At 44.2% G+C, this 142,447-nt stretch overlaps 5 protein-coding genes and 1 long non-coding RNA gene across 15 annotated transcripts; 5 read left to right on the forward strand and 1 right to left on the reverse strand.

Annotated features, from left to right (window-relative positions):
- The first annotated feature begins 38,769 nt into the window (after positions 1 to 38,769).
- ARMC5 (armadillo repeat containing 5) lies at positions 38,770 to 45,411 on the forward strand. The gene is made up of 6 exons (XM_049638713.1): positions 38,770 to 39,478; positions 41,350 to 41,457; positions 41,557 to 42,343; positions 42,857 to 43,362; positions 43,972 to 44,104; positions 44,208 to 45,411. The coding sequence occupies exons 1-6, from the start codon at positions 38,998 to 39,000 to the stop codon at positions 45,025 to 45,027; spliced, it is 2,835 nt and encodes a 944-aa protein (XP_049494670.1). The 5' UTR covers positions 38,770 to 38,997; the 3' UTR covers positions 45,028 to 45,411.
- Positions 45,412 to 47,049: 1,638 nt separating this feature from the next.
- TGFB1I1 (transforming growth factor beta 1 induced transcript 1) lies at positions 47,050 to 52,584 on the forward strand. Of its 4 annotated transcripts, none has more exons than XM_049638719.1 (11): positions 47,050 to 47,112; positions 48,419 to 48,534; positions 48,660 to 48,712; positions 48,815 to 48,957; positions 49,122 to 49,209; positions 49,326 to 49,440; positions 49,543 to 49,737; positions 50,701 to 50,874; positions 51,148 to 51,229; positions 51,510 to 51,658; positions 51,886 to 52,584. In XM_049638719.1, exons 1-11 carry the CDS (start codon positions 47,100 to 47,102, stop codon positions 52,150 to 52,152), a joined length of 1,395 nt encoding a protein of 464 aa, XP_049494676.1. In that variant the 5' UTR covers positions 47,050 to 47,099; the 3' UTR covers positions 52,153 to 52,584. The 4 variants fall into 4 exon arrangements, with proteins under 4 accessions (XP_049494676.1, XP_049494677.1, XP_049494678.1 ...); XM_049638720.1 differs by having other exon boundaries at positions 49,326 to 49,431; XM_049638721.1 differs by lacking the exon at positions 51,148 to 51,229 and having other exon boundaries at positions 51,886 to 52,098.
- A 2,759-nt stretch (positions 52,585 to 55,343) lies between these two features.
- Positions 55,344 to 61,806, forward strand: SLC5A2 (solute carrier family 5 member 2). The gene is made up of 14 exons (XM_049638727.1): positions 55,344 to 56,007; positions 56,552 to 56,623; positions 56,700 to 56,804; positions 57,641 to 57,805; positions 58,107 to 58,212; positions 58,455 to 58,535; positions 58,688 to 58,917; positions 59,236 to 59,371; positions 59,619 to 59,726; positions 59,842 to 59,992; positions 60,115 to 60,283; positions 60,362 to 60,577; positions 61,365 to 61,494; positions 61,580 to 61,806. The coding sequence occupies exons 1-14, from the start codon at positions 55,882 to 55,884 to the stop codon at positions 61,804 to 61,806; spliced, it is 2,022 nt and encodes a 673-aa protein (XP_049494684.1). The 5' UTR covers positions 55,344 to 55,881.
- A 306-nt stretch (positions 61,807 to 62,112) lies between these two features.
- RUSF1 (RUS family member 1) lies at positions 62,113 to 75,613 on the reverse strand. Of its 5 annotated transcripts, XM_049638714.1 has the most exons (13): positions 75,165 to 75,613; positions 74,832 to 74,946; positions 70,966 to 71,011; positions 69,302 to 69,334; positions 69,105 to 69,210; positions 66,528 to 66,629; positions 64,512 to 64,582; positions 64,248 to 64,432; positions 64,103 to 64,160; positions 63,666 to 63,736; positions 62,888 to 63,031; positions 62,703 to 62,780; positions 62,113 to 62,212 (listed from the first exon to the last, which is right to left on the reverse strand). In XM_049638714.1, the coding sequence occupies exons 1-13, from the start codon at positions 75,462 to 75,464 to the stop codon at positions 62,115 to 62,117; spliced, it is 1,407 nt and encodes a 468-aa protein (XP_049494671.1). In that variant the 5' UTR covers positions 75,465 to 75,613; the 3' UTR covers positions 62,113 to 62,114. The 5 variants fall into 5 exon arrangements, with proteins under 5 accessions (XP_049494671.1, XP_049494673.1, XP_049494672.1 ...); XM_049638716.1 differs by lacking the exon at positions 62,888 to 63,031; XM_049638715.1 differs by lacking the exon at positions 62,703 to 62,780.
- A 243-nt stretch (positions 75,614 to 75,856) lies between these two features.
- On the forward strand, positions 75,857 to 84,286 carry AHSP (alpha hemoglobin stabilizing protein). Of its 3 annotated transcripts, none has more exons than XM_049638725.1 (3): positions 75,857 to 75,873; positions 83,471 to 83,549; positions 83,772 to 84,286. In XM_049638725.1, exons 2-3 carry the CDS (start codon positions 83,475 to 83,477, stop codon positions 83,973 to 83,975), a joined length of 279 nt encoding a protein of 92 aa, XP_049494682.1. In that variant the 5' UTR covers positions 75,857 to 75,873; positions 83,471 to 83,474; the 3' UTR covers positions 83,976 to 84,286. The 3 variants fall into 3 exon arrangements, with proteins under 3 accessions (XP_049494682.1, XP_049494681.1, XP_049494683.1); XM_049638724.1 differs by lacking the exon at positions 75,857 to 75,873 and adding an exon at positions 83,214 to 83,301 and having other exon boundaries at positions 83,772 to 84,285; XM_049638726.1 differs by lacking the exon at positions 75,857 to 75,873 and adding an exon at positions 83,283 to 83,301 and having other exon boundaries at positions 83,475 to 83,549.
- Positions 84,287 to 106,540: 22,254 nt separating this feature from the next.
- Positions 106,541 to 108,586, forward strand: LOC125928135 (uncharacterized). Its single transcript, XR_007459569.1, has 2 exons — positions 106,541 to 106,784; positions 108,421 to 108,586. It is a non-coding gene; the product is annotated as an uncharacterized LOC125928135 (long non-coding RNA).
- The last annotated feature ends 33,861 nt before the right edge of the window (positions 108,587 to 142,447 follow it).

The raw sequence follows: 142,447 nt of genomic DNA on the forward strand, positions 1-142,447 counted from the left end.
GTTTGAGCCCTCACTGGGTTCTGTGCTGACAGCTCAGAGCCTGGAGCCTGCTTCAGATTCTGTGTTTCACGCTCTCTGCCCCTCCCCCACTTGTGCTCTGTCTCTCTGTGTCTCTCAAAAATAAATAAAAACATTTAAAAAATTAAGAAAAAGGTAGCCACAGACTTGACAAGTATCTACTGCTAAGTATGTTATTTCAAGCTGAAAAATCTGATTACATGGAGGAAAAAGAAAGCCTGGGTAGACCTGTGTAAGCCCTGTATCAAAGCAGGTCATTAGAAATATACAAGACAGCGGAGTTGATTTCTGCCTGGCTCACTCTTCTGTCCTCAGCACTAGCACAGAACCTGGCATGAAGTAGTTGTTCTAAAAATATGTATTTATTGAATGCTTGAATGATGTTACACTGGTTAACCCTATATAAATGCCTTTGCCAAACTACAATCCTACAGGATATCTCCAGCTTGGATCAGGACTGATGTGATGAACCTAATATGAATGTAATATATAAAATAAAACATGATTTTTTGTATCTAATCTGAATTACAAAAGAAAAATGAAGAAGGTACATTTTTAGGAAGGGGCTCCATACTTGTTCCTCCTGTTGGTTTGAAACTGAACACTAGCTTCTACTTAACTTTCTGAGGCTTTTTTTTTTCCTAAGTAACCTTGTTGAACATTCAAATGGTATATAATGTTTCTAAATTTTTCCTGAGCCCTCACTGAGCTATAATGGAATTCTTCCTATGACTGCTTTTTCCCATTTGGACTTTGGAATTGCTACTGAGAAGATGGGCCTTATTCCAGTTCAGGTTATTTGGCATTTCCCTCCACATACAGTCTCCTCAGCTTATGATTATGGCTTCTGGAGAAAGCATATGACCAGGGGTACTTTTACTTGAAAACATTCTACGTTATTCTCCCTCCACTCAGCTTTGTTGGTCACTGCCTAACAATTGCCTGAGTGTTCCCATCCCTTTGTCTCAGCTTGGAAATTTCCAGGAAGAGTTTTCTTGCTGGTACTTGGTGAATGCCCCTAGAGATGCTACCATCTTCTGCTACTGTCACGCTCATGTGATGCACCTATCCAGTACCCAGTTTTCTATTTAGGTAGTCTGTGCTTTCCTAGATTGCCTGCATTGCCTGGGTTAATTCTACGAAATTCTTGTTATTTAGATATATTCTTCCTTCCTTTTCTCCTTCTTATCTCTTCCCTCCTCTAAGCTAGTTATTCTGGTTTTTTGTTTGTTTAAACAGACATATTTAATCCATTCTCTTGATACATGTTCTACACCTCCTTCTTTACATTCCTTTCTCTTTCTCTGGAATAATCAAGCCATGTAGTTTCTCTATGGGAATAATTTTATCTTCATTTCTTTTTCCTCTCATGTCCTTCTTTATTTTCCTTTCTCTCTCTCTGGATTAAGCCATTTAGTCTCTCTGCCTGGTCAATGTTTATTTTTTCTTTTTCCCTGCCCCTGTCATTTCTCTCTTTGTATGTGCTCTTCCATCAGCACTGCCTCCACCATGTTCTTTACTTGCAGCTGGTGTTTCTGGTTTTTTGACTTTTGGATTTTTGTTTTGTTTGTTTGTTTTATTTGTATTTTTGTGTGTTTTTTTCCTGTTTGTCTGTCTGTTTGTTTTCCTTTCCAGGGCTTTTTCAAAGAACAAATCAAAGCATACATGGTGGAGGGTCCAAAACATCACTGGGAGGAGGGAAATAAAATAACCAAAGTCACAACAACAGAGAGCAAGTAAAATTCTCCAAAAAACACCTTCTGAAGGGCCAGGCCCTGGACAGCGTATGAACCCTCTTTAACATAGCTGTGCTTGCAGATGCAAAGCACATAACAAGCTTTTAAAACTCATAAGGGACAGAAAAGCCAAAGAGATGAAACAGAAGAATTCTTCACAAAAGAAATTCCAGGAAGAAATGACAGCTAATGAATTGATCAAAACAGATATAAGCAATATAACTGAACAAGAATTTAGAATAACAGTCAAGATTAATCACTAGGTTTGAAAAAGGCATAGAAGACAGCAGAGAATCTATTGCTACAGAGATCAAGAAACTAAAAAATAGTCATGATGAATTTAAAAATGCTATAAATGAGGTGCAAAATAAAATGGAGGCAGCCACAGCACAGATTGAAGAGGCAGAGGAGAGAATAGGTGAATTAGAAGATAAAATTATGGAAAAAGAGGAAGCTGAGAAAAAGAGAAAAAAACATCTAGGATTATGAGGGGCAAATTAGAGAACTAAGTGATGAAATCAAATGGAACAATATCTGTATCATAGGGATCCCAGAAGAAGAAGAGAGAGAGAAAGGGGCTGAAAGTGTACCTGAACAAATCATAGCTGAGAACTTCCTCAATCTGGGGAAGGAAAAAGGCATTGAAATCCAACAGGCACAGAGAACTCCCTTCAGATGTAACTTGAATTGATCTTCTGCATGACATATCATAGTGAAACTGTAAAAATACAAGGATAAAGACCGAATTCTGAAAGCAGATAGATATAAGTGGGCCTTAACATACAAGAGTAGACACATAAGGGTAGTAGCAGACCTATCTACTGAAACTTAGCAGGCCAGAAAGGACTGGCAGGAAATCTTCAATGTAATAAACAGAAAAAAAAAATGCTGCCGAGAATCTTTTATCCAGCAAGCCTGTCATTCAGAATAGAAGGAAAGATAAAGGTCTTCCAAAACAAACAAAAACTAAAGGAATTCATCACCACTAACCCATCCCTACAAGATATCCTAAGGGGGACTCTGTGAGTGAAATATTGCAAGGACCACAAAGGACCAGAGACATCACTACAAGCATGAAACCTACACAATGACTCTAAACCCATATGTTTCAATAATAACACTGAATGTAAATGGACTAAATGCTCCAACCAAAAGACATAGGGTATCAGAATGGATAAAAAAACAAGACCCATCTATTTGCTGTCTACAAGAGACCCATTTTAGACCTGAGGACACCTTCAGGTTGAAAGTGAGGGGATGGAGAACTATCTCTCATGCTACTAGAAGTCAAAAGAAAGCTGGAGTAGCCATACTTATATCAGACAAACTAGAATTAAATTAAAGGCTCTAACAAGAGATGAAGAAGGGCATTATATGATAATTACAAGGTCTATCCATCAGGAAGAGCTAACAATTATAAATATCTATGCGCCAAATAGGAAGCACCCAGATATATAAAACAATTCATCACAAACATAAGCAATCTTATTGGTAAGAATGTGGTAGTTTCAGGGGACTTTAATACTCCACTTACAACAATGGACAGATAATCTAGACAGAAAAATCAGTAAAGAAACAATGGCCGTGAATGATACACTGGACCAGATGGACTTGACAGATATATTCAGAACTTTTCATCCAAAAGCAGTAGAATACACATTCTTCTCGAGTGTATATGGAACATTCTCCAAGATAGATCACATTCTGGGTCACAAAACAGCTCTCAATAAATATAAAAGAACTGAGATTATACCATGCACACTTTCAGATCATAGTCCTATGAAAGTTGAAATCAACCACATGAAAAAGATTGGAAAATCTCCAAAAGCATGGAGGTTAAAGAACATTCTACTAAAGATTGAATGGGTCAACCAGGTAATTAGAGAAAAAATTTAAAAATATATTGAAACAAATGAAAATGAAAACACAATTCAAACCCTTTGGGATGCAGCAAAGGCAGTCCTGAGAGGAAAATACATTGCAATCCAGGCCTATCTCAAGAAGCAAGAAAAATCCCAAATACAAACTCTAGCAGCAAACCTAAAGGAAATAGAAGCAGAAGAGCAAAGACACCCCAAACCCAGCATAAGAAGGGAAATAATAAAGATCAGAGCAGAAATAAACAGTAAGGAATCAAAAAACAAAACAAAACAGAACAGATGGATGAAACTAAGAGTTGGTTTTTTGAAAAAATAAACAAAATTGATAAACTCCTAGCCAGACTTCTCAAAAGGAAAAGAGAGAGGACCCAAATAGACAAAATCACAATTGAAATGGATTTATTACAACCAATCCCTCAGAAATACAAGCAATTATCAGGGAATACTATGAAAAATTATATGCCAACAAACTGGACAACCTGGAAGAAATGGACAAATTCCTAAACACCCAAACACCAACAAAACTCAAATGGGAAGAAATATAAATTTGAACAGACCCATAACTAGTGAAGAAATTGAATCCATTATCAAAAATCTCCCAACAGATAAGAGTCCTGGCCCAAATGGCTTCCCTGGGGAATTCTATCAGACATTTAAGCAGAGTTAATACCTATCCTTCTCAATCTGTTCCAAAAAATAAAAATGGAAGGAAAACTTCTGGACGCATTCTATGAAGCCAGCATTACTTTGATTCCTAAACCAGACAAAGACCCAGCAAAAAAAGAGAACTACAGGTCAATATTCCTGATTAATATGGATGCAAAAATTCTCAACAAGATACTAGCAAATCTAATTCAACAGCATATAAAAAGAATTATTCACCATGATCAAGTGTGATTCATTCCTGGACTGCAGGGCTGATTCAATATTCACAAATCAATCAATGTGATACATCACACTAATAAAAAAAAGGATAAAAACCATATGATTCTGTCAATAGATGGAGAAAAAACATTTGACAAAATACAGCATCCTTCTTAATAAAAACGTTGAAGAAAGTTGGGATAGAAGGAACATGCTTAAACATCATAAAAGCCATATATAAAAAGCCTACAGCTGATATCATCTTCAATGGGGAAAAACCGAGAGCTTTCCCCTGAGATCAGGAACACGACAGGGATGTCCACTCTTACCGCTGTTGTTTAACATAGTGTTGGAAGTCCTAGCATCAGAAATCAGACAACAATGAAGTAAAAGGCATCAAAATTGGCAAAGAAGAAGTCAAACTTTCACTTTTCTCAAACGACATGATACTCTACATAGAAAACCCGACAGACTCCACCCAAAGTCTGCTAGAACTGATACGTGAATGCAGCAAAGTTGCAGGTTACAAAGTCAACATACAGAAATCAGTTGCATTTTTATAGAACAATAATGAAGTAAGAGAAAGAGAAATAAAGAAACTGACCCATTTACATTCACACCAAGAAGCATAAAATACCTGGGAATAAACCTAGCCAAGGATGTAAAAGATCTGTATGCTGAAAACTATAGAAAGCTTATGAAGGAAATTGAGGAAGATACAAAGAAATGGAAAAACATTCATGCTCATGGATTGGAAGAATAAATATTGTTAAAATGTCAATACTACCCAAAGCAATCTACACATTCAATGCAACCCAAATCAAAATTGCACCAGCATTCTTCTCGAATCTAGAACAAGCAATCCTAAAATTTGTATGGAACCACAAAAGACCCCAAATAGCCAAAGTAATATTGAGAAAGAAGACCAAAGCAGGAGGCATCAGAATCCCAGACTTTAACCTCTACTACAAAGCTGTAATCATCAAGACAGCATGGTATTGGCACAAAAACAGACACATAGACCAATGGAATTGAATAGAGACTCCAGAATTGGACCCGCAAACGTATGGCCAACTAATCTTTGACAAAGCAGGAAAGAGTATCCACTGGAAAAAAGACAGTCTCTTTAGCAAATGGTGCTGGGAGAACTGGACAGCAACATGCAGAAGAATGAAACTAGACCACCTTCTTACACCATTCACAAAAATAAACCCAAAATGGATAAAGGACCTGAATGTGAGACAGGAAACCATCAAGACCCTAGAGGATAAATCAGGAGAAAACCTGTGTGACCTCAGCCTCAGCAATTTCTTACTTGACACATCTCCAAAGGCAAGGGAAAAAAGCAAAAATGAACTATTGGGATCTCATGAAGATAAAAAGCTTCTGCACAGCAAAGGAAACAATCAACAAAACTAAAGGCAACCAACGGAATGGGAAAAGATATTTGCAAACGACATATCAGATAAAGGGCTAGTATCCAAAATCTATAAAGAACCCACCAAACTCCACATCTGAAAAACAAATAACCCAGTGAAGAAATGGGCAGAAAACATGAATAGACACTTCTCTAAAGAAGACATCCAGATGGCCAACAGGCACATGAAAAGATGCTCAATGTCACTCCTCTTCAAGGGAAATACAAAACAAAACCACACTGAGATATCACCTCATGCCAGTCAGAGTGGCCAAAATGAACAAATCGGGAGACTACAGATGATGGCGAGGATGTGGACAAACGGGAACCTCCTTGCACTGTTGGTGGGAATGCAAACTGATGCAGCCGCTTTGGAAAACAGTGTGGAGTTTCCTCAAAAAATTAAAAATAGATCTACCCTATGACCCAGCAATAGCACTGCTAGGAATTTACCCAAGGGATACAGGAGTGCTAGTGCATAGGGGCACTTGTACTCCAATGTTTATAGCAGCACTTTCAACAATAGCCAAATGATGGAAAGAGCCTAAATGTCCATCAACCAATGAATGGATAAAGAAGTTGTGGTTTATATATACAATGGAATACTACGTGGCAATGAGAAAGAATGAAATATGGCCTTTTGTAGCAATGTGGTTGGAACTGGAGAGTGTTATGCTAAGTGAAATAAGTCATACAGAGAAAGACAGATACCATACGTTTTCACTCTTATGTGGATCCTGAGAAACTTAACAGGAGACCATGGGTGAGGGGAAGGGGGAAAAAAAGTTATAGAGAGAGAAGGAGGCAAACCAGAAGAGACTTTTAAAAACTGAGAACAAACTGAGGGTTGATGGGGGGTGGGAGGGTGGGGTGGGTGGGTAGTGGGTGTTGGGGAGGGCACCTGTTGGGATGAGCACTGGGTGTTGTATGGAAACCAATTTGACAATAAATTTCATATTTAAAAAAAAACATGATGAGTACCACTACATATCCATAAGAATGGCTAAAATTAACAGACTGACAATACCGAGTGTCCCCAGGATGTGAAACAAATGCAACCCTCATACATGGCTCTTGAAATGTGAAATGGTCCTGCCACTTTGGAAAGCAGTTTGACAGTTTGTTAACAGTAAATTAAATGCACATTTACTGGATGACCTAACAATTCTACTCTTACGTATTTACCCAAGAAAAATGAAAATATGTCCACACAAAGCCTTTTTTTTTTTTTACAAATCTGCACAGCAGCTTTATTCATAATAAGCAAAAACTGGAAGCAGTCCAAATGCTCATCAAAGGTGAAGGAATAAACAAATTGTGGGATCTCCACATAATGGCATTCTTCTCAGCAACAGAAAGGAACAACTATTTTTACATGCAACAAATAGATGAATCTCAAGATTATGTTAGACCAATGAAGCCAGAAACAAGAGTATACACTATATGATTCCATTTATATGAAATTCTACAATTAAGGCATAACTATAGGAGCAGAAAGTAGGCCAACAGTTGTCTGGAACTAAGGGAGAGGCTGACTAGAAAGGGGCATGAAGGAAGGGTGATGGAAATGTTCTACATCTTAATTCTGATGGTGGTTATGCTAGTGTCTACATTTAGCAAAAATCAGACTACAAATGTACTGACAGCTTTATTGAAGTTATGGATAATAAAATACACCCTTAAAAATATCTAAGGTTTTTTTCTTAGTGTAGAGGGTAGACAGGAGTATCAATAATGATTGGTCAATTTTTAAATGATTTTATTACATTATAAATAACAGTTTAAATAGCTAGCACTTATAGAGTACTTACTATTTGCCAAGTGCTGTTCTAAGAGTTTCACATATTAGATTAAGCCACCCAGCAGCTCTCTATCATAGGGACTATTACCCCATTTTACAGATGAAGAAATCAAGCCACTGAAATGTCTTAATCTTGCCAAAGGCCATCCATTTGTTAAGTGACAGAACCAGGACCCAAATGATCTGGTTTGAGAGAGCTTTCCTTAATTTCTATGCTACATGCCTCTCACTAGGACAATTCTGAAAAAGGAGTCCCCTTTCCTCCATCTTCCAACCTTCTCTAAGAAAAATATGTTCATGTTTGCAAGTTTCTTCAGGCTTTGCCCATATTCCTGCAGATTTAAGTACTCTATAATCACAGTTTAGTACTGAGCAAGAGGAAGCTACTCCAAGAAAAATATGAATCTAATTCTTTTTTCCAAAAAGAAGATTCTTTTTCTTATGAATGTTTTTGGTTCATTCATTTTTTTCATAATGATATTTTAATACTAACTTTTTAAGATAAATACTTTTGTTTAAAATACCTTGTTTTATTCATTTCCTTTATTGTTGGAATATATCATTATTATAGATAATGCTATAATAAGCATTTTAATGCCATGCACAGAGCTTATTTTTTCCCTGTTGAATTTCTAGTGAGTTATCCCTAGGAGTGCGGCTGCTGCCACATATCAGAAAGGGCCTCAGGCCACCATAAAGCACAAGCTCTTCTAACTTTTTTTTTAAGATTATTTTAAGCAATCTCTACACCCAAAGTGGGGCTTGACCTCACAACCCCAAAATCAAGAGCTGCATGCTCCACTGACTGAGCCAGCAAGGCACACCAAGAAGCTCTTCTGACTTTATGGTTGTGGTGAAATTTACTAATGCCTGAGATTGGGCCAGCCACAATAATCCCAGCCTATTCATGGTCTTGAAAGTCCTAGAAAGGCTACAGAAGTTCTGGTGACTCTCTTCTGGGAGTCAGCTACAATATGTCGGTGCAATCAGCCTTTATGACAATTAAAAGAGCCACAGCCTGCCAAAAACTTTGATCTAGGTGACCACCACAGTCCCTCATTCTTTCTGTGACTGTCACAACTGTTCCCTCCTACATTCCCTGTCATTAATCTAGCCTAGGCTTTCTTTACCTCATCTGGAGATTATTGTATGTTTCCTAGTTGGCCTTTTTGGAACGTTTCACCTTACTTCCAATTATCTTACACAAACTTGTCAGACATGTTTCTCATTATATGGTAGTGCTTCCTGACTATTTTCACAGCATGGGACTCATAGAAAATGTTAAAAACAATTTGTGCAGCATACTCAGATAAAGGGTTGAGGCTGCTTCCAGCTGGAAGTACCTGGCCCAGTGCTTCTGGTCATCCCAGACCCCACTCACCTGCCCTCAGGGTTAAAGCAGTGGCTCTCAACCCTGGCTGCATATTAAAATTACCCAGTTTCTAAAAATTCTCTTGCCCACACTGCACCCAGGAGTAATAACCCAGATAGAATATAGCCAGAGTTGAGAAGCTTTGAACTAAAGGGATATCTCAGTTAATTCTCAGTAACCTCTACACCTTATTCTTCTTTCACCATAGAACTTGCTTCTTAAGAATGGGTCCAGGGTATTAATAAACTAAGGTCTAGATCCTGAACTTAGGTGTGTGGAGCTCTCAATAGCTGGACTCCACCATGCCACATGATAATAAAACTTAACCTTACCAAACTGTCTAAGGCTAAATGAGTGTCCTAGGCTGGGAATACACAGACTTTTAGTAACAGTGGTGTAAAGTTCTGAGAAAGCTGGACCTGAGGGCCTGAGTATTTGCACCTGTGTGGTTGGGCGGGGCGGGAAGGGGCGGGGGTAGGGCGCTTAAAGGCAGAAATCAGTGGTGGCCTTGGGAATAGTAGGAGGCCTGGATTCTAGGGCCAGGAGGGGCTGTGGCACAGCAAGTGCTGAGGTAATGGTTGGGAAATGAATTAGTTAATGGAATAAGCAGGCTTTAGGAAGAGAATGGAGACCACAAAGCTGAAATGGGCAGTGGAGATGCTCCTCTCACCCCTTCCAACCCTGATAATACCAACGTACTTGCGGGGGTTCATGGAGCGACCCATCAAAGGGGTTCGATGGATGCATGCGTTCAGAAATTCCTCTTGCTCTAGGTAAGAGGCAGCAGGCTCAGTCTACTGCCCTTCGTTAGCCCTTACCCAGTGAGATCCCATACCCACAGGTTTACTGCATGACACCTGGGAGTGCCGCCAAGCGGGGCCGGTCACCTCCACTCTCCGGACCCCAGACCCCAGTCCAGATGCGTTGCAATGGGACGAAGCTCTGCGAGGGCTCACCCTGGAGGGAACGCGGCGACATCGAGGTAGCGTCCTCGTAGCCGGGAACCCCGCTCCGGGAAAGAGAGGCCACCGAGGCTCCACGGACAGCAGTCTCTGCGGGGCCTGTCAGGAAATGTAGTCGCCCGCAAGGGGCCTCGGAAGCGGTAAAGCATTGATCCTTGCCCCGAAACCACTTATGTGAGAGTCTCCCCAGTCGCCGAGACGGGGATGCCAAAGGCCCCGGGCATTGTTACCCAGCCTCGGCCAGGGGCGCTCCGTTTCCAGCCCGTCCTGCTCGCTTCTCACTTCCAAAACACTGCCCCACATATCCCCTGGTGTTCCCAAGAAGGGGGCGAAATAGGGCAGAGAGCACACCCAGAGAACCGCGTAGGAACTGCCATTCCAGTGCCCAACTAGAATGTGAGAGGAAATGGCTCGGAGCGAACTGTACTCAATCGAGAAGCTTCAGACCCGTGCACCGCGCCAGGCCGAGTTGCCCTCCTCGGGAATCACCCTGGCCCCGCGGCTTTAAGTCTCGCGCACGCGCCGGCCATGCCCCGGGGCGTGCTCCTCCCCTCAGTCCCCACGACTCGCGCCTCACCTGGGAATTGAGACTGAGAGAAGGATGTGGAGGGGGCTGGACGACCGCGCCCTCTAGGGACAGAAGGCAGTGGTGAGGACCAGGCTGGAAAGCGTTGGAGAAGGTTTAGGATGACGAAGTTTCAAACAGACGCTGGGTTGCCGGTCTGGGATTAGGGTCAGAAGAGTGAGGTGCTGGCTTCTGGCACAGAATTTAAGGAGGTGCCCAAGAATACAGTAGTCAAGGTAAACATTTTAATGCAATGTCTCAAGAAAATCATAATTAATGAAAAAAAAAATCCATCATGAACAAAATACTAAAATTTTAAATAAAGACAAAATTCAACCCTATGCTTTCACAACCTTGCTTCACTTATCTTGTCCTAATCGTAGCCCTGGTTCCAATGAAACCTTATTTACAAAAACAGGTGGTGGCACAGGCTGTAGTTTGCTGATTAAAAAAAAAAATCAAGTATTAATCTTCGTTGCCAAATATCTTCGTTCCCCCTTATATTTTGCAGTGCCCCACTCATCTTATCCTGATGCCACCTGTGCCAAGTTCCCTCAGATTTGGGAGGCACATATTTGCCCTCGTACTGGGAAATGGACTACTTCCCAAAAGGACCTTGAGTATGTTTTGAGTTCTGCCACTAGCTGCCTGAGTGACCTTGGGCCAGTCACGTGCCTCCCCTCCCTCACAGTTGCTACTTGTAGAATTAGGGACAGTCCAACTGCATGATGGAAAAGAGTCCTGATAGTGCTCAAAAGCAGTGATTCTCACAAGATGGAACAGAAGAAAGTTCACTAGAAACTCATATACTTGTATATGACTACAAAATGGTCCTAGAATCATTGTTCCTAATAGCCAAGAACTGAAAACAATGGATGTTCATCAGCAGTTAAATGAATATATAAATTAATGGTATTTCAAACAATGGAATACTATATAACAACAAAAATGGATGACTACAACCATGTGTAACTACCTTGCAAACACTGTAGCACAAAAGAAACAAGACAGAATATATACAATCCAATTCCATTTCCATAAGATTCAAAATCAGGCAAAATCACATTATATTGTTTAGAAATTCATATATAGATAAGAAATTATCATCACAAATGTCTGGATACTGCTTATAGCCTCACAAGAGAGGAAGAAGTTGTGAAGGGGTGCTTTGGGGTACAACATTTCTGGCCCTGGGTAATGGTTATGCAGATATTGCCTTTTAATTATTCTTTAAAGTGCACTTATAGAGGGGGCACCTGGCTGACTCTGTCTGAAGAACATGGGACTCTAGATCTCAGGGTTGAGAGTTTGAGCTCCATGTTGGGTGCAGAGATTACATAAATAAATATGAGCGCATAGGTTTTATGTACTTTTCTGTACATAGAATATTTTTGAAATACTTGAACAGATAGGAGAGTATCTAGAACAGTGCCTGGTACATGGTAGGTGCTTGATAAATATTTTCAAAATTGATGATATAAGGTAGTGCTGTAACAGACCCTTGGTCACACAGTAAGTGCCAGAATTAGGATGGCCCTGAGGTTGTTGCTTGAAGGTCTGGGTCAGAAGCTTAGTGACAATGAAAATCTCAGAGTAGTGGGATTTTATTGCACTAAACATGAAGAGCAAGTAAGTGTTCTCAAATCATTACTAGAGATGTGTAAGAGCTGATGTCCAAGTAAGGTCCTGCCAGGTCTCAGGGATCTTTGAAGTGGGGAAGAGGAGAGTTACTAAACCTCTTATCCCCCAACCACATAATCCTGAAATTCCAATCCAACTACTGTACATGGTTACAGAAACAACCACATTATCTAAATCTAACATCTGGGGTCTTGACGTAATTTCTTGCTGCACCTCACCTTGTCCACACTTTGTATTATAATGACCACTCTCCCTGCCTAGTCCTCATGGGTTGATAACCTATTTTAATGGACATGGGAAATTAGTTAAAGTCCAGGGAAGGACTGGAACTGATGGTCTTACTAGTTTCATAGTCCTCCTGTTTAGAACTGTCTCCTGCCTCTCAGTGGCACCAAGTCCTGGGGATGCTCAAGAATCACATCCCTCTTTGGAGAAGTTTACACTGTATTAATTTTTTCAAAATGCAAACTCCTTTAAAGCTTGCCCAGTAAGTTAATTAATTAGACAACAATATATTATCAGCTATTTGCTCTTATCAGAAGGTTCACATTTCTAAATTGCTGCTATCAGATAATAGAGAAACTAAGGGGTATCAGCTACATTATTTTCTTGTTGAGAAAGAGGAGAACAGCAGGCTTGGAGGGAGATATTGGGAGCTGGGAGGGTGTGTATAGACCTTGGAGTAAGAGTAGGAGTGGAGGGAGGAATCTTTTAACAGACACCTATCCTGCAGCCTTGGCACCTCTATTGCACAGTGTATTTCCCTCTATGAGAGTTGATGTCCACCAAAGTTCCTATTGGCAGCTTCATAACTATGTAGAAGGCATGAGCATTGTTAATTTTTGTGCCAACAAAGCTAGGATAGCCTGGGTAAAGGTATTCTTTGACAGATTCAAGAAAACCTCCATAGGTAAATAGATTCTGAGGGTTATTTACTTGTCAGGAGATCTTGGTGAGATGAGATGGTGAAGGGGTTTCGGATGGAGCTTCAGAAAAGGCCTAGAAGTGGGAAATGGCATCATCAAGTTGAGTGGGTTAGCCAAGGCTGTTGGTCCCCTGCTGGAAACCTCTCATTCTTACCAGCTTCTGTACACACCTGATTTCTAACTACCAGCACCCATGTTCTTTGACTGAGGACCCTGTGTGGACTCCAGAGTCAGCTGTGCCTGCTGCTTGGCAGGTCAGAAGTGGGTAATGAGAAAACAGCTATTTTGAGTTACTGCCTAGGCATTTTACTGTATGACAAGCCTGCTCAAACTCAGAGTTTGGACATTTAGATAAAGAGCTGAGCTTAGGATTCCTGCCCTAAGTTCCTATTTTGTTTTCCCTAGGGCATATTTTAAAATAACTACTTGGCAGCACCTGGGTGGCTCAGCTAGGTTAAGCGTCAGATTTCAGCCCAGGTCACGAACTCATGGTTCATGAGTTCCAGCCCTGAGTCAGGCTCTGTGCTGACAGATCAGAGCCTGGAGCCTACTTTGGATTCTGTGTCTCCCTCTCTCTCTCTCTCTCTGTTTTCCCCCCTCCACTTGCACTCTGTCTCTCTCAAAAATAAAGATTAAAAAAAAATTTTAAATAACTACTTGGATTTGAGCCCTCAAGAAGTTAGTGACCTCTGCCCTAACCACCTTAGGTGCTTTCTTAGGTAGGTGCTTGCTACTCTGCTATCTCCTGTGGTCATGATCTGGGACAGAGGGCTGCCCTTCCCTGAGCTAATTGCCTCTCCATGTCTGGGATTTGTGAGTAATAAATCCTGTGACTTTACTTTCTTTTTGTGAGTATACTGAAACTGTGCCTTCAATCAAAATGACTCCAGGAGTTTTCACTTCCCCAAAGTGGGAGCTTGGGTGCTAAGGGGGTTAGCTACTGACCCAGTGTGGGTGGCTTGTGCCCCTTCATCCAGTGGATCATAAACTGCATATTCTTTTTTTTTTTTAATTTTTAAACTGTTTATTTATTCTTGAGGGAGACAGAGACAGAGCATGAGTGGGGAGGGGCAGAGAGAGAGAGCAGGAGACACAGAATCCAAAGCAGGCTCCAGGCTCCTAGCTTGTCAGCCCAGAGCCTGATGCAGGGCTCAAACCCACAAACTGCAAGATCATGACTTGAGCTGAAGTCGGATGCTTAACTGACTGAGCCACCCAGGTGTCCCCTGCATATTCTTTTTTTTTAATTTTTAATTTTTATTTATTTTTGAGAGAGAGAGAGACAGAGAGAGTGGGGAAGGCAGAGAGAGAGGGGGACACAGAATCCGAAGCAGGCCCCAGGCTCTGTGCTGGGGCTCTGCTCTGTCAGCACAGAGCCTGATGCGGGGCTTGAACTCACGAACCCCAAGATCATGACCTGAGCCGAAGTCTGACGGTGTCCCCCACCTGCATATTCTTAATTTAATATAACAGTTATAGGCCTCCCAACACAAGAGTATACAATATATTATATAGATACTTGATCTCTACATGTAAGAGAATAAATTTGGAGCCCTACCTCACAACCACACACAAAAATTAACTCACAGTGGATCATAGACTTAGATGTAAAAGCTAAAAGTATAAAACTCTTAGAATTCTCATGACTTTGGATTAGGCAACATTTTCTTATATATGATACCAAAGTACAATCAGCAAAAGACAAAATATAAACTGTATATCATCAAAATTAACACCTTTTGTGTTTCAAGGGACATCATTGAGAAAGTGAAAAGGCAATCCACAAAATGGAAGAAATGTTTTGCCATATATCTGATAAGGGGCTTGTACCTAGAATATATAAATAACTATGGCAACTCAATAATAAAAAGACAAATAAACCAATTTAGAAATGGGCAAATGACCTGAATAGATAGTTCTTCAAAGATGATGCACAATAAGCCAATAAGCACATGGAAAGAAGCTAAACATCAGCAGCCATGAGGGGAATGCAAATGAAAACCACAATGAAGTACCACTTTATACCCATTAGAATGACCATAATAAAAAAGACAAATAAGGTACCTGGGTGGCTCAGTCAGTTAAGCATGACATCTCAGGTCATGATCTCACAGTTTGTGAGTTTGAGTCCCACATCCGGTGAGCTCAAGCCCCACTTCGGGTGAACACAAGTCCTGCTTCCAGTAAGCCCAGCTTCTCTCTCTCTCTCTCTCTCTCTCTCTCTCTCTCTCTCTCTCCCCTCTCTCTTTTTCTTTCTCTCTCTCCCCCTCTCTCTCTCTCTGCCCCTCATTCATTAGTGCCCTCTTTCTCTCTCTAAAATAAATAAATAAATAAAAGACAAATAATTAACAAATGTTTACAAGGATGTGGAAAGATTGTAACAACCATACAATGCTGGTGGTAATGTAAAATGACACATCTGCCTTAGAAAACAGCTTGGCAGTTCTTCAAATGGTTGAACACAAAGTGATATGTTCCAGCAATTCCATTCCTAAATATACACTCCCCCCAAATAAAAACATATTCCCTCAAAATCTTGCATATGGATGTTCATAGAAACATTAGTTATAATAGTCCCAAAGTGGAAACAACCCAAATTTCTAGCTCTGATGAATGGATAAAGAAAATGTGCTATTTCCTTAAAATGGAATATTATTCCCAATAAAAAATAATAAAGTACTGATACATGCTACAACATGGATGAGCCTTGAAAACATTATGGTAAGTGAAAGAAGCCAATCATAAAGACCCATATGTTGTATGATTCCACTTATATGAAATGTCTAGAATAGGTCATATATAGAGATAGGAAGTATATTAGTGAGTTGCCTAGGGCTGGGATGATAGGAGGTATTATGGACTGAAAGTTCATTTCCCCATGAGGTTCATACATTGAAACTCTAATGTGACTATATTTGGAGATGAGGCTGGCAAGGGGGTAATAAAGGCTAAATAATATAATAAGGGTGGAACCTTAACCTGACAGGTCTGGTGCCCTTATAAAAAGATAAAGATACCAGAGTGCTCTCTCTCTCTCTCTCTCTCTCTCTCTCTCTCTCTCCATATGAGAACACAGCAAGAAGGCAACTGTCTGCAAGCCAGGAAGAGAGCTCTCACCAGGAACCCAACTGACCAGCATCCTGATCTTGGAATTCTCAGCCTCCAGAACTATGATAAAGTAAATTTCTGTTGTTTAGGGCACCCAGTCTATGGTATTTGTTATGGTAGCCTGAGCAGACAAATACAGGGGATTGTGAGATTATAACTAATGTGTATGGGATTTCTTTTGGGATAATACAATTTTTCTAAGCTTGATTGTGGTAATGATTGTACAATTCTGTGAATATACAAAAGCCATTGAATTGTACACTTAAAAATGGTGAAGTATATGGTATGTGAATTATATCTCAATAAAGCTGTTTTTCAAAAAGACACTATAGCTTTTCTCCTTCTCTTCTCCCCTACACTCAGATCACTTACTCTTGGGGAGGTCAGTAGCTTATTGTCATTAGCCCTGTGGAGAATCCTACATAGTGAGGAACTATGAGGACTTCAAACAATAGCCCGTGAGGAATTGAGGCTTTCTGACAATAGCCATGTTGATAGTGGGTCTTGTAGTCCCAGTCATGACTTCAGATGGCTGCAGCTCATCTGGATGGTAACTTGACACTACTCTCATGAGAGACCTGAACCAGAATTGTCATAGACTCTGGGAAAGACTAAAGTTCTTTCTTGTCTAGCAAGAAAGCAGGATGCAGGATTAAAATATGAGAGATGGCCAATGTCCAGGAAAAGACAAGAGCCCTGATTAAGGGTCCTTGCTCCATTTTTATTAAGATCAGAAAGCTTACAAACATGGTGATGGACGCGCACAAAGGGACAATGAAACTGTGAACATTAACTCATGGGTGTGAGAGAGAGGGGGTTTTGAATATATGTGGAGTTAGGGGTTTGGGCCAATACAAAACAAAATCCTGGCACCTGGCGGCCAGGCAGAAGGTTGTTTACAGCAGATGTGAGGCACCACCTAAACTGTTTACCTAAACTGGTCTAGGGGACAAGAAAGACAGAACATGTAACCTCAGGGTCAACAAGGCACCTTTCTTTTGTTAATTAGCTCCTCTCTGGGCTAGCTCACCCTGCAGCGGTCTATAGCCCTATTTACCTGTTTACCTAATTTGGTCATTCCTTCCTGTGAAAGCAGCTTTCTGCTATAATACTAAATTGGGGGGAATATCTACCCTCAAAACCTAATCTTATTTACCTCATATACCTTTGTATTGGGGCCTTTCCCCCCACCTGTATCCTGGGGTCCTTTGACCCCCCTACTCAATCCTGGAAGCCTTTGCCTTCCCTACTCTATCCCTGTTTAAAACTTGGGTGTGAGCATCCTATGGCTTTGTAATTCTTTATGCCTTGTTAACCCATCAGTGCAGGCTCAGGGAATTCCTAAGCTTATTCCCCACACAGACTCACCAGCTAAGCTGCTCCTGAATTTCTGGCTCTCAGAAACTGTGTGAGACAATAAATATTGTCATTTTAAGGTGTTAAATTTGGGGATAATTTGTTATGCAGCAATAGATTACCAATATAGTAGCTGTAGTAACAGCAGTCACAAATGTGTGAAACTTCCCAAGACTCTGAGGTTCCTTCCATCTCTAAAATCCTGTGATTCTGTGATACCTGCTTCCCCAGGGAGGAGAATCTTTAGCCAGTTCAGGGAGTAGCCTGGCTAAGTTTCTTTGCTTTTAGTAAGAGTTAAATCAGTGGGGTTACTATGGTTACTTCAGGCCAAACCACACTTATTGAGTGTGTAGAGGGGGAAGTATAACTTCTGTTTGGTTTTGGGAAATGTTGACAAGTCTCTGTCTCTTATCACTGCCTACACAATCTCCCCCTTTATGAAAAGAAAGGATGTCAGACTTGCTGGAAGGGCAGTGTTTCTATCCCACTCCATATTCTGCCTCTTCACCCTCCAGGTAGAGAGGATCGAGTGTACAGCTGAGGGGTATAACAGGGAAGGCAGGAGAATCAAGGATTCCAGCATGGCAGGAACTCAGGGATTTGAAAGGATAGTAGTTTCCTAGGACTACATATAGTACCATCTACTAGGTAATTACCAATATACTGGGTCTTAAAACAATAGAAATTTATTCTCTTGTAGTTCTGAAGGTTGGAGTTCTGAAATCAAGGTGTTGGCAGGGCTGTACTACTTCTGAAGGCTGTAGATGAGAATCATTCCTTGTCTTTTCCAGGTTCTGGTGGCTGTAATATTCCTTGGCTTCCTTGGCTTGTGGCCATATCACTCCCATCTCTGACTCTGTCTTCACATCTCCTCCTCTGTGTGTGTTGTCTCTTCTTTCTTTTATAAGGACAATTACCATTAAATGTGGGACCCACTGGGTAATCCAGGATGATTTCATCTCAAGACTCTTAATTTAGTTACATATGCAAGGACCCCCTTTTCCAAATGAAGCAACATTCACAAGTTTCAGGAATTAAAACGTGGGCATATATTTGGGGGGGGGGGGGTCACCATTCAATCCACTGCTAGAAGCAAATGGACCTGTTTCAAATCCCAGCTCTAACACTTTGTAGTTGAGTGACCCTGAGCAAGTCACTCTCCCTTTCTGAGACTTGGTTTTCTAACCTGTGAAAGGGGGACAATTGTACCTATGGTGTGAGGAGGATGTAAGGAAAGCTTAACATAAGGGAAGTACTCAACAGGGTGGCCACTGGGAGGCAGTTGAGATAGTTCCCTCTCCTGAATTCTTCTAGAGCCTTGGCATTCTGTCCTACTCCTTTGTCTCTCATCATTCATTGTCCTTATTATTTCATGCCAAAGTCTTATCTTTTCAGTGAGTTTTCACCTCTAGAAGGCAGGGTCAGTTTGTATTTCATCTGTTACCTCTTTATATTCCCTAGAATTATAATAATGGTGAGAGATATCATCACTGAGATCCTGTATGTGCTGGATACTTTATATAAATTATCTCATTTTCACAGTAAGTATTATATAAACCATTGTACATTATTTAAACTTCACTGAAGTTTAAATAAGTTAGCATACCCTATGTGTGACAGTGTCAGGGCAAAACTAAAGTAGTTTTGAGCAGTACATTAATTGATTACAAAACTGTTGACTAGGCTAGACTTATGAGGATGGCTCTGTTAATACTACCATATTGACTCACTGAAGGAGCTTCTGCTACAATCATGTGTTATGCCCAGAATTCGTGATCCCCAAAGACCACTAGGGAGCTGAGTCCGATGCAAAAGCAAAGAGCCTTTATTCGAGCTAGCTCGAGCTCAATCCCCTACCTGCACCGACGCAGCAGTGAGATACCAGGGAAAGAGAGCGAGTTTCAAAAGGACAAAGGTTTTATTGGGGCCTAGGGGCAGTTGGTGAGGTAATGGCTATGGCCTCAGCCGATTGGCTGGGGAAGGGTCCTGGGGAAGGGTCCGAGTCCTGTTAGGCAGATGAGGGGGGGGGTTACTCAAGGGGAGGAGGTGTGGTCAAGGTGAAGGACACAGAACAAGATGGAGTCAGCCGGCGTAGGCTCACCCTTTCACATGAAGTGAGGAATCAGGTGGCTGCACTTCAAGTATTAAGTTTAAAATCCACACAACAGTAACTAAGGTCACTAGTGTACAATTGTGCAGATTGTACCCTACCAAAAGATTCCTGGATGGAGGGTAAATGGAAATTGAAGTCAAGCCCATGTTCTACTCACCAGGCCATGTATCCTGATGTGGAACTGCCTCCTACTAGGGGGAAGGTGCTAGATTTTCTTTGCACAAATGCATTTTTGACTCCCTAAACAACATGCACTCAGTGTGTGTCTTCCGAGGGAGGCACCTTTTTCTTCATATGGTGTTATATAAGCTAGAGGAGACTTGGATTATAATCCAAGCTATAGCTATAGCTGCTATTGCAGCTATAGCTGAAAACCAGGGATTAAGGGGCTGCTTCAGGGGTGCCTGGGTGGCTAAATTGGTTAAGTGACTGACTTGATTTCAGCTCAGGTCATGATCTCACAGTTGTGAGATCGAGCCCCCAGGACAGGCTTTGTGCTGACAGGGGGAACCTTCTTGGGATCCTCCCTCTCCCCTACTCCCTCCTTCTCCCCCACTCATAATCTCTATCTCTTTCTCAAAATAAACAAATAAACATTTTTAAAAAAGGTTGCTTCATTACCTCTAACCTGCCTCTTAAAACCCAAAAGGCAGGAGATTGGATACTGCAATATTGCTACAGAAGACTCCCATGCTTACTCTCCTCTACCTTACTAGTCATCAGAAAATAGCCAATAGTAGTGAGAAAATGGCCCCTGTTTCATTTCCCCCTTCTAAATCTCATGCAAGGACATCTAGATGGAAGAACTTAATGTGCAAAGGGATGTAGGAAATGTAGTATTTAGTTTTCCAACATTTACAGTCCAAAGAGGGTCATTAGAAGGTAAGAATAGAATCTGGGTGTCAAATGTCACCCAAAGTTGTGGGAAAGACAAGATTTTTTTCCATTTTTTTTTCATTTACATCCAAGTTAGTTAGCATATAGTGCAACAATGATTTCAGGGGTAGATTCCTTAAAACCCCTTACCCATTTAGCCCACCCCCCCCATAATCCCTCCAGTAACACTCTTTGTTCTCTGAAGAGTCTCTTCTGTTTTGTCCCCCTCCCTGTTTTTATATTATTTTTACTTCCCTTCCCTTGTGTTCATCTTTTTTATGTCTTAAAGTCTTCATACGAGTGAAGCCATATGATATTTGTCTTTCTCTGACTAATTTCGCTTAGCATAATACCCTCTAGTTCCATCCATGTAGTTGCAAATGGCAAGATTTCATTCTTTTTAATTGCTGAGTAATACCAAATTGTATATACATATACCACATCTTCTTTATCCATTCATCCATTGATGGACATTTGGACTCTTTCCATACTTTGGCTATTGTTGATAGTGCTGCTATAAACATTGGGGTGCATGTGCCCCCTTCAAAACAGCATACCTATCCTGTGGAAAAATACCTAGAAGTGCAATTGCTGGGTCGTAGGGTAGTTCTATTTTTAATTTTTTGAGAAACCTCCTTACTGTTTTCCAGAGTGGCTGCACCAGTTTGCATTCCACCAGAAATACAAAAGAGATCCTCTTTCTCCACATCCTTGCCAACATCTCTTGTTGCCTGAGTTGTTAATGTTAGCCATTTTGACAGGTGTGAGGTGGTATCTCATTGTGGTTTTGGTTTGTATTTCCCTGATGATGAGTGATGTGCATTTTTTCATGTGTCAGTTGGCCATCTGGATGTCTTCTTTGGAAAAGTGTCTTCATGTCTTTTGCCCATTTCTTCACTGGATTATTTGTTTTTTGGGCGTTGAGTTTGACAAGTTCTTTATAGATTTTGGACACTAACCCTTTATCTGATATGTCATTTGCAAGTATCTTCCCCCATTCTGTCGGTTGCCTTTAGTTTTGCTGATTGTTTCCTTCGCTGTGCAGAAACCTTTTATTTTGATGATGTTCCAGTAGTTCATTTTTGGTTTTGTTTCCCTTGCCTCTGGAGATGTGTTGAGTAAGAAGTTGCTGTGGCCAGGGTCAAAGAGGTTTTACCTGCTTTCTCCTCCAGGATTTTGATGGCTTCCTGTCTTACATTTAGGTCTTTCATCCATTTTAAGTTTATTTTTGTGTATGGTGTAAGAAAGTGGTCTGGATTCATTCTTCTGCATGTCGCTGTCCAGTTTTCCCAGCACCACTTGCTGAAGAGACTTTCTTTATTCCACTGAATATTCTTTCCTGCTTTGTCAAAGATTAGTTGGCCATACGTTTGTGGGTCCATTTCTGGGTTCTCCATTCTGTTCCATTGATTTGAGTGTCTGTTCTTATGCCAGTACCATACTGTCTTGATGATTACAACTTTGTAATACAGCTTGAAGTTCAGGATTGTGATGCCTCCTGCTTTGGTTTTCTTTTTCAAGATTGCTTTGGCTATTCAGGGTCTTTTCTTATTCCATACAAATTTTAGGGTTGTTTGTTATAGCTCTGTGAAGAATGCTGGTGTTATTTTTATAAGGATTGCATTGAATATGTAGATTGCTTTGGGTAGTATTGACATTTTAACAATATTTGTTCTTCCTATCCAGGAGCATGGAAACTTTTTCCATTTTTTTGTGTCTTCTTCAATTTCTTTCATAAGCTTTCTATAGTTTTCAGAGTATAGATTTTTCACCTCTTTGGTTAGATTTATTCTTAGGTATTTTATGTTTTTTTGTGCAATTGTAAATGGGATCGATTCCTTGATTTCTCTTTCTGTCGCTTCATTGTTGGTGTATAGGAATGCAACCGATTTCTGTGCATTGATTTTATATCCTGCAACTTTGCTGAATTCATGGATCAGTTCTAGCAGTTTTTTGGTGGAATTTTAGGGTTTTCCATATAGAATATCATGTCATCTGTGAAGAGTGAAAGTTTGACCTTCTCCTGGCTGATTTGGATGCCTTTTATTTCTTTGTGTTGTCTGATTGCTGAGGCTAAGACTTCCAATATTATGTTGGATCACAGTGGTGAGAGTGGACATCCCTGTCTTGTTCCTGACCTTAGGGGGAAAGCTCTCAGTTTTTCCCCATTGAGGATGATATTAGCGTTGGGTCATTCATATATGGCTTTTATGATCCCCAGGTATGATCCTTCTATCCCTACTTTCTTGAGGGTTATTATCAAGAAAGGATGCTGTATTTTGTTAAATGCTTTCTCTGCATCTATTCAGACGATCATGTGGTTCTTGTCCTTTCTTTTATTGATGTGATGAATCACTTTAATTGTTTTGTGGATAATGAACCAGCCCTGAATCCCAGATATAAATCCCACTTGGTTGTGGTGAATAATTTTTTTAATGTATTGTTGGATCAGGTTGGCTAATATCTTGTTGAGGATTTTTGCATCCATGTTCATCAGGTAAAATGGTCTATAGTTCTCCTTTTTAGTGGGGTCTTTGGTTATGGAATCAAGGTAATGCTGGCTTCATAAAAAGAGTTTGGAAGTGTTCCTTATATTTCTATTTTTTTGTAACAGCTTCAAGAGAATAGGTGTTAACTCTTCCTTAAATGTTTGGTATAATTCCCTTGGAAAACCATATGGCCCTGGACTCTTGTTTTCTGGGAGATTTTTGATTACTAATTCGATTTCCTTACTGGTTATGGGTCTGTTCAAATTTTCTATTTCTTCCTGTTTCAGTTTTGGTAGTGTATATGTTTCTAGGAATTTGCCCACTTCTTCCAGATTGCCCATTTTATTCGCATATAATTGCTCATAATATTCTCTTATTACTGTATTTCTGCTGTATTGGTTGTGATCTCTCTTCTTTCATTCTTGATTTTATTTATTTGGATCCTTTCCTTTTTCTTTTTGATCAAACTGGCTAGTGGTTTATCAATTTTGTTAATTCTTTCAAAGAACCAGCTTCTGGTTTCACTGATCTGTTCTACTGTTTTTTGTTTGTTGGTTGGTTGGTTGGTTTTGATAGCATTGATTTCTGTTCTAATCTTTATTACTTTCTGTATTCTGCTGGTTTGGGGTTATATTTGCTGTTCTTTTTCCAGATCCTTAAGGCGTAAGGTTAGGTTGTGTATCTGAGATCTTTCTTCCGTCTTTAGGAAGGCCTAGATTGCTGTATACTTTCCTCTTATGACTGCCTTTGCTGCATCCCGGAGGTTTTGGGTTATGGTGTTATCATTTTCATTGGCCTTCATGTACTTTTTAATTTCCACTTTAACTTCTTGGTTAGCCCATTCATTCTTTAATAGGATGTTCTTTAGTCTCCAAGTATTTGTTACCTTTCCAAATTTTTTCTTGTGGTTGATTCCGAGTTTCATAGTGTTGTGGTCTGAAAATATGCACGGTATAATCTCGATCTTTTTGTACTTATTTAGGGCTGATTTGTGTCCCAGTATGTGGTCTATTCTGGAGAATGTTCCATGTGCACTGGAGAAGAATGTATATTCTGCTGCTTTAGGATGAAATGTTCTGAATATATCTGTTAAGTCCATCTGGTCCAGTGTGTCATTCAAAGGCATTGTTTCCTCATTGTTTTTCAGATTAGATGATCTGTCCATTGCTGTGAGTGAGGTGTTGAAGTGCCCTACTATTATGGTATTATTATCAATGAGTTTCTTTAAGTTTGTGATTCATTGATTTATATATTTGGGTACACCACATTTGGTGCATAAATATTTACAATTGTTAGGTCTTCTTGGTGGATAGAATCCTTAATTATGATATAATGCCCTTTTCACCTCTTGTTACAGTCTTTATTTTAAAGTCTAGATTGTCTGATATAAGTATGGCTACTCTGGCTTTCTTTTGTTGACGATTAGCATGATAGATGGTTCTCTATCCCCTTATTTTCAATCTGAGGATGTCTTTAGGTCTAAAGTGGGTGTCTTGTAAACAGCATATAGGTGGATCTTGTTTTCTTATCCATTCTGTTACCCTATGTCTTTTGATTGGAGCATTGAGTCCATTGACATTTAGAGTGAGTACTGAAAGATATGAATTTATTGCCATCATGTTACTTGTAGAGTTGGAGTTTCTGGTGGTGTTCTCTGGTCCTTTTTAGTCTTTGTTGCTTTTGGTATGTATGTGTGTTTGTATGTATGTATTTATGTACATATTTTTTCATCTTTTCTTCCCTCAGAGAGTCCCCCTTAAAATTTCTTGCAGGGCTGGTTTAGTGGTCATGAACTCCTTTAATTTTTGTTTGTCTGGGAAACTTTTAATCTCTCCTTATATTTTGAATGACAGCCTTGCTGGATAAAGAATTCTTGGCTACATATTTTTCTGATTCAGCACATTGAGTATATCTTGCCATTCCTTTTTGGCCTGCCAAGTTTCGATGGATAGGTCTGCTGCAAACCTGATCTGTCTTCCCTTGTAGGTTACAGACTTTTTTCCCTTGCTGCTTTTTGATTCTTTCCTTGCCTGAGTATTTTGTGAATTTGACTATCCTATGCCTTGTTGATGGTTGGTTTTTGTTGAATCTAATGGGAGTCCTCTGTGCTTCCTGGATTTTGATGTCTGTGTCTTCCCCCAGGTTAGGAAACTTTTCCGCTATGATTTGCTCACATAAGTCTTCTACCCCTGTTTCTCTCTCTTCTTCTTCTGGGACCCTATGATTCTGATATTGTTCCTTTTTAACGAGTCACTGATGTCTCTAATTCTTAAATCGTGCTCTTTCACCTTAGTTTCCCTCTTTTTTTTTTTTTTTTTTTTTTTGCTTCATTATTCTCCATAAGTTTGTCCTCTATATCACTGATTGTCTGCTTTGCCTTATCCATCCTTGCTGCTGTGGCATCCATTCAAGATTGCAGCTCAGTTATAACATTTTTTATTTCATTCTGACCAGGTTTTACTTCTTTTATCTCCACAGAAGGGGATTCTAATCTATTTTCAACTCCAGCTAGTATTCTTATTATCGTGATTCTAAATTCTGTTCAGACATCTTGCTTGTATCTGTGTTAGTTAAGTCCCTGGCTATTGTTTCTTCCTGCTCTTTCTTTTGGGGTGAATTCCTTTGTTTCATCATTTCAAATGGAGAAAAGGAATTAATGAGATAAAAAATTTTTTAATTAAAATTTAAAAAATTAACATTAAAAAATTAAAAACAACAAACACACAAAAAATGAAATAAATGATGCTATATCCTAGGTGTGTTTTGGGCTGGGTGTTGAAATGGGCTTGATAGATTAGAGAAAAAATGGGAAAGAAAAGAAAGGAAATGATTTAAAAATTTGAAAAAATGAATACACTGAAATAGAATAAAATGAAATGATGGAAGTAAAATAGAATTTGAAAAAATTTACACAAAAGAAAAATATATAGTAGAAAAAAGTTAAAGAAAAATATTTTCAATAAAAATTGAAAATAAAAATAAACTGTTTCTCTTTCTGTATTCAAGAAAAAGAAAAGACATGAAAAAGAGGAAAAGAAGATAATTGAATAGATGGACCAGCAAACAGACTGAAATACGATTGAAATTACTTCATTTTCCCAAGATGTCAAACTATGAAGTGCTTTATAGTCTGTAAACCAAGCAGGCGGAGAGACTTGTGTTCCTGAAGAGCAAGTTTGGCCCATTTGGGCAGGGCTTAGCGTAATGGCTTCGTTCTCCACTAGATGGCGTTGCTTAGCTTACTGTGGTGGATTGTTGTGGCACTTGTAGGTGTGTATGCTCATGCTGGGAGTGGTGAAAATGGCGTCACCCAGCTACCCAGTCTCTAGTGTTGGAACTCTTCTCCCCGATCAGCAGTCACGCACCCATCCTTTGTCTTTGGCTTCCATCAGCTCCCTGCTTTTACACTGTCCGTGACCAAGCCCCAGGCAGCACCTCCCTCCTGAGTTTTACCTCAGATGTGGCTGTGTATCCTGACCACTTAGTTCTGAAGGACTTCAGCTTTGACCTGTTCTGACCCTCTGCAGGGGGGTCTCAGTGCACAATGGCTGGGTGCCGGCCACACTCAGGAACATTCATGGGACTGTGCTGCTGCTGATGCCCAGAGACTGTGACTGGATTCCAGTCACAGAAAAAGTTAATGTGACTATGTGGCAGCAGTGTTTCAGGGATTATGGCAAATCACAACATGCATCTGGAACCAGGCTTCACTCCCAATGACCTTGTTCCAGGAGCAGCAAATGTGGTTGTTCTCCCAGGTCCACTGGGGCCTTTATCTTTGGGGGATCCACACAGCCTCTACCAGATGTCCTCCTAGCAGGGGAACCACCTCTCCCCATGTGGCCCAAAGACCCCCAGACTTCACTCTGCTCCTGGGGATTCACTCTTCCCACCAGAGCACTGCCGGGTATCAAGCTGTGGAGTTTCAGACTCTGTACTCCCCCTATTTATAGAGTCTTAATGGAATTTAAACCCTCTCTTTTCTCCTTTCTCTCTTTTTAGTTCAGTCCCTGTGGCTGTTTCCACTTTTCCACTTCCTTTCCAGCTGCTTTTGGGGGTAGGTGCTTTTCTTATATTCTCCCCCCACCCCATCTCTGTCCTCTCTCCACAAGCAAAAACACCTCCCTGCCCTCCGCAGCTTCTCTCTCCCACAGTTCACCCTTCCGTGCCACATACCTGCTGAGTTCTGTGGTTCAGGTTGTGCAGATTGTTGTGTTAGTCCTCAAATCAGTTTTCTAGGTTTGCATGATGGGTTAGTGTTGATCTGGCTTTATTTCATGGATGTGAGACACAATGCTGCTCTGCCATCTTGGCTCCTCCTGGGAAAGCCAAGTTTAATGCAACTAAGAACACCTGCTTACAAGCATGCACCCTATATATAATAGAATCATTAACTCATTTCAGGATAGCTCTGGAAAGGGCCTTGAAGACCATTTAATCCTGTTGCTCATTTTGCAGATGGAGAAACTGAGGCCCAGATAGAGGAAGTGATGGGGGGGTTGTTAAAAAAAAAAGTGGCATAAAGTGGTTGGCATGGATTGACTGAAAGAAGAATTTTTCAGGAAACTTCTAGGTGTCCAAAGAGTTTCTGACTTTACAAAGATTGAATGTGTTGATTCTAACTCAGATCCAATGGGATGCTGGTCGTTAATAGATGCAAGCATTTCGAACTGGGAGAAGATAAGAATAAAAATGTCCATGTGATCCAATTCTAAGCTTCAGGATTTTTTTTGTTGTTCTAATAAGTACAATGATATTTTTACTTCCAAAAAAGAAAAATCTACACAGGGTGCTGGCAAAGCTCAAAATCTCCAGGTTGCAAACACTTTCACATCTGCTTATATGTGAGAATATAGTGACTTGTGCCTAATTACTTAGAAAATGTGATCAACTGCTGAACAGAGCAGCAGTGCCATGCACAACGAAGGTGAGGGAAGTAGTTCTCTGTACTTTGCCCTTGTGTCTCTATGACTTGTTCTACACCTCCATGTCCTCACCCTTGCCAAGGTCTTCCTTCCAAACCATTCGGGGTTTTTAGCCTAGAAAATTGCTACCATCAAAATCAGGGTGGGATCTAGGGAGAATGTTACATTTGACAGACAGAAACATTTTACAAGGCATGTGTGTGGTCAATGAACTCCTAGTTCAACTAGGAGTATGGAAAACGACCTTGAAGATAGGCCCAATTATTTCTACCTCCTAATACTCATGCCTTCCTATAATCCCCTCTCCTTGAATGTGGACTGGATTTAGTAGACTTCCTTTTAGCAAATAGAATGTGGCAGAAATGATGGGATGTCACTTCCAAGATTAGGTTACAAAGAGATTGGCTTCTGCTTGGGTGTCCTCTCTATCTTGGTTGCTTGGTCTCTGGAAGCCAGCTGCCATGTTGTAAGCTACCCTAAAGATTGACCCACGTGTCAAAGAACTTATGTCTCTGGCTAATAGCTGTGAGAACCTGAGGCCTGTTGAGAACAATAGCTATGAGAATGATCTTAGGAGTGGATACTCCTCCTGTCAAGGCTTGATATGACTGCAGTCCTGGCTGACACCTTGATGCCAAAGGCACCCAGTGAATCTAAGACAAAATTCTTGACCCACAGAAATGGAGATGATAAAGATTTTTGTTTTAACTCTCTTAGGGAAATGATACAGAGTCATTTACTGACTACTGTTGACTGTTTTCTGATGGCCAGTAAGATAGAGACATAGGGATTTCCTATGGGAATGTTGTAGTGATAGATAATCAAAAAAGGAAGAAAATAATCTATTCATTTCTTATATGTAACTGAACCATGGTTTTCCTTCCATGTTAAGACCTCACCAAGCTGAAGTTGGCAAGCTATCTGGAGTTGGACTAAACTGAGATTCTCAAAGGCATGTGGGCTCCTCTTGTGAAGCTAGCCTTTCCTATGCATCTCCTACCCTTTCCCTTTGATACCCAGTCCCAGTCCCTATTTCCCACCGCCATCTTTCTGACATCACCAAGACCCTTAACTCTAGCCCCTTGTTCTGCCCAATAAGCATCAATAAAAAAACTATGTGCAAAAGAGTGTGTTCTGGGTTTCCAAACTCCAGCCCTCAGATTTCCACTGGGGGAATCCACTCTAGACTCTTGCAACTATTACACTGGCTCTGGGACTCTCATTTCCAAGTATGCCCACATAGCTCAAGATGAAGGGAGTGGAAAGAGGGAATGCAGAGTAATCCCACGTTAATATACTGCAACAAAAACTCAGGCTTGTTTTGGGAAACTGAATTGTTTGCAGAAAGGGTTTTCCCTTATCAGATCTAAATCTATATGCAGTGTCATTATTTGAAATACTGATTTCCTTGTTTTCTTAAATGGAAAACAAAAAACAGAAAGAGAACAGAAAAGACAAAGCCCTAGGGCCTTTCTGGTGAAGCCCATCTCCTCTGGGAAGCCTACCTGTCTTCTGGAGCAACTGCATCCTCTGTGTTCTTAAGGCCTGAATCAAGAGGACTGTGAATTCTTTGAGGGAAGAGATCATAACTTATTCCTCAGACTGAAAAAGCCTTGAGAACTGAGACCACATCTACTTTGTTCACTGATGTATTCTCAGAACACAGCACAGAATCTAGCACTTGGCAAGCATTCAGTAAAGGATTATGAATGAATGAATGAATGAATGAATGAAGTTACTTAGTATAGTGTAAAATTTTTTGATGATTCTAGGCCACCATTAAGGACATCAGTTTTCTTTCAACCTTTAATACAGTGGTATTTTTTCTGGTGTAGGTCTAAGCACTCAAACTAAGTACTTCGATTATTTTCCTAAAATTCTTTTTGAAACAAAAAACTTACAGAAAAGTTGCAAATCTAGTACAAGGAACTTTCTCCCCTGAACCATTTGAGAATAAATTGATGCCTTGATGTATTATCATCTCTGAACACTTCAGCATGTATTTCTTATGAACAAGGCCATTCTCCTATATAACCACAATACAATCATCAAAATCAGGAAATTGCTATCAGAACCTCAGACACTGCTTGAGTTTTATCAGTTAACCCAAAATGTCCTTTACATCAAACAGATCGATTTCAAAAGCATATATTGCATTTACTTGTCATGTCTCCTTAGTTTCCATTATTCTACAATAACACTTCAGCCTTCTCTTGATGTTGATCATGTCAAAATTTTTTGTTATTGGAATGACATTGCTCCAAGGCCCTTCAGAACTAGGGAATATATGAATATATACGTGTGTATATACATGCATATACATTTATATCTATATTTATTTCTGTATCTATACGTTTGCTGAAAATCAAAGCCACTGATGCCTCCAGGTCCAACCTAGAACCAGAAGGGCTGCCTGAGTTTTCTGATGCCTCCAGGTCCAACCTAGAACCAGAAGGGCTGCCTGAGTTTTCTCCCTTTCCCTATTTGTGTCTTCCTTTTCTGACACTAATATATGTAATTATTTGATCAATACCCAATTTAACCAGACTTCTGTCTCCCCTACCATTTCTTTCTCTTCCATGATGCCCTCCTAACCCTGTCAGGCTCTGACACCCATGCTAGGCCACTGTCTTTTGTGGACACCCTCTTTACCCTGCCAGGGCTTACACACAGTGCTGGCCCACTGTGTCTCACCCCACCCTCAGTAGGTGACTGTCTTTCTCTGTCTGCCCTTTAAAGGATTTAAGGCCCAATTTTTCAGGAAGGGCAGGGAAGGGAAGGGGGAGGCAGAAGGAGGAAGAGCAGATCTCTTTTGAAGAATTTTTCTTTTTCTTTTCTTTCCTCTTTTTCTTTTTGTGTGTCCCTTTCATCTGCCTAATTCTAACATTCTTTTCTTTTTCTAATTTGCTATTTCTAGTAAGTCACTGGGTTAGAAACCAGATTCACTAATTCATTCACTCACTCTTTCTTTGTACAATTTTTTTATACTGCATAAACTGAGAGGCCCTAAGTTCTGAGTGAGGTCTTTCCTGGGGGTTGACTGCTTGAGCTTGGAGACATGGACTTGGAGACATTTGAACTTCCAGAGGCCCCCTTTGCTCACTCCTGGACTTCAGCTGGATTCTGAATAGGGGAGGTTGGCAGACCTGGGAGAGGTCACACATGGATGTGCTCTGTATCACTTAGGGAACACCTAGGATCTTAGAGTCTGTGGTTGGCTCAGAGAGCTGACACTGGTGGAGAGAGGTAGAAGAGTTTTGTGAGTGGGACCCCTGAGGTCCAGAAGAGGAGAAATGTGGGATACTCTGGTGGCAGGTGTCCTGAGACACAGATGATAGAATTCAAATCCTGGCTTCTTCCAGTTGATCCTGGGGAGAAACTGTGAGCCCTCTGGGTCCCTCTGGGTCAGAGCTTTGCTCAGAGATGGTAACAGGAGTAGGGGTTACTTCTCTTGCATAGCTCATGAAACTTCTCCATCCCCAAGTCCTTCACAGTCATGGCCCCAGATGGAGGCTCGGTCTCTCCCCTCCTCCCTTCCAACTCAGCACAACTGCAGCACAAGGGCTCAAGTAGATCTGAGTTCAGAGGAGGTGAGACACAGCATGTCTATGACCTGGAACCGTTTGTGGGGGAAGGTAGGCTCTGTGGGCATGTCCCAGGAATCAGATTCTTAAGCCATGAGCTCTTAGTCCTTAACCAGGACCTACTCAGACATTCCCAGAGATCTTCACACCACTGAGATAAAATCAGACAGGAGTAAGGTGGAGATGGGAGTGTCTTAGAGAGGGAGCTGTCATATTCCTGTACTTCTTTGTCCCTTCTCCCTCTCCCACCCTCCATGACTAGCTGGGATCAGGGAATCCCTGAGCCTCTCCCTTTGCAGGTCTTGGATCTGGCTAGCTACTCCCTCCAACTTTCTTCCAAATGATCCCATAGTCTCTGCCCCTGCCCAAGGGTTCACCCACCCCCATGCCCTGAAGTTAACATCCCTAGCCACTTCAATCCTGCAGCTGGACTGGGGTATTTTCTGATCCTCCTTCCCCTCCACTCCTCTCCTCCAAACAGCAAATTGGAAATCTAGATTGTGGTGTGAAATCTCCTGATTTCAATGTTGGTTCAATTGTGTAAACACACACACACAGTGCTTATGCCAGAGATAGTAAACTTCACTGTGTGTTTTGAACTTCACTGTGTGTGTGTTCACACAACTGAGCTATGATAGTTTTATTCTTCTTGTTGTAAAAACCATTAAAAATAAAAACTAGAAAACTAAATTTTAAAAATTCCTGGGTAGAGATAAGTTGGTTGGGGTAGTAAGGAGACCCTGGGCCTGTCTCATGCTTCCAACACAGCTAGACCAACATCAAATCATTTTGAACACCTAGGAAATCAATGTGAGCATTAAGGTAACAATCGGCATATTTTGAGGGAGAGAATATAGCAGGTACATGGTGTGGAGAGGTGAACTGGGGGAGAGGAGAGCCATGGTGCCACAGAGGGAAGGGAGCCCTTTTCATGGAGAGGACAAAGATAGAAGGGCGGAGAGACAAGCACATCTGGTTCTTGCAAAAAAAGCACTCCCTCTGAAAGTAGCTAGAGACATAGAGAAAGAGTAAAAACAGGTGCAGGGACTGCACAAAAAAACTGGTCCCCTAAACAATTGATGGGCACAAAGGAGAGTTTCAATACTGTCAGTTTTTTTTTAAGTTTATTTATTTTGAGAGAGAGAGAGAGAGAGCAAGCACACAAGTCGGGGAGAGGCAGAGAAAGAGAGGGAGAGAGAAAGGGAGAGAGAGAAAGAGAATCCCAAGCAGGCTCCACACTGTCAGCATGGACCCCAACATAGGGCTCCAAACTCACAAGCCAAGAGATAATAACCTAAGCCAAATTTGGCTATTTATCCGACTGAGCCACCCAGGTGCCCCAACTGCCAGTTTTTTATAAGCAGTGAAGTTCTGAGTCTGAAGTTTATGAGCTCAGCGCCTGGAGGTGCTCCAGTGAGGAAGCAGGACAAAACCCTTGGAGCTGGCAGCAGGGTCTGAGGATCCCCTGGGTTGCATGGGGAGAAGCAGTTTCCCTGCTTGGAGCGGGATAAGGCCTCTCGGCAGGCAAGAAAGAAAAACAAAAAACCAAAACCAAAACCACAAAAAAACAAAAAACAAACAAACAAAAACCACCATAGGTGTCACAAAACTACCCCGTTCACAGGTATAGGAACTCCTGCTGAGAGCAGCAAAACCTAGTGCCAGCTGTGTGTTGCTGTTTACCATAGACTCCAAGCCACTGCCACTATGCAGTCACTCGACCATTTTCTGGAACAAGCCAGTACTGGCCACAGCATGGCAAGACCCTCCCCCAAAGGATCAGCACAGGTCCCAGCCACGTGGTGTTCTGAGAAAAAACATAGGAGGGTAGTGCCGCCTGCAGACAGACAGCTCAGAAACAGACAGGGTGAAGGCGAGGAGCTTACAGAACCAGGGGCACAAAAGGGGTGATTGAACTTTCCATTCTGGAGATTAGAGAGCATGGTGAAGCCACTTTCACAGTTAGCCCACCAGCACTGATCAACCTCAGTGAGCTCAACAGTGCCACCAAGTGGAGAATGGAGCCATTATACCAAGCCCTGCCCTCTGTGCCTTCCAGGCACATCTCCACTAGGGCAATCACCCTGAGAATCAGAACAGCGGGATCCTCCCCCAGAAGACCAGCACAAATCCCTTCCAGGCACTAAGTCTACTGATCATAGAGCTCTGCAAGGTTTCAGCTCCACGGGAAACTAGATCTAGCTTCATTTAGGTTGTTTGTTTGTTTGTTTGTGTTGCTTCTATTTTTTTTTCCCCTTGGATACAGAAAGCCAATTTTTATTTTATTTTTTGTTTTATTATTATTATTTTTTATATATATGCTTTTTTTAATTTTTTTATTTTTTATTTTTTATTTTTTAATATATGAAATTTACTGTCAAATTGGTTTCCATACAACACCCAGTGCTCATCCCAAAAGGTGCCCTCCTCAATACCCATCACCCACCCTGGATTATTTTTTAATTTTTATGTTTTTTCTTCTCTTTTTTCTTTTTCCTGTAAAGTTTCTCTTAACAAGCAGACAAAAAAACACCTAGAATCTAGCTTCATTTATTTGATTTAAAATTTTTAAATTTTATTATTATTATTTCCCCCAAATGACAAGATGGAGGAATTCACCCCAAAAGAAAGACCAGGAAAACATGATGGCCAGGGATTTAATCAATACAGATATAAGTAAGATGTCTGAATTAGAATTTAAAACAACAATAAGTACTCTATCTAGCTGGGCTTGAAAAAGCATAGAAGACATTAGAGAATCCATATTGCTGAGATAAAAAATAAAAGCTAAAATCTAGTCAGGCCAAAATTAAAAATGCTATAACCAAGATGCAATCTCGGATGGATGCCATGAATGCAATGATGAATGAAGCAGAGCAGCAAATCAGAAATATAGAAGATAAAATTATGGAAAATAATGAAGCTGATAAGAAGAGGGATACAACACTTAGTGAACTCAGTGATTTATTAAAGAGGAATAACATCTGAGTCATAGGAGTTCCAGAAGATGAAGAGAGAGAAAAACAGACAGAAGGTTTATGTGAGCAAATTATAGCTGAAAACTTTCCTAATCTGGGGATGGACACAGACATCAAAATCCAAAAAGCACAGAGAACTCCCATTAAATTAAACAAAATTAACCATCACCAAGGCATATCAGTCAAATTCACAAAATACACAGACAATGAAAGAATCCTGGAAGCAGCAAGGGGGAAAAAGTCCTTAAACTACAGGGAACACTTTGAAAAATTAAATATTACCTAAAGGAGAGAAGAAGATATTTATGAGCAGCACATAACAATTTTAGAGAAGATGGAGGTCAATGATACTTGCCTTAATCTGAGAAATTAACCTGCAGTTCTCTGAAGGGATTTTGCAAATCAGTCTTGTCCCATGCCCAACTCTACCACATACCTAATATTCATATAAAGTTATAGATTTTATAGATTACAATATGGCTCTGAGGAAGGTGAATCCCAACACAGGTAAGCAGTATAAACAGGACCTGATCATAACAACTATTTACTGAGTGCCAACCATGTGCACACTGGGTTCAGGCCTCCAATTCAGACCCTAGCTTGTGCTCTTTGAAGTGCCACTGATGGGAAACATGGCAAGAATCCTTCCCTTCATCACTAACCCCAGGCTAGGAGCATTTGTTTCTCCCGGTTTGAGAAGTGAAGTAGTATTAATCAGATGTCACCTCATTGAAGCCTCTCAGACTTGGTTCAGGTTAGGCTCTTTCTCCACCACCAGGATTTTGCACTCTGTGCTGTTACTAGTCCTGAGTCCATCTCCTTTATGACACCAAGCTACCCCAGGACAGAGGCTGTCTTGCTCATTTCTGTAACTTTAGGGAGGAGCTAGCACATGAGCTGGCATAATACTTACTGAATGACACCACCAGCGAAAGGGCTCTAGACTTTTAAGGAGATAGGAGAACTGAGGTTTAGTCAGTCCCTTGACCCAGGTGTTTCATGTAGGTGATCCCATGGAATCCTCAATAGTACCTAGTGAGGTAGCCATCATCATTTCTGTTTTACAAATAAAGAAACTGAAGATCGGAAGAGGTAGACTTGTCCAAGATCACATAGCTAGGAGGAGATAGGCCTGGACATGCTGCTGGAAACTGAGACAGTGATTTCTTCACATTCCTTCCTTTTACCCCTATTCTCTATGAGTACAACTCTAGACATAGCAAGCCTGATAAAAGAAGGCAAAATTTGGGGACAGGGTGCTACATGCATGGGGCTAATGATGGAAAGATGGTCCCACAGATGTGGGCATTAAATCTTCTCTGACCTCAAAAAGACTAGCCTGTGTCTCTCCCAGGAACACAGACAGCTATGGGAAGGGCTTGGGCACAGATTATGTAGGGCTTTGGGAAGGCTCCTTCTAACTTCTGTAATAGAAGTGCATTTATTTGGGCAGCTCTGTCCCATGCCTAGGCAAAAGGGCCATGTTCAGTCCTCAGTGTCCAGGCACAAGTGAACCTTTACCATTTTTTCCTCTGTTGATGGATCAGACAAAGGATTTGGGGAACCTGCAAGGGAAGGGGTGAAAGAAGGGAAAGGGGCCTATGACAAACCTTGGGCCTTTTGCTCCTGCCTAGAAATGTCACAAAGCACAAACTCAACAGATAGGGCTCCTGGTCCTTTGCTTTGGCCCTGGGCCCCACCAGCCCTAGCTTCACTCTGTAAAGACAATTATCTTTCACAGGGGTCATATATCCCAGAGCTCACATAATGGTCCCAAGTACAATTTTTCTGGTCTTTCTGTTAGAATACAGCCTTCCTTATGGTCCCCTTTGGAGGTTAAGTCCCCCCACCAATTATGTTCCTCAAGGGGTGCCTGGAATCTTGTCCCATTCCTCTGGGATGAGGCAGTTGTTGCTCTTGAAATGATTAATCCCTAGGCCCATGGAGGGATCATTCCCTAGGCCCATGAAGGGATCAGCAGCTGCCAAGGATGTCCTACATCTAGAAGCAGCTGCGCCAGTACTGGATAGCTCCTACCAGCCAAAAACTCTCCCTCCAGCTGGCATTTTGTCTCTGAGGCCTCAAAAAACAGGGCTAAGCTTTCTTTTCTTGGAAGGTTCTTTGAAAACAGTAATCCCAGCTCTACTGGTTATAATTCTTCCAGCCTGGGGTTCTCTGATTCAGTCCATGAATCAACAGCCCTAGAGGAGCAGAAAGGAGGTTTGGTTAGAGATGCTGGTCCGCTCAGGCTCCTTGAGGACTGGAGCAAAGTTAGAACTGAAGTTTGGGCTGAAACTGAACCCAGGGATATTGGCAGGGGCTGCCACCCTGGTGCATCTGTTGGTGTTGGCCTAGGTTGGAGCTGTGGGCAAATGCCTTGCCACAGTGCAGGCAGACATAGGGCTTTTCACCCTCTGGGCCACCTGATGGGTGAGCAGGTAGGAGCTCTGGCTGAAGCTCTTCCCACACTCACTGCAAGTGTAAGGCTTCTGACCTGAGTATGTTGATGCTGCAGCAAACTTGAACTGTCTACAAAACTCTTGCTGCAACTGGAGTACTTATAGGGCTTCTTGCCTATATGGTAGCATTGGTGTTTAAGGAGCTTGGGGCTGTGGGAGAAGATTTTGTCACATTCTGAACAGGCAAAGGGTCATTCACCCAAGTGGATGTGCTGGTGTTCAGTGCATTGGATGCACTCACTAAAGCCACAGCCACACTCAGAACACTTGAAGGATCATTCTTCATTATGTGTGTATGTTTGTGTCATAGGCAGTCCAAACTGTGAAATTCCTGCCACACTCACAGCAATTATAAGGCTTCTCCCCAGTGTGTGAACATTGGGGCTTGAGCAGATAAGAGCTGTGCCCAAAGCTGTCACTGCACCAGGCAAAGCAGTAAGAGCTTCACACCCGTGTGAGCGCTGGTACTGTAACAGGTTGGAGCTAAAGCTGAAGCTCTTCCTGCAGTCCCCACAACAGTAGGGTTTCTTGCCTGTGTGGGCGCTCTGGCGCTGGATTAGATTGGAACTAACGCCGAGTCTTAGTGCATTCAGCATGTACAGGACTTCTCACTGGTATGCTGCCGTTGGTGTTTAACCAAGTCAGATCTGCGGCCAAAAGCCTCCCCACACTCTGGGAATTTGTGGGGCCAGAACCCTGAGTGGGAAACTACGGTGTGGCAAGAGATTGGAGCTCAGACTGAAGCAACAGCCACACGCATGGCAGAGGCATGGTTTCTCGCCGGTGTGTATCTGGTAGTGCTTAACTAAATCTAAGCCACGTTGGAAGCTTTTGCCACACTCCGAACAACACTACAAGGCTTGCCACCCACATGGCTGCTTTGGTGGTGAAGAAGGTCAGGGAGGTACGCTGCGATCAGTCCACACGCCCGGCACCCGAAGGCTTTGGGGAGTGCAGGACAGTTTGTCCTGTCAGAAGCTTCTTCCCTGGGCCAGAGCTCAACCTACATAGGCATTCCAAGTCCAGCAGCATTTCCCAGGCGGCCGGCTATCGCAGCCACACCAGGGAGGGCAGCTCTGGTGGAACAACTCCGCTAAAGAGGGTGAACCTCGGGGTTTCCTTGGGATGTCCAGTTCCCTGCCGCTCCGCCCCGTCTTAGTTCTCCCTTGCCACTTCTGGCGACGTTGACTGCATCGCCGTGAATAAAGCCCCGTTTCCTAAAAACCACCCATTCAGTTCACAAGCACAGCGGCAAGACATTCGGAACCCAGGGAATCCAGCACCGGAAGCGGAAATGCCCAATAGCCCGTGCCGCTCTAGGAAGTGGCAGGGAACGGTCTCGGTAGGTTTAACCCTCTCATTCACTTGACTGAGCAAGAGCTCCCAATCTGCGGCCACTAACAGCAACTTGACCCTTTTGGCCTTGCTCGCGGTCCTGAGTCCGTCAGCACGGACTTCGGTGCCCTGGCCATCACTGTGGGCAGCGAAGCGAGCCGGAAGGAAAAGGGAGGGTCGCTGTGGTGGACACGCGGGGGACGGAATAGCCACGTCACTTGGGGCAGCACGGTACTGAGACTCCATGGTCGGACGTCTGGGTTCTCCAAAAGAACCAGCCCACTGCGAGCCGCCTGAGAGTTTCCCCTCCGTCCTACAACCTAAGCGTACTAAGCAAGGCGCGGACTACATATCCCAACATGCACCGCACACGATTCTTGGGTTCGCACGATTAGATAACCATTACTCTACGTGCCTTCAGCGACTGTCCAGAGGGCCGGGATTGAGAACTACAACTTCCAACTTGCAAAATAACTGCGGCGGCGCTACTTAAAAAGCGTCAGAGAGGAGGTGCGTGGCCACGCCCCTCCTCCAGTTCCGCTCCCTTGGACGGACGGCAAGGAGGGGGGCGGAGCCTTAGGCCTGAGCCAAGATGGCGACTGCGAAACCGACTCTCACGGACTCGCTCTCGTTCTGCCTCGCGCAGCTCACAGCGGCGGCCGGGGAGGGTCTAGGTGGGGGAAAGGACACAGCTACCAACGAGACACCCTTGGGCCGTGCGCTCTTAGCCCTCCGCACACGCCACGTCAAGGCAGCAGGGGGAATCGAGCGCTTCCGGGCGCGCGGCGGGCTCCGCCCCCTTCTCGCGCTGCTGCGGCGAGCGGCGGCAGCGGGTCCCGCCCCGTCCCAGGCTGGCTCAGGCTCCGCCCCCTCGTCGGTCGAGTCAGCGATTTATGATGGCCCCGCCCCCTCGTCGGGCCCTGCCCCCTCCTCTGCGTCGTCGTCGTCGTCGCCCTCGCCGCCAGCGCGCCTGCGCAAGACCCTGGACTTGGCGCTCAGCATCCTAGCCAACTGCTGTACGGAAGGGGCGTGCCGGACTGAAGTGCGCAGGCTCGGAGGCATTCTCTCTTTGGGTAAGTGCTCCGCCCTCATTTCCTAGAAGGATTCCACTCTCAAATCCTTCCTTGTCTGGGCTTGGGCGGAGTCTTGAGTTCTTTGTGTCGTATGCTGGAAGAACACTCCTTTAGACCGTGCAACCTCCCCCCCGGCTCTCAAACCTTCAAGCCTTCCTTATAGATGATACCCAATCGTGACCAGATCAGATAATTACAGCCATTACCTGCGTGTTGGTTGTTGGGCACATCCCTCGAATCCGAGCTACTGGAGACCAAAGGGTTTGGTGACCAAAAGTCACCAAAGACCATTATTTGGTGACTTTTGGGTAATTCTTACCCTCCATTTATGAGGTTTATGGCAGACACTCCATGCCTACTGAGTGGCCCTGTGCAGAGCTCCCATTTGGTGAACTTGAGGTCAGAAGTTGTGGTTTTCTGCAGTGAGCTAGACCGAGAGAACCGAGGCTAGAATTCCTTGTTGTAAAAGTGAATAATAATAGCTACCTTACAAAATTGAAGTAGTGAGAAGCCGAGTACAAACATTGAACGCAGATATTCTAAGACTGGGTACTTTGAGGTATTAAAAACCAGCACAATAAGAACAAATCCTAACAAAAGATCGCAAGCGTTTGTTTACCAGCTAAGTTGGCGCCACCTTGTGGCAATGTGAACACAGTTTACAGAGTGCCTACCGGTTATGAAATTATGCCAGCTTTTTTTTTTTTTAATGTTTATTTATTTTTGACAGAGAGAGAGAGAGACAGAGCATGAGTGGGGGAGGGGCAGAGAGAGGGAGACACAGAATCCAAAGCAAGTTCCAGGCTCTGAGCTGTCAGCACAGAACCTGACACAGGGCTTGAACTCTTGGACCGTGGGATCATGACCTGAGCTGAAGTCAGACACCCAACCGACTGAGCCACCCAGGCGCCCTGAAATTATGCCAGTTTTGATGAAATCTTAATTTTTTTGTACAAAACTAAAATTTAACATATTTTTAAATTGTATAAAATGCATCTGGACCATAACGTGTTTGACAAGAGGCCTGCCACATTAATAAGTCCTCAATAAATTATAGATCTTGTTATTAGCATATAACTCTCATCATTCAATCACTATTCTGTATTAAAAATTTGTTTTTAACATTTATTTATTTTTGAGACACAGAGTATGAGTGGGGAGAGAGCAGAGAGAGAGGGAGACACAGAATCTGAAGCAGGCTCCAGGCTCTGAGCTGTCAGCACAGAGCCCGATGCAGGGCTCGAACCCATGAACTGTGAGATCATGACCTGAGCCAAAGTCAGACGCTTAACTGACTGAGCCACCCAGGCGCCCCTTTTCTGCATTTTAAATAACTCCTATGTCCGTCCACATTTATTCCTTCTTCTTTCATGTGCCCAGAGACTGGTGCCCATGTGCTGAGCTGTGGTGGTAGCTGACTTGCTTTAAGCCACTGTCCTTTCTCACCTTAACAAGAGTCTCCTTGCCTCTCTCCCTGCCTTACTCTTTTTCCCTATAATCCATTCTCCCCATGGCTACCAGATTGTATCACTTCACTTCTATTCTTAAAACCCTTTGTGGTTCCCAGTGCCCTCATATTCAAGTCCTGCCTGATCCCTTGGGCTGGCATTTGAGGCCCTTCATGAGGGCATAGCACAGACATTGGATCTCACTTCTGGGCCTTTGCAAAGGCTGCTTCCAAACTTGAAATGCCCTGTAGCACCCCCATCCACTATCTTTCTAACAAATACCTACCTATTTAACCTTTCAGATCCAGTAAGTGTCAGCCTCTTCTGGAGGCCTTCCCTGACCCTCTCAGGCCACATTCTTAAGGTCATTAATGAGAGAGACAAGAAGGGGCAGGACCCTCAAGAGACCAAATTATCTTGCAGTGACTATTCTTCAGTGCGTGAAGACAGACAGCATCCAGAACAGAACAGCCCGTGCTCTGGGGAACTTAGCCATGGAACCTGAGAGCTGTGGGGACATCCATTCTGCTGGTGAGAAAGCTATGAGTGTGGAGTTAGCTAGGGCTTGGCGTGGGAGAAGGAGCGTAGGTATCTCCTTGCTCACTCTTTGTACTCCTTTTCCCTCTCCAGGTGCTGTTCCCTTGCTGGTTGAGAGCCTGACAGCCTGCCAGGACTCCCAGTGCCTGCAGAGTGTGGTGCGTGCCCTCCGCAACCTGGCCGACTCACCCCAGCACCGCCTGGCCCTGGCACAGCAGGGAGCAGTACGCCCTCTGGCTGAGCTTCTGGCCGCTGCCCCAGACCCTGCACTGACCTTGGCCCTAGTCCGTGCCCTCTTAGAGCTGAGTCGAGGCTGCTCCCGGGCCTGTGCTGAGCAGCTAAGTCTGGGTGGAGGATTAGGCCCACTGGTCAGTTTGGCCTCCCACCCCAAAAAGGCAGTACGGGAGGCAACTATCTTGATCCTTGCCAACCTGTGTGCCCAGGGCCTTGTACGGCCTGCATTGGGCAATGCTGGGGGTGTGGAAGTACTACTGGGTGAACTCCGGCGGCGCAGGGGACCTAATGGGGCTGGCCCAGCCTCTCAGCAGCCCCTGGTACGAGCCGTGTGCCTGCTGTGCCGGGAGGCCATCAACCGGGCCCGGCTGCGGGATGCTGGTGGTTTGGAGCTGTTGATGGGCCTGCTACGGGACCCTCGTGCCAGTGCCTGGCACCTTCGTGTCGTGGCTGCCCTCGTGGGCTTCCTGTATGATACTGGAGCCCTGGGCCGGCTACAGGCTCTGGGACTTGTACCTCTCTTGGCTGGGCAGCTGTGTGGTGATGCTGGTGATGAGGAAGAAGAGGGAAGAGAAGCTGCTTCCTGGGACTTTCCTGAGGAGCGGACCCCTGAGCGGGCAGAAGCTGGAAGCTTCCGAAGCCTAAGGTGAATCCCCACCTGATTGCTGTGGGTTGAGGACTCTGGCTGTCTTCACTACCCCATTCTATCTCAGTCAACTCTTGTTGACTCTGATTCCTGATTCCTCATTCTCCCCGGACATGACCACTTTCTAGTCATCATTAAACATTCTTTTTCCTGAGTCCATCTTTGGCCTTGGCTCTACGCCAGCACCTCTGAACTTTGGGACCCAGACAGGTTCACTGGACCATTTTTACTTTGTTGTCTGTTCACCCCTCAATAGAATATAAACTCTGGTAGGATGGGGACTTTAGTTTTCCTACTGTTCATGCCCGGTACCTAATACTGGACTTCGTACATAATAGGTATCAGTAATTGCTGACTGAGTTGGGGTATTTTTCCCCATTTCCCTTTCTCTCCTATCCCCCCTGGCCTCATTTCCTCTCCCTGGCTTCAGTCACTTAGTTTTACATGACAGCTCTTTGGCTCTGCTCCTTTGTTGTGGTTCTGGGTTCAGTCTCCCCATTTTCCCCTCTACAGGTCATGGCTGATCTCTGAAGGCTACGCCGCAGGCCCGGGAGACATCTCTCCTGACTGGTCCCCTGAGCGATGTCCCCCACCTCCACCGCCACCGGAGCCAGCTGAGCCAACCAGCCCCACCCTGGGCCCAGCTTCACTGCGGACGCCTCGCACACTGCGCACACCTGGCCGCAGCCCTGCCGCCACCTCTGAGGAGCCTTGGGGCCGCGAGGGGCCAGCGCTGCTGCTACTGTCGCGCTTCTCCCAGGCTCCCGACCCAAGTGGGGCATTGGTGACCAGCCCAGCCCTATGTGGCCTGCTGGCCTATGTGACGGGCTCACCGGGTCCACCGAGCCCACGTGCACTGCGCATCCTGGCACGCCTTACCTGCAACCCTGCCTGTCTCGAGGCCTTTGTGCGCAGCTATGGTGCTGCACTGCTGCGTGCCTGGCTTGTGTTAGGTGTTGCCCCGGATGATTGGCCCACGCTGCGTGCCCGCCCAGTTCGACGCCAGCACCGGGAGCTGGGTGTGTCCCCCATAAGAGGCCCCATCCCCCTCTGGTTCTGGACTGAGAACCTCACTCTGCTGTTCATAGCTTTCTCACTGCCCTGCCCAGCCCACCATCCAACCTCAGTCACCAGGTGGGAAGAGGGAGGGACTTCCAGCATGCAAAGTTCCGCTCCATCCTCTGCCCAAGTCTTGGGGCCTGTGTACCCCAACACCAGGCTTGGTCCTAACAACTTAGAATCATGTTTGTCTGTATTTCATTACCCAATATGCTCTTGGTTCTGCACTATCCTGATTGCCTTCCCACTGGGCACACTGAGTTAGAAAACTCTGGCTCAGGCACCATATCCTCCTAGCCCCCCCACCAATCCCAACACTGCCAGGGACTGCCCTGTCTTCTGTGTCTTGACTGCAGATTATGAGTCCTTTAGAACCCAGATGTACGTATGCCCTGACTATCACACTTTGTTCTTGCCCTTGATCTTCAGTTCCTAGCATCTGGACCCTTTCCCTCTAGGGCCTGCAGTCCTACCCCCTTCCATGCCGTAAGGTTTTAGCCTCATTCCTTTGAAGGACCCAGAGTTGGGACATCAACTCCCAACCTGACTTGCTCTGCCCATCTCTGCAGGTGAGATGCTGCTGCAGAACCTGACTGTGCAGGCTGAATCACCCTTTGGAGTGGGCGCCCTCACTCATCTGCTGCTCTCAGGAAGCCCTGAGGACCGCGTGGCCTGTGCACTGACCCTGCCCTTCATCTGTCGGTGAGGGGGATGTGGGTGCCTCATAGGGATCAGGGGAGCAAGGTTGCCATTCCCTAATGCCACCATTTTTCACCTTCTGAAAGATTCCCTTTCTTTCCCAAAGGAAGCCCTCTCTGTGGCGCCGGCTACTTCTGGACCAGGGCGGCCTCCGGCTCCTCCTCTCAGCACTAACTCGGCCAGCTCCACATCCACTCTTCCTCTTCTTTGCTGCGGACTCCCTTTCCTGCCTCCAAGGCCTGGTGTCTCCCACTGTGAGCCCAGCCCTCCCACCTACAATCCCTTTGGATCTAGATGCCCCCTCCCCTTGCCTTTATGAACATCTGCTGGGCCCAGCCCCCATCCCAGCCCCTGACCTTCATTTCCTACTGGACTCAGGCCTACGGCTCCCTGCCCAGCGAGCTGCCTCAGCTACTGCCTCCCCTTTCTTCCGGGCCCTGCTAGCTGGCAGCTTTGCCGAAGCCCAGATGGACCTGGTGCCACTTCGAGGCCTGTCACCCAGTGCAGCCTGGCCTATCCTGCATCACTTGCATGGCTGCCGGGGCTGTGGCGCTACACTGGGGCCTGTTCCCCCACCAGGCCAGCCCCTGCTGGGCTCAGAGGCTGAGGAGGCACTGGAGGCTGCTGGCCGTTTTTTGCTCCCTGGGCTGGAGGAGGAGCTGGAAGAGGCTGTGGGCCACATCCACCTGGGACCCCATGGTGGCCCAGAGTCAGTGGGTGAAGTATTCCGCCTGGGCCGGCCCCGATTGGTTGCCCATTGTGCCCGCTGGGCTCTGGGGCCAGGGCAGTGCCCTCGGAAACGGGCCTTGGCCTTAGTGGGGCTTGTGGAGGCAGCAGGCGAGGAGGCAGGGCCGCTGACTGAGGCTTTACTGGCTGTGGTAATGGGGGTTGAATTCGGGGGCAAGGGTTCCAGCTTAGACTGTTGATGTCCCCTGGGAGGGGATCCAAGGATGAGTTGGCTATGAAGGAGGACTCCCTCAGAGCAGCATAAGAGGAAGCTGAGCAGAAGTCACCATTGAGGACCGATGAGAGAATGGAGCTGTACCCCAGGATGATGGTCTGAAGACGCCAGGGTCCGAGTGTGGGACCCACAGATGAAGAACGGCCCAGGGCTCCAGGCACCTGGCCTGGGCCAGCCTTCCAGAGTTGAGATTAAAAACTTTGGAATTGGATACCCCTATTGTGTGGTGTCTCTGCTTACTTTCCTGTGGGAGTCCCCCCACTCCCTTCACCCATCAAACAGGGTCTTGTCCAAGTTGATGTGTCTCAACACAGGCCACCCTTGGCATGTAGGAGTTTAATAAGTAATTATGCAGTGGTTCCTGGAGTCCTGGGATAGAGTAGAGTACTGGGAGAAGCCTGCTTTCTGCTTATGCAACTTCATTGCTCAGGTATCCAGCTAGACATACAGACTTTGGTTAGTGTCTTTTGAAGGGGCTGGGCTGAGGAAATGTGAGTGTGGGGATGTATGTCCAAGGCCTTAGCATTACTGTTTCCTGAGTGACCTTTGCTCATCTTGGGTCTTCAGTCTCTGTGTCTGTTTTCATCTCTTGGACGAAGTGTCCTTCTGCTATTAGCCTGAAGGAAGACCTCTATGTTCCTAGAGTCCCCAAACCCCTGTCTTAGTTTTGCTCAGAGAGGGCCAGAGCTCCGGGTTGTATTCAGCTTATGTTGCACTGTGTATGATCTCTCAAGGCAGGATCTACATCACCAGGATCCCAGATCACTAAACCACTCAGGTGGCAGCCTGACTTCAAGGAGGGTGCCCGGACTGGCTGCCAGTTAGCTTCTGGGGAGCTAAGGTTGACACTTGCTATCTCTGTGCTTCTGTGAGTGTCCAGGTCTCTGTTCTTGGGTTGTGCATTAGAACTACCCAGAGAGCTTTTTAAAAATACTGATGCCTAGGCTCTTTCTCATTGAATTGGACTGAGGGGAGGATGCTCTGGGCATCAGTATTTTTAAAAAGCTTCCCAGGTTGTTTTAATTTGCTGCTGGGTTGAGACCCACAGTCCAGGGACTGCAACACTGTTGTGTCTGTCCAAACTCCGCTCTAAGTGTTCACTTCCACCTTGATTTCCAGGGGTCTCAGTCGAGGGAAGGCCCCTTGTTCCTTTGTGGATGGGGTCTGTGTCTTCTCTGTGTTCACCAGTATCTTGGGAAAGGGCTCTTTCCCAAGGGTCGCCTCAGTGTTGGGGAAAGGCTTTGTCTTGAAGGCTGGCTGTGGTCTGGTTGCCTGAAAGTGTTTTCCCTGAGTCTGCATGGGGCTTGGGCCTGGGTTCAGTTTACCTGTGTCTATATGTTTGGTTCCAATTTTTGGAGAGAAGGTCCTGGCTTAGAGGATGGGAGAGTTCATTGTGTCTATCTGTCTCCATTTCTGAGAGATTTGTGTCTAGTATATGTGCCATTTGGGATCTGTTCATGTCATTGCTATCAGGGTCTCTAAGGGAATGTCCCTGAACCTGCTGTCTAACTGATCCTTAGAATGATCACTTCTGCCCGCAACCCAACAATTCTGTCTGGGGCAAGTCTCTCTGGAATGGCCTGAGTGGACAGGGGCTCTATCAAGGACTCAGGGTGCTAGCCTTGGTGGGGGGTGTCTGCTTGGGGGCCTCAGTCTGGTCTAAGAGTCTCACTGAGCAGAGGATCTCCAGCTTGGTCTGGGAGAGCCTCTTCTCTGACTTTGGCTCAGGCAGCCTGGGGCTCCCTGTAGCTGAGGCCAAGGCTGGGGTGTGGCTGCCTCTGCGGCAGACAGGCGGGCTGGGCCTGGGTGGGCCTTGGCCCTCCTTCCTTTACACGCCCCCATCCTGGGTTCTCCCGTTCTTTGCACCCTCGCTACCCACCCCCCCCCTCCCGCCCCCCACCAGCTCCATCCCAGCGGGTCCCGGCTTCCTTACATGGTCACGGCCGGGCCTCCAACTCCCGGACGTCCCTCACCCCCCGCCCCCACCGGACACAGCCCCCGCCCTGCTCGCCCCGCGCGGTGCGCCCGTGCCCCGCCATGGAGGACCTGGGTGAGTGGGGCTTGGGTCCCCTTATCCCCAGCTCCTCACCACCATCTAGACCGGCTTCTTCATCCTGGAGCCCCCTTGCACTCCCGAAATCGCCCCATCCCTGCCTTCTGTCTTCTTGATTCTGGTCTTTGCCCGCGCCTCCTTTCCGACTCCACGTCCCCCTTCCTGCCTCTCCCTTCCTGCCTTTCCCGGACTGGCCGCTCCCTCCCTTCTTCCCTCGTTCAGCTCCCTCCCTTCTTCCCTCACTCAGCTCCCTCCATCACAGGCTGCTGACGGATGGGCAGGGAGGTGCAGCGCCTGCCAGTGGGCGCCTGGGCTCAGGGGCTCTGGGAAGGGAAGGGTTAAAGGGGTCTTGGGGTCAAGGCCTGGGAAAGTAGATGGGAAGGGAGAATATGAAATCGAATTCTCGAGAAGAAAATGGGCCTGCTCAGAGTTTAAGAGAAGAAAAGAGTTAAGGGACCCTAAGTATGGTAGGGGTCGGGTCTTTCCGCCTAGAAAGAGAACAGATGAGTGCCAAGATGCCAGGAAGAGGTTAAGGGTTCCACTGTGGTACTCAGAGATGAATAAAGGAGTAGGGACTTCTAGGTTCTGGAAAGGAAAGGATTCAAAGGATCTAGTTCTGAGGATGGGTGGGTGTGGGGGGTTGTCTTGGAGGAAGAAGGAGGACCCAGGCATCTCCTCCTCCTGGTCTGTTGGAAAGGCTGTACTCTCCATGGAAGAGAAGGGGTTCAGGCACCCTTCAGTAGGGGGTGCTGCTCAGTAGGGGTAACCGGTTTGTATGGAAAATAAGCCAATCAGAAAGCAGGTCCCAGGAGACCTGCCAATGAGGAGCATAGGGTGGGACCCAGTACCTAGAGTTGTGCCAGAGCTGAGCGAGTCTGTTTAGGTGGGGGAGGGGAGCAGGAATTAGTGGGCAGAAAGAGCATCCAACCAGAAAACGGGGTGCCAGGCATACAGCCAACTGAGCAATTTGGGGTGAAGCCAGATTTGGCTTGCGTAAATCGTCAATTTTGACTGCATCAGGGAAGATGCAGAAAGTAAAAGAATCAGGTGGTTTTTGTGCATGACTCCCAAGATGAGCCATTTGGGATGTTTTTGGTCATAAATATTCCCTGCTGCACTTCTACTTCTCTGCCTTGGTCTGGTCTGTGTTTCCATCTGATTCTTAACTTCTGCTCTTAATACTGGCTTCTGTCCTCCTCAACTACTGCCTACTTGGAACTCTTATCTTCTAATCTCTTAAGTCCCTGTCTCTGCTCTAACCTTAACCTCTCAACTTCTCATCCTGACGGACTCTCCCCTGCAGATGCCCTGCTGTCTGACCTGGAGACCACCACCTCACACATGCCAAGGTCAGGGGCTCCAAAAGAGAGGTCTCCGGAGCCTTTCACATCTCCCCTGCCCTATGGCCACCAGTCACAGGTGAGATCAAATGTGGGGGACTGGGGTGATACTAGGGCCAAGTTTGGCCAGGGCTAGGAGAATCTGAGCTTGAGTGGGGCAAAGTATAGGCCTATCATCCCACACATGCATCCTTCTCTCTGTAGACAGGATCTGGGGAGTCTTCAGGAGCTTCTGGGGACAAGGACCATCTGTACAGGTGAGGGTTCTGGGAACTGCAGGAAGTAGAAGCCAATTAAGACTCAGGTGAAGAGGCTTGGATTCCCCACCCCTGAACCCAGGCTTCCACCCTGTTTTCCAGTACGGTGTGCAAGCCTCGGTCCCCAAAACCTGCAGCTCCTGCGGCCCCTCCATTCTCCTCTTCCAGTGGTGTCTTGGGCACAGGCCTCTGTGAACTAGACCGATTGCTTCAGGAACTTAATGCTACCCAGTTCAACATCACAGGTACCAGGTCACAGAGATAGGCCTTGATGGGATGGGGACACGGTGGAGAAGGGAAAAGACTGAGGGGTATACTCTTCCAGAGTAGCAGCTAACGGGACACAAGTCTTAACTGGAAGGGGATAGAGTATGACCCCATATCCAGTGCCCTTCTCTCCTCTCTGCAGATGAAATAATGTCTCAGTTCCCATCTAGCAAGGAGACTGCAGGGGAACAGAAGGAGGACCAATCTGAGGACAAGAAAAGGCCCAGCCTGTGAGTTTGATATGGCTGGTAGAGCTGGGAGAGAGGTGATAGATGCCTGAATTACTGGAGGATAGCATTCATTATTCTGGGTGGCTCTGAGCTAACACAAGTTGTGTTCTTCACAGCCCTCCCAGCCCATCCCCTGTTCTCCCAAAGCCTTCAGCAACCTCGGCCACCCTGGAATTGGATAGGCTGATGGCTTCACTGTCTGACTTCCGTGTCCAGAACCACGTGAGTCAGGTAGGAGGTGGGCCAGTGTGGATTTGTGGCTCCCCAACCCCTTTTAGAACCATCCACTTCTTCTGCCTTGCTGACTCAACTCTCATGTCCTTCTTGCTGCAGCTTCCAACCTCTGGGTCAACTCAGCCACCAGTGCCAAGCTCTGTGAATGAGGGCTCCCCATCCTCACCAGGGCCAACTAGCAAGGGCAGCCTAGACACCATGTTGGGACTGCTGCAGTCTGATCTCAGCCGCCGTGGTGTTCCCACCCAGACCAAGGGTCTCTGTGGCTCCTGCAATAAACCTATTGCTGGGCAGGTAAGTGGAGAACTGTGAGTAGGGAGATAGAGGCCCATGGATCCATCCTGAGAGCCAGATTTTGTGTTGTTTTCTTTTAGTAAATGACTCTGGGAAGTGGGTATTACTGTTGTTCATATTTTACAGATGAGGAAACTAAAGCTCCGAGTCACATTGCACATGAGTGGTAGGATGAGAATGAGAATTCCAACTCAGTTACCATTTATTGTGGTTCTACTTTGTGCAGGCACTATTCTAGCTCTCTTACAAACCTCCATCTCTTAGTCTTCACAAAAGTCTTATTGGGGCCACCTACCATTTCTCAGTCATCCACAAAAGATGTTTCTGCTCCACCAGCATCTGGTGTGTGAACTCTGGCTCTTGGCTAATTGACTGAGTAAATGTTGTTGACAACAGCTGTGCCCAGTGGTTGACCTAGATCCTCTTGCTAGATTTAGTGCCCTGCTTCCATCCCAGAATTTTCAATCTTAGCACAGCAGGGTGGCATTGTGACCTTTTTGGGCCCTAGTCACTTTCACCTTCATGGGTCCCTCCCTCCATTAAATTAAAAATTAAAATTGTGTTTTATGACTGTGTTGGTATGAAGAAGAATTTCTTAATATTATATATTAAATCATTTTCTTCCAGCTCATTTTTTTCTTCTGATTTTTAAAGTAATTACAACATTTTCATGGGCTTCTAAAATTATTGAGAGTCCTAAGTACTGTGCTGGAAGACCTGGGTTGAATCTCTGTCACTTACAGACTGACTTGAACATTAGGTTCTTCATCCTAATCTCTTAGGGTGAGTGGAGAGAAATGAGTGAAGGGAGTCAAATGGTAAAAAAAAAAAGAAAAAAAAAAAGAAAAAAGAAAAAAAAAAGAAAAGAAAAGCAAACTTGAAATGTGCCATGTAAATCTTAGCTCATTGGGCGCATGGCAGCTCAAGGACCACTCTGATCCAGGCCTCACCCTCAACTCACAGGTGGTGACTGCGCTGGGCCGTACTTGGCACCCTGAGCACTTCATTTGCGGTGGCTGTTCCATGTCCCTGGGAGGCAGCAGCTTCTTCGAGAAGGATGGAGCCCCCTTCTGCCCTGAGTGCTACTTTGAGCGCTTCTCCCCACGTTGTGGCCTCTGCAATCAACCCATCCGACATGTGAGCTGCACCTGTCCCACAAACCCCACCTCACCCAGGGTGCCTGTGGGGTGGGCCCCATTCAAATCACAGCCCCCCGCCCACCCATGCTAAGCCCCTTGGCCTTGTCCAAGGCCCTTTGGACTCCACCCACTCTCTTTGACTTCCAAGTTCCTTGTTAGGTCTCTTGTGCCTCAAACTCCTACTTAAACCCAATTGCATAGGTTCAGGGTGGGAGAGGAAGGGAAGAAGGGATGGAAGGCCATACTGAGTGTCCTTGTTCATGCCCCACAGAAGATGGTCACTGCCTTGGGCACCCATTGGCACCCAGAGCATTTCTGCTGCGTCAGTTGTGGGGAGCCCTTCGGAGATGAGGGTGAGAGCTTGGCTCCAGTCTTGAAAGCCACCGGTCTGCTCAACATCCCGCCTAACCCACTTTGGTCCAGCCTGCTAAAACCTTCCAAGTCTTCTGGCCCCACCCTCTCCCACTTGCGAGTCCCCATCCTATCCCCTCCCACTAGGCCCCCACTCTAGACCCCATCCCTCCCTCTCTACTGCTCAATCTGACCACCCCTCATCTGGCCTTCCAGTCTCAGATCTTGCAAGTCTTGGGTGCAGCCTGCACCCTTTTCTTTCCGCCCTGCTCCTGCCTCTAGGTTTTCATGAGCGTGAGGGCCGCCCCTACTGTCGCCGGGACTTCCTGCAGCTGTTCGCCCCGCGCTGCCAGGGCTGTCAAGGCCCCATTCTGGATAACTACATATCCGCGCTCAGCGCCCTCTGGCACCCGGACTGTTTCGTCTGCAGGGTGCGCTGCTGGGGGGGAGGAGTGGGGGGGGGGCGGGGAGTGGTGGATGGGGAGCTGGGCCAAAAGGGGAGCCCAACTAGGAGCCTAGGCCCAAGACAGGGTGTGTCACATCTGGGGTGGGGCTGTGGAGGGTGGGGTTGCCACAGTGGGTTATTAAGCTCCTAAAGTGAGTTATCTGGTCAGGGGATTGTTGGCTGACCCATCCTTTCACGGCCACCCTCCCCCAGGAATGCTTCGCGCCCTTCTCGGGAGGCAGCTTTTTCGAGCACGAGGGACGCCCTCTGTGCGAGAACCACTTCCACGCGCGGCGTGGTTCATTGTGTGCTACGTGTGGCCTCCCGGTGACCGGCCGCTGTGTGTCAGCCCTGGGCCGCCGCTTCCACCCAGACCACTTCACCTGCACCTTCTGCCTGCGCCCTCTCACCAAGGGCTCCTTTCAAGAGCGTGCAGGCAAGCCCTACTGCCAGCCCTGCTTCATCAAGCTCTTCGGCTAATGGCTTGTGGGGCTCTCCACCTGCCCCTGATGCCCCCACCCAGGAGACCAAGGCCCCAGAGACCCCCACTCTTCCCCAAAAGACGTGCTCTCCTGACCCAAAGGCCTTGCTCTTTGAGCTTGGGGCTCTCCCCACCCCATCCTGTGAGGCCCCACCTGCTAGAGAGACCCCCCACCCCCAAGGTGCTGTACTCTTAAGTTCTCTGTGGTCAATTCAGAAAAGATCTGGCCAGTTTCAAAGCCACACTGCTCCAAAGTGGGTCTCACAAGTAGAGCCACCCTGCGTGAACTCTTCACTGTATCCCCAACCTTGAGGGAGCCCCCTTATGGGGCAATTCCTAATAATCAGAGGACAGGACAAGACATCCCTGCTCCCTGCTCCCTCACTATTCTGAGCACTTTTTTTCTACCTGCATAAAAACATGTTCCACATGACACTGGTGCTGTGTCTCTGACTGCCCTGGGGTGGGGGTGCGAAGTGGGGAAGCCTTGCATGGTGAAGCCCTGCCTCTGGTGTCTCTGGCTGCAGCAGGTTCTAGGTCATCACCCTGTGGCCGCAGTGGACCTACAGCCTCAGCCGTTGCATGCTGTCCTTCACATATCAAATGAGCCTGCGCAGGATTGTACAGATATTGGCAAGCCAGGACAGGAGCTCAAGCTGGGCCCCGTGGAAACTTCCCACCCTCATTCCCCACTTCTTTAGCTCCATGTATTCTTGAAATAGGCAATTAATCTGTCTCCACCCTCACCACCTTCCTTGTCTAATTTCCAGATTTTTAAGACCCTCAGAGAGGGGTTCCATCCAGAAGTACCAGTTTATGCCCACCTTTTGGATCTGGGCACTAAGGCACAGCTTCCCTCTTATTTATGTTGACTCATTACATCTCCCCTAGGCAGAGAATGACATGTGGGATGGTCAAGACAGTGACTGAAGGAAGCACTAGGGGCTGTAGGAGCCAGAAGAAGGCTTTTAACTCAGATCAGGGGTCAAGGAGCTAAGCCACAGCAGAAAGGGGTGGGGCCAGGGATTTTTAGGTGTGGAGTTTAGGCTCTGATTCCCCAAATCCCTTTCTGAGCCCCTGAACCTTCACTTTGAACTCTGCAATTCCCTAGTGAGGGGGCCTGGATTCCTGGATCTAAACTATAAATCTGGATCTAAACTATAGCCTTTGAGGCTGAAAATGATGGATTGATTCTCAGAGGTCCTTCCTACTTAAGGAAGACCTGGTAGCCAAGGAGAGCATGTGTGGGTAAGAGACAAAGGTAAGATGTTCTCTGTCCTTGCTTCGAGCTCACCACCCCATATCCTTTCCTAGGTCTTCCCAGGCCTCCTGCTCTTCTCCTTCCATATATTCTCCCTGGGGAATGCTGTCTATTTCCTGGATGGTAACTACCTCTCTTTCTTGAGAATGCTCAAATTGGCCAGCTCCTGTCTCAATTCATTCATTCATCAAGTGTTCTTTGAGTACGTACTGTGGCAGGTTCTATACCAAGTGCAAGGAGACCATAGGGAACCAAGCAAACATGCTTCTTGACCTCTTGGAGCTGAAGTCTAGTAGAGGAGACAGATGACAAACAAGTACACAAGTGACATGTGTAATGAACTAATGGAGACTTTCCTGATGGTTTAAGTGAAGTTCACTCTTCCCCCTTGTTTCCATCCGCAGCACCTCCCTAGTCCCTCATAGCGCTTATCTAATGCAAATAGGTGTTTATTTGTTGCTTGTTTATGTCTGTTTCTGAAACTTGAATACAAGCTCCTGAGAGCTATCTGTCAGATTACACATTTGTTTTGCTTACCATTGTCTCTCCAGTTTCTAGAATGCTATCTAGCATGTGGTAGGTGCTTAATAAATGTTTGTTAATGAAGGAAAGAATGAAGAAGAAAGGAAAGGAGGGAAGGTGAAAAGGGGGAAAAAACAGAACTAAGTTGGGGAAGGGATTACTTTAACCAGATAGTCCCTGTGAATATGTAATGTGTAAGTTGAGACTTGGAAGGTTGACAAAAGAAAACAGTCAGGCAAAGAGCTTAAGGAGAGCATTTAGGGGAGAGGAAACAGTAAGACCAGGAGGTAGGAAAGAGTTTGGCATATTGAAAGAAAGGAAAGAAGGCCATATGGCTGGATTAGAGAGAGGAAGGGGGAGAGTAGTAGAAGGTGAGATCAAATAGGAAATAGGTACCATATCATGAAGGGTCTTGTGGGCCACAGGACAGCAGATAGATTTTAAGTGCCTATAATCCCAATATGCCCAACACTTGCACCTGGATTTCTCTCAGGCACTTCAAATTCATCACCCCTTGAGGCAGACACTGTGGATGCCCTGCCCATATCCACTTGAACCACTATGTACACAGTTCCCAGACACCTAGTCTCCCCAGCTGCTCCCTGAGTTTCTCTCTGAGGGTGCTCTCTGAGATAACAAGTGTGCTCCTGCACCCAGCAGGCCTGAAGTAGGAGGGGGAGGTTCTGTAAACTTAGAGACAGGAATTGATAAATACTCTAGCTCCCTGGCTCTGAGGGGTCAGTTCTGAGGTGTGTTCTCCACATGTATCTCAAAGAGTCCTCGTTGGGATTGTTCACAGTGGTAGCCTTTTAGTCATCATTCCCTTTATTGGTTTTTCTTTTTCTTTGTCTCACTTCCCTACTCCTTCATAGTCCTTCCTGGGATCACCTCCTCAGGAAAACCCTTGCCCTAAATTCTCATCTTAGGGTCTGCTTTTGAAGGGACCTAAACTAAAGCATTCCTTAAATATAACTCATATCCCCCTAAAATATTGTTTTCTGTTCTCTATCTCAGGCATGAACCCAACTGTCATAATCAGACATCCAAATCTGGTCAATTCTTCTAGAAAGGCAGAGATATTGATATTTATCAACATCTTCCCTTCTTATAGTCAGCCCTGTGCTGAGCAATGGGACTCTAGGGATGAATCTGATCATTTCCTGCTTGTGAGTAGTCTCTAGTCTGCTGGGAAGACAGACCTGGACCCATGTGAGGACAACACAATGTGCTCAGAACTGTATCAGAAAAGTCAGAGAAGTCTTTCCTGAAGAGTTTACATGGACTGGGTACTGAAGGCTACCACTTGAGAGTTAGGAGTGAGCCATTTGGGAGGCAAGAAGGCACTCTAAGCAGAAAGCACAGCTTAGGCAAAAGTTTGGTTGTGTGAAAATACATGGGCTGGGCAGGGCAAGGGAGGTGGAGGGAAATATGATTTCACTCTAGGTTTGGTATAGAGGACCAAGGGGAGGGGTGGTCAGGAGTCAGGGTGTGGCAGGCCTTGAACATCAGGCTAAAGAGTTCCTACTTCCTTCCTAGTATGATGGGGAACTGGGAAGGGTTTCTAAGCAGGGGAGTGACACTGTCAGATTTGGGTTTGAAAGTGATCCCTCTGGATTAGTCAGAATCAGGAGATTGGCTCAGCCCTACTCCCTAGATCAAGGCTGAAGGGTGAGCAATTTTAGGGGATGAAAGGAGAGATTTTGAGTCTGGGGCACTGGGGCAGGGGTGGGAGCTAAGGCCCAGGAAAGAGTGCTCCTGAACTTGAAAGTGACCAACTCCACTAGATGAGCTTTCGGCCTTGATGTGACCTGACTCAGCTAAATGAAGCTGGGGAGGGGAGAGAAGACCTGGGGGAGTTGTCGGCTCACTGCTCCTGAGGTAACCATTAATTCCTCTCCTGGGGAAATCCAGGGGCTGGTCCCTAGAGGGACAGATCCTAGGCAGAATGGAGGAACACATGGAGGCAGGCTCCGCACCAGGACTGGGAAACCAGAGGGTCCTAATTAACAACCTTGCTGACATCCTGGTCATTGCTGCTTATTTCCTGCTGGTCATTGGTGTCGGCTTGTGGGTGAGAAATTAGGGTGCTTCTGGGGGTCAGGATTCTGGGCCTGGGGGAAAAGTCTCAGGCAGACCCTATGTTCAGCAGGGGCAGGATGCTTGGATCTTTGAGGGAGACACCTGGGGCTGAGGGGCAAGCAAGTCTTTTGATAGCCTCAGGAAGGCGCAGCCAACACTCATTCCTTGTCTTCCCACCTTTGGATTGGGCTATTTGAAGGGGTCAGTGGATTTCCATCAGGGACAGCATTCTAAATGAGGTCTCTGTTCCCCTGTCTACATATCTGACCAGAAGCCTATTCATGACTCAAGGTCTCAGGAAAAGTCAGGTCAAATCCAGCCACACTTAAATGTGGGTGTTTGGGCACTAGGTTGGGGCCTGGGTTGCTCTGGGTGCCTTGGAGGAGGTTGGGGCAGGGGGTTGGGTGGGAACCATCAAAAGAGCCCAGGACTGGTTAATCTTCAGCCTGAAACAAGGCTGAGGAATGTGTTGAGAAGGCTAATGAGGTCCAAAGATGTGCCCTGAACCCAAGTCTCCTCCCACTCCTGTCCCTCAGTCCATGTGCAGAACCAACAGAGGCACCGTTGGTGGCTACTTCCTCGCGGGACGAAGCATGGTGTGGTGGCCGGTGAGAGAGGCTGTGCCATGGAGTGGGAGGAGGCCTAGAGAAGCAACCTAGTTCACCCCCACCTCTGGCCATCTAGGTCGGGGCCTCTCTCTTTGCCAGCAACATCGGCAGTGGCCACTTTGTGGGCCTCGCAGGGACTGGTGCTGCAAGCGGCTTGGCTGTGGCTGGATTTGAGTGGAATGTGAGACCCCCCCTTTTTTGCCAATAACCTCCACCCCAGTGGGAGCCCCTGGAACTGTCACATCTGCTCCAAGCACGGGGGATATAAGACTGGATGTGGGACTTCCCAGTAGTGGGGTGTGGTTGGGCTTTGAGTGAGGGTCGCACATCTTGCTTGGAGGCAGGGGAACGTTGGAGATGACCACTTTCAGGGCAGGGGTAGGTCTTGCTCCTGACTTGCTGTCTAAGCCTCGACCAGCTACTACCCTCTGTGGCCTTGAGTTACTCCTCTCTGAAGTAGGGTGAAGAGCCTTAAAGATAGTGAAGTCCTTATTCTGATACTCTCTTGAATCTGTGGCCTGTGAGGATCTCTGGACCAAATTAAAGCCCCCTGCAGAAGTGGGAAGGAGACAAAACTCTGGGACTGAGGCTTGTCTTTGAGGGTTGGGGAGACCAGGGCTTCCTGGAGGAGGAGGCCTCTAAGCAGAGTCTTGAGGGACAGAAAGTTTGCGTGGGTGAAGAGAAGAGGGGAAGTCGCCCTTCCTGGCAGAGGCTGAGATCAGGCTGAGGAGTCTATGGTTGGATTCATGTGCTGGGGGGTGGGGGGATAGGACCCATCTTAGGAAGAACTGGCCTGGGAGGATTGGCAGGGCTCTAGTTAAAGGCCCAAGAAGGTGTCAAGACCCTGTCCCTTAATGTCCAGGGCCCAGGGACATCCTCTGCAGTTGTATCCTCTGAGCCCCCATTTGGACCTTTCCTTGGTGTAGCACATTCAGGAAGAGGTCTCTTAGACTCTAAGGGGAGGGCTAACTCAAGGAAGGATCTCAGTCATTCTCAGCTGTCATGCTGTGCCCGCAGGCGCTGTTCGTGGTGCTATTGCTCGGCTGGCTCTTCGCGCCCGTGTACCTGACTGCGGGTGTTATTACCATGCCACAGTACCTGCGCAAGCGCTTCGGAGGCCATCGTATTCGCCTCTACCTGTCAGTGCTCTCGCTTTTTCTGTACATCTTCACCAAGATTTCGGTGCGCACTCATGGAGGGGCCCTGGAAGGGCGGGATTCACGGAGTGGAGGTCTCTAGAAAGCCCTGGAAGGGGCGGGACCAAGGAAAAATCGCTGTAAGAACCATGATGGAGGTAGGGTCTGGAAGGAGTAGGCTTTGGGGCTGGGGCCACAATAGGTGGGACCTGGGAGGCCAGACCTTCGAAAAATGAGAGAACCTCTGAAGCGTGGCCACGTAGGGTCATGGTCTGGAAAGGAGATAGACCTGGATCCCTTGCCCTGGTTCCTGGGTCCTGACCTGTGCAATCACTCCTTCCCCCAAGGTGGACATGTTCTCCGGGGCAGTATTCATTCAACAGGCTCTGGGCTGGAACATCTATGCCTCCGTCATTGCCCTTCTGGGCATCACCATGATCTACACTGTGACAGGTTGCTGTGGCAGGGGCTTAGGGAAGGAATGGGCTGGGGAGATGTGCTGGGAGCGTCACTAAAGCACATTCGGCTCACTAAGCCCTGCCTCCTGATGCCCGGGTACATGAGCTTGAAGAATGGGCCCTTTCTTTGAAATTTGCTCTCCAGGAAGGGGCACAGTTTTCAAATTTGCACAAAGACACCATATGTACGCGGGGCAGCCTATTTGGGCTGTCTCCACTAACACAGACCCTTTACAGGAGGGCTGGCAGCGCTGATGTACACGGATACTCTGCAGACTTTCGTCATTCTTGGCGGGGCCTTCGTCCTCATGGGTTACGGTACGGAGCTCAACCAGTGGGGGAGGGGCACGGAGGTTGCAAGTTGCAGAGTTCTCCACCTGGGAGCAGAGGCAGCGCATGTCTCCAGCATGTGGGTCCTAGGGAGGGCCTTGGCGTGGGCCCCAGGTCCCCTGACAGCCTTGCCCTCACAGCCTTCCACGAGGTGGGCGGGTATTCGGGGCTTTTCGACAAATACTTGGGGGCAATGACGTCGCTGACGGTTTCTGAGGATCCGGCTGTGGGCAACATCTCGAGTTCCTGCTATCGACCCCGGCCCGACTCCTACCACCTGCTCCGGGACGCTGTGACAGGGGACTTGCCGTGGCCTGCACTGCTCCTGGGTCTTACCATCGTCTCAGGCTGGTACTGGTGCAGCGACCAGGTGCGGGGTCAGGGCTTTAGCCGGGAGCTAGGCCTGGGCAGAACCAGAACCGCTGTGAGCAGGGCTGAGATGGGTGGAGCCAGAACACATCTGTGGGAGCCCCGCTGCGTGGTCTGAGGGGTCGGGAACTTGGCCAGGATGGAGTTAAACCAGTGCCACTGGGATCCAAAGAATTTGGGTCTGTAAGTGAAAGCGAATTGCCAGCAAGTGAATTGCTGAGCCAGAGGCAGGCCTGAATTAGGGCAACCAGTTAAGGCAAAGCCTGAGGGGCAGGGAATCCAGGACTGGTCACAGATTGTTGAACGGACCTTGCCCCAGGTCATTGTGCAGCGCTGTCTGGCCGGGAAGAACCTGACTCACATCAAGGCGGGCTGCATACTGTGCGGCTACTTGAAGCTGATGCCCATGTTCCTCATGGTCATGCCGGGCATGATCAGCCGCATTCTTTATCCAGGTAACGTCTGCAACCCCACCCCCATCAAGTGTCCTGTGCCCCATCCAGCCCCTTTCTTGTTGCATGCATTCAAGTGCCTGTTTCCCATTTCTGTTACCGTCCTTTGATTTGGGAATCCAGTCACCCAGTCCCACCTCCCACGAGGGGGTCCCATCTCTCTTCCACTAGGATCTCCCATCCCCACTTCAGGGATCCGAGTTCCCAGACAAGGTCCCGTTCTAGCCATGTCACGCTCTCTTGCCTGCAGATGAGGTGGCGTGTGTGGTGCCCGAGGTGTGTAAGCGTGTGTGCGGTACCGAGGTGGGCTGCTCCAACATTGCCTACCCGCGGCTGGTCGTGAAACTCATGCCCAATGGTGAGGGCAGTCGCACTGCGGAGATTGCCACTGGGAGGAGTGACCCCTTGCCAAGCCCGCACCCTCCTGGGGACACGTTGGTGGCCCTGGACTCACAGTTACAATTGGCCCGCAGGTTTGCGTGGACTCATGCTGGCGGTCATGCTGGCTGCGCTCATGTCCTCACTGGCCTCCATCTTTAACAGCAGCAGCACACTTTTCACCATGGATATCTACATGCGCCTGCGGCCCCACGCAGGGGACCGTGAGCTGCTGCTAGTAGGACGGTGCGGCCTGGGTTTCCCCCAGGTCCTGCCCCACAAATCAGCCTTGGGGTGGGGGCAGAGAACACTCGGAGGATTGGGGGAGATGGGGGTCCTGGGTGTAATCTGATGGCCACCCACTGCAGGCTCTGGGTGGTGTTTATTGTGGCTGTGTCAGTGGCCTGGCTACCCGTGGTGCAGGCAGCGCAGGGAGGGCAGCTCTTTGATTACATCCAGGCAGTGTCCAGCTACCTGGCGCCACCTGTGTCTGCTGTCTTTGTGCTGGCGCTCTTTGTGCCCCGTGTCAATGAGAAGGTGAGCCTATGTGTAGGTTGTGAGCTTGGGTCAGAATTGGGGACACCTGGAAGAGGCTGACATTCTCTCCCCTGGCAGGGTGCCTTCTGGGGACTGATTGGGGGCCTGTTTATGGGTCTGGCACGCCTTATTCCCGAGTTCTCCTTTGGCTCGGGCAGCTGTGTACGACCCTCCACGTGCCCAGCACTCTTCTGCCGTGTGCACTACCTCTACTTTGCCATTGTGCTCTTCGTCTGCTCTGGCCTCCTCATCCTTGTAGTATCACTTTGCACAGCACCTATCCCACGCAAGCATGTAAGTGCCAGTTTCTGGATGGGTACCAAACATGCACCATGTGTGTGAGTGTAGCCTTCTCTACCCCTAGTCTGCCAGTCCACTTCCAGGAATGCCCAGTGGGGAAGACCTGAATTTCTATGCTGAGGGTTCATTAAGGGTAGGCTGGGAGTCCAGTTGGAAGTTGCATTTGTAAAGCAAGAACAATGTTTTATTTAAATGACATTTATTTGAGGTGGTCTGGGGGGAGGTGGCTTGAAGACTGTCCCACAAAGTCCCTGGCATGGCCTGTGGAACTCAAAACACAGGATCTGACTGGTGGCTGAGAGGGGCAGAGTACCATTTTGAAGGCCCACAAAGAGTTTGGTCTTATGCTGTTGCAGGGCAGATGTCCCAGGGTAGGGTTGATTGGGGGCCAGGACAAAAGAGCTGGGCAGAAGGATAGGCTGGTAGAGAAGGGGGGAAAGGCAACAGGAGGAAACTATGTGGACAAATATCCACAGGAAGGTACACTGTTAGCAGGACTAGAAGACCAGGGTCTAAAGTACTACAATTTGAATGTAGAGAGGGACCTGGGTTGATGAAGCAGGGGGTGAGCAGGGCCAAGAACTTTAAACACACAGTTGAAAGGCCTAGGTTTAGTATGAGGGCAAAGGGCAGCCATGGAAAGTTGGGTTTGAGTGAACGGAGTCTGGATTAAGTATATAGGCTGGACAGAGGGTGCTAAGGGGGTACCAGGTGGACAAGAGACTTCAGGGTCTGGGGTGGGGGAACAGCACTTTCACTTGGTCCCCACTCCCTTCCCCAGCTCCACCGCCTGGTTTTCAGTCTACGGCACAGCAAGGAGCAGCGGGAGGACCTGGATGCTGATGAGCTAGAAGGTTCAACTTCACCCCCTGTACAGAATGGGTGTCCTGAACATGCAGTGGAGATGGAGGGTAAGGCACTGCTTCAGGAGGCGGGGCTAAGGACTAGGGGAGCCAGGTTTCCTCAAATTAACTGTAGGGTGTCAATTTTCCCTAGAGCCCCAGTCCCCAACACCGGGCCTGTTCCGCCGGTGCCTGCTCTGGTTCTGTGGAATGAGCAGGAGTGGGGCAGGTAGTCCCCCAGCCCCTACCCAGGAGGAAGTGGCTGCAGCAGCCAGGCGGCTGGAGGACATCAGTGAGGACTCGAGTTGGGCCCGTGTGGTCAACTTCAATGCCCTGCTAATGATGGCCGTGGCCACATTCCTCTGGGGCTTTTATGCCTGAGGCCAACCGTGTTGGACACCATGAGCCACTGCCAGGGCAGGGCTCAGCTTCACAATGAATGGGAGTGGGGAGCCTGCAGTGGTGAGAAGGGAGTAGAGCAGGGAGAGGGAGGGGGAAGGCCCTGGTTCCCTTTCTCTCCACTGCCAGGGGCCCAGTCTACCTGACTGGCAGTCATAGCCCATGAGGCCTTGGCCAAACTGCCACAGCAGTTCTCCTAAGCAAAAATAAAGCTGCTGTTCCCACATTGTGCTGTGGCCAAAGTGTGCTTGCTTCAGGCTCCTGTCCTGAGACCTGGGTGGGCCTCCACCTCACAAGACCTTCTTTTCTGGAGACAGAAGCCATGTGGCTCTCCACTCATCCACCTCTAGCTGGTGCTTCTCAGTCTTCCAGCCTGCATCCTGCAGTCCTAGGGAGAGGTCATAAGGGTGCTGCTGGGACTGCTGGAGAGAAGACTCCAGGCTGACCCAGGGGAGAGTGGTAAGGAGTGGCACAAGCCAGGTACATGCTCTGTGCACTGCCCAGGCTCTACCAGCCTCTGCGGGGTAGTTTCTGACACAAAACGGGGCTAAAACCTCATCTGGCTGCAGCATGAAGTCACTGAGTTAGTATATGGAAAAATGCTGGAATGGAGTAGGTGCTAAATGAAAGATCATCATTTGTGAGCCTCCCCCCAGTTCTTCAATGCCAATTGGGATTATACAAATTGCTAACATGACACAGCCTCTGGGACCATTCTACCTCCCTACCCTATTGATGGGGAAATGAGGTCCAGACTTAAGATCGCAGAGAGAATCCAGGTCCTCCACCTCAAAGCTAGAGGGTGGGGATAGCGTTAGGCAGAGCCTCTGGGGAGGAGGCCTCAGAAGCCAAGGAGCCATGGGGCTTACAAGTGTTACCTTTCAAGAACTTTGGGAATAGCTTGTCCAACACTTGGTGTGTGTCCCTGACGATGACCCAGTTGTCTTTCTCAGGACCTGGAGGGGGGTGCAGACCCAGAAGTTCTCAGGTCCCCAAGTGGAAGAGTCCTTCCTCTCTCTATGCCTCTTTGAGCCATCAACAGTCTACACTGTGAGGTGCTTACCTGCCCGTACTTGGTTCCTCAGTTCCTCCAGCCCTCTTGGGAGGGGCCCATCTCCCTGCAGGGCTTCAAGCACCAGCCCGTGTGTAGCGGCCCTTAGGATGGTTTCAGGGCCTGCCATCTGGCTCAAAACAACTTGCACCTGGTCTGGAGAAACCCAAGACAGACTGGTGCTAGGGAAGGGCCACCTCCCAAAACATTCTCAAACTAACCACCTTGTTTTATCCTTGTCTGCCCTGAGGCCTTGGCCTGCATGGATGGAGGCTATCTTTCACCCTTTTCTCTTCCAACTTCTCTCCTGTTGTTCCCAATGTCTGGCCAAACTGAAATGCCCAATTTCCAAATACAACTTTATAGCAGCTCACGAGGTGGGTTTATCTTGCATGTCCAACAAGAAGAAGCATCTTTTAGCACACAACCAGCAGACCAGTAAACTCCAATACTTGTTTCCTCAACAGGTGACTCCGGATGGGAGAGAATAGTTCTCCAGGGGTAACCAAAGGTCATAATCTTATTTGAGTATGTTGCAATCTACAAAGTGCTTTACTTAATTGCCTTTCTCATAAAAACACACAGGCAAGTAAAGCAAGTACACAGGGACAAAGTGCATTTCATTGAGGCTTGCAGCTATAGTTTGAATTCACCAAGTTTTAGTCTAGAGCTCCCTCCAGGATACCAGGCAGCCTCTAAACTGTTCAGGGCTTGAGGCTCTGGAGCTGGTGGAATGAGAAGTTGACCTCAGAAGGGTGAATCTAATTCTGGAAGAGCACGGCACACTTACTTTGTGACAGGTCCCAGTGAAGGAGGTAGGGCTCTTGGTGTCCCTCAACCAGCTGTTGCAGGTCAAAAACACTGAGGGAAAGAAGAGAGTGAAGGGTGGGAGGAGGAGAAAGAAAAGCAGGAGTAACCATCCAGTCAACTGAACTGTCCTTACCTCATCTGTCCTTCACCTACTTCCCATCTCTCAGCCGTTACCCACGTACCCCATATCTATCTTTTTCTTCCTGCATCTAACAAATATATCCCTTGTATTTGCTGTTACAACCCTGCTCCCCTCAAGCATCCATGCTGACCCCAAGTCTGCTCAGTAGAAATAAAGAAACTAGAATAGAGAGGTGAGGCCCTATCAGGGGAGGCCAGAGTGTAACTGTAATAAAGAGCATGTGCGGGGAGGATGGGAGGGCAGTACTGATGGGTGGGAGACACTGAGCCACTTACCTGGAGGTCAAGCGGTGTAGGGGGACCCCCAGGGATAGAGACTGAGACGGCCAAAAACCTGTGGGAAGCTGGATGTCAGGAGTCAGGATGCCCAGACAGGGGGAGAGACTGGGAGACAGTACTTGAGACTAAGGGGGTGGATCACCTGTCCACAGTGGCTCCATCTGATTAGCTGAAGTGGGGCCAAGTACCTCTCCCCTCTGAAGGAAGTGCTTCAGGACCAGCCGGAGTCGGCCTTCATTCAAGGTCTCTATGACAAGGGCTCGGACTGCCCGGTAATTGGCGTAGATGTGAAGGGCAGTGAGGAAGAAGAAACAACCAAGGCTGAAGCTGGGGTGAGAGAGTGAGGTGGTCAACAGGGACAGAGACCCAGCTGGGCACCTCTTCCCTGCCCTTGATCCCGGCTTACCCAGGGCAATCTGACACGAGGGGAAGCATCAAGAGGCTGACCAGGAGCCCTGCCAGGTTTACCAGTGTCTCCTATAAAAGGCAGAGGGGTTGGAAATTAGAGGTCTTCCTTCCAGGCCAGGCTGCATATCCTTGAGTGCCTTTCATCACATTCCTCCCTGCTCCAGAACATCCCAGGGCTCCCTACACTGATGAGGGTGCCTTAGTAAGTTTTTAATGTTTTTGTTGAGTGGGTTGTCATTTAAGATACGAGATGCTTCTCTGTCCAGGTACATACAATATCCTTGGAACATGTCTTCTTTGTTTTGCAAGAGTCACCAGAGTAGTCCTACACTCAGGCAACTGAATGTCCACAGAATAGGGAAGTACTTTTATTTGGTGGCTTAAAAAGATTGATCCCCCTCAGACCCTTGGTATGCAAAAACTGGGAGGCACATCTGCAAAAGGGTCAAGGAACCATCCAGGAAGGCTCAAGATCCAAACCTCTTCTCTTGAGAATCAATGTTATTAGAACCCTCTGCTGGCTTGAGATAGTCTGAGCTCACCCAAGGGTGACAAACATCTGCCCTTAAGTCATCATGAGGGAGGAAGAGTCTGGTTTGGTGGCCCTGACTAGTGGGGTCCAAGGGAGAGCTGGTCTTGAAGCTGGGAGAGCTCTTCTTACCCAGGTCTCCTGGCAAGGGGGCAGGCTGTGGAAATAAGGCAGTGGTTGTCATGGTAAATAAGAGATGAGACCTTGGTTGCACAGGAGCAGGAAGACCTCTTCTCCATCAGGTGGGAACAGTCATTTCCAGTGGCCACATCAAGTGGCAATAAAGCAACATCAGCAGAAAGCAGGGGCCTGCTACAGGGCTGAGCACATGTCCTGAGTTGCCCCTGAGATGTGTTCCTGCCTCTGCAGACTGAGGAAGCCCTGGGACTTGGAAAATACAGTTTGGGGACATGGGGAGAGCTGGGGGTTAGAAAGAGAGGTGAGAGACAGCAGACATGAAGCTGGGAGATCCTGAAGTGCAGGACACAGGTTATACTTATTTCTCTCTTCCTAACAACCTATGGAAGAGACAGCAGGGAAGAATTGGTTCAACCATTTCCTGAGAGAAGGGATGTGCCCAAAGGTACCCAGGGTCACTGAACCTCTGACTTATTTCCTCTTTAGAAGCCAATGAGTACCTCCTGTATGAGGCCACTGTAAGGATTTAATGAGTTCATATAAATGACATACTTGGCACATGGTTAGTGCTTAATAAATATTAGCTCGTGTTAATATTTTTAGTTGTGTTAATATTATTGAAAGGAGTTAGTTTTAAATTTAAAATTTTTCTATTTAGAAACTGAACAAAACAATTTAAGAGAAGAACAGAAAGTAGTACTGGACAGAACAGAGATTTCTAAATTGCTTCACTGTCAAAGAAAACTGTGTCACACTACTAACCTGGGCCTCATCCTCTTCTGTAAAACAGAGATAATAATAGTATCTGCCTCATGGGGTTTGTGAGAATTAAACAGTGCAATGCACATAAGCACTTAGCACAGGGGTTTGGGGGGATCCAATACCTGTTGAATTCAGCCTTAGGGGTGTCCCCACCTCTACTTGAGGGTGCTCTGGTCTGATGAGGGGCTGGACCAGAAAGGCCTACAATACTGTCAAGTGGAGACCCCTGGCCAGTGACCCCAGCCATCTCATATGCTGAGCACTTTTTGACTTGCCAAGTGCTTTAACATATGGGACACATGACCAGACATCCTCCTCTCAGTTTGGGGCTATGGCTTAGAGAGGGTGAAGGTCGGGGCAAGGGCCCACTCTTGGCCACACAGGGAGAAAGGAGGGGCTGAGATGATCAGCTTGGGCTTTTTGCCACTAGAACTCATGCCATCAATTTGAGTCAAGAGCAGGGACTTCTTCCTGTGTCTCCCCTATCTACCCTCAGGAGCACTTAGGTACATCTCTCCATATTCCCAAATAATGGTCTAACCTGCCTCCCTGCTCCAACTCCCAACCCCAATTCCAGCTACTCACCTGACTGCTATCCTTGGCTGACACATCAGCCATGTTGTTTCTCCGGGCCTGGTGCATGGTCAGGGCAGCCCGAGTGGCCCCACCAGCCACACTCACAATGCACTAGGTGGGGAAAGGGAGAGTGAAGGTCAGAATGGCCATGTGTTACGGCAACATACGCACCTCTATGGCTGAGCTGAGTAAATGACCCAAACCAGTTTGAGAAAACCAGGCACCAGGTGACCAAACAGCAAAATTCTGAATGCTGTCCTTAGTGTCTTGTTTTCATCCCCATACTTCCACTAGGTCCCCCTCCCCTCTTATTCCTGGAGAAAACTAAAGCTCTGCCTGCCGTATCTCCCTATGACCCAGTCCCAAGGAACTCCATTTCTTTCCCCAAGGTGGAGGCCCACAGACTGTTCTTAGCTCAGAACTTCCCCAGCCTGCAACTCCTACTTTGGCTGCACCCACCCCTCTGCTAAGCTCCCAGGCCCAGTCTGGTTTCCAACTTTGTGCTTACATTCTGCCTATAACAAATTCCTCTCCTCCTGTCCCAGAGGAGGACTAGTCAAGTCTTCCAGGCCAGTTCAAAACCCACAATGATGGTCCTGACCTCCCAGTGTACCTGGACCTCAATCCCTGAGATCTAAGATGGTAGAACTCATCAATGAGGGTCACTGATCACGGTCATCCATCTTATTATTTATCAAATCTCTTTTAGATGCCAGACACAGATTTAGTGCTGTGACATAACTTAGATATAACCCTTGTTCTCATGAAATCTACAAATCAATAGACAATAAATAAACAAGTTGTCATGCAGGCAGAAGAAATGTTCAAAGAGGAATGTGGTACAAATTGAGGCTGGAGTGACCTGATCACGTGGAATCTTGCAAACCTTGTTAAAGTCTTTATCCTAGGACCCACGAGTCAGGGAAGTGAACTTACTGGATTTCCATTCTTAAAAGGATTATGGGCTGCTCTGAGAAGTAACTGAAGAGGGCAGAATGGAAGCAGGGAGACTACCTAGGAAGCAACCACGCTTTTCCAGCAATAAGGAACCACCAGGTGACACACAGGTGGAGTGGATGGGTTAGAGAGATTTAGGAAGGAAAAATAACAGAACTGAATAGAGGTTTAGCTGAGGGGGATAGCGGGCCAGGAAGACAGGCATGGATGACAACCAGCCTTCTGGATGGTGTACCTGGGGGACAGAGGTATTAGTCACGGAGACCAGAACTCTAGAAAGGGTGGGGGTGGTCAGAGAAAGTTCATGGCCCTATTCTACTCCTTTATTTGACAGATGAAGAGACTGAGGCCCTAAGGGCAGAATATAGTACCTAACTTGAAACAGATGGCAGAGCTCGCAATTGTTGGTTCACAGCTGCAAACAATGGTTTTCTCTGGTGTTTCCTGTTCTGGGGTTGGAAGGGGTGCTCAGGGCAGCATGCCTGGGCCAGTTACTGGTACCTGGGCTAAATGTACTCCACACAAAGAACTGTTGTATCTGAAATGTCACCATGGAGAAGCACTGCTCTAAAGTGATTGTGAACAGATAGGTGCGCTTTTGAGATGGATCTTAACATGTCTTCTTGAGTCACTGCTCTGTGCCAGGTACTTAACCTTTGGTGAAGACAGGCTAAGCTCTTACTGAACTTTGCTATGCTCCAGTTTTCTCATTTGGATGCAGCCAACCTGAAGGAATTGTAAGGGTGAGCAGCTTGGCAGAGGAAGAGCTCACATTCACCCCATGTCACCCTCCAGCCTTACCATTCACTTTGTGTTTTGTCTTGCCACTGAACCATGACCCACACTATTCCTTCTGCTCAAAAACATCCACCGTTTACCTTAAACCCATTCTTCAGGACCCAGGCCCAGGCCAAGGTCTTCCTGCATCTCTTGACTAGGCCAGAACTTCTGCTCAACCCTCTTGCAGCCCCCTACACTTCTCATCTGGAATACCTGTAGCTATAATTCTATAAATAGTTGTTTAATTATGTGCAGCTTTCTTCAAAGAAGATATGGGAGGGCCCTGGGGCGCCAGGGTGGCTCAGTCAGTTAAGCGTCTGACTTTGGCTCAGGTCATGATCTTGCAGTTTGTGAGTTCAAGCCCCAGGTTGGGCTCTGTGCTGACAGCGCGGAGCCTGGAGTCTGCTTCCCCTCCCCTGTTTGGGCTGTCTCTCTCAAAAATAAATAAAAATTAAAAAAAAAAAAAAAAAAAAAAGAAAAAGAAAGGGGAGGTCCTATATTCCATGCCAAACATGCAGTACATACTCAATAAATATTTTACTGAAAGAATGAAAGAGCCTGGGAGCTGATCCCAAGATGTTGACACTGGACCACACTTTCTATATTTCAGCTCAGAGCTCCCTCACCAATCCTGTGACTTCAGACACTGTCTTAGAATATGTGAGGCACTAGAAGCTACCTGGCTGGAGTATCAGAAAATACGGTTGAGTCCGAGTAGAAAACTCTGAACTTTTCCACTTTTCAACAAGTGTTTTGAACACAGGGCCCAGGCTGGGCTCACCTGTGGGCCCACAGTAAGCCCACACATCACCACCAAGGCAGGTATAGGGGTGCCCCAGAGGTGGGTACCTTGGCCAGGTTGCTGGTACAGATGGTAATGGTGAAAAAGATTGGATAAATGGGAGCCATAATCTCGAGGAACATAGCTACATCGTTGAGGATATCAGCAAAAAGCCTGGGGGGGAAGGGATCAGAGGTTAGAGATCAGAGGTAAGAGACCTTCACAATAGAAGACTTCCCTCCCTTCGGTCTCAGCCCCTCCTTACCTCCATTGCTTGGCATTGCAGTCCAGTTTACTCCTGTTGGGGAGGAGAGGTTGGTTTGCAATTTGGATATAAGGAGAAAACACATCCTGTGGGCAATGCAGGCCATCCTTAGTCTGAGGTAAGGTCTGAAGGCTCAGCAAAATCCATACCCCAGGCAGACATCTATCCCAACACCTTATCACTGCTGCCTGAAATACCATTAGCTGGGAGAACCTTCAGTGGTCACTTAGTGTTGCCCCTTTACTAACACATGATACATCTAGGAAAAAAACTGATTTGTCTTGTGGTTGCTCCTCACCCTCTTCCCCTCCTCTAAGAGGTCATCCCTGGGTCCCTCTTCCATCTCCCCGCCCCCCCTCCACCCCGCCCCATCTTCTTCCCACATGGTCAAGGGTACCCAGCAAGAAGTCCACATAGTTTGGACTGGTAAACAACTACATTTAGTGTAACTCCGGCTCAGAGAGGGGGACATGACTTCCCTCAGATCACATGGAAAGCGGGATCCAAGAGAAAAAAAAAAAAAAAGAAAAAGGCCAAGAGAAAGAGGCAGGCTCTGACATCCAGGCCTAGGACATTTCTATCACATGAGAAGATGGATACCTCTTCTGCCAGGCAGAGGGACTCCCTGGCCCGTGCACAAACACTCTTCTCCAAGAGTCCAGTGGCAGGGGATGTTGCAGCCCTCAGACCAGCTCAGAATTTAGCCCTGTTCTTACTTTGAAATCTGGAAGGAAAGGGAACACTCCTAGGTGGGGTATGGGACACACAAGAGGAACTCCTGAGGGAATAAATGGCAAAGGCAGGACTAAAACTGTGGGCCTGGTCTATGGCTCTGCCCAATAAAGCAGCTTGATGCTATTAGTTATAAGCTGTGCGACTTGGGTAAGTGACTTCCCTTTTTAGGTCTGCTTTGCATCTGTAAAATGTACATATTCAATCCTCTCTACAAAGCTGTTCTAAGGATTAGAGATGATATATACAGAGCTTGTGAGGCATGGAGCTGTTAACAGCAGCTAGTGTTTTCTGAGCGCTTACTATGTGCCACAATATGGTATGCACTTTGCATAAGCTATCTCACTGAACAAATTGTAGGTATTGTCTGCCTATGATTATTGGCAGATAATAAATCACTCCTAAGGTTGCCCAATACTGGCTTGAGGAGGAAGCAGGCAGCATAAGATCCTTAAACTCTTCTAGATAAATGGGAAGTCTGACTCGATGTGGGACAAGGATCTTGATTACTTGCCCAAGTCCACTCCCTACCAGGCTCAACAAAGTCCAATCAGGTATCTGAGCCACCAAAGTGGCTTCTGGAGTAAAATCATTCCTTTTGAATTAAGCACTATCCTGTTCAGGCTTCTCTTTCAACAAGCAGAGGACATTTAGAGCCTTGTGGCTGTATTTTTCCATAATGGGCAGCAGAGTGGCATATCAGTGCTCTTGAAGGCAGATCTGATCATAGCAATGGCTCTGTGGCTTCACTGGTAGGGTGATTCCCCGGGACTGGATACTCATGAAGGACTCCTTTGCTCTGATAAAGTAATTCCTAAGTCTCCCCTCCCCTTGAAACTGGTAGGAGAAAGGCGGAGCTGAAAACACAGCCAGGGATGAGACAGACATGACCCCTGCCTGGGGAGAGTGGCCAGACCAGGAGACAAACTCACCCTTTCCACCAGGCAAAGATGATGCGGCCCAACATGCCAGTTGAATCTGGGGGAGAGAAGCACTGGTAAGGAACAAGGGAGAGCCTTGGGGGCTGTTGAGCCTGGCAGACCCTGGCACTGAAACAGATGATTCACCTTGGGTCACTGCTCTAGGAGCTCAGTTTGGTACAATAAATATTGGATAGACAGAGCTGTATGATGGGGTCAGAAGTGTCTAGACTTAGTAGTTCCTCAGTATGTACCCAAGAGAACTATGCACCCATGCATGCCAAGACACGGACCAGAAACTTTCTTTGCATAAACGGCAAAAAACTGGGAATAACACAAATGCTCACTGACAGCAGAATACACAGATAGATTCTAGTACATTCCCTCAGTGGCACAGTAGACAGCAGGGAAAATCTACCACTCATATCAAAATGGAGGAATCCTAGTAATATAATCTTGAATGAAAAAGTAAGCCATGAAGACTACATAGAACAAAATACACTTCTCATAAGGCTTTAAAACTAAGCAATACAGTATTTTGGTATATATATCTATATGGAACACCTATTAAAAAAAAAAAGGAAAAGCAAGAAATCTTGTGTGGAAAGTTGAGAGGTTTTTGTTGATATTCTAGTTCTTAGGCTGGGCAATAGGTTCACAGGTGAGTTTTAATTTAAATTTTAATTGATACTCATTAGAGTATAAATTTTTAAAACGGGACTTGAACTGCAGGTTGATGACAAAGAGCTGGGGGCATGGGGTAGAGGGAGAGGCTTCCTCAGGCTAAAGAGAGTCAGAGAAGTCTCTAGAATCAGCCAGACCTTCATTTGAACAATAAATGCTTACTGGCTACTTACTTTCTGCCAGACACTATGTGAGGTAAGGGGAATACCAGTGACTCAGAAGGTCATGGTTCTGGACTCAAAATCCAGTGTAAAAGGAAAACAATCAGTATGAAAAACAATGATTTAGACCAAGGATCAGTTAACTGTGGTCTGTAGTCTTCTACTCCCTGTTTTATAAATAAAGTTTTATTGGAACATAGGTGTGACCACTCATTTACAGACCGTCTATGGCTGTTTTTGTGACATGTAGCAGAATTATTTGCTGTGACTGAAACTATAGAGCTTACAATGTGTAAAATATTTATCATTGCATCCTTTACAGCGTTTGCCAACCCCTGATTCACACCCTTTATACTGAGAGTAGCACTCAGTAAGTTCAGGAGGGGGATCACAAAGGACTGTTTGAGAACCAAACAATTGGGAAGGCCTCATACAGTGGACAGAGGACTCTTACCTTGTTTGGAATTGAAGGCATGGACCCTTAAGTGGCAAATGCAAGGAGAAGAGAAACTAAGCTGTGAGGAGGGTTGGAAGTCTCCTACAATATATAAAGGTGGGGACCATAAGATAGCCTTCCCCATTCTCCACTGGAAAAGACATACTCACCTCTTGCCACAACATCTATCCTTCGGCAGTGAGGCCTTCTACGTAGACAGCTTTATCCAACCCTGGGCTTGAGGAACACCACTAAACACTCTGGTGGACACCTGAAATCCCTACTTCTTTCAACCTTCAAAACAATCCTATGAACTTCCAAGAGAGCACTCCCTTTCACAGATGAAGCAACTGAAGCTCCAGGAAGACAGTCAATAAAAACGGGACATTTTACAAGAAAATCTGCATTTCCTGCTTTTTTGGAAGAACCTGAAGACATGGCAATACTGAGCCTGCCTTTCATTACTACTGCAACTGGCTGGGGCTAAGCAGTGGCTACCTCAGAGGAGGCATGTGTACAACACATTTCTCATCAGGTCTGCTCTGCTCCTACATTTCTGTCCCCTTTGTGTCCCTGGAAATAATACCCACCAGGTGGCTTTACAGGCTTCCTCCCTCTATCACTTATCTTACCCTCTTCCTTTCAAGTATATTTTATGCTCCACAAAATTTTTATTGTTCTACTTAAGATTCTTGTATTGGATCAACTTAGTGACTCTGAACATGCTCAGATTATTTTTACTTGTTGAGGGAGCTCACTGGGCCAGATTCTCTTTTTCTTCCTTCTGACTGCACACTCACATCCCAATAAGGTGTATGTCCTGCATACAAGGGCCACTAGGTAGAAAGGGGGCGTATTCTACCTTCCATCAACAGTCTGCAGGGCCCTTGTCAGAATCTGGAAGTTGGCACTAGGATGTAATAATGACACATACCTTCCTATTATCTCAAAGTCAACACTGTCCACTAGACTAGGAAACTTAATTCCTACTTGCCTCAGTTACAATTAGTTGAGCTGTATGATCTAGAAATTTTTGAGCAACAGTAAGGGATCAGCTGTCTACAAATTGTACAAGGCTCCACTCTCAATCCCACTGGCAAAAGTCAGTGGTAGTTAAGAGTGGGACACAGGAGTCCATTGGTGTGGGTCCAAATCCTGGCCCTACATTAACTTAGGCCAAGTGGCTAAACCTCTCTGTGCTTCAGTTTAATGAAAGCTTGTTTTGATACCAACAGCAGGCTTTAAGAAGTGGATATTTCTGCATATCTTAAAGTGATCTCATTTTTTTTTTTTTTTTTTTTTTAGTAACTTTAAGACATACATAGGCAACATGTTGGCAAAAAGAGTAGGGTACTTAGAAGTGACATGAAAACATCAACTACTGAATTCCAAACACCCAGCCTATAGCAGAGCAACAGAAAAAGTCCAAATTAAGCACACACTCTGGTTCAAATCCATCTCCTATAAGTTACTGGCTGTGACCCTAGCCAAGTTACTTTTTTCGTGCCTTAGTTTATCTGTAAAATGGGGATAATGACAATACCTATCTCAGAGCTACTGCAAAGTCAGTACACTTAATGACTGGCAAATAATAAACACTGTGTCAACTATTATTATTAAAAGAAGAGGTAGCTACAACAAGCCACAGATTACCACTTCTCCACTGTCAGAGAAAGGGCTTCTTTCAAGAGGTGACTCACATTTGGCCACTTTGCTCAGTCTTAATGGTAAGGATGCAAGCATGGGCTTCCTGATCCTCTAGAAGATCCATGGAGGCTCACCAGAGATGTGGCCAGGCTCATGCTGAAAAAGGGCCTTCCCTTGGGTCTGATTTAAGTTCCCATTGGGAACAGTAATAAAAGACAAGAGACAGTGGAGACAGCCACAAATCCTTTTCTTCTCTACTTCACTCTCTAGGTGGCATGGTACCAAACCATATGCTTTACTTTTCATTAGTGGTTTTTAAAAATGCTGTACACATCCAACAGACGGTTATAATAATTATACCATCATCTAGTATTCCAAGAGTTTCCAAAATGCCTTTCATTCTTCCCAGAACCTCCTCTTTCCTACTGAGGACTATTACAAAATTGCTTTTTTTCTAGAACAAATTTCCCACACTTCTGGAAGCTGTTGGTTTTATTCAATAACCATAGTCTTATGCAGCTCTACACAAAGACTAGGGGTAAAGGAGGGGAACGATTAATTTAGCGATTCAAGCTCCAGGTGATTTAGGGACTCTGAACAATATGTATAGGGAACTGAGTGTGGCTGCAAAGCTGGTGCTCAGGATGAGAGCATTCTGGTGGTGGGCGACTAATTATCGTTGAATAAAGCAATAAAAATATTTATAATTAACCCAGCTGAATTTTGTTTTTTAACAGGGCACAAGGCACTGTTCTAGGAACTGGGGAGAGTTGGCTCCCAGATCCAATCAGGCACGAGTCCGGAAATATACACATCACAGCCCAGTACTAGAGGCAAGACCACTGGGATGGGGAAGGGAGGGGCTGGGCTTCCCAGTCAGGGCAAAAAGAGGCCAGAGAGGTGGCAAGGCTGACAGCAGTGACAGGCGAGGCCCCAGGGGCCCAGCTCACCTTTCACCAACCAGGTGGCAGTGGCAGCTGAAACAGAAGCTTTTGCGTTCCCCACCCCTATGCCCAGCAAGACTGCGTGGGTGGCGAGGGAGCCTGAGAGGCTGGAAGCAAAGGCCTGGAGAAGAAAAAAAGGTGGGGTGAGGAGTGTGCGCAGGAGCACGATGGCCTAAATTCTATTTATCATCAGCTCTTCCAGATGTGTGAACTGGAACTTGTCACAGTCCCGCTCTCGGCCTCAGTCTCCAATCTCTAAATGGGGAGACAGAGGTGGCCCGCATTGCCTCCCTCACCCGTGGATATAGGCTCCCCCCGACCCCAGTCGGCCGGGCTGACCTGCACGGAATCCCATAACTGGTAGGGCAGATAGTCCGGGCTGACGCTATCGGGGAAGCCCTGAGGCAGGAACACGGCTATGAGGCTGGAGAGAGGTGGTGAAGCAGTGCCGAGAGCACCCCCTGCGCCGCCAGCCAGTCTTTGGGGTTTCACTGTAAAGGCCCCGGAGAAATCCCACCAGCGCCACCCCCAAGCTTCCCACTGCAGACTCCCGTCGGCGGCGGCGAAACAGCCCCGCGCCGCCCCGGAACCGAACTGTTCACAGCACAGTGGGCGATTAAGATTCGTGGCGTCAGCCATCTCGCAGCTCTTCCTTCAGGCCCGCTAGACAGGAAACGTGGCAGGACTACATTTCCGGCTTGGCTACGGCGGCTGTAGAGGTGCAATCTTTCCTCACCAAAAGGTCGCGGGCATTTGCGTCCTCCTTTGTGCAGCCTGGGAACCAACATTTCCTCTCTTACCTCCTGGCTTCTCTGAGGACACCCCAGGGCTGGTCCCCGCCCTTTTGTAGCTGGGCCGCCCGAACAGTGGGAACGGTTTAGCCTGCGAAGTCCTGCAGATACCTGCTTTCCTGTAACCCGCAACTATCAGTTTTGGGGAGAAGGAAAGAGGGCATCCCTGGGGAACCGTTGTGTTTGAGAACCAGTGCGGCCACAGAATTTTTAGTTGTGTGATTTTGGGAAAGTCAGTGTCCCTCTCTGGGCCTCAGGTACTTTTGTTGTTGTTGTTGTTGTTGTTGTTGTTGTTGTGAAGGCAGGGACTATATATTACTCCTTGTTTTATCCCCAGAACCTAACACACAGTAGGTGCTTAAAAGATACTATGAATGCATGCATGGATGAAAGAATGAACTAATGCATGAGAAGTTGGAGCAAATGATCCCTGAGATCCTGGGCCTTACTCATGACTGGAAGAGTATTATTTCTGAAAGGATCTTTAGGACATCCGAGGAATGAGAAAATCAAGGGGTTGTAATTAATAGTCTCAGAAAATGAGAAATAGGCAAGAAGTTCTTGTGTGTTTACTGGGGTGTTTATTGTGTGTTTATTGTGTTTATCCATGAAATTGAGGGGAGAGTCTAAAGACAGTGTTTCTGTCTCCCAACTCACCCCTTTTTCTCTTTCCCTCTCTCCCTTTCTCCTTCCATCTAGTGCAATGTACTGATTCCAAAGTTGAAATTTGCTAAAAGTGCCCTCTCTCTCTCTGTCTCTCTTTTTTTTGAAAGCAGAAAATAAAACATCTGGGTTTCTTAGTCTGGCATTCTTGGACTCCCATAGTCTGACTCCCTGGTTGAAACTTCTGATTTTTCCAAACTGATCAGGAAGCATAAGGCAAGTGAGGGCAAAGCACAAGCCAGCAACCCCCTACACCCACCCCAGGTGGGATATATGTGACCTTCCTCAGGCACTCACAGTTGCCCAAGAACAAAGGAAAGGGGAAAACCAATGGATAATTGATACAGAGCACAGTCATTCAGGACATGAGTCTCCATAAGTTTATAAATGTCTTAGTAAATTATAAGAAAAAGGCCATCTTATCAATAGCCTAACCTCCAGAAACCCATAGACTCAATTTCCTGGAGCCCTAACACTACCCTCCCCTCCATGGTGATGTGGAGAATAAAGGCAAGATGAAAATACAAATAAAATTAAATTTATAACCTGCAGCCCATTGACAAATATTTGAGATAGGCAGAGTAAAACATTCCTCCAATAAACTCCCAACTGTCTTGTCATAATGTTAATATCTTACTAGAGGGAAAACAACTTTAACTTGACAATAGCAATGCCTCCAGTATGGTAGGAGTCCTCTTTAGCATATGAAAGTCTTTTGGAGGTCTCCCTTTTGCCTTTACCTCCCCCAAATCCATAGTATATAATTGGTCACTCATCACAGCCCTAGTGCAGCTCTTTCTGCTCACAGGTCCTGTCCCTGTGCTTTAATAAAATCACCTTTTTGCACTAAAGATGTCTCAAGAATTCTTTCTTGGCCATTAGTTTGGACCCACCACCACTACAAAACCACATCAGACTATCCTCTTGGACCTCAACCTGGAAGCCCTTCTACCCCGCTTCACCTTATCTGAGACCTACACAGAGTCTCCTTGCTGCTAAGATAGACCTGGGGCACTTCATTATTATCATTATTTTTTTTTTTTGATTTTAGTTTCTTGGTAGAGTGAAGAATTGAAGGGTTACAAACATAATATTTTACATATGTATGTATTTATGTTTTTATTTTAATTCCAGTTAGTTAACAAAGTGTCATATTAGTTTCAGGTGTACAATTCGGTGATTCAACACTTCCATACAATACTTGGTGCTCATCACAAGTGTTCTGCTTAATGCCCATCACCTATTTAACCCATCTCTCCACCCACCTCCACTCTGGTAACCATCAGTTTGTTCTCTATAGTTGGGTCTGTTTTGTTGGTTTGCCTTTCTCTCTCTTTTTTCCTCTATGCTCATTTGTTTTGTTTCTGAAATTCCACGAGTGACATCATATGGTATTTGTCTTTCTCTGACTGATTTATTTTGCTTAGCCTAATCCTCTCTAGTTCCATTCGTGTCATTGCAGATGGCAAAATTTCATTCTTTTTAATGGTTGAGTAATATTCCACTGTGTGTGTGTGTGTGTGTGTGTGTGTGTGTGTGTGTAATATCTTCTTTATCCATTCATCAGTCAATGGACACTTGGGCTGTTTCCACAGTGTGGCTGTTATAAACTACTATATATATTGCTGCTATAAACATTGGGGTGCATGCATCCCTTTGAATTAGTATTTTTGTATTCTTTGAGTAAATACCTAGTAGTGCAATTGCTGGATCATAGGGTAGTTCTATTTTTAACTTTTTGAGGAACCTCCACACTGACAAATGTGTAATATTTTAAGTGTTAGCCTCTGTGAGTGCACTGAACTCTGAAGCCAACTGCTATGAATGAATTCCCTCAGAGGGCCTTAGTTTGAGTCTAGGTGTTGTAACTTAGTATCTATGAGATCTTGGACAAGTTTCTTAACTCTCTGTTTTTCAGTTTCTTCATCTGTAAAATGGGAATACTACTAATAAGACAATAGGGTTGGGATGAATATCAAAAAGTTATATATGTAAAGCTTTTCAAACTACGTTTGGCACACAGAATATGCTATTTACGTGTTGACCATTATTTGGAGTTAATGTCAAGTATTCAAATGTAGGGCTTTTTCCTCCATATGAGGCAGTTCAAATGGCCCTCATGATTAGCATCACCATATAATTCATTATCCAAATCAGAATTTTTGAGAGTGTCATTAAAGGAGGCACTATTAATAATTGCATTTATTAATTGGGAAAACAGACTGGAGTTGTTCTGGGCAAATTGCTATATAGTATCACAGTAATTATGGGCGTCTCAGCTTTACTGACCACTATTGTCCACATTAACCTCCCCCTGCTCAGATACCATGGCAGCCCTTATTTAACTGTAGCACTTATTTAACTCTCAGCATGTGCTTTCTGGAGCCAGTCTGTGTTTGCATTTGTTAGGTATCTATGTCTTGTCTTTCCAAATGGACTGTAAGTGTCTGAAGACAAGGACTCATCATACACTTCTTTGAGAAGTGTCCAGATCAGTGACTTAACAAAGAGATGAGTGATTGTTCCCCTTTTCCTACCCCATGAAACCTCTTGGCAGCCTGCATTCAACAGTATACCAAACACTGAGCAGAATATTACAAACTGCTTATCTCCTTGACTTTACCCTCATTGATCCCCACACTTCCACTGCTGCCTCCTTACAGTCCACTGTCCACGAAGTTTAAAGTTCCTCTGCTTAAAACCTCTTAGTGACTTCCAATTACTTTTATGGAAGAAACACTCTCCTTCAAATCTTTCAGTGGTTTTTCTTCACACTTGGAAATAAAAACACAAACTTCTTGTCTTGACCCACAAAGCTCTGTAGATTGGGTCCTGCCCTACTTCCCAAATGTTTTCCTTATAATTAATTCATCCTCTATTCATGCCACTAGAACATAAACTCCGGGAGGACAGGAAATTTGTCTTTGGCACTGAATATATATCCAGTGCCTGGCACAAGGTGGGTGGGTGCCAAATACCAAATAGTAGAATGAATAAATTTATTCTCTCAGTAGTCCTTGTAAAGTAGTTATTATTTTATTCCTTCTTCACAAACAAGGAAACTAAGATATATGTGGAGTGACTTCACTGAGGTTACAGAGCTGAAAAGTGACAAAATCATTCATTTATTCATTTAACAAATATTTAGTGAGCAGCTGCTACTCTTCTAGGCACTGAGGCAGGACTCATATTTGAGGCTAATGATTTTAGAAATACACCATCTTTTTAATTTTGTATTTTTTGTGAGAATTATAAAAATAATAGAAGGTTGCATTCTTTCTGTGAAATAATTCAAACAATAATATAAATAGATAAGATCAAGTTCTCCCTCGACATTTATCTCTTTTCCCATTTCCCAACAAATATTAGTCAATCCCCAGAAGTAAACATTGTGTACTATTCTACACAAACACGTGTGAATGCGCGCATTTGTGTAGAATAGTACACAATGTTTACCACACACACACACACACACACAGAGAGAGAGAGAGAGAGAGAGAGAAATATATAGTTTTACATTTAATCCTTACTCCCATACTCCCATACTTGCAGCCTGGGGTAGCCTGCTCTAACTATGATTCATTTAACATTATAATAGAGATCTTTTCATATCAGCACATATATATCGACCTCATTTATTTTAATAGCTGCATGTCATTCCATACTATGAATGTGCCATAATTTCTTTAATAATTCCCCATAGTAATGGGCATTTGGGTTTTTCTACCTTTTCATTATTACAAATAATTTCATTCTTTTCTTTAAAATAGAGTTCAAGGCAGAATCATTGGGTTGAATCGTATGTGTATTTTAACTGAAACAAGTTTTGTCAAGTTATCCCTTTAAAAAGCTTTACCAATTTATATTCCTACTAACAGTGCATGAAAATGCTTGTCATAATCAATTTATATATATTTCTATTGTCCAAAAAATTTCCCTTGGGCAGCTTTGCATTTTAATCTCCACTCTTGTGTTCTTTTTTTAATTAAAAAATATATTTAAGTTTATTTATTTATTTTGAGAGAGAGAGACAGAGAGAGGGAGAGAATGAGCAGGAAAGGGGAAAAGAGAGGGGAACAGAGGCTCTGAAGCAGGCTCTGTGCTCACAGCAGAGAGTCCAATGTGGGGTTCAAACTCACAAACCGCAAGACCATGACCTGAGCTGAATGAAGTTGGACACTTAAGCAATTGAGCCACCCAGGTGCCCCTCTACTCTTGTGTTCTGATCTGCTTTTTTCACTATAGATCATTTTTACCTATTTGAGAATTTCATAGATATGGAATTATACTGTATATAATCTTTTATGTCTGGCTTCTTTAGCTCAACAGAATTATTCTCAGATTCATCCATGTTGTCATGAGTACCATTAATCTGTTACTTTTCATTGCTGAGTAGTATTTAATTGTGTGAATATACCACAATTTGTATATCTGTTCAGTGGTTATTGGACTTTTGGGTTGTTTCCTTTTTTTTTTTTTCATGAATAAAGCTGCTGTGAACATTTGCATTTGCATGTAAGTGTTTTTGTAGACATGTATGTTCATTTCTCATGAACTCCACCTAGGAGTGAAATTGCTGGGTCATGTGGTAAGTGTATGTTGAACTTTATAAGAAATTGCCAAATTGTTTTCCAAAGTGGTTGTAACATTTATACTCCCACTAGCAATGTATGAGAATTCTAGTCATCCCATATCCTCACCAACACTTAATCTGCCTTTTAAATTTTTAGTCATTGTAGTGGGCATGCAGTGGTATCACTTTGTAGCACTAATTTGTATTTCCCTGCTGAGTAATAATGTCGAATGTCCTTTCATATGCTTATTGGCTATTTGTGTATCTTCTTTGTGAAATATCTGTTCTAGTCTTTTGGCAACTTAAAAAAACAGACTGTTTCATTATCAAACTATAAGAGTTTGTCATAAATTCTGTATACGTGTTCCTTGCCAGGTTGTATTGCTATCATTTCCCTCAGTGGTAACAAATATTTTTTTACCCTAGATAAATGAAAACATGTTCACACAAAAATCCGTATAAAAATATTTATAGCAGCTCTATTCATACTTGCCCCAAATGCAAATAATCCATATGTCCTTCAGTGGGTAAATGAATAAACAAACTATAGTGCATCCACATGATGCATACCCAGCAATGAAAAGGAACAACTTATTGCTACTTGCAACAATTTGCCTGAATGCTAAAGGCATTATTCTGAGTGAAAGAAGCCACACTCAAAGGTTACATACTGTGGAATTCCATTATAAGACATCCTCACAAACACCAAATTGTTGGGATGGAGAACAGATCGGTGGTTGGCAAGGTTTAGGGAGGGGAGTGGGGGTGACTACAAAGGGGTAGCATGAAGGAGCTTTATGTGGTGATGGAAATGTTCTGTGTCCTGATTGTGAGAGTATGAATCTATGTAATAAAAGTCATAAATTGTACACCAAAGGGAAATCAATTTTTCTGTCTGTTAATTAAGAACATACTATAAACAAAAAAGTAAATCAGCAAAGCCTTTATGAATATATATGTACCTATAAATGTTGGTTTTTGAGTGAAGAAAGATGTGACAGGAAATAAATACATCTTTAATGCTGGTTACTTTGTTGGGGGGAGGAAACAGAAACGACCAACTTTTTCAGTGTACATTTTTGTATTGTTTCAAAATACTTCAATTAGCATGTGCTGATTTTGAAATTTGAAAAACATCTACTGAAAATGGAAAACTTTAGGAAAATATTTAAAAAGAAGAAAAGTATTTCTGCTTTGTTGCATACTTGATGATATGGTTGAGAACAAGACAGATGTGTCTCCATTCTTATGGAGCACGGCCTTGTAGAGTACAATTCCCCACATCTTACAGGTGGTTCATCTGCAAAATGTGACTACTATTAGTCCCTGTCTAATAGGATGTTTTATAAGGAGAAATACCTCAATACATGCTTGAAACCATTTCTGACACAAATGATTAATGTAGCTGCTATTAATATATCATCAATGAATTGGAGAATAATTATCATCACATTTTTGTGATGATTTAAAAGTATCTCATTATCCCCAAAATAGAAAAACACTAATTCAAAGGGATACATGCACCCCTATTTTTAGAGCAGCATTATTTATAATTGCCAAATTATGGAAGCAGCCCAAGTGTCCATCGATAGATGGATGTGGCATATATACACACACACACACACACACACACACACACATATATGTATATACCTATGTATATATATGTATATACATATATATACATAGTATATAAATATTAGAATCTTATTCAGCTATAAAAAAGAATAAAATCTTCCCATTTGTGACAACATGGATGGAGCTTGAGAATGTAAGTGGAACTAAGCAAAGTAAGTCAGGCAGAGAAAGACAAACACTGCATGATTTTGCTTATAAGAGGAATGTAAGAAACAAAACAAGCAAGGAAGAGAGAGAGACAGAGAGAGAGACAGAGAGAGAGACAGAAAGAGAGACAGAGAGAAAAGTTACCAGAGGGGAAGTGGATGGGGACATGGGTAAAATGGGTGATAGGGATTAAGGAATGCATTTGTCATGATGAGCACAGGGTGATGTATGGAATTGTTGAATCACTGTATCACAGGTCTGAAACCAATATAACACTGTATGTTAACTATACTGGAATTAAAATGAAAAAAAGGTATCTGTCATGTTAACAGGGAGTCAATTAATATTAGTTTTGTTGGCCTAAATTTTAATTTTGGAGCATGGATACCAAGATGTGGGGCAGATGACAAGGACCTGTCCTCGTTTGGTTTTCTAGGTCTCCTCACTTATCTGCTTTTCTTGGCCTTGCTATCTTTTAACTTCAGGGAAACCTCTCCCCACCTTCCCATCTGCTGATTGACCTATCACCCTCCTTCAGAACCTAGATGCAGGGCGTTTCCCTCTTAGGCTGACACTTGACTCCTTGTCTACATTTAGCTTAGAGAGGGACATACATACCCTGGAAAGTGTGGGTGAGACGTACATAGCACTGTTGGACCTGAAGGTGAGCCAACCTGGGACAAATGTGATCTCAGAGCAGGGCAGACTTGAAAAGTGTTGGAGAAGTGGTCCTGCAAGGCACCAGATATCTTTAAGGGGGATGAGAGAATTCGGGGAAATACCCAGGAATGAGGAAAAAGGATACTTAAATTCAGTCTCTTTCTCTAACCCAGGCAGATGGCCCTTCTTCAAGCCAATAAGGATCTCATTTCCAAAGGAATGAAGGAATTTAATATTCTGCTGGATCAGCAGGTAAGCCCAGGTACTGTTTCAAAAGAACAGGCCTGACTCTTTGTGGGTGGGTGTGGGCAGACAAGGGAGGATAATTTGGAGCTGGGAGAGTAATGGTGCAGTTAATGGGAACAATTAGAAACAGGGGATGCAATTCAGAGACAGGAAGATGTCAGAGTTTGTGAGTTATTCCTGAATTGCACTGCTGAACACATTCTCCCTTGCCACCCCCTCATCCTGCAGGTCTTTCCTAATCCTTCTATCCCTGAAGAAGCCATGGTGACTATAGTGGATGACTGGGTGAACTTCTACATCAACTATTACAGGACACAGGTGGTGGGGGAGCAGCAAGAGCAGGAAAGGGCTCTACAGGAACTTCAGCAAGAGCTAAATACTCTGTCTGCCCCTTTCCTGGCCAAATATAGGGCCTTCCTGAAGTCCTTGTGAACATCTGAATCACCCACTGCCTTCTTTCTAGCCTGGAAATCCAGGCCTACATCCATAAGAAGCCCTTATATCCTTCCTCTGTGTTCTTCAAGTGCTCAGGCTCTGACATTTCATGGTGTTACTCTACCTTGACACTTTAATAAAGACTAAATTGGTTTGCTGGTCTTCCTAGCTATTCTGTTCTTTTTCAGTTGTCCATCCCTGATTTGTGTAAGCAGTTGGTTCCTTTTCCTTTAGCTCTGCTTTCTAGATATGATCCTGGATACTTAATTCCTTAGAGCAGAGGATAGTAGCCTTAAGTAACCACTGGGTAGTACTAAAATAGCCTGAAGAGAGGCCAGGAAGGCAGAGACTAAAGAAAAAGTTGCAGGGGGAAAGGGTCGTCAAAAAAAAAAAAAAAAAAAAAAGAAAGAAAGAAAAAAAAGAAAAAGTAAAGAAAAAGCTCTCCAGAAATGTGGTCCTGTGGCATTCTTGTTGAAAGACACGTTGTTGGAAGACAATTTATTCATTTAAAAAATTGTTTTAAATATTTATTTTTGTGAGAGAGAGAGGATGAGCAGGGGGAGGGGCAGAGAGAGAGGGAGACAGAATCCAAAGCAGGCTCCAGGCTCTGAGCTATCAGCACAGAGCCTGACACAGGGCTCAAACTCACAAACAGCAAGATCATGACCTGAAGTGGGAAGCTTAACTAACTGAGCCACCCAGGTGCTCCATGACTTATTCATCTCAGGCTCAGTGGAATCAAGAGGCCACCCATCTCAATTTTCCAATTCCTTGCCCATAGCGCCTTAGCTTGAAAAAGTTCTAGGATCTCATGACTCTAATACCACAGAATACCTCTCTGTAGTATTTAGAGTTGAGGGGGATCATGGGAAACATTCAATACATCCCTTATTTTTCAGATAGGAAAACCGTTGGCTCCATAATTCCTCAGACTCAAATCCCAGGATTGGGAAGCAGAGATCTTGCCTGCCTCTGCTGTGCCAACCTTCTCCTGTCATTCCCCGGACTAGCTTCCTTTCTCTTCAGCCTTTAAACCCTATAAGCATCATCATTTTAGGGTTCTAGGGTGGAATCATGGCAGGGCCAGGTTCACTGGGTTTAAAAATCGAAATTAAAATGTTAGCAAGGAGTGTCCTGCAAAACTTTCTGTATCCAATAACCAGGAAAGTCTCTGATGGGCTCAACAGGAGTGATCCCAGGATGGAGGATGCAGGTGGGGGAGGGGCAGGAAGCACAGGCCTAAGGGGCAGGACACACCAATCAGAGGTGGACACGGAGGGGGGGGGGGACTGTTTTCTCTTCAGCCAGGAAGGTTTGGGGGTGAGATTGTTATCTCATTCCAGCCCTCAGCAAGTCTTAGCTTTGGTTCTATGCACTCAAACCTCTGGCTTTTGGTTTTGGAGCCTTGGTAGTCTAGTTCAGGGTCCAAAGGGAAGGCACTCAGAACCCCCAGCCATCCTTCCAAACTTAGGGTGTGAGGATGTCAGGACTCATCAAGAGAGTGACAGCCTCCCAGGGAATCAGGCAGTGAATACTTTTCAAGTGTGGATCATGGCCCAGGTGGAGGCCACTGTCTTCCTACTGTGCCCCTCAGGAAATTTCAGCCCATTAATGGGAACCTAGGGCCTGCTCAGATGGGATTGTTGCATCCACATGACTCCTGAAACAGAATGCTATGGGCACCAGTGACAGTCACAACAAAGTTGATTGCAACGAGAGGCAAGGCCAACCGATCAGGACCGACACTCTTGAGCAGAGTGCGGTCTCAAGCAGCCGGGGTACAGAGTTTTTATAGCGGACCACATCGTCTTATCATCACCTAGGAACAGAACAAAGGAATAGTTCCCAGATGGAGGTTGAAACAGTTTAGACATACCCTTGCCCCAATCCAATCAAACACAATCCATCCCTTGACTGATAGGATAAGACTGTTATCTCTTAACCTATAGTGTTAAAACAAAGCTGTTATTTCTTAAGGCTACAGGTTAGCCCTACACTACAATTTAACCCTTACAGGATAGTTGTTAATTGCCTCACCTATGCAAAAAGACTTGCACTACTGTGCATAGGAGGAGGAGAGAGACTGAAAAGCCATATATGAAAGAAAGACTAGATTTACTCTGTTGCTGTATGAAGCTGAAAAGAATGGTCAAAAGCTACTTTGGCTCAATTAATGAAGATAAACTTTCCATAAATTTGGAACTATCTAGCCTTGGGAGCGCCTAACCATTTCTCAAATGCTGAAAGGAAGATGACCAATTATCAGGTAAATCGTAGTGGGAAATTCAACATCTAAATTTTATTTCAATCATTCTGTAAACTATGAAATTTAGAAGTTGCAAAACATTTTTTTTTTAAGGACAGAAATCTATTAAAACTATACTGCATGTTCTTGCACTTCTATCACCCAGGCATCTGGCTATAAATCTACAAAGGAGTAAAACTTAGAATATTTTGATTTTTCAGAGGTATGAATTATCAGGATTTGATGGTCCCTAATAATACAATTAAAATTACTGGGCCAATTGTTGGAGAAATGAATAAAGTACTGTGCCAAAGATGGCTGATGGGACTAAAACCAGCTCTGGTCTCTGCTTAGAGACCCCTCTTGGGGGGGCGGGGGGAGGTTTCTTCTTGCCCTGTTTGCTGCCGCGCGAAAATCCCCACAGATATGGAATCTGACAACTATAAATTACCCTTCCCACTTGCATTCGGGGCTCAGATCTTTGGAGAAACGGTCTCTTCTGAGCCCGCTGGTGTTAAATAAATAAGTCTCCAATCCTCCAAGATCTCTGAGTGCTGCTTGGTTTTTCCGCCACCGTTCCAGCCTGGTTCTGTAACACAATGAGTACTCCAAATCCATTACCATTCCTGCAGAAAAATAAAACCAAAATTAGCAGAAAGAATGTTTCTTTTGTTTTGATAGCAGTACCTGAATTAATGCTAGAAGCAAGATTATAAACAAAAGAATGAAATATTACAGCAATAACCCTGCTCTGATCCTGACCCTAACATTGACCTTGATCCCAGTATGATAGGAAAGATAGGATAAAATAGGCAGAGGGAAAGATCAGGACTTGAGGTCCCTGGGTGGGGAAAAAACACATATTTTGGAACAATGCTGGGAGTGGCTGACCACAGCAAAGCCCCTAGGGCTTCAGGTTCCTCTTAAGAAAGTAATGGACACCACCTACTGTCCCTCAGGTTCCCCTTAGGAATTTCACAAAAGAGCTAACTAAAAATAAGTAGTAGACCATAAAATGTATGACCCACAAGGAACAGTATGGTCACAGACCATCTCTCATACAATAGAAACGAGCCAATCAAAAAGGAATTGATGGAGTCTTGGGATGATGGTGGGGTTCAGAGCTGATGGCCAAGAAAGAATTCTTGAAGACATCTTTGGTGCAAAAAGGTGATTTTATCAAAGCATGGGGATAGGACCCAGGGGCGGGAAGAGCTGCACTGGGGTTGTACAGAGTGACTGCTTATACACTGTGGAATTTTGGGGGATGTAAATTCAAGAGGAAGTTTCTTAAAGGGATTTCCATATGCTAAAGAGGATTTACGGATTACTGGAGACCTAGCTGCTGTCAAGGTAAGGTTGTTTTCCCCTCTAGCAAAGCATTATCATTAAGATAGTAGGGAGCTCCTGATTAGGCTATTGATGAGATACTTGTAAGCGGATGGAGACTATCAGTTTCACACATATCCCACCCTGGGGTGGAGGGTTGTGCTAGCTTGTGCTTGGCCCTTAGCTTGCCTTTTTGTCCCTTATCGGAATGACTAGGCATTTAATTTTTTTTACATTTATTTATTTTTTAAATAAAGAGCACAAGACAGAGCACAAGTTGGGGAGGGGCAGAGAGAGGAGACACAGAATCCGAAGCAGTCTCCAGGCTCGAGCTGTCAGCACAGAGACTGACGCGGGGCTCGAACTCACAAATCGTGAGATCATGACCTGAGCCAAAGTCAGACGCTCAACCGACTGAGCCACCCAGGTGCCCCAGAATGACTAGGCATTTTGAGTTACCTAGCCAATAATGGTAGGACCTGAGAAGAAACAAGGAAGTAGGCAGTTAGGAGGCGGGTGCCAAAACCTTATAAAACAAGGACCCTTGCTTATAGTCATAGTTATTCACCTTCAAATGCCCCCTCTCTGTAAAGAGAGCTTTCAAACTATTCTTACTTTCTCATACTCTAATAAGCTTTTGCCTGCTGCTTATTTTATTGTGTCCGCCTCTTCATTCTTCAAAGCAGAAAGACAATGAACCCCTGTATTGAGGTATTTTTTTACCTGCAACACTTGGGCTGACTCTGAACTTTAACCTCACTTTTAATCTCACCTGGATCCATGGGCTGACTTTGAATTTTAACTTCGCATTTAACCTTACCCTGACCCTGATGAAGAGGGCGCATGGGGCAAGCTGAGGGCAAAGTGCAGGCTAACAGCACCCCCTCCTCCCACCCCCACCACTGTGGGACATGTATGGTATTCCCTGGACACTCCTGGCAAAACCAGGAAAGAACAGAAAAAAAAACAAATGGTTAAACTGATAAGAGTCTCCACCAGTCTACCAGGAAAAGGCAATCCCATTATAGTCTAAAGTCCAGGAACTTCCTACTATCTTAATGTTAATGCTTTGCTAAAGGGGAAACCAACCTTAGCTTGACAATATCTAGACCTCCAGTAAGTCTTTAGCATGTGACAGTCTCTTTGGAGACTCTCTCTCCCCCATCTGCATAAAATGGTCACCCCCCACAGATACAGTGCAGCTCTTCCTGCCCCTGGGTCCTCTCCCTATGCTTTAATAAAATCACCTTTTTGCACCAAAGATGTCTTTAAGAATTATTTCTTGGCCATCAGCTCTGGACCCCACAAACCCCCCGTTACCCCAAAACTTCATCACTGACACTTACCAAGACCCACTTGACCTTGATCCTGACAATTACAGACACTCTTTTTTTTTAATGTTTATTTTTGAGAGAGAGAGAGAGAGAGAGAGAGAGAAAGCAGAGTGTGAGCAGGGGTGGGGAGGGGGAGAGAGAGGGAGACACAGAACTCGAAGCAGGCTCCAGGCTCTGAGCTGTCAGCACAAAGCCTGATGCAGGGCTGGAACTCACAAACTGTGAGATCATGACCTGAGCCGCAGTTGGACGCTTAACCGACTGAGCCACACAGGCGCCCCTACAGACACTCTTACTCTCCCAAATGCCCCTGACCCTCATGCTAATATCTCTCATTTTCACCCTCATACTGATCCTGATGCTGAACTAGACCCTGAACCTTACCTGACTCTAACTTTCACCCTGATTCTGACCCTGACTCTCAACCCGAATCTTGTTTTGATCTTTACCCTGGAATTGACCCTCACTATGACCTTACTATAACCGTGACATGGACTCTAACTCTCAGCATGTGGCTCACCCTGTGATCATGACCTTTACCTTCACCTTCATATGAACCCTGGCCAAGAAACTTATTAAAGCCCTGGCATTCAGGCTGACTCTGATTCTGAACACAGCACTTCACCTGACCCCTCACCCTGACCTTGATCACCAACCTGACACTAACACCCTGACTTTGATCCTGAAGCTGATCCTGACACTACTACTGCCAAGACCCTGATACTGACCTAAGCTAGCAAGCTTTCCTGATGATGACTTTCATCCTGACACTGACCCTCTCCCTCAACTTGATCCTTATTCTTACCTGAACCTTCCTCTCACCAAGACCCTGACTATTTTAAGAGTAAAATTGTAGTGTAGGGCTAATGGGTAGCTTGAAAAATAACAGCTTTGTTCTGACACTGAAGGTCAAGAGATAACAGCTTTGCTTTACTCGTGTAAATTATGCTTCATACTCTTATAAATCAGGTTTTACCAATGAAGGAAACAAAAGCTCAAAGAAAAGAGCATCAGAGGCAAGGTCAAGGAGATCCACTGGTTGCAACTTAGCGGCAGAAAGTCTAAAATAATCACCTCATTCAGCAAGTGTTTCTAACTCATCTGGGAACTGTTTCTCTGTTCTGTTCCCAGGTAATGATAAAACTATGTGATCGGCTTTAAAAACTCTATACCCCGGCTGTTCAGGGCTGCACTCTGATCAAGAGTGTTGGTCCTGATCGGTCGGCCTTGCCTCTCATTGCAATAAACTTTGTCATGACTGTCACTGGTGCCCATAGCATTCTGTTTCAAGAGTCGTGTGGATGCAACATTTGGTGCATTGGCCAGGAAAGTTAAAGGTCTGAAACAGGGCCCTTTCCTTGGATTGCTCCGCCAACCCCTGGGAGGAGGCCTGGGATTGGGAGAGGTAAGGAATTCTTGGGGCGCACCATTTGAATGACTCAGGAGGGTCTGCTGGACGCGGCTATAGACCCACAGTCAGGGATCCTGCCGGGACGCCAGTGGACCCCACTTGGTTTGGATTTTGTCAAGAAGGATCCTATTTTCAGGTGGCTGCCATGGCCTACTGGCCTTGAGATCTCGAACTTGTGTTTTCTTCATGTCTTAATTGTCTTCTTCCTGTTGACTGTGCGTCCTTGTCAGTTTTGTCTATCTTTGTCATGGGTCAAAATCAGAGTACCCCCACCCCTCTGAGTCTCATACTAACCCATTTCCAGGACTATAAAAGAGCTGCCTCAGTTTTTGGCCTCCATGTTAAGAAGCCAGTCCTTCGAACTCTCTGCGAGGTGGGATGGACCAGCTTTCAGGTCGAATGGCCTCCACAGGGGACCTTTGACCTTACTTTGGTATATAAGGTTCATGATATTGTCTTTTCTAGGCACAAAGACCAAATCCCATACATTGTGGCATGGAGAACCCTCATTGAAAACCCTCCAGATTGGTTAAAACTTCTCTTTCCCCTTCCCCCTCGCCTCCCTAAAATACAAGCTTTGCTACTCAAAGGCTGCCCATTTGGAGCTCAGAATAAGAACCTTGATGGGACTAAGTGGCCGCCCCCTTTATCACCTGCACCAGAGGAGGAAGAAGAAACTTACCATCGGCCGCCCTATAGTTCTCGCCCAAAGAATATGGGTCAAGATGCTTCAGATCAGGAGGCAAGCCCGAGTCGGGACACTCCCCTGAGCCTGTCTCACACCCGGTCAGGGACTCCCTTCCATCCCCCTCCCGCTGCCCTACCCCTTCGTCCAAGGCCACCCCTGCAGGGTGATGTCTGACCCTTTATGACTTATGTACCCTTCTAGCGACCTTTATAATTGGAAGCTTCAAAACCCCTCGTTCTCAGAGAAATCCCAAACATTAATTTCTCTTCTTAAAACTATATTTGTGACCCATCAGCCAACCTGGGATGACTGCCGGCAGCTCTTGCATGTTCTCTTCACCACTGAGGAGGGGGATAAGATCCGTTGCGAGGCCCAGAAATTAGTGATGGGGCCAAACGGGCAACCCACCGAGGATCCCGCTGTCCTTGAAGTTTTTCCTTCCTCACATCCTAAAAATTGGGACCCAAACACTCCTCACGGTAGGCGATCATTGACCCTATTTCACCAGACTCTACTGGGAGGTCTCTGAGTGGCCGCCCACCGGCCCACAAACATGTCTACGGTAATAGAAGTAATTCAGGGGACCGAGGAAAGCCCCTCAGCCTTCTTAGAAAGGCTTATGAAGGCATACCACACCTTTACCCCTGTAGACCCTAAAGCACCTGAAAACAGAAGAGCATTAAATCTGGCCTTTGTCTCACAGGCAGTCCCAGACATTCGGAAAAAGTTACAAAAATTAGATGGGTTTAAAGGAAAAAATGTATCTGAGTTAGTTGAAATAGCCCAAAAAGTTTTTAACAATAGGGATTCTCAGGAAAAAAGACAGACACAAAAATTGACTAGGGTGGTAGCGGCCATCCTGGATGCCTGCGAGGGAAGAGGACCCCAAACACCCAAAGAATTCTGGTCTGGGCAAAAGAAAAAAGACAGACAAAGGGTTAGAGCGTCACTAGGAAAAAAAACAATGTACATATTGCAAACAAGAAGGACACTGGAAAAAGGATTGCCCCAACTTAGCCCAACGCAAAACTCAGCCACCCCAGGCGTCAATAATGAAAGTTGATTCCGACTGACGGGGCCGCAGCTCAATGGCCCCTTCTGAGCCGTTGGTTACTGTTAATATAGGGGGCCAGCCTAAGACTTTCTTCGTGGACATTGGGGCAACATTTCAGTTTTAAAACAAGATCCTGGCCCCACCAGGCAAGGAGCAACCCTGGTGCAAGGAGCAACTGGATCCCAGACTTGTAAATGGACCACTAAACAACAAGTAGATTTAGGCCATAAAACTGTTACACATTCTTTCCTAATTATGCCTGAATGCCCCTACCCTGGATTACTAGGTAGAGACCTACTACACAAACTAACGGCTTCTTTGAAATTCACTAAAGGGGGTATGCATATTAAAGTCAGCCAGGATGGCCCAACAACAGTAATGGTGACTGTGCCACTTGGGGAAGAGGACCTGCTCACTCCGGTGCCTAATGAAAGTGTCCATGCAGTAGATCCCCTCCTTAAAAGCCTCCAGGCAGACTTCCCCCAGGTATGAGCCAAGACCAATCCACCTGGGCTGGCAATTCATCAAGCTCCGATAATAGTGGAACTTAAGGCATCCACGCTTCTGGTATCCCATGTCCCGGGAGGCTAAGAGGGGACTCGCCATTCACATCAAGTGTTTGCGTGACTCTGGCATTTTGATCCCATGCAAGTCGCCATGGAACACTCCACTTCTCCCTTTCTGGAAGCCTAATTCATCCAATTTCCGGCCAGTTCAGGACCTAAGAGCAGTAAACGCCAGGGTAATGGACATTCATCCCACTGTACCCAACCCTTATACTCTCCTTAGTTTGCTTCCCCATTCTCAGGTGTATTATACAGTGCTGGACTTAAAAGATGCCTTCTTTGCCATCCTGTTGGCCCCACAAAGCCAGCCACTATTTGCATTTGAATGGACTCATCCTGAATAGGGAAAAGCCGAACAGCTCACCTGGACGTGACTCCCCCAGGGATTTAAAAATTCTCCTACTCTTTTTAATGAGGCCCTGCACCAGGACTTAGAGCCATTTCGAATCTCCAACTGCAGGTAACTCTATTGCAATATGTTGATGATATCTTGTTGGTGACCCCCTCTCATTTAGAATGCCTGAGTTCCACCAAAGAACTCTTGAGTCTTATGCAAAAACTGGGGTACCGGGTGTCAGCCAGAAGAGCGCAGATCTGTCGTGCTGCGGTGACCTATTTAGGTTACAACCTTAAAAAAGGTAAACGCTATCTCAGTGAACAAAGAATTCGGGCTATACTCAATATTCCTCAGCCTAAAACTCGCAAACAAGTTCGTGAATTCCTTGGGGTGGCAGGCTACTGCAGACTATGGATACCTGGCTTTGCTGAACTGGCAGCCCCTTTGTATGCAGCTCTCAAGGGGTCTCCGGAGTCCTTCACGTGGGGTAAGACTCAAGCTAAAGCCTTCCAAGACTTAGGAGATGCTCTCATGACCCCACCGGCCTTGGCCCTGCCAGATCCCACCAAGCCATTCCATTTGTTTGTAGCCAAAAAAGGGGGGGTAACCAAAGGAGTTCTGACTCAGTGCCTGGGGCCTTGGCACCAACTGGTGGCCTATTTATCCAAACAGCTGGACCCAGTTGCTTCTGGGTGGCCCCCATGCATTCGACAAATTGCCACCACTGCGCTCCTAGTTAAGACACAGACAAACTAACCTTGGGACAAGCATTGTCTGTCATGGGATCCCATGAAGTGGAGGCTTTACTGCAGGCTCCCCCAGAGCGATGGCTGTCAAATGCTCGGATTACCCAATATCAAGCATTGCTACTCGACCAGCCCCGAATACGTTTTTGTGCTCCCACAGCCTTAAACCCAGCCACTTTGCTGCCCGAAAGACAAGGTCCCCCTCTGCACTCTTGCCCAGAGACCTTGGCGATGATCTCATCCCTCTGCTCCAATCTTACAGAGGTTCCCTTACAGGACCCTGATATAAACAGGACCCTGATATCAGCATGTTTTCAGACGGTAGTAGTTTTGTGTTTCAATGGCAAAGGCATGCCAGTGCTGCGGTGACAACAGACCGTGAAGTTTTATGGCAACAGAACCTTCCCCCAGGAACTTCAGTCCAGCATGCAGAGCTCATCACACTAACAAAAGCCCTAAAACTCAGAAGAAACAAGTCAGTTAATATTTATATGGACAGCCGCTATGCTTTTGCAACCGCGCATGTACACGGGTCCATTTATCAAGAGCGCGGTCTCCTCACAGCCATCAAAAATAAAGCTAAAATTTTAGACCTTCTGGCAGCCATCTGGGAACCTGCAAAACTGGCGATCATTCACTGCCCAGGACATCAAAAAGGCGACTCCCTAGAGGCACTTGGAAACCGCCTGGCTGATGCAGCAGCCTGAGAAGCTGCCCTAACTAAAAGTAAAAGTGCCTTGGAGCTACCAATCTTGACAGAACCCTTGCTTCCACCGGAGCCCAGTTACACTCCTAAAGATTTGGAGTGAGTTTCAAGAAAAGGGGGAAGTGAGATGCCGGGACAAAAGTGGTTTCAGGATCCTGAAGGAGACTTAGTCTGGGTCAAGAGGCACGAACCTAAAACCCTGGAGGCGCGCTGGAAAGGACCGCACACCGTGATCCCTGACTATGCCCACGGCCGTGAAGGTAGATGGTATCTGAACCTGGATTCACCACTCTCAGGTTAAGAAAAACTGCGTGAAGGTGAGAACACCCCAGACTGATATGGAACCAGGTAACGAACAGCAATGAAAGATCCGAAGACACCGAGAAGATCCTTTAAAGATAAGACTGATGCGGGTATAATAATTGTCTGAGTTTGTATAATAATAAGCGTGGGGGACTGTACGGAATTGCGTCCCCTATCTTTTTGACCATACCAATGGGAACTCAGGGACACTGTCATGGGGAAGGTGATAGCATCTAATACCTCTTCCACTGTGCCTTGTTTTTGTTTGATCTATGCAACTTGGTGGGGGACTCATGGGGGACTTTAATTACTAATTATAAACAGCCAACGGGCTTCGCTCCTCCAGTCCCCCAAAACCCCTATATGGTTACCTATGGATGTGGACACAGGGATCAAGAATAAAAATTGGCTGACATACCAGGGTTATACAGTTGCCCTGCAAATAGAAAGGTCGAATGTGAAGGAAAAGACCAATACCATTGTGCAAAATGGGGTTATGAAATGCTGGCTCCCTGGCTGGCAGGACAGGACCATGACCCCTTAATCACCCTCCTTAGAACTCCAGATCCCAAATGTAAGACCCAAGGAAAATGCAACCCAACAAAAATATGTTTAAAAAAGGTTTCTAGTTCCAGTACCTTTTCCCCTTCCTGGGACACTGGACACACTTGGGGTCTCAGGATGTACGCTCCAAGAGTTGACAAAGGCATTTCCTTTACTATACAAAGGGTTAAAAAAAACTCCACCCAATCTGGTAGGGCCAAACAAGGACATGATTTTACACCCCCCGCTCTTTCCGACTGTCCCTTCCCAACCTACCCTGTGATCGGATGCCCCCCCAAAGTCAGAATTACCAACTACAGGTCATATCCAGGACCCATTCTCCCCTGAGACACATTGGCTAAATGTAGTAGATTCTATGTATGCTTGGCTAAATTCATCTCACACCGAGATTGTACAAATTTGTTGACTGTGTTTAAACCCTAAACCCCCATATTATGTGGGAATGGCTACAAATGCCAGCATTAGACAAGACATAGAAAAGCATGTCATAAAATTGCTAAATCCAAGCATGTCATTGTGCCCTTGGGGTTCACAACCAATTTTAACCCTAGGAGACCTCCAAGGACAGGGTTGGTGCATAGTGTCCCAAGAATATAATTGGCAGACCTCCCCTTACAAAAACTTGTGCAGAAGTGTATATTCCAAGTAGTTCAGACACCGATAGCACCCAAAATATAGCATACCGAGCCCTTACTGAAGCCTGGTTTGCTTGCTCATCAGGGATTACCCCATGCATTGCAGCTGCATACTTTGGGGTCGGCACCCGAGAGATTTGTATCCTAGTTCATATTCTCCCACAAATACACCTATATAGCGGTGAAGCAGGGAGAGAACATTTACTTCTATTCGAAGGACAGTCCCGGGTAAAAAGGGCAGCACCAGTCCTCATTCTACTCCTAGTGGGACTGGGAATTGTGGGATCCACAGCTATTGGAACTGCTGGCCTCATTGTGGGGGACCAAAATTTCAAAACTGTAAGTGAGTAAGTAGACTGAGACCTAGGCTACTTGGAAACTTCAATTTCTCGGCCGGAACACCAAATAGACTCTTTAGCCGAGGTTGTATTACAAAACAGAAGAGGACTTGATTTACTCTTCATGAAGGAAGGGGGCCTCTGCGTGGCCCTTGGGGAAATGTGCTGTTTTCATGCCAACATTTCCAGAGTAACATTCTCAGTTTGGTCAGGGATAATCTTAGGACCAGGGAACATGCCAGGGAGGCCAGCGATAATTGGTATCAGAGTTTATTCTCTTGGTCCCCCTGGCTCACATCGCTGCTCACCGCCATAGCTGGGCCACTGCTATTGTTACTTCTCGGGTTAACTATTGGCCCGCGCATCATCAATTGGTTAGTACAGTATGTCAAGAGGTGAGTTGGTGAAATAAAAATTATGATGATTCGGTCCAACTATGTCCCCTTAGTTCCTAATGATGAATCAAGGGATTGATTCACTGACAAGAAAAGGGGGAAATGTAAGGGTTAAATTGTAGTGTAGGGCTAGTGGGTAGCTTGAAAAATAACAGCTTTGTTCTGACACTGAAGGTCAAGAGATAACAGCCTTGCTTTACTCTCATAAATTACACTTCATACTCTTGTAAATCAGGCTTTACCAATGAAGGAAACAAAAGCTCAAAGAAAAGAGCATCAGAGGCAAGGTCAAGGAGATCCACTGGTTGCAACTTAGCGGCAGAAAGTCCAAAATAATCAACTCATTCAGCAATTGTTTCTAACTCATCTGGGAACTGTTTCCCTGTTCTGTTCCCAGGTAATGATAAAATTATGTGATCGGCTTTAAAAACTCTATACCCGGGCTGTTCAGGGCCGCACTCTGATCAAAAGTGTTGGTCCCAATCGGTCGGCCTTGCCTCTCATTGCAATAAACTTTGTCATGACTGTCACTGGTGCCCATAGCATTCTGTTTCAGGAGTCATGTGGATGCAACATTATGAACATGAAACAGACTCTGAACCCCAATATATTCCTCATTATGACTAATCCTGACCATAACTTTCATTCTCAGCCTGATCCTGACTATCACCAAGAATCTGATGTTTATACTGACCTTCACCCAAACCCTGACTTCAAGCCTAAAGCCTAACTATCCCAGACCCTCATCTTCAACTTCACTATACATCTGACCCATATTACTCAATTTCACCATACACCCTATTTTTATTTGACCTTCAACCTAAATCTAAAATAATACCAATACTCAAATTTACTCTGAGACTTTCACATTCACCCTAATACTGATCCTCAAGCTGATCATTATTCTGAACCTCATACTGAACCTGACCAACTTGGCCCTGACCCTGAACTTTACCCTGAACCTGACTCTGATAATCACCCTACATTAAAAACAATCTGACCTTGGGGAGCCTGGATGGCTCAGTCAGTTGAGCTTCCAACTTTGGCTTAAGTCATGATCTCATGGTTCATGGGTTTGAGCATTGCATCAGGCTCTGTGCTGACAGCTCAGAGCCTGGAGCCTGCTTTGGATTCTGTGTCTCCTTTTCTCTCCGCCCCTCCCCTGCTCATGCTCTGTCTCTGTCTCTGTCTCTCTCTCAAAAATAAACATTAAAAAAAAACCTGACCTTGACTCTGATTCTGAAGCTAACACTGACCTAGAATCAGTATTAACTGAATCTTTACTGACCCTCACCCTGACCTGAATCCAAAGCTAGCCATTACTTTTACCATGAGCTTGATACTCTCACACTTACCTGACTGTGGTCCTCACTCTGTCCTCAGTCTTACCTAATCCTTGATATGACCCTCACTCTGAGGTGGACTCTGAACTTGACAATTATCCTGACCTTGAACTTTACATTGACCCTAACCCTAACCCTCATCTTGACACTCACTCTGACATTAAATTTGACTTGGTTACCATCATGTTGAAACTGACCCTAGTGATGCAGGCTGGCTGGGTCCAAGGACCCAGGGAGGAGCCCATAGGACTAGTCAAAAGGGTCCTTGGCTTCATACATGATAGAAATTTAATGTGAGCTGAGAGGAAGTGAGAGTAGAGTTTATTATAAAGGGAGTGTAGACATGGACAGAGCATCTGGGAGACTTAGAAAGAGTGAGTCTCTTTGCTTGGTTTCTAAGGTTTTTATTGAGGATGGTTATTTGGTGCCTGTGCCTTTTTAGTAATCTAGGAACAAAGATGAGTGTTTAGGTGTTCTCCATAAGTCACTTATGCCCTAGAGCTAGGGGTCTTGATGAGGCAGTGGTCTTGGAAAACATTCATGATGATCCCACAGGTCACTCCTTAGATGTCATCTATTGTGCTGGAAGACTCCAAAGAAATCATTAAATCCTTGATCTTTACAAGGAGGACACACATTATCTGTTCTATAAAGCATGCGTAAGGTGGGAGTGTAGGTCCTAGCAAGAATAGAAGCAAAAATAGGAGCAAAAAAATTCAGTTTTTCATGGGGTCCCTTTAGCTTTCCTGTCTCATTAGGATTACTTTTGACTGACCTTCACTCTGCCACCAAACATGATACAGACCTAATTCTGTCAAATGACTCTCACTTTAACTCCTATCCTGACTCTGGCCTAAAAACTGACCCTGACCTTTACACAGGATATGACCCTGAACCACACCCAACACTGACTATGACTATGTTCCTGATATTTAACCTGACTCTGACCCCGATTTTTGTACAAACACTGACTCTGATTCTCACCCTCAACATGACCCTGAACTGATCCCTGACTCTGTGACCATCACACTATTCCTCGCCCTCTCTATGAAGCTAATCAACCTGATCCTGACTGTGATGATCACCCTGATTCTGACCCAAACCCTTACTCTGAAGATGAATCTTTATCTTGACCTTTACTTAATGCTTACTCTGACCCTGACACTCAAAATCACCCTAAACTCAACTGTCAACCTTACGCTCACCATTAACCTAACATTACTCAGATCCTGATCCTCAAGACCCTGATACTTGCCCCAGCCTTTCCCTGAACCTTGCTGAAACTTCATGTACCCACTCTTCTTGACCCTGATCGTCATTGTGACCCTGAAACAGACACTGAAACTCATTCTCACCCTGACCCTTACTTCTCTTGCTCATACAACTCTGACCCTGACTCATATTCACTATGCTACTGACTATGACCCTTAACTTGACCATGATCCTGATCCTCTCCTTGACACTTTTACCCAAACCATTCACTGAATATTAAACCTATACATATCTTATACTTGATCCATATCTCTTTATGAATAGTTCATGAAAGGTTCATACAAATACTTTCTCTGAGTCTGTTGTTTGCATTCTCTTGAAGATCTTATACTTCTAACAAAAGCTAATTCAAAATGTATCATATACCTAAATGTAAAGCACAAAAGTATAAAACTTTATGAGCAAATATAGGAGAAAATTTGGGTGACCTCAGGTTTGGTGGTGAATTTCTAGATATAACACCAAAAGGATAATCCACAAAAGAAAAATATGAGAAGTTGGATTTTATTATAATTAATGGGATAAAATATTTGTAAAACACATATCTGATAAATGAAGTGTACCCAAAATATACAAATAATTCTTAGAATTCAACAAGAAAACAACTCAATTTTATTTTTATTTTATTTTTAGAAGAATATTTATTTATTTTTGAAAGACAGAGAGAGTGTGAGAGCCAGGGAGGGGTAGAGAGAAAGGAGGACAGAGGATCTGAAGTGGGCTCTGCACCGACAGCAGTCAGCCATATGTGGGGCTCAAACTCACGAACTGTAAGATCATGACCTGAGCTGAAGTTGGTCTCTTGACCAACTGAGCCACCCAGGCACCCCAGAAGACAACTCAATTTTTAAAAATGGGCAGAGACATGAACAGACCATTCATGAGGAAGATATACATATGGCAAGCAAGGATATAAAAAGATGCTCCCCATTATCTATCATTAGGCAAGTGCAAATTAAAACAACAATGTAATACCACTATACACCTATTAGAATGGCTAAAATACAAAAGAGTGACTAGACCAAATGCTGGTGAGGAAGTGGAACAACAGAAATTCTCAGCATTGCATACAAATGGATACATATAGAAATATTCAGGGGCACCTGGGTGGCTCAGTTGGTTAAGTGTCCAACTGGTCAGATCATGATCTCTGTGACAGCTCAGAGCCTGGAGCCTGCTTTGGATTCTGTGTCTCCCTCTCTCTCTGCCCCTCCCCTGCTCATGCTCTGTCTCTCTGTCAATAATAAATAAACATTAAAAATTAAAAAAGAAATATTTATAGATATGTGTATATACACAGGTTGTATACAAACATAGATTTCCTTGTTCTGTCAGCTGAGAGGACCAAAAAGTAAAACCAATAGGCACATGCATACCATTTATAATCACCCAAAACTGGAAGCAACCATGATGTCTTTCAATAGGTGACTGGATAAACTCGTTTACACCTTTACAATGGAATATAATTTGGCAATGAAAAGAAATGAGCTGTTAAGCTGTAAAAATACATGGAAGAACCTTAAATATATGGCTAAGTGAACAAGGCCAATATGAAAATGCTACATACTGCACGATTTTACTTATGTGACATTCTGGAAATGGTAAAACTATAGAGACAGTTAAAAAAAAACCAGTGGGTGTCAGGGAGGAAACAGGAGGCAGAGAAGTTAATTAGATGAAACATAAAAGATTTCTTTGGGTGGTGAAACTATTCTGTATGATACAGTTGTGGTGGATACGTGGCATTATTCATTTTTCAAAATCCATAGAACTTTACAACACGAGTAAACTTTAATGTATGAAAAGTTAAAGAAAAATTATTTAGTTAAGTCTAAAGCGTTTCAAGAAAGAATGCAGAATGTGATAAGATAATCCAATTGTATTATAAATGTACAAAATAGCCTCTCTGAAGGGGATAGAGGAATGAAATGTGTTAACCTAAGTGACTTTGGAAATGATGGAGTCTAAAAGACTAAGGCAGAAGTAATTGCACATAAACACTGTAATTGATAAAATTATTTCCAAACAGAAGTACAAGTTAATAATTCTGATACTGTTATACATGCACACTGTAATTAAATAATGAAGTGAACAGATGGTTGGAATTTGGTTTCTCAGTGTTGGGGTGAGAATTGAGAGGACAGGCAAGGAGGAGTTTAGAATGATTCATGTGACAGTGGATTAGAGTTAGAAATAGTGTGAACATATTTGTAGGAGGGAAGTCAGCATTATGGCAGCATAAGTTGTTCCTTTTTTTCTCTCCCCTTTAAAATGAACTAATTAGCATCCATAACTGAACAGATGTGCCTCTGTACATTACATCAAATAATCCAGGAGGTTTCTAGCCCACATCTCTATCTGAGAATAAACAAAGAGAACTTTGGTAAGGACTACAGATTCAAAGGAGTCAGCAAACCTGCTCCACTCCCACTCCCCACAATTGAGGGAAAAAAGAACGTGGAGAATGCAAAACTGGACGATACACACCAACAAGAGAGAATTTGTGGAAGAATTCCCCCCTCAGCTTGCCTGAGATGTGCCTTACAAGATACTAAAAAGAATTCTTCATGCTGAAGTGAAAAAAAATGCTAATTAGAGGCATAAAAACATGTGAAAGTAACATTCTAGTAAAAATGAAAGATACCCAGAAATAGAAAACTGTAATTCTAGTTAGAATGGTGTATTAACTACAAAATGGTAATATAAAGGTTAAAGAAAAAGAGTATTAAAAATAACTATAGCTGGGGGCGCCTGAGTGGCACAGTCCGTCAAGCATCTGACTATTGGTTTTGGCTCAGGTCATGATCTCACAGTTTGTGGGAGTGAGCCCCACATCGGGCTCCTTCCTGACGGCATGGAGTCTGCTTGGGATTCTCTCTCTCCCTCTCTGCTCTTTCCCTGTTAACACACTCTCTCTCAAAATAAATAAATAAACTTTAAAAAATTAAAAAATAACGACTATAGCTTAGAAATAAACCAATGCATGTATGGTCAATTAATTTACCACAAAGGAGACAAGAATATAAAATGGGGAAAGGATAGTATCTTCAATAAATGGTATCGGGGTGCCTGGGTAGCTTAGTTGGTTAAGCATCCAACTTCGGCTCAAGTCATGATCTCGTGGTTCATGAGTTTGAGCCTGCATCAGGCTCTGTGCTGACAGCTCAGACCCTGGAGTCTGCTTCAGATTCTGTGTCTCCCTCTCTCTCTGCTCCTCCCCTGCTCATGCTCTGTATCTCTCTCTCTCCCTCTCTCAAAAAATAAATAAACCTTAACAATAAAAAAAAATGGTATTGGAAAAACTAGACAGCCAATATAAAAGAATGAAACTGACCACTGCCATACACCACATACAAAAATCAACTCAAAATGGATTGAAGATTTGAATATAAGAGCTGAAATCATACAACTCCTAGAAGAAAACATAGGGAATAAATTATTTGACATCAGTCTTGGCAATGATTTTTTGGATTTAATATCAAAAGCAAAGCAACAAAAGCAAAAGTGAACAAGTGGGAGTACCTCAAACTAAAAAGCTCTTGCCCAGTAAATGAAGCTGTTAATAAAATGAAAAAGAAATCTACTAAACAGAATCACATATTTGCAAATATTACCTGGCAAGGGGTTAATATTCAAAGTATAAAAAGAACTAATACAATTCAATAGCAAAAAGCCAAACCATCTCATTAAAAAATGGGCAGAAGTGGGAAGAGTTAAGATGGCAGAGAAGTAGGGGGGTCCTGGGCTTTCCTTTTCCTCAAACATAGCTGTATTGAGGTCAGATCACTTGGAAAACTCAGAAAATCTGTCTGTGGAGTGGCAAAAAGATCTCAACAGTTGGGGGAGAGAGCTTGGCAGGTGCGAGCATTTGGAGTTCAAACTCTTTTGGAAGTGCTCAACTTTCTTCAGAGCAAAGCTGTGGCGTGCACTCCTGGGAAGGAGGGAATTGGTCCTGGAGTGCATAGCATGGTGCAGGGATCTCTCCGGAGCACTGGGAGAGAACATTTACTTTCCTTTTGGAAGAAGGTTTATTGCCTCCAAAGGACTAAAGACCCTGCAGGTGCCAGCCAAAGGTCTTTCATCAGCAGGGGACAATTGAGTGATGTTGAGCATTTTCTCATGTGTCGGTTGGCCATCTGGATGTCTTCTTTGGAAAAGTATCTATTCATGCCTTTTGCCCATTTCTTCACTGGATTATTTGTTTTTTTGGGTGTTGGGTTTGATAAGTTCTTTACAGATTTTGGGTACTGACCCTTTATCCAATATGTCACTTGCAATTATCTTCTCCCATTCCATCGGTTGTCTTTTAGTTTTGCTGATTGTTTCCTTTGCTGTGCAGAAGCTTTTTATTTTGATGAGACCCCAATATTTCATTTTTGCTTTTGTTTCCCTTGTCTCAGGAGACATGTCAAGTAAGATATTGCTGCAACTGAGGTCAGAGGTTCTTGCCCGTTCTCTCCCCTAGGATTTTGATGGCTTCCTGTCTTACATTAGGTCTTTCATCCATTTTGAGTTTGCTTCTGTGTATGGTGTAAGAAAGTGGTCCAGGTTCATTCTTCTGCATGTCACTGTGCAGTTTTCCCAACACCATTTGGTGAAGAAACTGTCTCTTTTCCATTGGATACTCTTTCCTGCTTTGCCAAAGATAAATTTGCCATACATTTATGGGTCCATTTCTGGGTTCTCTATTCTGTTCCATTGATTTATGTGTCTGTTTTTGTGCCAGCACCATGCTGTTTTTATGATTACCTCTTTGTAATACAGCTTAAAATCTGGAATTGTGATGCCTCCTGGTTTGGTTTCTTTAAAAAAATTTTTTTAATGTTTATTTACGAGAGGGAGAGAGAGAGAGAGAGAGAGAGAGAGAGAGAGAAAGGACCAGAGAGAGAGGGAAACACACAATTCAAAGCAAGCTCCAGGCTCTGAGCTGTCAGCACAGAGCCTGACGCGGGGCTCAAACTCATGAACCAGGAGATCATGACCTGAGTTGAAGTTGGACTCAACCGACTGAGCCACACAGATGCCCCACCAGTTGGTTCTTTTTCAACATTACTTTGGCTTTTTGGGTCCTTTTCTGGTTCCATACACATTTTGGAATTGTTTGTTCTATCTCTGTGAAGAATACTGTAGTAGTTTGATAGGGATTGCACTGAAGATATAGATCTCTTTGGGGACTATTGACATTTTAACAATATTTGTCCTTGAAATCCATGGACATGGAATGTTTTTCCATTTCATTGTGTGTTCTTCAATTTCTTTCATAAGCTTTCCGTAGTTTTCAGTGTATAGATTGTTTTCCTCTTTAGTTATGTTTATTCCTATGTATTTTATACTTTTCGGTGCAATTGTAAATGGGATCGATTCTTTGATTTCCCTTTATGCTGCTTCATTATTGGTGTATAGAAATGCCATGGATTTCTGTACATTGATTTTACATCCTGTGATTTTGCTGACTTCATGTATCAGTTCTAGCAATTTTTTTGGTGTAGTCTTTTGGGTTTTCCACGTAGAGTATCATGTCGTCTCTGAAGAGTGAAAGTATGGCTTCTTCCTGCTGATTTGGCTGGCTTTTATTTCATTTTGTTGTCTGATTGCTGAGGCTGGGACTTCCAACAGTATGTTGAACAACAGTGGTGAAGGTGAACATCCCTGTCATGTTCCTGCCTTAGGAAGAAAGCTGTCAGTTTTTCCCCATTGAGGATGATATTAACTGTGTATCTGTCATTTACGGCCTTTTTGACATTGGGGTAAATTCCATATATCCTTACGTTCTTGAGGGTTTTTACCAAGAAAGAATGCTGTATTTTGTCAAATGCTTTCTCTGCATCTATCGAGAGGATCATGTGGTTCTCTTTTATTAATGTGATGGATCACAGATATTGAACCAGCCCTGCATCCCAGGAATACTTCCCACTTGATTGTGGTGAATACTTTTTAAAAACGTATTGTTGGATCCAGTTTGCTAGTATCTTGTGAATTTTTGCACCCAGGTTCATCAGGGACATTGGCCTATAATTCTCCTTCCTAGTGGGGTCTTTGTCTGGTTTTGAAATCAAGATAAGGCTGGCCTCGTAGAATTAGTTTGGAAGTTTTCCTTCCATTTTTATTTTTCGGAACAGCTTCAAAAGATAAGGTGGTAAGTCTTTTTAAATGTTTGGTAGAATTCCCCTGGAAAGACATTTGGCCCTGGATTCTTTTTTCTTGTGAGATTTTTGATTACTGATTTAATTTCTTTACTGGTTATGGGTCTGTTCAAATTTTCTATTTCTTCCTGTTTCAGTTTTGGTAGTTTATATGTTCTAAGAATTTGTCGATTTCTTCCAGATTGCCCAATTTTTTTGGCATGTAATTGGGCATAATATTCTCTTATCATTGTTTGTATTTCTGTGGTGTTGGTTGTGATCTCTCCTCTTTCATTCATGATTTTATTTATTTGGGTCCTCTCCTTTTTTTTTTTTTTTTATCAGTCTGGCTAGGGGGTTATCAATTTTGTTAATTCTTTCAAAGAACTAGCTTCTGGTTTCATGGATCTGTTCTACTATTTTTTTGTATATCATTGATTTCTGCTCTAATCTTTATTATTTCCTGTTTCCTGATGATTTTGGGCTTTATTTGCCATTCTTTCTCAGGCTCCTTTGTGATGTAAGGTTGAGTTGTGTATTTGAGACCTTTCTTCCTTCTATAGGAAGGCCTGGATTTCTATATACCTCCCCCTTATGACCCCCTTTGCTGCATCCCAGAGGATTTAGACTGTTGTGTTTTAATTTTCTTTGGCTTCCATGTATTTTTTAGTTTCTTCTATAATTTCTTGGTTAACCCATTTATTCTTTAGTAGGATGTTCTATAATCTCCCAGTATTTGTGGTCTTTCCAAATTTTTTCTTATGGTTTATTTCAAGTTTCATAGCATTGTGGTCTGAAAATATGCATGGCATATTCTTGATTTTTTTGTACTTGTTGAGGGCTGATTTGTGACCCAGTATGTGATTTATTATGGAGTTCCATGTGCACTTGAGAAGAATGTGTATTCTGCTGCTTTATGATGAGATGTTCTGAATATATGTTATGTCCATCTGGTATAGTAGAAACAGCCATTGTTTCCTTGTTGATTTTCTGCTTAGATGGTCTGTCAATTTCTATAAATGGGGTGTGAAAATCCCCTACTATTATGGTATTATTATCAATGAGTTTGTTTATGTTTGTGATTAATTGATTTATATATTTGGGTGTCTTGCATAGATATTATCCCAGAAGGGAATTCAGGTAGGGGATCCTAGGCAGTGAAGTCACTTCCTTAACAATACACCCCAACAGAACTTGGAACCCCAGTAACCAGGCATGCATATTCTAGTACAATCCTATGCCAGGCTTATTAGGCTGGAGACACTCCATAGTGAAAGATGTTCTTTTGCTGTTTGCTGGATTACCGGGGCTCTGGCTTCCAGAAGTTTTTTTGGATGTTGGAAGTATTGGCTCAACTCTCACTCCCAATGCCTCAGGCTGTTTCAGGAAGTTCCATAAAGTAATACAGAGCGGTCTAGGTAAGTTCAGTTCAGGTCAGGTCACCTCTCTGATCCATTCCTGGGAAGTCCCATCCCCTTCTCTTCAGTTTCAAGGAAAGATGGACATGTGGGGAGGTCCTGCCCTGATCTTGAGGAGGTTGGAGGGCACTGGATACCCTGGTGTCCCATCATGTCCACACTGATGTCATGGTGGGTAGGGTAGAAAAAGGATTCCTGGGGTGCCTCTTACCTGTACCAGGGTTCATCCAAGGTCCTCAAACTATGTGGCTTTTTCCTCCTTGGTGGAGGTCTGTGCACATTGTGGTGTGGTATGTCTGGAATGGAGTCACCTGTGTCTGAGGACCAGTAAAGGCAGCCAGACAGGGCTCTGAGGCCACCTACTCAGCTGCTGGGCACTGTCTTTAGGGCAGGAGCTGAACAATGAGATAATTTGCTCCACTTCCATGAAGGACAGGAGGATGCCCCACACCACCAACAGGATGCAGCACTGGCTCAGGGCGAGTGTAGGTACAGGGAGACTCAAAACCTAGGGCCCAGAGGCAGCTAAAAGGATTCCAGGTCCTAGAAGCCACACTGATACTTCCCTTGTCTCCTTCACAGACTTCTGCTCCCAGATGACTATGGATCCCCATTTTCTCCTCAAACTTGCCCTCATGGCCCAGCCCCTGCCATGGCCAGATGCGAAGTCACTGTCCACTTATTTGTAGGAATATCAGAAAAGAGACCTGACACCATTTCATGTCCCATTCAGTCTAGAGTATTTTTGCATTGTTGTACATATTTTCCTAACTCCTGTTCCCAGGTGTCCCTGTTGGCCTGACCATCCTTCCATACCTTCTTTAAGTCTGGCACATGATCATGATGAGGGAGATTTTTGCCCAAAGGGACATGGGGTTCACAGTAGTAGGTCTGCTGCTCTGCAGTTTGGTTGTCAAGGGACACATCCCTGGGGTCCCTCCAAGTCAGGAGCAGGAGCCTCACTGGGCTGCATGACATTCTAGAAGGGAGACCAGTTATCACACCCATTCATCCCTTTACTGATGCAGGACTTTGACACGATTCCCTTCTGTTACCATGTCACAGTGCTGCACGGAACATCCCGCATGTCTTATTATCTTAATCCCTCCTACCCCAGAAAAAGCTTCTGTCTTCTCGTCTCTGGAATGGGATGTATTGTCAGAAATAGCAGGGTCGGGGTGCCTGGGTGGCTCAGTCAGTTGAGTGTCCAACTTCAGCTCAGGTCATAATCTCACAGCTTGTGAGTTTGAGCCCCGCGTCGGGCTCTGTGCTCAGAGCCTGGAGCCCGTTTAAAATTCTGTGTCTCCCTCTCTCTTTGCCCCTAACCCACTCGCATTCTGTCTCTGTCTCTCTCAAAAATAAACATTAAAAAAAATCACAGAGTCTATGCTGGTAATGCAAGGAGGTGCCGTCAATAGCTAACAATCTGACTTGAGATACTAACATGCTTGGTCATTCCCCACCTAAAATTCTAGTTTTAATACCAAGATCCTTTTTTTCAACTGTGGGCACCTATTTCTCACTCTTGCCACAAGTCACTGAGGGCTTGGGGGTTTGGTCTGCATTCTGGACCCCAACCCTTCTAGTGGTGATGGTGCTGTCTCTGACTGTGTGTCCCTCCTCTATTCCACCTCAGGGTAAAAATGCCTCAACTGTGAACATGAATGAGACCTCTGCAGTGTGGACCATCCAGGCAGGCCTGCTGAAGAAGCAAGTTTGACATCAGGTGCCCACCTTCCTTGCAGAGACCCTACCTATGTCTCCACATTTCTGGGCACATACAGAGCTTTTTCACCACCCAACAGGTGCTGGAAGTCTTGTTTACAAGGTGAGCACCCAGTCTCTCCACAGTTCAGTTGGATTTGGCCATGTACAGGCCTTGAGTCTCAGTTTGTTCCTCTGACTGGGGCAGAGTCAGTGGGGCTCCACAGGGAAAGTGCACCTGGCCCTGTGGAAAGGTCTGCTGGCAGGGTTGTGCTGTGCTGGGTTATCATTGTCCTTTCCCCATGATGAAGTTTTTGCTTATCCCTCACTATCACCAGGTCTTGATCTGGGCTGTTTTCCTATTTGAAAAGGAGATTTGAGGCTCCACCTGGGGGTCTGAGCCCCACTCAAATATCTGTGATGGGGCTGGTTGGGTTCATTCATTCATCAAACCTACAGGAAGCCCCACCATGTGCAGGCACTTCTTTAGGAGCTGACTGTGATCCAATACACAGAGCACAGAGCACCCTGCCCTCTGGGGCTCCATTCTATTCAGGAGTCAGTGACACTAGATATGACAAGAGGTAACACCCACAGGACAGTTGATATGATGCCCTCCTGGCTTCCTCTAGGTATGAATGTATTCTTCCTTTCTCTGATGAAAACAATGGACGCCTGGAGCAACAGAAAATATGAGTGGGCTTTAGCTAATGCAGGAGGGCCTTCCCTCTCCAAGAGAGCAGTGAGGGGACTGTGAGTTGAAGGGGCTGTTGGACCCTGGATCCCACACATCTGTGATTCCTTTGAGAAGGCAAAGGTCTGAGGGCTTCTCCTGGAAACTGGTCCTGGAGAGTCACGGATAGGGTGTGGGCACAGTGTGACAGCAGAAGGGGATAGAAGACAGAGTCAGCCCCTAAGAGAGTCCACTCCATACCTTCCCACTCCCAGCCCTGTCTGGACCCACATCCTGGGACTTAGAGAGTATGGGGAGCATCACTCTCACCAATCTGGTGGAATGTCAACAGTGGGTGCTCAGCAAGTGCTCAGGAGACCCAGTGAGGGCTCAAGGACCAGATGTCCCCCACCCTGTGGGGAATTAGTGTCAGTGGGAGGACACCCACATGGGTACTGAGTGAATGAGGCAGCACATAGGCAGAAGAGGTAACATTTGAGGTATTAAGAGGGTCCTGGGAAGCCCTGGTAAGAGATAGAGTCCCTTTGTTCCCTATTTGGTCAGGTATTCATGGAGCACTAGTGTATGCAGTGAGGGCAATGAACCAACCAGACACCACTGCCCCTGCCCACATGGAGTTGAATTCAAGTGGGAAGTGGGTAGGGAGACAGACCAAGGAGTGTGGCTGGCTTACCCAAAGGAGAGAGATAACCACATTATTGGTTAAGGGGATCCACTCAAAAAGGCTTTTTTAAAAAATATAATTTATTGTCCAATTGGCTAACATACAGTGTGTACAGTGTGATCTTGGTTTTGGGGGTAGATTCCCATGGTTCACTGCTTCCATACAACATCCAGTACTCAATTCAACAAGTGCCCTCCTTAATGTCCATCACCCATTTTCCTCTCTCCCTACACCCCTATCTACCCTCAGTTTATTCTCTGTACTTAAGAGTCTCTTATGGTTTGCCTCCCTCCCTCTCTATCTTTTCTCATTCCCTTCCCTCATGGTCTTCTGTTAAGTTTCTCAAGTTCCACGCATGAGTGAAACATACAATATCTGTCTTTCTCTGACTGACTGATTTCACTTATCATAATACCCTCCGGTTCCATCCGCGTTGCTGCAAATGGCATAATTTCATTCTTTCTCATTGCCAAGCAGTATTCCATTGTATATATAAACCACATCTTCTTTATCCACTCATCATTTGATGGACATTTAGGTGCTTTCCATAATTTGGCTATTGTTGAGGGTGCTGCCATAAACATTGGGGTACGTGTGCCCCTATGCATCAGCACTCCTGTATCCCTTAGATAAATTCCTCGTGGTGCTATTGATGTGTCATAGGGTAGTTCTATTTTTATTATTTATTATTATTTTTTTTGATGATTAATTTATTTTATTAGGGATACATCAAAAGAAACATAGTATACAGTGTTGATATACAGGCCATTTGTGAGGATTCCCACAGTATTTGGCAGTTACCTTATTTTTTCATCAGCCTCCGTCAATTCAGCTTTTCTTTTATACAACAGGGAAACATGCTTTCCTCTAAGATAGCAGACCCAAGGAATTTAATAACATCAAGGAAGTACAAAGGATTATCTTTAGTCATGGAAATGGAATAAATGATGCATTGAAAATGGAATTAATATAATAGATTTTCAGAAGTGTAGCTGTATTTTCATTTTTTAAAAATTTATACCTGATCCTGTTCTTCCTAACTCACCCCTGTTCCAATTTTGGGGACAAATGAGGTGCTTTTCCCTCCTGCCATCTCTTCCCTTTATTTTCATCTGCTTGGCTAGTCATTTTGAGGTAAACAGTGGGAAGAACCTATACTACAGTTTGGTTACGACAGCTATAAATGTGAGTAAATCAAGAATACAGTGATAGCCAACTTGATTAGGAGTAGGATCAATAATTAACCAGTGTCCACTAAGACAGGGCTTTAACTAGTGTTTTATGACTTCTGCTATAATGATAACATATTTTCCTAATATCTATTTACCTAAAGCCCCTTCACGAGCATCACTGCAGCAACTTATTTTCAGGTTTTCCAGACAATGTAATACGAATATTTATCCTAACACCAATACCATATGAGATGACCTTTTATGTCTTCACACTTCACTTGGCAAGATAAGCATGAAGCTCTTTATTGTCATTTTAAAAAATATAATTTATTGTCAAATTGGCTTCCATACTCACCCAGTGCTCATCCCAACATGTGCCCTCTTCAATGCCCATCACCCACTTTCCCCTCTCCTCCACTCCCCATCAACCCTCAGTTTGTTCTCTGTATTTAAGAGTCTTTTGTGGTTTGTCTCCCTCTCTTTCTGTTTGTAACTTTTTTCCCTCTTCCTCTCCCCCATGGTCTTCTGTTAAGTTTCTCAAGATCCACATAAGAGTGAAAACGTGGGTAAATTCCTAGCAGTGCTATTGCTAGGTCATAGGGTAGTTCTATTTTTAATTTTTTGAGAAACCTCCATCCTGTTTTCCAAGGCAGCTGCACCAGTTTACATTCCCACCAACAGTTCAATAGGGTTCCCATTTCTCACATCCTCGCCAGCATCTGTAGTTTCCTGTGTTGTTCATTTTAGCCACTCTGACTGGTGTGAGGTGGTATCTCAGTGTGGTTTTGATTTGTATTTCCCTGATGATGAGTGAAGTTGAACATCGTTTCATGTGTCTGTTGGCCCTCTGGATGTCTTCTTTGGAAAAGAGTCTATTCATGTCTTCTGCCCACTTGTTCACTGGATTATTTGTTTTTGGGGTACTGATTTTGGTAAGTTCTTTGTAGATTTTGGATACAAGCCCTTTATCTGATATGTCATTGGAAAATATCTTTTCCCATTCTGTCCACTGCTTTTTAGTTTTGTTGATTGTTTCCTTTGTAATGAAGAAATTTTTATCTTCATGAGGTCCCAATAGTTCATTTCTTGCTTTTTATTCCCTTGCCTTTGGAGATGTGTCAAGCAAGAAATTGCTGCAGCTGAGGTCAAAGAGGTTGTTGCCTGCTTTCTCCTCTAGGGTTTTGATGGTTTCCTGTCTAACATTTAGATCTTTCATTCATTTTGAGTTTACTTTTGTGTATGGTGTAAGAAAGTGGTGCAGGTTCATTCTTCTGCATGTTGCTGTCCAGTTCTCCCAGCACCATTTGCAAGAGAGACTGTCTTGTTCCCACTGGATGTTTTTCCCTGTTTTGTCAAAGATTAGTTTGCCATACATTTGTGGGTCTGATTCTGGGTTCTCTATTCTGTTCCATTAGTCTATGTATCTTTTATTGTGCCAATACCATACTGTCTTGATAATTACAGCTTTATAGTAGAGGCTAAAGTCTGTGATTATGATGCCTCCCACTTTGGTTTTCTTCTTCAATAGTACTTTGGCTATTTGGGGTCTTTAGTGGTTCCATACAAATTTTAAGGTTGTTTGTTCTAGCTTTGAGAAGAATGCTGGTGTAATTTTGATTGGGATTGCATTGAATGTGTAGATTGCTTTGGGTAGTATTGCCATTTTAACAATACTTATTCTTCCAATCCATGAGCACGGAATATTTTTCCATTTCTTTGTGTCTTCTTCAATTTCCTTCATAAGTTTTCTATAGTTTTCAGCATACAGATCTTTTACATCTTTGGTTAGGTTTATTCCTAGGTATTTTAAATTTCTTGGTGCAATTGTGAATGGGATAAATTTCTTTCTCTTTCTTTTGCTTCATTATTGGGGTATAGAAATGAAACCGATTTCTGTACATGGATTTTGTACCCTGCGACTTTGGCGAATTCATGTATCAGTTGTAGCAGTCTTTTGGTGGAGTCTTTCAGGTTTTCCACGTAGAGTATCATGTCATGTGCGAAAAGTGAAAGTTTGACCTCTTCTTTGCCAATTCGATGACTTTTATTTCAGTTTGTTGTCCGATTTCTTTTTTTAATTTTTTTAATGTTTATTTATTTTTGATAGAGACAGAGTGTGAACAGGCGAAAGGCAGACATAGAATCAAAGCAGGTTCCAGGCTCTGAGTTGTCAGCACAGAGCCTGACGCGGGGCTTGTACCCACAAACTGTGAGATCATGACCTGAGCCAAAGTCAGATGCTTAACTGACTGAGCCACCCAGGCGCCCCTGTCTGATTTCTGATGCTAGGACTTCCAACAGTATGTTAAACAACAGTGGTGAGAGTGGACATCCCTGTCGTGTTCCTGATCTCAGGGGGAAAGCTCTCAGTTTTTCCCCATTGAGGATGATATTAGCTGTGGGCTTTTCATATATGGCTTTTATGAAGTTTAAGTGTGTTCCTTCTATCTTTCTTGAGGGTATTTATTAAGAAAGGATGCTGAATTTTGTCAAGTGCTTTTTCTGCATCTATTGACAAGAATCAATCAAAGGTTCTTATCCTTTCTTTTATTAGTGTTATGTATCACATTGATTGATTTGTGAATATTGAACCAGCCCTGCAGCCCAGGAATGAATCCTACTTGATCATGGTGAATAATTCTTTTTATATGCTGTTGAATTTGATTTGTTAGTATCCTGTTGAGAATTTTTGCATCCATGTTCATCAGGGATATTGGCCTGTAATTCTGCTTTTTTCCTAGGTCTCTGTCTGGTTTGGGAATCAAGGTAATGCTGGCTTCATAGAATGAGTCTGAAAGTTTTCTTACCATTTTTATTTTTTGGAACAGCTTGAGAAGGATAGGTATTAACTCTGCTTTAAATGTCTGGTAGAATTCCCCTGGGAAGCCATCTGGCCTGGACTCTTTTTCTTTCTTTCCATTTGAGTTTTGGTAGCATGGGGTGCTTAGGAATTTGTCCATTTCTTCCAGGTCGTCCAATTTGTTGACACATAATTTTTCATAGTATTCTCTGATATTGCTTGTATTTTTGAAGGATAGGTTTTCATTTGTGATTTTATCTATTCGTGTCCTCTCTCTTTTATTTTTGAGAAGTCTGGCTAGGGGTTTATCAATTTTGTTTATTTTTTCAAAAAACCAACTCTTGGTTTCATTGATCTGCTCTACTGTTTTTTTTAGATTCTATATTGTTTAATTCTGCTCTGATCTTTATTATTTCTCCTCTTCTGCTGGGTTTGGGGTGTCTTTGCTGTTCTGCTTCTATTTCCTTTAGGTGTGCTGTTAGATTTTGTATTTGGGATTTTTCTTGTTTCTTGAGATAGGCCTGGGTTGCTATGTATTTTCCTCTTAGGATTGCCTTTCCTGCATCCCACAAGGTTTGGACTTTCATGTTTTCATTTTCATTTGTTTCCATATACTTTAAAATTTCTTCTCTAATTGCCTGGTTGACCCATTCATTCTTTAGTAGGATGTTCTTTTTCTTGCATGCATTTGGAGGTTTTCCAAACTTTTTCTTGTGGTTGATTTCAAATTTCATAGCATTGTGATCTGAAAATATGCATAGTGTGATCTCAATTCTTCTATATTTACCGAGGGCTGTTTCGTGACCCCGTATATGTTCTCTCTTGGAGAATGGTCCGTGTGCACTTGAGAGGAATGTGTGTTCTGCTAATTTAGGATGAAAAGCTCTGAATATATCTGTCAAGTCCATCTGGTCCAGTGTATCATTCATGGCCATTGTTTATTTATTGATTTTCTGCCTAGGTTATCTGTCCATTGTTGTAAGTAGAGTATTAAAGTCCCCTGCAATTACCACATTCTTACCAATAAGATTACTTATGTTTGGGTGCTTCCTAATTGGGTGTGTAAAAATTTATAATTGTTAGCTATTCTTGATGGATAGATCCCATAATTATGATATAATATCCTTCTTCATTTCTTGTTACAACCTTTAGTTTAAAATCTAAACTAAAGATAGTTTAGATCTTTAGTTTACTTGTCTGATATAAGTACGGCTACTCCAGCTTTCTTCTGACTTCCAGTAGCCTGATAGATGGTTCTCCATCCCCTCACTCTCTTTTTTTAAATTAATTTTATTTTTAATTTTATTTACTTATTTATTTTTAATGTTTATTTTTGAGACAGAGGGAGACAGAACATGAATGGGGGAGGATCAGAGAGAGAGGGAGACACAGAATCTGAAACAGACTCCAGGATCCAAGCTGTCAGCACAGAGCCTGACACGGGGCTCGAACTCACAGACTACAAGATCATGACCTAAGCCGAAGTTGGACGCTTAACTGACTGAGCCACCCAGGCGCCCCATTAATTTTATTTTTTTTAATTTACATCCAAATTAGCATATAGTGCAACAATGATTTCAGGAGATTCCTTAATGCCCCTTACACATTTAAGCCTCCGCCTCCCACTACCCCTCCAGTAACCCTCTGTTTGTTCTCCATAAAGAGTCTCTTATGTTTTGTCCCCCTCCCTGTTTTTGTATTATTTTTGCTTCCCTTACCTTATGTTCATCTGTTCTGTGTCTTAAAGTCCTCATATGAGTGAAGTCGTATGATATTTGTCTTTCTCTGATTGACTAATTTTCCTTAATACCCTCTAGTTTCTCCATCCCCCCATTTTCAATCTGAAGGTATACTCAGGTCTAAAATGGGTCTTTGTAGACAGCAAATAGATGGGTCTTGTTTTTTTTTTTTTTAATCCATTCTGATACTCTATGTCTTTTTATTGAAGCATTTAGTCCATTTACATTTAGTGTTATTATTGAAAGATATGGATTTAGAATCATTGTGTTATCTGTAGATTTAATGTTTGTAGTCACGTACCTGGTTCTTTATGGTATTTGCAACATTCCACTCAGAGTCCCCATTAGGATCTCTTGTATGGTTGGTTTACTGGTGATGAATTCCTTCAGTTTTTGATTGGGAAAACCTTTATCTCTCCTTCTATTCTGAATGACAGACTTGCTGGATAAAGATTCTTGGCTGCACATTTTTCCTATTCAGCACATTGAAAATTTCCTGCCACTCCTTTCTGGTCTGCCAAGTTTCAGTAGACAGGTCTGCTACTACCCTTATGTGTTTACCCTTGTAGGTTAAAGCCTGTTTATCCCTAGCTGCTTTCATAATTCTCTCTTTATATTTGTATTTTGTCAGTTTCACTATGATATGTCATGCAGAAGATAGATTCCTGTTATGTCTGAAGGGAATTCTCTATGCCTCCTGGATTTCCTTCCCCAGATGGGAAAGTTCTCAGCTATGATTTGTTCAAGTACACCTTCCACCCCTTACTCTCTCCCTTCTTCTTCTGGAACTCCTATGATACAGACATTATTATGTTTCATTGAATCACTTACTTGTCTAATTCTTCCCTCATGGTCCAGATTTTTTTATCTCTCTTTTTCTCAGCTTCATCTTTTTCCATAATTTTATCCTCTATTTCACCTAATCTCCCTCTGCCTCTTCAATCCTCACTCTCTCTGCCTCTAGTTTATTTTGCACTTCATTTACAGCATTTTTAAATTCATCATGACTATTTTTTTAGTGTCTTTATCTCTGCAGAAATCCATTCTGTGCTGTCTTCTATGCTTTTTTCAAGCCAAGCGATTAATCTTATGACTATTATTATAAATTATTGTTTAGTGATATTCTAAAGAATTGTTTTGATCAATTCTATAGCTGTCATTTCTTCCCAGAATTTCTTTTGGGGAGAATTCTTCCATTTTGTCATTTTGGCCAGTTTTCTGTCCCTTATGTGTTTTAAAATCTTGTTATGTGCCCTGCACCTGCGAGCACTACTATGTCAAAGAGGGGTCATACACTGTCCAGGGCCTGGCCCTTCAGGAAGTGTTTTCTGGAGTGTGTTCCTTGCTCTGTTGTTGTAACTTTGGTTGCTTTATCTCCCTACTTGTGATTTTTTGGACCCTCCACCAGGTGTGCTTTGATTTGTTCAATGAAGTAGCTCTGGAAAGGAAAACAAACAAATAAACAAAAAACAAAAACAAAGAAACACACACACAAACAAAAAAACTCAAAACATACAGAAACACCAGCTACAAGTAAACAATAGGGTAGAGGCAGTGCTGATGGAAAAGGCTTTATCCCATAGAAAGAGAGAAATGACCGGGGAGGGGAAAAAGAAAAGAAAAGAAAATTGACCAGAAAGAGCAACTATATGGCTTAATCCAGAGAGAAAGGAAAATAAAGAAGAAGGTGTAGAACATGTATAAAGAGAATAGATTAAATATGTCTGCTTGAACAAACCAACCAGAATAACCAGAGGAGGGAAGATATAAGAAGGAGAAAAGGAAGGAAAAAATTGATATATATTAAGAATTGTCTGAGAATGAAATCAGGCAATGCAACAGCGCTTGTCTGGAGGAGGGGCTGTCTGGTTCCTCAGGGTCTATACCGTTCCTGTAGATACCCAGTTACCAGGCACAGAGGGGTGTGGTTTGGTGTAGCCCGGTCCCACCTCCTCTGTGGGTCTGGTGTCAGTTACCTGAAGCCTCATCTTGTTGGTGATGGGTAGAAAAATGGCGACACCCCAGTCTCTCCTCCATGGACCGGCTGACCCAAACCACTTTGTTCAGGCCATCCTCACTGTGCTGCAGGTGCGAATGAGGCAGTTTGTCCCACTTCATTGACTCCCATGCCTCTCTGGAGCTTGGTTGGGATTTAAACCCTGATGTCTTAAAAGAGTCCCACTCCATGTGCCCCGGTTCCAGGGAAGAGTTGCTTCGTGCTGCCTCACAGTGCTGTGTATGTGGTTTATCCCACTCCACTGACTCCTGCACCTCCCTGGCACTCACCTGGGACTTAAACCCCAATGTCTTAAAGGTTCCCACTCATTCTGCCCCAGTTTCAGGGAAGTGCTACTCTACACTGCCAGATATATGGTCTCTGGCTGGCTGCAGGCAGCCTGTGTCCTTTGAATGGTTATATACCTTCTTCCCACAGCATTCCAGGGAGGGGATTGCTTTCTCCCACTGTGGAATGCACCTCTGAGCTGGTTACCAAGACAGGAGTTGATTCTCTCCTCTCCAGGTGTGCGAACCAGGCAGCTGGCCTCAGTCCGGAGAAAGCCCTGCAGTTAGAGATTGGATCTTTGTCCTGGTCTGTGGTTTTTCTCTCATCTGGATACAGTCTAATGCTTCCCTGGCCTCTCTTTCTCTTCCCTTTGTCTCTCTGCAGAAGGGGATCCCTCCCCTCTGTTCCTCTGCCACCCGTTTTATCTCTCACAGTTTACAATCATGCACTTATGGCCTGCCAGGTTGTCCCCTTGGGTCCCTGGGAGGCATCTCTGTCACTTAGCAGCCTGGACTCTTGGAGTTCAATTCCTTTGGCCTCAACACTGCTGTGTTTGAAGAATGAGGGAACTTTGGGTCCCCCTACTTCTCTACCATGTTGGATCCAGGTCTTCAAAAAGACTTTCTGTCAGCCCCCTCCTCAGGGGATAGACCAGGACTATCTCAGGCAGGACTGCCAAATCAGAGGTGAACCAATCCCTGGACAGCCAGAAGTGGGAGGAACAGGAGCCCAAGTCCCCACAAGGGTGCCCTGAGACATCAGTGTGGGAGGAGTCTTTTGCCACTTCTCTATCCCCCAGGCCATCTCCTCCATCCTGGGCACCTGGCTGGACCACTACTCTGAGAATTTTTTCCAGCCCTCTGAATTTCCATGCCTGAAGATGCTGCTGGCATTTGTACTCAACATGCCAGGCTCAGACCTGGAGCACCATGCCCAGCTTCTCTTCTCACAGCTAGAACACATTGAGCCCAATAAGCCAGAGTCTGAGGGTGAGGAGAACTTAGGGTAGATGATGTAAGCATGTGGAGGGGACAGAGCAAGTCCTCTGAGCAAGTTTCCTGAGACCACGGTTGGGCTGGGAGCAGTGAGTAGTCTCAGATCACTGTCCCCTGACCTGACATCTGGGGAGACCTCCTGGGGGTGAGTTCTTGGACTCAGATGACATTGACTTGTGGGAGAGGTTTCCCTTATTTGGAAGGGACATGGAAAGGCAATAATGGTGATGATACTTTCTCTTCTTGAAGCTATAGCACCAGCTCCAGAGCAAGATCTAGAATTCCCTCAACAGCTAGCCCCAGCTCCCACTGTGGTGCCCATTGTTACAGTTATTGAGCCCAAGCTGGCTAAAGCCATCACTCCTGCTGGAGCTTAGCAATTAGAAAAGGCAGCAACCATACCTGCAGTATCAGAGCCAGTGCAGATGGTAGTCACAGCTCTGATTCACTGTCAAGAGCTGGAAGAGCCACCTGCATCTTTGGAAGCCCTGGAGCATGAGCAGGTTCTAGCCCCAGGTATTGAGGTCACTGAAAGGCGCAAGCAACCACCGGCTATAGCTGAGCAACCAACCTCAGTTCCTGCAGTGGCTCATATTGGCTGCAATACCAGAGGATGTCTTCCCCTTCCCTGTCACTGCATTTTTGTAATTTTTGTGTTTTTTATACAGATATATAAAATGGGAAGGAGCAGGGAAGAGCCCATATCCCCCTCATGTGACCTCTCCCACAGCATCCCTGCCCCATATCCTGGAACACACCTCATATAGGCCCCATTCTGTGATGCACCCAGCCACTTCAGCCCCTGCTGTGTCCAACAGACACATGAAAAATGCATATCATCACTTATCATCATGGAAATGCAATTCAAAACCACGATGAGATACCACCTCACATCTGTCAGGATGGCAAAAATAAACAACACTAGAGGCAATAGGTGTTGGTAAGGATGTGGAGAAAAAGGAACCGTTCTTGGGAATGCATAGTGGTGCGGCCACTGTGGAAAACAATATGGAAGATCCTCTAAAAGTTAAAAATACAACTACCTTATGACCCAGTAGTATTTACCCAAGGAATAAAAGAACACTACTACAAAAGTATACATGCACCTGTATGTTTATAATAGCATTGTTTGCAATAGCCAGTATATGGAAGCAGCCCAACTATCCATCAATCAAAGAATTTATAAAGAATATATGTATATCTATATATACACAATGGAATACTATTCAGCCATAAGAAGGAATGAGATCTTTCTATTAACAAGGACATCGATGGAGCTAAAAAGTATGACAGTAAGTGAAATAAGTCAGTCAGAAAAAGACAAACACCATATAAATAGTTTCACTCATATGTAGAATTGAAGAAGCAAACAAGCATAGGGAAAAATTAGAGAGAAAGACAGAGTATAAACAATCAAGAAAAAGACACTTAATAATAGATAACAATCTGATAGTTCCAGAGTAGAGGTGGATGGGAGGGAAGTGTTGGTGAAAACAGTGATGGGGATTAAGAGGTGTACTTGTAATAATAAGCACAGGGTGACATATGTAATTGTAGACCTGAAACTAACATAACTCTGCATGTTAACTAACCGGAATTAAAGAAACAAAAAAGAAAATACACTATGAAAAAGAAGGAAAATTAAATGAGGACCTGAAACTCCTGCCATACCTGCAGTGGGTTAAGAGCTACCTTGGAGGAAATTTCAGTGTCCTCAAGCACAAAGCACAGAGACTCCTCCTCGTGTGCCTCCTCCTGCTACCTTGCATGCAAAAATATTTAGCAATAATTGTACAGGCATTGAAGAAGAATTAGGATGACAATATTTTACAGATAGATAAAAAAGGCTTAGCAGTGGAAGGTCAGTTGTAAGTCTCCATGCATGCCATCCTGGTCCTGTGCTTGTGATGCTCTTGACCCACCTCAAACACAGGTTCATTTTGTATGAGTTCTTTGAATCACCACCCATCCTTGCTCTGTGCCCAGCACTGTATCTTTATTAGTGACCATGACAAAACGTGATCTGTGCCCATGTGGAGAAAACTTCTAATGAGGAAAACAGAAATGAAGGGGGGGGGTGTCCATGTGGTTATCAGGGTTAGTGGGCAACAGCAATGGGTCATTTAAAATAGAGACCTGCACTTTGAAGGAAACTTTTTCCAAAAGGAAAACATGGCACCTAGGTCTTGTAAAAGTAATTCTGTAGAGCTTTTGGAAACGTATATTTTTATATTGAACAAAAGGTGTGTGATAATTTCACCTGTGTATTTATTCCTAGAACAAAGAATTAAACTGGAGTGGACCAGGTATCTGTCTGGCAATTTGTCTCAACAAATTATAGCATTTTGGTAGAAGTATTCTAGACCTCTTTAATTTTTCCAAGGGCTTCTCTAATCCTGTGACAATCAAATCATTCTCTTTGGAAACCTCCATTGTGTCATCTTCCTTACTGACTTTCCCTTCTTTGATTATGAAGCACCTTAACCAAACCAGGTTACATTTGCCAGTAGCTTTCTATGTTCTTCGGAAAGACAAAATAAGGATAATGATGAAAATCAAAATTCTGGAATTCAAAGACAATCACAATGCTATTTTCTACATCTGAGCATTATTTTCACAGAGTGGAATCACAATATGAATTTAGTTATTTGGTTAGGTAAACTGTTCTGTTTTTGTTTTTATTTTTGCTTTTCATTTTAACCAGGTAAACACTACTCCATTTCTTTAAAAATCCATTTATATTGGTTTTCAATATTTTTTTCCTCTACTCATCATAAGGAATAAACTTCACCTACTGACAGTGCCCTTAAGAGTATTCAGAAATGACAGAAACAAGTACCCATAGAAGCAGGAGTGCTTTCAAGGTATTTGCAAATGACATATCAAATAAAGTGTTAGTATTCAAAATCTATAAAGAACTTATCAAACTCAACACCCAAAAAACAAATAATCCAGTGAAGAAATGGGAAAAAGACATGAATAGACACTTCTCCTGAGAAGACATCCAGGTGGCCAACCAACACATGAAAAAATGCTCAACATCACTCATCATCGGGGAAATACAAATCAAAACCACAATGAGATATCACCTTACACCTGCCAGAATGGCTAACATTAACAACTCAGGCAACAACAGATGTTGGCAAGGATGTGGAGAAAGAGGATCTCTTTTGCATTGTTGGTGGGAATGCAAACTGGTGCAGCCACTCTGGAAAACAGTATGGAGGTCCCTCAAAAAATTAAAAATTTAACTACCCTACAACCCAGGAATTGCACTATGAGGTATTTATGCAAGGGATACAGGTGTGCTGTTTCAAAGGGACACATGCACCCCAATGTCTATAGCAGCAATATCAACAATAGCCAAAGTATAGAAAGAGCCCAAATGTCCATCAATGGATGAATGGATAAAGAAGATGTGGTATATATATATACAATGGAGTATTACTCGGTAATCAAAAAGAATGAAATCTTGCCATTTGCAACTACATGGATGGAACCGGAGGGTATTATGCTAAGTGAAATTAGTCAGTCAGATAAAGACAAAAATCATATGATTTCACTCATATGAGGACTTTAACAGACAAAACAGTTGAACCTAAGGGAGACAAAAATAATATAAAAACAGGGAAGGGGACAAAACAGAAGAGACTCATAAATATGGAGAACAAACTGAGGGTTACTGGAGGGGTTGTGGGAGGAGGGATGGGCTAAATGTGTAAGGGGCACTAAGGAATCTGCTCCTGAAATCATTGTTGCACTCTATGCTAACTAATTTGGATGTAAATTAAAAAAATAAAAATAAAAATAAAATAAAATAAAATAAAAAGAAGCAGGAGTGCTTTCTAACATTTTTCTCAAAAAATCCTACTAAAGTGCTGTACAAGTCTGCTTTCTGACAAAAAGAGTAAGAGTATTCCCCTATCCTCACCAAAACTTTTGTTTCTTGTGTTGTTAATTTTAGCCATTTTAACAGGTGTGAGGTACTACCTGATCATAGTTTTGTTTTGCATTACCTAATGATGAGTGATGTGGAGCATCTTTCCATGTGTCTGTTAGCCATCTAGAAGTCTTGTTTGCAAAAGTGTCCATTCATGTCTTTTGACCGTTTCATAACTGGGTTGTTTGGTTTTTGGGGGGCGTTGTGTTTGATAAGTCATTCCTAGATTTTGGGTACTAACCCTTTATCAGAAATGTCACTTGCAAATATCTTCTTCCACTATGAAGGCTTCTTTTAGTTTTGTTGATTATTTCCTTCACTGTGCAGAAGCTTTTTATCTTGATGAGAATATTACTCAGCCATCAGAACGTGTATGGAACTAGAATGTATTATACTTAGCAAAATAAGTCCATCTGAGAAAGACAACTATCATACGATATCATTCATATGTGGAATTTAACATATGGGAAGGTGGGGAAGAGAAGGAAGGGAGACTCCTAACGATAGAGAAATAACTGAAGGTTGATGGAGGGATGTAGGTGAGAGATGGGCTACATGGGTAAGGGATATTAAGGAGGGCACTTGTGATGAGAACTGGGTATTGTATGTCAGTGATGAATAACTGAATTCTACTTCTGAAACAATATGTTAATTAACTAAATTTTAAATTAAAAAAAGAAAACAATCTTAAGATCCCACTCATTTTGTCATGGTCCATTAAAAGGTTTTGACAACAGAGTGAGACATTATGTCTGACACCATCATTTTAAATGGCTGTATCATGGTCCTGCTGCTAGAAGAAATGGATCCTTTCTGTCTGAGAAAGAGGTGTCCCATTCAGGGCTCTTAGAGTCAAATCAGAGATAACACATGCCTGAATTAATTCTTTGTGCAAATCTCTAATCAGTGTCTTTCGTTTCTAGAAGAATACCCCTTCCCCGCTGAAATCAAAAGTGATGGCAGCTGAAATCATGGCAACAATCACCCTCAAGTAAAAGAGTGGAGGTCCTCTCACTACTGAAAAATGAGAGCACTTATCTCTAATGCACAACATGTGCTCTAGTTTCAGGGCTGTGGTGAGATATTTTTGTTGGTTTGGTGGTTGAGAATGTACATCAAATCCATTGTCCTATTTTCACATTTCTAATGATGAATAAGGCTGGGCATTCATCAAATGCAGCCATATCCAAAATGTAGCCACTGTTCTCAGTTTTGGGGTGACTCTACTGAACACACTTTCCCGGACGTACCCAGGGGACACAGAGAGTCATCCATGTTCAGTCAGGAAACTTCACTTCTTGTGAAATCACTAAGCTGTTAGTGATGGGCTTCTAGCCAGTGGAACACAAAGTGATGTGAGGTCAGTTTCAAAATTTCATGACACAATTTCTGTCACTTTCTTCTTACTTGCTTTCTCCTGTGTTTGTTCCATCTCTTTCTATGTCTGTCTACACCTCTCCATCTCTCTCTATCTATCCTTCCCTTCCCTCTCCTTCTCCCTCTCTCTCAACTCTCTGTCCTGATTGTCTACCTGTCTCTCCATTACCCTGGAAATGGGTAATCAAGCACTGAAGTTAGGGGCTACAAAATGAGAACCCTCTATAGGAGAGAAACAAAAAATTTCACATGTCAGAAGATTGAAATGGGCTCTCATTTCAATCTGAATTCTGACGTTCCCCATGTGAGTGAGCTTGGGAATAATTTATCACCCTGTTGAGTCTCCATTGGGACCACAGCCCTGGCTTCATAGACACTTTGAGGCAGTGTCACACAGCTATACTCTGCCTGGATTCCTGTCCCACAAAAACTGTGAACTCTTAAATATTTGTAGTTTTAAGATTCAAGGTATTTGGATAATGCTGTCAGAGAGGAATGGATAACTAACAGTCTACAAGGTCCCAGCATCTGGTTTATGCTCTCCCTCCTCCCTGCCTCTCCCCTCTCAGGATCACACAGCCACATTTTCTAACTTTCTAATGTTTTCTGGACAAACTGAGTTCTGTCTCATATTCTCTGAATGAGCAATAGCATCTCCCTGACACACTGAAGACATGTGCAGTGTGGTTCCTTCTTGTCATTGTGGCCCCAGCAAATGTCACCTCAGTGAGGCTTCTCGCTGAGTCACCTCAGTGACTCCCCAGCCTTTCCTCACAGAACACTTGTTCTTTTCACAATTACAGTTCTTGGTATTTTTTTTCACATGTCTGTCTTTCATACCTTTGTTTATCTCCCCTCCAGACTGTGAAGACCTGACTGGCAGGGACCTCTTTGTCATTGTAAGTCTTGCACTTAGGCTCACCAGATCCCCTAGCACAAGGTCAGTGGAGAAGTTACTGAATGAATAAATAGAAGGACCATGGAGCACTCCATATAGATTTTGACCAGCTTACTCGGTGGAGATAACTGCTAGTAATGGGAGATTCATGTTGTATCTGAGTCAGGGGAAATCCAGAATGACCTCTGTGTGACCTGTCCCTCGTTCAGTTCCTGCAGAAAATCTCAGTGGGAACCACAAAAACAGGTGGCTGCCTGTTCCCTGGTGTCCAGCACTAGCACTGGAGCCACAGGCATGGAGACTACTAAACAAAATCACTTTTATGTGGCTGACACGATGGCAGTGGCCCTTTAAGGTCCCAGGGTAAAGCTCAGGATCTAGGAGATCCAGGGTTGTGCAAGGGACCTCAGGCTTCTGCCATTCCTCTTTCTCTGTCCATTCTTAGTGTATACTCTTTACTTATAAAGCTTTTTCATGCCAGCAAGGAAAATGACCCCCTTATTTCCAAATGAAGACCCTGGTGGAACAACAAGGACTGGTATTGTACTTGGACTCCAGACTCAGTCAGGGTACAGTGCTCTGACATGTCCTCCCTATCCCAAGTCCTCACCAACCCAAGTCCAAAAGGCTTCCAGCAAATATAAAGTATTTCTATAGTATCTTAGAACACAGAGAGTCATTGATGGAGAGCCAAAGCCAACTGACACTTTATGATTATATGGAACTCTGGAGAAACCCACTGGTAACACAGCACTCTACAGCAGAACACTGAGGCATTTTCTTCTATAGCTATTGTATCAACTAAGGGTAATCAACTCACCATAATTCCAGGTACCCACAGAGTGGGACTGCAATACCATAGTCCTTTCCTCTGGAGGCTGGGCCAAGGATGGCCCTGGGTCCAGCAGAAACCTACCAACTTCAGAAATTACTTTCCAATCTTTGGGCCTTTGAATATGCAGCTATGAAAATGGATGCTGTTGCCCCAATGGCAGAGCTCACTCTAACTTCTTTCTCCTTTCTCTCTTGTCAATTCCCCAGTATCTGCTCTTTCTTGAACACACCATCAATACGTGTGTGCCAGTGCACGTGTGTGGAGTTGCACAGGAAATGGCCTCAAAAGGAGAGAAAATGGGCATTATTCTCCCATAATGTTAAGAGTATCTAATTTCTAAAGCAAACACGATGGGAAGGGTTTGAGCCATAGCCTAAAAAGGGCAGAGCCCAGCCTTATCCTTTGGATTCTTGACACCTCCTGTGATCTGGGCCAGTCCTAGCTCCTCAATCACAGCAGTCACCCCATTGTACAATGAGAGCTTGGATACATAACTACAAAAGTCAGTTCTCAAGAGGATGTAATGTCAGGCTCCATTAACACTGGATGTCAGGTGGGGAGTGCTCAGCCATACCTCATACTAAGCATACCAGTTTACTTTATATAGGCATAAAAACCTTCATAAAACAGGCAAATGTTTGGAGCCAATGAAGAAAAATCAGGTCTGTGTCCACCACCAGGTACGCAAGACATCACTATCCCAACAGTGCATGAATGTACTGCCTGTTTTATGAGGCATAGAAATGTAGCAAAGACTCTGCTCAAAAGGTAGGTCTTAAGCAACCACCCCACCCCACTACCACTGTGCCTAGTATAGAGGGCATAGATATCAACCAGGCAGAAGCACTATAACTCAGAATCATAGACTCGACTTCCACACCTCCCTCTGCTACTAGGCATAGAGATCTATCCTTCAGAAGGACATAGATCCTTTCCAAAGTCACACAATGTTCCAATGGTAAAGTTCTTGCTTTGGTGAGGGTTAGATTTGGGCACATGTAGTAAATGTCAAAGTAACAGTGGCACAAACAGGATAGAGATGTGTTCTTGGAAAGATGGATCAGGACCAGGGGAAGATGGTGGCGTAGGAGGATGCTGGGCTCACCGCGTCCTACTGGTCACTTAGATTCCACCTACACCTGCCTAAATAACCCAGAAAACCACCAGAAGACTAGCAGAACGGAGTCTCTGGAGTTAAGAGCAGACGAGAGGCCCATGGAAGAGGGTAGGAAGGGCGGTGAGGCGGTACGCACTACACGGACTGGTGGGAGGGAGCTGGGGCAGAGGGGTGGCCTGCCGGCCAAGCAGAGCCCCTGAGTCTGGCTTGCAAAAGTGGAGGGGCCAGACGGAGTGTGTTCTGACAGCCAGCGGGACTTAACATCTGGAAGGTTATAAGCTAACAGCTGTGCTCGGAGAGCGGAAGCGCTGGAGGACAACGGGGGGGAGAGTTGTTGAGCCCCGGAAGACAGAGCTCAGCTTGGCGGGGAACAAAGGCGCTCACCAACGCCATCTCCCTCGCCCATTCCCCAGCCAAAATCCCAAAGGGAACTGGTTGCTGCCAAGGAACTTGCTTGCGCCGTGCAAATACCCAACACTGTTCTTCTGCGGATCCATCCTTCCGGGGGTGGGTCTGACTCCCTCCTGTGGCTACAGGTCCCCTCCCGAAGTGGATCACTGAAGGATAAGCAAGCTAAGCCTACTCCTCCTGCCACCGTGCACCCTGCCGATCCAACCCAGGTAATACGCCAGGTCCCCAGCACCACAAGCCTGGCAGTGTGCAAGTAGCCCAGAGGGGCCACCCCACCCCACAGTGAATCCTGCACCTAGGAGAGGGGAAGAGAAGGTACACACCAGTCTGACTGTAGCCCCAGTCGTGGGCTGGGGGCAGACATCAGGTCTGACTGCGGCCCCGCCCACCAATGTTAGTTATTCAAGACAGCACAGGGGAAGTGCCCTGCAGGTCCGCACCACACCAGGGACTATCCAAAATGACCAAATGGAAGAATTCCCCACAAAAGAATCTCCAGGAAATAACAACAGCTAATGAACTGATCAAAAAGGATTTAAACAATATAACAGAAAGTGAATTAGGATAATAGTCATAAAATTAATCACTGGGCTTGAAAACAGTATAGAGGACAGCAGAGAATCTATTGCTACAGAGATCAAGGGACTAAGGAATAGTCAGGAGGAGCTAAAAAATTCTATAAACGAGCTGCAAAATAAAATGGAAACGACCACGGCTCGGATTGAAGAGGCAGAGGAGAGAATAGGTGAACTAGAAGATAAAATTATGGAAAAAGAGGAAGCTGAGAAAAAGAGAGATAAAAAAATCCAGGAGTATGAGGGGAAAATTAGAGAACTAAGTGATGCACTAAAGAGAAATAATGTACACATAATTGGTATTCCAGAGGAGGAAGAGAGAGGGAAATGTGCTGAAGGTGTACTTGAAGAAATAATAGCTGAGAACTTCCCTGATCTGGGGAAGGAAAAAGGCATTGAAATACAAGAGGCACAGACAACTCCCTTCAGACGTAACTTGAATCGATCTTCTGCATAACATATCATAGTGAAACTGGCAAAATACAAGGATAAAGAGAAAATTCTAAAAGCAGCGAGGGATAAACGTGCCCTAACATACAAAGGGAGACCTATAAGACTCGTGACTGATCTCTCTTCTGAAACTTGGCAGGCCAGAAAGGAATGGCAGGAGATCTTCAATGTGATGAACAGAAAAAAAAAAAAAATGCAGCCGAGGCCTTTATCCAGCAAGTCTGTCATTTAAAATAGAAGGAGAGATAAAGGTCTTCCCAAACAAACAAAAACTGAAGGAATTCATCACCACTAAACCAGCCCTACAAGAGATCCTAAGGGGGATCCTGTGAGACAAAGTACCAGAGACATCGCTACAAGCATAAAACACAGACATCACAATGACGCTAAACCCGTATCTTTCTATAATAACACTGAATGTAAATGGACTAAATGCGCCAACCAAAAGACATAGGGTATCAAAATGGATAAAAAAACAAGACCTATTTGCTGTCTACTAGAGACTCATTTTAGACCTGAGGACACCTTCAGATTGAGAGTGAGGGGATGGAGGACTATTTATCATGCTACTGGAAGTCAAAAGAAAGCTGGAGTAGGCATACTTATATCAGACAAACTAGACTTTAAATTAAAGGCTGTAACAAGAGATGAAGAAGGGCATTATATAATAATTACAGGGTCTATCCATCAGGAAGAGCTAACAATTATAAATGTCTATGCGCTGAATACCGGAGCCCCCAAATATATAAAACAATTACTCATAAACATAAGCAAGATTTTTGATAAGAATGTGGTAATTTTAGGGGACTTTAACACTCCACTTACAGAAATGGATAGATCATCTAGACACACGGTCAATAAAGAAACAAGGGCCCTGAATGCTATATTGGATCAGATGGACTTGACAGATATATTTAGAACTCTGCATCCCAAAGCAACAGAATATACTTTCTACTCGAGTGCATATGGAACATTCTCCAGGATAGATCATATACTGGGTCACAAAACAGCCCTTCATAAGTATACAAGAATTGAAATTATACCATGCAAACTTTCAGACCACAATGCTATGAAGCTTGAAATCAACCACAGGAAAAAGTCTGGAAAACCTCCAAAAGCATGGAGGTTAAAGATCACCCTACTAAAGAATGAGTGGGTCAACGGGGCAATTAGAGAAGAAATTTAAAAATATATATGGAAACAAATGAAAATGAAAATACAACCATCCAAATGCTTTGGGATTCAGCGAAGGCAGTCCTGAGAGGAAAATACATCGCAATCCAGGCCTATCTCAAGAAACAAGAAAAATCCCAAATAAAAAATCTAACAGCACACCTAAAGGAAATAGAAGCAGAACAGCAAAGGCAGCCTAAACCCAGCAGAAGAGAAATAATAACGATCATAGCAGAAATAAACAATATAGAATCTAAATAAACGGTAGAGCAGATCAACGAAACCAAGAGTTGGTTTTTTGAAAAAATAAACAAAATTGAAAAAACTTTAGCCAGGCTTCTCAAAAAGAAAAGGGAGATGACCCAAATAGATAAAATCATGAATGAAAATGGAATGATTACAACCAATCCCTCAGAAATACAAGCAATTATCAGGGAATACTATGAAAAATTATATGCCAACAAATTGGACAACCTGGAAGAAATGGACAAATTCCTAAACAACCACACTCTTCCAACACTCAATCAGGAGGAAATAGAAAGCTTGAACAGACCCATAACCAGCGAAGAAATTGAATCAGTCATCAAAACTCTCCCAACAAATAAGAGTCCAGGACCAGATGGCTTCCCAGGGGAATTCTACCAGACGTTTAAAGCAGAGATAATACCTATCCTTCACAAGCTATTCCAAGAAATAGAAAAGGAAGGAAAACTTCCCGACTCATTCTATGAAACCAGTATTACTTTGATTCCTAAACTAGAGAGAGACCCAGTAAAAAAAGAGAACTACAGGCCAATATCCCTGATGAATATGGATGCAAAAATTCTCAATAAGATACTAGCAAATCGAATTCAACAGCATATAAAAAGAATTATTCACCATGATCAAGTGGGATTCATTCCTGGGATGCAGGGCTGGTTCAACATTCGCAAATCGATCAACGTGATACATCACATTAATAAAAGAAAAGATGAGAACCATATGATCCTGTCAACCGATGCAGAAAAGGCATTTGACAAAATCCAGCACCCTTTGTTAATAAAAACCTTCAGAAAGTTGGGATAGAAGGAACCTACTTAAAGATCATAAAAGCCATTTATGAAAAGCCCACAGCTAACATCATCCTCAATGGGGAAAAACTGAGAGCTTTTTCCCTGAGATTAGGAACATGACAGGGATGTCCACTCTCACCGCTGTTGTTTAACATAGGGTTGGAAGTTCTAGCATCAGCAATCAGACAACAAAAGGAAATCAAAGGCATCAAAATTGGCAAAGTCAATTGGCATCAAATTGGCAAAGATGAAGTCAAGCTTTCACTTTTTGCAGATGACATGATATTATACATGGAAAATCCGATAGACTCCACCAAAAGTCTGCTAGAACTGATACATGAATTCAGCAAAGTTGCAGGATACAAAATCAGTGTACAGAAATCAGTTGCATTCTTATACACTAACAATGAAGCAACAGAAAGACAAATAAAGAAACTGATCCCATTCACAATTGCACCAAGAAGCATAAAATACCTAGGGATAAATCTAACCAAAGATGTAAAAGATCTGTATGCTGAAAACTATAGAAAGCTTATGAAGGAAATTGAAGAAGATATAAAGAAATGGAAAAACATTCCATGCTCATGGATTGGAAGAATAAATATTGTCAAAATGTCAATACTACCCAAAGCTATCTACACATTCAATGCAATCCCAATCAAAATTGCACCAGCATTCTTCTCAAAACTAGAACAAGCAATCCTAAAATTCATATGGAATCACAAAAGGCCCCAAATAGCCAAAGTAATTTTGAAGAAGAAGACCAAAGTGGGAGGCATCACAATCCCAGACTTTAGCCTCTACTACAAAGGTGTAACCATCAAGACAGCATGGTATTGGCACAAAAAGAGACACATAGACCAATGGAATAGAATAGAAACCCCAGAACTAGACCCACAAACGTATGGCCAACTAATCTTTGACAAAGCAGGAAAGAACATCCAATGGAAAAATGGCAGTCTCCTTAACAAATGGTGCTGGGAGAACTGGACAGCAACATGCAGAATATTGAAACTAGACCACTTTCTCACACCATTCACAAAAATAAACTCAAAATGGATAAAGGACCTGAATGTGAGACAGGAAACCATCAAAACCTTAGAGGAGAAAGCAGGAAAAGACCTCTCTGACCTCAACCATAGCAATCTCTTACTCAACACATTCCCAAAGGCAAGGCAATTAAAAGCAAAAATGAACTACTGGGACCTTATGAAGATAAAAAGCTTCTGCACAGCAAAGGAAACAACCAACAAAACTAAAAGGCAACCAATGGAATGGGAAAAGATATTTGCAAATGACATATTGGACAAAAGACTAGAATCCAAAACCTATAAAGAGCTCACCAAACTCGAAAAACAATAACCCAGGGAAGAATTGGGCAGAAAACACGAATAGACACTTCTCTAAAGAACACATCTGGATGGCCAACAGGCACATGAAAAGATGCTCGACGTCGCTCCTCTTCAGGGAAATACAAATCAAAACCACACTCAGATATCACCTCACGCCAGTCAGAGTGGCCAAAATGAACAAATCAGGAGACTATAGATGCTGGAGAGGATGTGAAGAAACGGGAACCCTCTTGCACTGTTGGTAGGAATGCAAATTGGTGCAGCCGCTCTGGAAAACAGTGTGGAGGTTCCTCAAAAAATTAAATATAGACCTACCCTATGACCCAGCAGTAGCACTGCTAGGAATTTACCCAAGGGATACAGGAGTACTGATGCATAGGGGCACTTGTACCCCAATGTTTATAGCAGCACTCTCAACAATAGCCAAATTATGGAAAGAGCCTAAATGTCCATCAACTGATGAATGGATAAAGAAATTGTGGTTTATATACACAATGGAATACTACGTGGCAATGAGAAAGAATGAAATATGGCCCTTTGTAGCAATGTGGTTGGAACCGGAGAGTGTTATGCTAAGTGAAATAAGCTATACAGAGAAAGATAGATACCATATGTTTTCACTCTTATGTGGATTCTGAGAAACTTAACAGGAACCCATGGGGGAGGGGAAGGAAAAAAAAAAAGAGGTTAGAGTGGGAGAGAGCCAAAGCATAAGAGACTCTTAAAAAACAACAAAATGAGGGTTGATGGGGGTTGCGAGGGAGGGGGGAGTGGGTGATGGGTATTGAGGAGGGCACATTTTGGGATGAGCACTGGGTGTTGTATGGAAACCTATTTGACAATAAATTTCATATATTGAAAAAAAAACAGATGTGTTTCTTTTTTATATAAATGACACCTGAATGTGGGTAGTCTATAACCTATTATGGATTGACTGCCATGGGAAATCACATATCATTGATCACCCTGCTCTAAAATTGTAGTATATGATTTCCTTTTTTAAAACTTAAAAAAGCAAAATCTATACTTAATGCATTATGGTGTGGATAGAACAACAAATCATTTACATAACAATTTATTGGTCTTGAAAAAATTTTCATTAATTATAAAATAAATTCACATAAACTAGAACTGGTAGGTTGAGGTATAATTTTTAAGTTAATGAAGTAATTGAAATATTTTATTATTTTCCCTGAAAAACACTTTATCCACAAACATCCTATGTTTGTATATTTCTGATTTCCATGTTTATTAAGCACAGCACCAAAACAAAATTGTCCATGTGTGTGAACAAAGTTCTTCAAGGTAAAATATCTGAGTCAGGATAGCAGCGTCAAAATGGAGGTGTAAAAATAGCAAGACCATATCTTCTGCTCATTTTTTCCCATTTTTTCCCCAAATTTTTATTTAAATTCTCATTAGTTAACATACAGTGAATTGTTGGTTTAAGGATTATAATTCAGTGATTCCTCACTTACAGACAACACCCAGTGCTCATCATAACAAATTCTCTCCTCAATAATTATCACCCATCCACCTAGAATCCACCTAGATAAAAAAATCAATGAATTGATTCCATTTGCAATTGCACCAAAAACCATAAGGTATTTAGAAATCAAACTAACCAAAGATGTATAAGATCTGTACTCTGGAAACTTATGAAGAAAATGGAAGAGGACACAAAGAAGTGGGAAAACTTCCCATGCTCATGGTTTGGAAGTAAAGACATTGTTAAAATGTCTATACTACCCAAAATAATCTACACATTTAGTGCAATCCCTATCAAAATACCACCAGCACCTTTCAGAGAGATAGAACAAACAATCCTAAAATTTCTATGGAATCACAAAAGACCCCGAAGAGCCAAAGTAATTCTGAAAAGCAAAAGCAAAGCTGGAGGCATCATTGTTGAACATATTCCAAAGAGCACTTAAAAAAATAAAGAAAAAGGCAAAAAATGCCTTATGATTTATTGTGACTGACTCACTTATTCCAAGAATGCTTGTTTTGTCTCTATGCTTATAGTTCAGCATGGATAGAATGAAATCAAATGTTTGCTACTCAAATATTTAGAATAAAGAAAAACAGGGTAGCAGAATGTGTTATCATGAAGTTTCCATGTTTCTTTAGACACTTTCTAATCAGAAGTGTTTCAAAATATTTAAACTCATCATTCCTAGATGATAATTAGGAGAATTTGACACAATCCAGGTATGACAACTGACTGTCTTTCAAGTGAATTTAGATATTTCTATATTTGTGTCAAATATCAGTTACCTGTTTGGAGATCACACAGAATTACTCAAAGCTCAACCTCTGGAAGGCTTCCCATTTTAGGCAAATATGTTATGATAATGTCCATGTAGCCATGGACATAGAAACAAAGTGTGATGTGTCCTATGTGTTTAATCAAATCCAAAGAAAGCTATCATTCTCAGAGCAATCAGGTAGCTTTTCAATAGAGTAGAGAATATAAAAACCAAATGCACTTCAAGGCAGGTGGTGCTGGAAAGAACCCACCTCAGTTAAGGGGCAAGAAGAGACCGAGATCAGGTGTGAGAGTCAGGAGTGAGTGGTCTGTCCTCAGACCGTGACAAGAAACTCTAGGTGAGCTTCCGCTCTGGTGGTGTACTACCATACAGCAATTAATTTTTGATATTAGGGAAGAAAGATTGTCCTTATGTTACTGAGAACTCAGTACTTGGCAGAATTGTGTTGACCTAGATGGTTGCTTCCTGCTCTCTACCAATCTCCTGGAGTGCCTGAGCTTCCTCCATTCTGAGATACTAATGGTTTGTCCATGCAAAGTCCTTAATTGAAGAAGTGAGGATAGAAAAAACAAACTCAATAACTAAAAGACCAGAGTCCATTTCCATAGACTTGTGTGTCAGCCAGAAGCCAGACAAGAGCCCCCAAATCACCACTGCTCTATCACTGAAGGAAAGGAATGGAAAATAGTGATCGCTCTCTTGCACATTGTGCTCCTAAGTATAGCTAATGGATGTTCCCCTTAGACCTGGCCCACTGATGTTGCTGATGACACCAACCCTGCCTAGGAAAAAGTGCTAGTGACTTCATTCGAAGCTTAATACCATTTTCATCTGAGATGAAGACATTTGGGCCTCAGTGCATCCCTTCAGATTCCCTTTCTCTTTTATTAATGAGGATTTCATTAGGGGCATTCACAGACAAAATCTGGGATCATTTTCCGATTTTAATCATGGAATTGTGACTAGGTCCCAGTAATCTGGCATAGCCTGGGCAATAGGAGTCCGTGGAACTCTTCTGCAAAACCTAGCTTGACAAAAGGAGGTATAGGACATTTGAAACTGTTCAGCACAAGAGGTTTGCATGTGCAAAAGGGCAGGTTATGTTGGGAAGGATCTGATCTCATTTCTGGAGCATGGACCTGGGGTCAAATTCAGGAGCTACAGGGCTTTCACTCAGACAGTTCCCAGTCATTCCCAGGGAGCCTGCAGTCACACTGTGTGTCATGACATAGCGATTAATTTCTGATAGTGAAAAGTAAAGTTTGACCTCCTGCCAGTTCTGTTGGCATGGGGCTATTGCCCTGCTCTTTGTCCACCCATTTCAGGAAAGCCTGAGCTATGTACCTCCTGAGACACTCAGAGTTCATGCATGTACATTCACCGAGCAGGTGAGGGCACAAAAATACTCAAAGACTAAAATACCAGAGCCTGAATCGGCAGACTTGCTGGGAGCAGGATCTTACCTTGTGAGTCACAACTGCCTCTGTCCACAGATGGGAAGGCCTTTAAAGCTGTTGATACTTTGACACATTCCTGACCTTATTGAAGTTGGGGTGCATGACTTTTGCCCACCTGACTCCCTGGTATACCCAGTGGATGTTCCACTTTTTTTCAGGTCACAGGTCTCTCTTAATCCTTGTACACCAATCTTGCCCAGGAAATCGTGCTGGTAACACTATCTACAGCTTCATTTTTGTTCTCATCTGAGATGAGGAACTTTAACCCTCAGTGTATCCTTTTCAATTCCCTTACACTTATCCTAACCATGTGTTCACTGTGAGGCATTCAGTGCTGGGGTCTGGCAGATTTTTCCCCAATTTTAATTGTGGAGTCATGCCAAGTTCTCATCAATTTGGAATAGCTTGAGTGGCAGGTGCCCTGGGGTGCCTGCCAGATCTAAATTGAGAACAGGAGGTATTGGGAACTTGAATGTGTTTAGCACAAGAAGTTTGCTTGTGGGTAGGGGCAGATGATATTGGGAGACAGTAGGCCTCACTTCTGTGGCAAAAGCTGTTGGAGAGGCGGCCTTCAGGGCCACAGTCAGAAGTTAAAAAAAAAAGTCACACAGATAGGGTTGATTAACTCCAAGTAAGCATAAATGAAGGTTCTTTTCTACCCCCACAACAACTAATTTCTGATGTCAAGGAAGAAAATGTTGCTCTCCTTAAAACTTGAGGACATTGAAGTCTAATGATTGCATAATGACTATTACTGTGCTCTATGCTCCCGCCATAGACTGCCTGAACATCCTGCTTTATGAGACTCTAAGGGTTTCTGCATGACCAGTCCATTTCCCCAGCAGGTGAAGGTAGAAAGAAACTACTCAAAAACTTAAAAATCAGAACCCAGTCCCACAGACCTAGGCTTCAGCCCATATTGAGACTCCACCCTCCAAATCACCATTGCTTTTACCCACTGATAGGAAAAGCTGCAAAGCTGGCAAGAGCCACAAGCCCTCCTTCACTGTCTGAGGCCAAATGTAGGGTTTTTGTGCTACTTTATGGCTCCCAGGTGTAGCTAAAATATGCCCCATTTCTCTATATCCCACAGGTTTTCCATAGTCATAGGACACCCAAGCTGCCAGTCACTTCATTGACAGCTTTGTTCCATTATCATCTGAGACAAAGAATTTGGACCAAAGTGCATCCTTTCTAATTCCCTTGACCTTTTTCTAGGCAGGTTTTCCTATGAGGGATTGAAAATCTGAGCCTGGAAGTATTTCTCTCCGATTTTAATTGTGGAGTCCCACTACATTCCCTTCAATCCAGGATAATCTGTGCCATGGGCTCTCCTTGGGTTCACCTGTGACACCTATCTTGGCAACAGAAGGCCAAAAGCATTAGAAAGGGGCAAGTGTTATTGGGAGGGAGCCATCCTCACTTAGATGCCAGGGGAATTGGAGATCAGAAGTGAGAGTGAGGAATGATGTGGCTGTTACTCAGAGTCTCTGGCATTAACAAGCAGCTAACACATGGCAATTAGTAAGGACATATTGCCTTCCTGTACTGAGACCTCTGTGCCGTGCAGGCTTCTATTGGCCTGAGGGGGGTTAGTTACCCTGATCCCACTTCCCCTTGTGAGGTTTTTGAATTCTGAGAGGATAAAAGTTTTAGCATGAGCACTGTTCTTCCCCAGATGGTCATGGCAGAGAGTCCATTCAAGGACTCTGGGGCCATAACCCAATTGCACAGTCATGGCCGCCAGCCAGCACAAAGAAGCCAACATCCACAACCATCACAAGGTTCTCTACCCACTGAATAGAAGAGTAAGGCAAGAGCCAGAAGCTTCCTGCCCCATCAAGATCAGGATGCAGTGTTCTTGTGGCTGGTGCTTCCTTTTATCCCAACCCCACAGGTGTTTCCTTTCTACTTGCAGGATACCAAGCTTGTCTAGGAAATCATGCTCATATAAACATCCCCAGGTTGATTCAATTTTCATCTGAGGTGAACAGCTTTGGCCCTCAGTGCGTTTCTTCTGATTTACTTTATTGTTGTTGTTATTGTTATAATTATTAATTATTATTAACCAGTTCTTGCCTGTGGGGCCTTTTGGGCAGGAGTCTGGAAGTCTCTCCTCTGATTTTAATTGTCAAGTCTTTTATACCAAGATCCCTTAATGTGGGATAGCTTGGACAATGGGTGCCACAAGGGCTTCACTGTCAAACTTACATTGGCAACAGGAAGCAGGAGCCCTAGGACACTGGAAAGTGTTCAGCACAAGAGGTTTGCCTGTGGAAAAAATAATGGTATTGAAACTATCCTTACTTACTTGTAGAGTAAATATATCAGCATTAAGGAGTCAAGGGAAATGCAGTTGCACCTAGACAGCAATCTCCCAGCAATGGCAGCAAGCTCCCACTCCCTTCCTGTGCCAACTGGACACATCAGTTTCTTATATCACTGAAGAAACATTGTCCTCTTATTATTGAGTAGATGGTGCTTGAGGCTGGGGTTGCCATGACAATGGCCACCCTGCCTAGATCTTCCCTCCTGCTGCATGCAATGCCTTCATTCCTAGCAGCTGAAGTTTTGTCTATGCGCATTGCAATCCCTGAGCTTTTCAACAAAGAAAAAGATCAAAGTTTACAAACAAGAGCCCAGTTCCACACACTTATGTGTTACCTGAGAGCCAACACCAACAAATTACCACTGCCTCTATCCATTGAAGGAAAGGGCTGGAAAAAAGGTGAGGGCCAAAAGACTACTTGCCCTATTTGAGGTAAGAATGCACAGATCTTGTAGATAGGGCTCTTAGGTTTAGCGGATGATTGATTACTATTTGCCCAGTTGATGTGTGTTTGTTCAGAAAGAGGAGGCTTGCCAGGAGATTGTGCTGTTCACTTCATTCCCAGAATCATACCATTCTCATCTGAAATGGAGATCTTTGGCTTTCTGTGTATCCATTCCCATCCCCTTGCTCTTTTGTTTTTAAAAAATAAGTCCCCACTATGTGAAATTCAAGGCCAAATCTAAGACAATGTCCCCTAATTTTAATTGGGGAACCTGGCCAAATTATCCTGAATCTGGCATAGGCTGGGAAAAAAGCTCCCTGGGACTTGCTTGTTGGAAATATTTTGACAATAAAAGATACAGGGCATTTGAAGGTTGTCAGAAAAAATATTGGTTTATAGGCAAAGCCAGAGGAATTAGGAGGAAGCATCCTCACTTGTGAGAAGAGAAACAGAGCCAGTCACTTTATTCTGTTTTATCCCATTGTTGGCTGAAATGAAGAACTTTGACCCATCATGTATCCATTTTGATCCCTAGCTGTTTTTCTAATGAGATCTTGAGTCACTTTGAAATGTGATAGGGCTTTCACTCAGTGAATGACCTGAGATTGGTGGCCAGGTCCCACCTTATTCCTATGGTAACCTAGAACAATCAGTTTCTGATATCCCCAAATAAAGATGAACTACCTGTCACTGAGCTTGTGGGACTTGACACTTTGGGTAGGATCAGTGATGGTTACCAGATTGCCTTCCTCCCCTGGCTGCTTGAGATGACTTCCTACTGAAAAGCAAATGGTTCCTGCGTGGGCATTTAGCTCCCAGAACCAGTCAGTGCATTGCCTATTCAAGGAATACTTCCACAAAGCCTGATTCCAAATACATAAATGTCAAAAGCCATTACACCAAAACCACTCGTGACTGTACCCACTGTAGGTCAGGGTAAGAAACCAACTCAGTTCCAAAAGCTTCTCCTCCCTTTCTGAAGTCCCAGTGAAGAATTCTTACAAAACTGGTTGCTAGGGTAGCCAGTGGATGTTTCCTTTGCCCCACCCAAGAGGTGGTTCTTATTCCCAAGAAAGCCAGCTGGCCAAAAGAGTGTGCTAGTCACTTCACTCTCAGATGCATCCAGTTCCCATTTAATTTGGAGAACTTTGGCTCTCCATGTATCCATTTTCATGATACATGGAAATGATCCATTTCCATCATTTCATTCTTTTTTCAAATGACGTCTACCCTGTGAAACATTCACAGCCAGTGTCCACAAGAGATTTCCACAGCTTTTAACTGGACAGTCTCGTTGAATTCATCTTACTCAGGGATAAGTTGAGCAATGGGACTCCTTGAGATTTGCCTTTCATAACTATGTTGACAATGGGAAGCCTAAGGCATTGGAAGGTGCCCAGAACAGAATTTTGGCATATAAGCCAAGAACAGAGGAGCTGGGAGGCAACTGGCTTCACTTCCGGGGCAAGAAGAACCTTAGCTACTCATTTTATTCTCAGCTTTATGTTGTCTTCATCTGCAGTGAAGAACCTGGGCCACTGATGTATCCATTCCCAACCCCTTATATTTTTTCTACATAGGCATTCACTGTGAGGATACAGGGCCAGAAAGCAAGAGCAATTCCTTCTCATGTCAACTGGGGAGTCAGGCCAAGTTCTCCCAACTTTGGTAAAAGTTGGGTCACACTGGCCAACAGGGCCTGCCTTTGGCCACATAAGACCTAGGGCATTTGAAGGACTCCAGCACAGAATATTTTCATGTAGTCAGGGACAGAGGAGTGGGATGGAGCCTGCCTCAGTTCTGCAGCAAGGGGAAATGAAGCTAGGTACCGCATTTTAAGATATATCCCATTCTCTCCTAACATAAACAAACCTGGCCCTCCATATGTTCCCATCCCCTTGTGGATTTTCTAATGAGTTCTTGGGTCACTCTCAGGGGAAATGAGGTTTTCACTGATATAAAAAGCACTTAGGGATTAATGGTGAGCTCCCCCTCACTTCCTGTGCTATCCAAGAGCAATCAGTTTTTGATATCCCAATGGGAAAATTGCTCACCTTTTACTGAAAATGTGGTGCTTGGCAAGTTACAGATGACATGGTGATATTTACCCTGATTGTCTCAATGAATTTGCTCAATGAGCTGCCCTCATTATTAAAAGCAGAAGGCCCTTAGATGCTGTCAGAGATGGGTCGGTGTAGAAAAATCCCTTTCAGGTACCCCTGCACCAGAGCCTGGTTCCACCACTTGAAGGTCAGCAAGGAGACTGACCCCTATCCACTGAATGAATGTGGCATTGATATTTGATGGAAAGGGCAAGGAAAAAAATCAAAGCCCAGAAAAATTGTCTTACCAAAGTTCTGGATTAATAGTTCATTTCTGTGCATTGATTTTATATCCTGCCACTTTGCTGAATTCAGGAATCAGTTCTAGCAGTTTTTTGGTGGAATCTTTTGGGTTTTCCATATAGAGTATCATGTCATCTGTGAAGAGTGAGAGTTTGACATCCTCCTGGCTAATTTGATGCCTTTTATTTCCTTGTGTTGTCTGATTGCAGAGGCTAAGACTTCCAATACTATGTTGAATAACTGGTGAGAGTGGACATCCTGTCTTGTTCCTGACCTTAGGGGGGAAAGCTCTCAGTTTTTCCCCATTGAGGATGATATTAGCGTTGGGTCGTTCATATATGGCTTTTATCTCAAGGTATGGTCCTTCTATCCCTACTGTCTTGAGGGTTTTTATCAAGAAAGGATGGTGTATTTTGTGAAATGCTTTCTCTGCATCTATCGAGAGGATCACATGGTTCTTGTCCTTTCTTTTATTGATGTGATGAATCATGTTGTTTTGTGGATATTGAACCAGCCCTGCATCCCAAGTATATATTCCACTTGGTCATGGTGAATAAATTTTTTTTAACTTATTGTTGGATCTGGTTGGCTAATATCTTGTTGAGGATTTTTGCATCCATGTTCATCAGAGAAATTGGTCTATAGTTCTCCTTTTTAGTGGAGTCTCTGTCTGGTTTTGGAATCAAGGTAATGTTGGCTTCATAGAATGAGTTTGGAAGTTTCTTTCCATTTCTATTTTTTGGAAAAGCTTTGAGAAAATAGGTGCTAACTCTTCCTTAAATGTTTGGTAGAATTCCCCTGGAAATCCATCTGGCCCTGGACTCTTGTTTTTTGGGGGAGATTTTTGATTAGTAATTCGATTTCCTTACTGGTTATGGGTCTGTTCACAATCTTGGCTTGTTCTATCCAGAATTTACAGATGCAGGTTCTGTTTCTGAGCCTTGGAAATACAGTCAGGACCAAGGAATCACGTGGTGTCCTCTTCTGTTTATACCCCCTCGGACATAATTCTCACTGAGCAGGTTATCACTCACACCGTTGTTCCTTGCAGTGCAGTGATCATCAGAAACCAATTCCCCAGGTGGGCCTTGCAGGGAACAGCACAGCTTCATTGCCCAGTGGCACCAGCCCAGCTTAGATACAGCCTGACTCTGAACATCAGTCTTAAGAGCAGTGCTTCCTCCCCCTGGTCTGTGCCTCTGGCCAAACTGATGCTGCCCTCCATGTCTCACCTTGATTACCCAACAAAATATGGCATCCCCGATTTCAAAGGCATGGTACACACCTCCCCTTCCTCAGAAAGATCAGGTCATGTGCAACTAGAGAAGAACCACTCCAGGGCGATTGTTTCAGTTATATCTGTTCCAATCTTTTTCCATTTATTTGCTGAGAATTCCTACCTGACATCTTATTGCAGGTGTATTTTATCCCAAGAGCTGTGGTGAGCCTTTTGGTCAGGCTGGGAATCATCATTACTTTAGTGACATTCAGTGTTTTTTAGAACATACTAGGAATATCTATTCATTTATTGGTTTAAAAACTTGCAACATTATGTTATTTTCAGTGTACAAAAATCCAATTTTCT

This window comes from Panthera uncia, chromosome E3 (genome assembly GCF_023721935.1).
Source record: "Panthera uncia isolate 11264 chromosome E3, Puncia_PCG_1.0, whole genome shotgun sequence".
Lineage (NCBI taxonomy): Eukaryota > Metazoa > Chordata > Mammalia > Carnivora > Felidae > Panthera > Panthera uncia.

What these genes read in the sequence shown, in the direction of transcription:
- SLC5A2 (XM_049638727.1), top strand. Translation starts at nt 55,882, where the DNA reads ATGGAGGAACACATGGAGGCAGGCTCCGCACCAGGACTGGGAAACCAG. An exon ending in TCATTGGTGTCGGCTTGTGG is followed by an intron (nt 56,008 to 56,551) that starts GTGAGAAATTAG and finishes CCTGTCCCTCAG; the next exon opens with TCCATGTGCAGAACCAACAG. An exon ending in TGCCCCGTGTCAATGAGAAG is followed by an intron (nt 60,284 to 60,361) that starts GTGAGCCTATGT and finishes CTCCCCTGGCAG; the next exon opens with GGTGCCTTCTGGGGACTGAT.
- ARMC5 (XM_049638713.1), top strand. Translation starts at nt 38,998, where the DNA reads ATGGCGACTGCGAAACCGACTCTCACGGACTCGCTCTCGTTCTGCCTC. An exon ending in CGGAGGCATTCTCTCTTTGG is followed by an intron (nt 39,479 to 41,349) that starts GTAAGTGCTCCG and finishes ATTATCTTGCAG; the next exon opens with TGACTATTCTTCAGTGCGTG. An exon ending in TGGGGACATCCATTCTGCTG is followed by an intron (nt 41,458 to 41,556) that starts GTGAGAAAGCTA and finishes TTCCCTCTCCAG; the next exon opens with GTGCTGTTCCCTTGCTGGTT.
- TGFB1I1 (XM_049638719.1), top strand. An exon ending in GGAGCCCTTCGGAGATGAGG is followed by an intron (nt 51,230 to 51,509) that starts GTGAGAGCTTGG and finishes TCCTGCCTCTAG; the next exon opens with GTTTTCATGAGCGTGAGGGC. An exon ending in CGGACTGTTTCGTCTGCAGG is followed by an intron (nt 51,659 to 51,885) that starts GTGCGCTGCTGG and finishes ACCCTCCCCCAG; the next exon opens with GAATGCTTCGCGCCCTTCTC.
- RUSF1 (XM_049638714.1), bottom strand. Translation starts at nt 75,464, where the DNA reads ATGGCTGACGCCACGAATCTTAATCGCCCACTGTGCTGTGAACAGTTC. An exon ending in ATCTTTGCCTGGTGGAAAGG is followed by an intron (nt 69,335 to 70,965) that starts GTGAGTTTGTCT and finishes CCTCCCCAACAG; the next exon opens with GAGTAAACTGGACTGCAATG. An exon ending in TGCAATGCCAAGCAATGGAG is followed by an intron (nt 69,211 to 69,301) that starts GTAAGGAGGGGC and finishes CTTCCCCCCCAG; the next exon opens with GCTTTTTGCTGATATCCTCA.
- AHSP (XM_049638725.1), top strand. Translation starts at nt 83,475, where the DNA reads ATGGCCCTTCTTCAAGCCAATAAGGATCTCATTTCCAAAGGAATGAAG. An exon ending in ATATTCTGCTGGATCAGCAG is followed by an intron (nt 83,550 to 83,771) that starts GTAAGCCCAGGT and finishes CTCATCCTGCAG; the next exon opens with GTCTTTCCTAATCCTTCTAT.